The sequence below is a fragment of the Oryza sativa genome, chromosome 3, assembly GCF_034140825.1.
Source record: "Oryza sativa Japonica Group chromosome 3, ASM3414082v1".
Lineage (NCBI taxonomy): Eukaryota > Viridiplantae > Streptophyta > Magnoliopsida > Poales > Poaceae > Oryza > Oryza sativa.
In genome coordinates, this window is record NC_089037.1 from 19919316 (window position 1) to 20063494 (window position 144179).

A 144179-nucleotide genomic window follows, 5' to 3' on the forward strand; every position below is an offset into this window, starting at 1 on the left:
CTACCGCACCAGCATCAAAGGCCCGTGTCAATCATGTTGCTGCTGCAGAAGCTCAAGATGCTCCAGATGTGATTTTGGGTATGTTTCTTGTTAACTTAGTTCCTGCAACAGTGCTTTTCGATTCTGGTGCTACACATTCATTCTTATCTATGAGTTTTGCGGGAAATCATGGGATGGAAGTAGAAGATCTTAGACGTCCTATGATGGTTAGTACCCCAAGTAATCAGGCACTCTCTTTGCAACGTAGCCCCTCTGTCAGAATAGAAATTCAAGGCGTACCATTTCTGGCCAATCTTATCCTATTAGAATCCAAAGACCTTGATGTCATCCTAGGGATGGACTGGTTAGCCAGATATAAAGGTGTGATAGACTGTGCTAACAGAAAAGTAACTCTCACCAGCAATGATGGTCGAGTTGTAACTGTTTATGCATTGTCTTCTGAGTCTTTAAGGTCAAGACTAAACCAAATAACTTTGGAAGAGATTTCTATAGTCCGGGAGTATCCTGATGTGTTCCCAGATGATTTACCTGGTATGCCTCCTAAAAGGGATATAGAGTTTAGAATAGATTTGGTACCAGGAACAACTCCGATCCATAAGAGACCTTATAGAATGGCAGCCAATGAGTTGGCAGAAGTCAAGAGGCAAGTGGACGATTTGCTTCAGAAAGGGTACATCAGACCGAGTTCATCTCCATGGGGAGCTCCGGTTATTTTTGTGGAAAAGAAAGATCATACCCAGAGGATGTGTGTGGACTATCGTGCATTAAATGATGTGACTATCAAGAATAAGTATCCGCTACCCAGAATTGATGATTTATTTGATCAGCTTAAAGGTGCCACTGTTTTCTCCAAGATCGATCTTCGATCAGGATATCACCAGTTGAGAATCAAAGAGGAAGATATACCTAAGACAGCTTTTACCACTAGGTATGGGTTGTTTGAATGTACTGTTATGTCTTTTGGACTTACCAATGCCCCCGCTTTCTTCATGAACTTGATGAATAAGGTGTTTATGGAATACCTAGACAAGTTCGTGGTGGTCTTTATTGATGACATTCTTATCTACTCCCGAACCAAAGAAGAGCATGAAGAACATCTTCGCCTTGCACTGGACAAGCTGCGAGAACATCAACTGTATGCTAAGTTTAGCAAGTGTGAATTTTGGTTGTTCGAAGTGAAGTTCCTTGGTCACGTCATCTCAGCAGGAGGAGTTGCCGTCGATCCTAGTAATGTGGAATCCGTAACCAATTGGAAACAACCAAAGACAGTTTCAGAGATTCGTAGTTTTCTAGGCCTCGCAGGATATTATCAGAGGTTTATAGAGAATTTTTCCAAGATTGCTAAGCCCATGACACGATTACTTCAGAAAGATGTAAAGTACAAGTGGTCAGAAGAATGTGAGCAGAGTTTTCAAGAGTTGAAGAATCGCTTAATATCAGCTCCTATTTTGATTTTACCTGATCCAAAGAAGGGATTCCAAGTGTATTGCGATGCATCCAAATTTGGGTTAGGTTGTGTTCTAATGCAAGATGGGAAGGTGGTTGCTTATGCATCTCGTCAGTTACGTCCGCATGAGAAGAACTACACTACTCATGATCTTGAGTTAGCTGCAGTAGTTCATGCGTTGAAAATTTGGCGTCATTATCTTTTCGGTACTCGTACAGAGGTGTATACCGATCACAAGAGTTTAAAATATATCTTTACTCAGCCGGATCTGAACATGAGACAACAGAGATGGTTGGAATTAATTAAGGATTATGACATGGGAATTCATTATCACCCGGGAAAGGCTAATGTTGTAGCAGACGCTCTTAGCAGGAAAGGCTATTGCAATGCTACGGAAGGACGACAGTTGCCATTGGAGTTATGCAAGGAATTTGAAAAATTAAATTTGGGAATTGTCAGTAGAGGTTTCATTGCAACCTTAGAAGCAAAGCCCACTCTAATTGATCAAGTGAGAGAAGCCCAAATTAACGACCCTGATATTCAAGAAATTAAGAAAAATATGAGGAGAGGAAAAGCTATCGGTTTCTTGGAAGATGAGCAAGGAACTGTATGGTTGGGCGAGAGAATCTGTGTCCCCGACAACAAAGATTTAAAAGATGCAATTCTAAAGGAAGCCCATGATACCTTATACTCCATTCACCCTGGTAGTACTAAGATGTACCAGGATCTCAAGGAAGGATTTTGGTGGGCAAGTATGAAGCGTGAAATCGCAGAGTACGTAGCAGTATGTGATGTTTGTCAGCGAGTCAAGGCAGAACATCAGAAACCCGCCGGTTTGTTGCAGCCTTTGAAGATTCCTGAATGGAAATGGGAGGAAATTGGTATGGATTTCATCACTGGTCTACCCAGAACGTCATCAGGCCATGACTCTATTTGGGTGATAGTCGACAGACTTACCAAAGTGGCTCATTTCATTCCGGTAAAGACAACCTATTCCGGAAGTCGGTTGGCGGAATTGTATATGGCAAGAATTGTGTGTTTGCATGGCGTCCCAAAGAAAATAGTGTCTGATCGAGGCAGTCAGTTTACTTCAAATTTTTGGAAGAAGCTTCAGGAAGAGATGGGTTCTAAGCTGAACTTTAGTACTGCTTATCATCCGCAGACAGACGGACAAACCGAAAGGGTGAATCAGATTTTGGAAGACATGTTGAGAGCTTGTGCTTTAGACTTCGGTGGAAGTTGGGATAAGAATCTACCTTATGCAGAATTTTCGTACAACAACAGTTATCAAGCTAGTCTTCAGATGGCTCCGTACGAAGCACTGTATGGTCGGAAGTGCCGCACTCCGCTTTTGTGGGATCAAACGGGAGAACGTCAGGTTTTCGGGACCGATATCCTGAGGGAAGCAGAAGAAAAGGTGAAAATCATTCAAGAAAGGTTGCGTGTGGCCCAGTCTCGTCATAAGAGTTATGCCGACAATCGTCGTAGAGATCTAAGTTTTGGCGAAGGAGATTATGTGTATCTTCGTGTCACGCCTTTTCGAGGAGTTCATCGTTTTCACACCAAAGGAAAATTGGCACCGCGTTTTGTGGGACCTTATAAGATTGCCAGTAGAAGAGGAGAGGTTGCTTATCAGTTGGAGTTACCTCAATCTTTGGCAGGAGTCCATAATGTGTTCCATGTTTCGCAATTGAAAAAGTGTTTAAGGGTACCTACCGAGGAAGCTAATCTTGAACAGATAGAAGTCCAAGAGGATCTGACCTATATTGAGAAACCAATCCGTATTTTGGAAATAGATGAGAGAAGAACCACAAATCGAGTTATCCGTTTTTGCAAAGTTCAATGGAGTAATCACTCGGAAGAAGAATCAACTTGGGAACGAGAAGATGAATTGAAGTCAGCTCATCCGCATCTGTTCGCCAGTTCTTACGAATCTCGAGGACGAGATTCTGTTTAAGGGGGTAGGTTTGTCACACCCTGAAAATCCTAAATATATAAATTGTTGTTTAATTGGAATTATTAGAATTTATTTTAAAAGTCTAGAAGAGAAGATCTAATTTTAATTAATAAATTCCAATATAAAATGGGGCCAGATAAAATTTCATTAAATACTTTGCTTAATTCTATAATTCCTAGATTTTTCTGGGATTTATTTGAGCTAAGGAAGTATTTTTAATAAATGGAATTGCATTTCATGAATAATTTAAATTGAAAAAGGTTTTAAAAGTCTCTTTGGGCTTTGGGCCGAAAGTCGGCCCAAAACCCTCTCTCTCTCTCGCTCTCCCCAGCCCAAGTCGGCCCAGTCCAGTCCGCAGCCGCGCGAGCGCGCTGTCGCTGACAGGTGGGTCCCACTTGTCGGACTCATCGTCTACCTCCGGCCACCGCCGCCCGAAACCCTAGCGCCGCGCCGCCGCCGTCTCCTTCCAAATTCGGCCGCGTCTTTCCTTCTCCGGTGAAATCAATTGAGGGGAAACAATCTTCGAGATCTCCTCTACCTTTTCTCTTTTGGAATCATCGTCTAAATCACTTTGGAAATTCATGGATTCGAGTTTGATTCGGATTCATTTTTCCCGAAGTTTCCTTCGCGTCGCCGGCCGCCGTGGGCCTTCGCCGCCGCCCTCCAACCCCTATATAAGGACCCCCGGTGTCTCCTCTACCCGCCGCCACCCTCGCCTTCGTCTCTCGCCGTCGAAAGAGCTCTAGCGCCGTGTGACCTAGCGCCGCCGTCGTCGCCGTCGCTCCAGCCGTGCTTCGCCGTCGCTCCAGCCGTCGCCGTCGCTTGGGGAGGTCGCCATCGTGGTCGCCAAGTTGTCGCCGTCCTTGTCCGCCCCTTCGTCGTCGCCGAAGACCGCCGGAGCACCGTCGCCGCCGTCGACCCGATCTTCTCCGCCGCTTCGACCTCGTCGCCGTCGCCGTCCGTTGATCTTCCGCCGCCGTTTTGGTCACCGCTGAGTTCGCCGCGTCGCGCTCTATGTCCTGGTGCCTTTCGTTCGTGCCGAAGCATCATCGTTCGCCGGCGAGCGTGCGCCGTCCGAGCCGCCGAGCCGCCACCGGAGGTGACGTCGCCGCTGACGTCATCGGGGCCGTTTGCCGTGAGCCACCGTAGACCCGATCGATCTCGGCCGTCCGTTTTGGATGGATCGATCTCGGCCGTTCGTTCCCATGAACCGCTGCCGTGCACCCGGTCCACCGCAAACCCTAGCCTCTGACGCAATAATTCCCTTTTCCTTTTCAAAAATAATTCATTATTGCGTCATAATTCAATTAAAATCCATATAAGTGTTTTAATCCGATTTAATCTTTAAAAATTCATAACTAATTCAACTTAGCTCGGATTTAGTTGGTTCAAGTCTCTAAATTTTTCTAAAATTGAGATCTACATGTTAAAAATATCCACATGTACTGTTCATGCTTGTTTATGTGCTGTTTTGGTGATTTTGCTCTTTTCTGCTTAGATTCCGACGTTTCCGGAGAGTCCGTTTTCGCAGGAGAAGAATTTGAAGAGTTCCAAGGCCAGCAAGGCAAGTCACATAGATCCCAAACAACCCTTTGAGCATGTTGATCCCGATTAAAGCTATTGTTTCTATTCAACTATTGCATTTATTTTCGAATGTCATTGGGTGGAATTAACCTATTGTTTGTTATAGCCCTTTTGTTCTTGATTACTTTATTCCTTGATACCTTGGGTTATTATAACTTGACTAGTTGGGCTTTATATATTGGTTCAGCTAGATATTAGATATGAATGCTTAGCCATGCTTAGAAACATTAGCACACTATTGGGATAACTTATGATTCACTATTAATTATTTAATGAGGACTTAATGATAGTTCACGATGGTCAATCGTGATTGGTTAATTAATTACTTGCCAATTAAAACCTGATAATGGTGGGTTGTGAGCACATGGTTTTGAGAGTCGTGCTCATGACAATTAAGGACCGGTTCACGAGTTTCGGTTGTGAAACATTAACCGTGCCAACCACAAGCCAGCGTGGGCAACGGCTTTACCTTTTGTATAGCTTGGTTTATTGCGGGGCACCAGACTGAGAAGTGGCGGAGATAAGCCCACAGGGGTCGCTGGGGAGTCCATGCCTTGTTTATAAGGGGGTGATTATGATCCAGGAATGGTGCGCTGCAGTGGATTGTGTTATGCAAGGGGTATTGTCACAACTCCTTTCCGAGGTACCGTGGTGGTATTGAGGCACATGGTGACATGATGTGGGGCTGTGTCTTGTGGGTACAGTGGTACACCTCTGATCAGAGTAAAACTATTCGAATAACCGTGCCCGCGGTTATGGGCGGGTCTAACAATGTCTTTCGTGATTAGTCTCACACCTCTCATCATAATAAAAGATGCTATAACTGGTAATAATTTGTTTAGCTCCTGGTTTGGAATGGTATATTCCTGGTTTGGAGATAGATCTGTACAGCCGGGTATGGTTGTTCAGAATGGTTGGGCCTATACAACAGGGTATGTTGTATAGCGTTGGATTAATATTGTTTAAATATTACTTAACTGTTTTATTAAATTCTCAAATGTTTGCTAAATGCTGTTTATGCAAATGGAACCCTATTATGCCATCCTTTGTTATCCTGTGCACTTGCATATTTGCTGCGTGGCTTGCTGAGTATGTCATATACTCAGATCTGTACAGCCGGGTATGGTTGTTCAGAATGGTTGGGCCTATACAACAGGGTATGTTGTATAGCGTTGGATTAATATTGTTTAAATATTACTTAACTGTTTTATTAAATTCTCAAATGTTTGCTAAATGCTGTTTATGCAAATGGAACCCTATTATGCCATCCTTTGTTATCCTGTGCACTTGCATATTTGCTGCGTGGCTTGCTGAGTATGTCATATACTCACCTTGCAATCATTCATCAGAGGAAGAGTTCTACAATGATGCTGATGGTGTGGAGGATTAGGTGTAGCCCTGGTCAAGCTGCCTGTGGAGTGGAGTCGTCTGCACCGTTTATCTTATTTTCCGCTGCTTAGATCTTTATTGATTGAGAGGAACTATCTACCTCTGTAATGACATTTTATTCGCTTATTAATTAGAGTAATAATTGTACTCTATTATCAATTTGTTATTGTGTGCCTCGGCTGATTCCTGGACGAGGGTTCACACACATGTAAGCGTTTGGAATTTTGGATAGAAATTCCGGGCGTGACAATGAGTTACTAGAAAAAAGGATTTATTGAGTCGAGTACTTCAGAGTGGGTATTTCATGTGCTATTTGCCAAGAAAAAGGATGGAAGTCAACGCATGTGTGTGGACTATAGAGCTTTGAATTATGTGACAATTAAGAAAAAATATCCCTTGCCAAGAATTAATGATCTATTTGATTAGTTGAGAGGTGCCAAATATTTGCTAAGATTGACCTGAGATCAAGATATCATCAATTGAAGGTTAAGAAAGAAGATAGGCCAAAGACTGCATTTACAACAAGGTATGGATTGTACCAATTCATAGTTATGCCATTTGGAGTTACCAATGCTCCAGCGATGTTTATGAGTTTGATGAATCACACACTGATGGATTATCTTGATAAGTTTGTCATTGTCTTTATTGATGACATCCTTATCTACTCATAGAGTGAAGAAGAACATGCAGAACATTTCAGGTTGGTATTGAAAAGGTTGAAAGAGAAACAATTGTATGCTAAATTTTCAAAGTGTGAATTCTGGATGAAGGAGATTGCATTTTTGGAACACATTATTTTAGCAGAAGGTGTTAAGGTTAACCCTGAAAAGGTTAAAGCTATGTCTGAATGGAAGCAACCTAAAACAGCTTATGAGATTAGAAGGTTTCATGGTTTGGCAGGATACTATCGTCGCTTCATTGAAGGATTTTCAAAGATTGCCAGAAGTTATTGAAGAAGGATAAATCTTTTGAGTGGTCAGATAAGTGTGAGAAGAGTTTCCAAGAGTTGAAGACAAGATTAACTAGTGCGCCGGTACTTGTGTTGCCCGGTTGCCAAAAGGACTTTCAGGTGTACTGTGATGCATCTCGACGAGGATTTGGATGTGTGTTAATGCAACATGGAAAAGTTGTATCTTATGCCTCGAGACAACTGCGACCTCATGAAGAGAATTATCCAACACATGATTTGGAATTAGCAGCAGTTATTCATGCATTGAAAATTTGGAGACATTATCTACTAGGCAACAAGTGTGAAGTGTACACTGACCATAAAAGTTTAAAGTATATTTTTACTCAGCCGGACCTGAACTTAAGGCAATGCAGATGGTTGGAGTTAATAAAAGAGTATGATGTTGACATCCAGTACCATTCAGGGAAGGCAAATGTAGTTGCTGACGCCTTGAGTAGAAAAGGACACTGCAATAATGCAATGATTCAACAGTGTCCAGCAGAGTTACAGAAGGAAGTGCAACAACTAAGGTTAGAATTTGTAAAACCTGGACTTTTGTTAGCTTTAGAAGTTAAGCCAACATTTTAGATCAAGTCCGAGAGGCACAAAAGGAAGACAAATATTTAGAACAGATTCGGCAGGATATTCAGAAAGGAGTCACCACTTATTCTACTAAAGATGAGCAAGGGACAATTAAGTTTAAAGGAAGATTATGTATACCTGATAAGAAGGAAATTAGGGACATGATACTTGAAGAAGCTCATGATTCAGTATTTTCTATTCATCTAGGTAGCACTAAAATGTACCATGATTTGAAGGATACATTTTGGTGGAAGAATATGAGAATGGAGATTGCAGAATATGTCAACTTGTGTGATGTTTGTCAGAAAGTAAAAGCAGATCATAGACGACCAGCAGGTTTGCTACAAACCTTGCCACTACCAGAATGGAAATGGGATGAAATAGGAATGGATTTTATCACTGGTTTTCCAAAGGTTAGGTCAGGTTACGATGCTATATGGGTCATCATTGATCGACTGACTAAAGTGGATCACTTCATTCCAATAAAGCAAACATATGATGGAGTACAATAAGCTAAGTTGTACATGAACAGAATAGTTGTTTTACATGGAGTTCCACTAAGAATAGTATCTGATTGAGGGAGTCAATTTACTTCTAGATTTTGGGAGAAGTTGCTTGAAGCAATGGGCACAAAGCTAGCATTTAGTTCAACTTATCACCCTCAGACTGGAGGACAGACTAAAAGAATTAATCAAATTCTTGAAGATATGTTAAGAGCTTGTGCCTTGGTATATGGACCAGCTTGGGAAATTTGTTTACCATTTGCTGAGTTCACTTATAATAATAGCTATCAGTCAAGCATAGGTATGGCACCCTATGCTCACCATCTGACGATTCTCTGCTTCTTGGGGATTGGGAAAAATAAAGCAAGACTGAGTATAACCACCGTACTCAACAAGTCATACCAAGGGGAAGGTATGATGCAAGGATAATCAAAGGATTGGCTGATAGGATATTTGCAGTAAAAAGCAGCATTTATAAATCATAAGTTGAAAGCAGTAAAACAATATATAATTAAGTAGTATTAACACCATCACTGTCCAACGCTAAACCACGTTGCGACAGGCCCAAACCAAACCACCTGAACTACACCTATTAGGTGCATCTAGTCGATGCACCTATTAGGTCCATAAACGCCTTGCGGTGATATAGAGTCGACAACCACCTCGATCTATCCAAAAGGCCAAATCAAGATGGGTTTTGTAGAAAATGGCTAAACCGGCTAGCGGAGCTGATTTAGAGATCAAAATCAGCCACTAGGCCGATTTAGATCGATATGAGGATAACTACCCGTCTCGTGGGCAAAACGGAAGGTTTTCAGGACAAACCTACAAAGGGGTGTCGCATTCTCGCAGCGGCGGCGGACGATTTACAACACAAATCGACAAAGATGGACTAAAACTAAGGTAAAATAGAAAACATGGCTGAAAAGTAAAGATAAGAGAAAAAGCGATTCAAGTAGATTGTGTATTTGGCGGATTACAATTGAATCGGCCTTTTTCCTTAAATAGGGGTTGGTCTTGCCCTCTACAGGTCCTCCTCCACGTCCAACTCGGGATAGAAACCAAAGGAAATCCGAAACATGCCTTCCTAACCAAGGAAACTCGAGACCCGGGCTCAGACCCTGACGGTCTGACCGGCCACATACCTGCGGTCAAACTGGAGTTCCGTCCGCGGTCAAACTACCCACCTACCTACGGTCTGACCGGCCCTGTGAAGGAAACACGGCAATTTCCAAACTTTGGCAATTTTCCTAAATTTGGGTGAAAACACATGCCCTCCTGCCTTTTGGGTTAACATTGTGAACCTAAAAGCATAGAACATGTTCTCTCAGGGCGATAATTCAATTACCGGCCACGGGACTTCCTAAGTATTTCCCATTGATTGCTCTCTGAAAAATGCTATCCTTGAAGTGTCTCCATCTCTTTCAAAGTATTCAAACGCTTGTCGATGACGTCTTCAAAATTGCCTCCCATCAAGGTCTTGTAATTTTGAACCGACAAGTCGTATTGCTTGAAATACCAAAAAGAGCCAAGATTTACCTCAACCGGCAAAACGGCTTCTTGTCCATAAATCAATTCAAAATGAGTGGCTTTGGTAGCACTATGTTTAGATATCTTATCAGCCCATAATGTTTCCGAAAGCACCTCATGCCACTTATTTAGGTATTCTCAATATCCTTTTGACTAATTTCAACAATGTTTTATTACTTGACTCCACTTGTCCATTAGTCTGAGCATAGTAAGGAGAAGAACTCAAGAACTTAATAGCATAAGATTCGCCTCCTTGGATATAAAAGAAGCTCCTTGATCCGTAGTCAAAGTTTAAAGAATACCGAATCTATGAACAATATGCTTCAAGATAAAGTCAATTACCTTCAAGTAAGTAATATTGATGTGACCATGGCTACTACGGATACAACCATTGCTCACATCATGGAAGAACAAGATGATATCAAGATTAAGTCCTCCAAGTGTTGGAATCAGATTCGGCCACCTGCTACACTGCTGAATTCAAATGGCCGCCGAATCTGCATACGACCTCCGTTTTTGGCCCATGAGTACTTGATGGAAAGCTCTCGGAGTCCTCTTTCCAACGGATCCGGCATCATCGCCAAATTCCATCCAAGTCATCCACAGATGAAGAAACAAGGTGCTGCATCACCTGTCATGGGCCTGTGGACTTGTAACTTCATTTGGGACCCCGGCCCAGGTGAGGCCCATGTGGGGTGCGCCCCAGCCCCAAGCTGGTGGAGCACGACCCTAGGCACCCCTAGGTCGTCCTCCCACCCTTATATATAGCTAGTTACCCCTTCAGGATTTCTCGGGTTTTGATAGATTAAAGTTTAGCCATTGCTACTTGCTTGCAGCGCGCGTGTCGGCTAGACCGTCCGTCTGCTTGTTCTTCAGAACCCCAACTTATCATTTGTATTAAATTTCTATTTGCAATATCAGATTGCTTTTATCTTGTTCTTGCTTGTTTCTTCGATTTGCTTGCAGGAATAGGGTTGATGTGCACCGGCAACATCAACAACTCACGGAGAGGTGTATCGATCGCTAAGGCGCAACACAACGTCTCGTACTATTGTAGTCGGGTCGTCAACATTTCTCCCAAATCGTAGTTATCTCAACTCACCGAAAGATCGGGCCAACAACAGCCTTGAGTGTCGAGTGGAACTCAGGGTTCATTAGGTGGTATCAGAGCTTTCATTGCTCGGTGAGTTTTTATCTACCCATAACCAGAAAATAGCTAGAAAAAAAATTGCATCATTTACCTAGCCATATTGTGCCATTGCATTGTTCTTTTCAGTTTTTGCTTTGTTGAGTTTTGCGTTACATCGTTGAGTCGTGTTGCTGGTCATAGCGTTTAGTCCGTTTAGAGTTTCGAGTTCTGGTCACGTTTAATACCACTGTCGTCACCGTCATCGTGTCTCTGTTGTCGTCGGGACCTACGAAAACGGAATCGGCTCGCTGCCACGGTTCAATTTTTGTAGTTTACAGAAGTTTCTGTCGGTCAGTTTAACAGTTGCATCTTGGTCTCTGTGGTCTGGTTTGCCTTGTGCCGTGGTCGATTGTGCTCTTGCGCATGAGTTGGATGGAAGGAGGGTGTTGCGCGTGAGTTGGATGGAAAGAGAAGATTAGATTGGTTTTTGTTGTGCTTGGAAAGAAAATAGTAGATTGGATCAGTTTCCTTTTTTCCTCTCAGCAAATCCGGACGCGTGCAGTATCCTTCCGCTGCCGCCCACCACCACGTCGAGTCCAACTCCCTCCATCTCCTTCTCGGTTCCATCTATACCGTGAGTTGCTAGAGAGCTTGGTGAAAAATTTTTGAGTGTCGGATTCGAGATCTATTTGCAAAAACGGAACCTATGGGACGAGCGCATTCCATTTTTGTATAGTTCAAATTTTTGGGTTTGCACTTTTGCATTTGAGTCCCTGTAATTTGTATATTTACAGTTGAGTCCTTGTAATCTTGCATTAAGGTCCATGAGTTGGTTTTTGCTGAAAAAAAAATAAAAAAAAAAGAAAAAAAAGGCAGAAAGGTGCTAAAAAGAAAGAAAACAAAAGCCGCACCAAAAAAAAGAAAAAAAAAGAAAAGAAAGAAAGAAAAAGATAGAAAAAGAAAGAAAGAAAAGAGAAAAATCAGTTGTATCTTTGAGTTTGCTTTCACATATCAGAGCGTGCTTGAGTTGTTTTTAGTATTATCTTGTGGTATCGTTTGTGTCTAGGCTCGCGTCTCTAGTACGTTCTAGCCTAGGACCAGCACGGTACTTGACTTTGAACAATTATTCAACTTTTCATTATCTGAGTTGAGCATTTGCTATTCCTTTGCTACATATATAAGCCTACCCAGAGCTCCACAGATTTGATTACAGCCATACCGCAAGTATTTGCCAAGGCATCGATACATCCAACCTCCATTGGGGTGCTTGGTTGAGTCGGTGTATGTCACCATTCCACTTGCATTGGTAAGATCTTGTAAGAGCTTGGTTAAAAGCTTGAGTGTGTGTGATTTTTGAGCTGCCACTACCTAGTAGTTAATAGGAACGCGCATATTTTTGTGTATATTTCTTGTTTTCTACTAACAATGGCAGGGATACGCAAGATAATTGGGGATAGCTGTGCTCAACATCGACATCTTCATCAAGACATGAGGAGTGATCAACATGACCATTATGAGGTAAGTGATGATGTTCTAGGTAAGATCAAATCTGCACTGCCTTATTTCGAGGGAAACTATGATCCTCATGCTTACATTAATTGGGAGCTAGCGGTTGATAGTGAATTTCAAAAGCATATCTTGTCTGAGAAACAAAAGGTTATGTGTGCCTCTAGTGTTTTAATTAAACATGCTTCTAATGATTGGAAACATCTTTGTAGGCATAACAAAATACCACAATCTTGGAAAGACCTGAAACGATATTTCAGAAATGTTTATGTTCCCATGTATTATGCTGACATTTTGTTCAACAAACTGCAATGTTTAAAACAAGATACCAGAACTATTACTTCATACTATCATGATATGCAAGCTTGTTTATTACGTTGTGGTTTAGATGAATGCGAAGAAGCTAAAGAATTGAGGTTTTTACGTGGGCTTAACAAAGAAATTCAGGACATGCTTGCTTGTGAAAAGTATAGATCTCTTTCTCATTTGTTACAACTTGCTTGCAATGCTGAAAGTAAAATAGAGTAGGATATGAAAAAGAAACACGCTATGTCTTTGCCTCCAATTACTAACCATTTGCAGGAAGTGCGTAATCACGAAAAGGAGGAAAGAGACATGAAAGAGCCACCAATTCCATTGTTCACACTCAAGTTCGAGACACCTCCATCATCTGAAGAGGACATCAAAGGTAAACTTAATGGTGCTGAAATTAATAAAGGTGAGTGTGTTGTTAATGAATTGAATTTGTCCACATTTCATGCTATAGTAGAGCAACCATTAGTGGAACCAACTGCTGAGATTCCTTTGTCACAAGTTGATTTGTTTGCTGTTCCTTGTGATAAAGAAGAGTTGTGTGATAATGCTTCACTTATATCCATACCACAACTAGTGAATGAACATGCTATTACTACTGTTAATTATTACTGCGCTGATTTTAAGCATGTTGTTCACATTGCTAATGAAGCAGAGGAGCGTGAATTGAGATCTTCTTTAAATACTTTGGGCTATGTTCAGTTTGATGATTTTTGTGAGCTCGATAATTTGAAGGAGAAATTATTTGCTAAGTCTGATTTGCCATGTCCAACCAATGTTATATTTCACATCTTTGGTGAATATAATGATCTTGGAATATATTTTGTGCATAGAGTTTACATCTGCTCGGATTTAGAACTTCCTGTACATGTGGATAAAACATGCAAGCTAGAGAGAAATGTTATTGCTAACCAAATTGTCTCGAGTTTCTCTTGTTTTGATTGGAAGAAACAGGTTGTTGTAAATGGACTACGCGATGAGCACCATATGGAAAAATTGAGGACGGTTTTCCGTGAAGAAGGGGAGGATGATGTGACCATGGCTACTACGGATACAACCATTGCTCACATCATGGAAGAATAAGATGATATCAAGATCAAGTCCTCCAAGTGCTGGAATCAGATTCGGCCACATGCTACACTGCTGAATTCAAATGGCCGCCGAATCTGCATACGACCTCCGTTTTCGGCCCATGAGTACTTGATGGAAAGCTCTCGGAGTCCTCTTTCCAACGGATCTGGCATCATCGCCAAATTCCATCCAAGTCATCCACAGATGAAGAAACAAGGTGCTGCATCACTTGTCATGGGCATGTGGGCTTGTAACTTCATTTGGGACCCCGGCCTAGGTGGGGCCCATGTGGGGTGCGCCCCAGCCCCAAGCTGGTGGAGCACGACCCTAGGCACCCCTAGGTCGTCCTCCCACCCCTATATATAGCTAGTTACACCTTCAGGGTTTCTCGGGTTTTGATAGATTAAAGTTTAGCCATTGCTACTTGCTTGCAGCGCGCATGTCGGCTAGACCGTCCGTCTGCTTGTTCTTCGGAACCCCAACTTATCATTTGTATTAAATTCCTATTTGCAATATCATATTGCTTTTATCTTGTTCTTGCTTGTTTCTTTGATTTGCTTGCAGGAATAGGGTTGATGTGCACCGGCAACATCAACAACTCACGGAGAGGTGTATCGATCGCTAAGGCGCAACACAACGTCTCGTACGGTTGTAGTCGGGTCGTCAACATTTCTCCCAAATCGTAGTTATCTCAACTCACCGAAAGATCGGGCCAACAATAGCCTTGAGTGTCGAGTGGAACTCAGGGTTCATCAAATATTCTTGAACGGCACGGCTTCGGCCCACTTAGTGAAGTAATCTGTTGCATCTTGCACGAACCAATCGCCTTTTAATAACGAAGGATAAATTTGACCAATGAAATCCAAAGCCCAACCTCGAAACAGCCATGGTTTTGATGATAGAATTCAATACGGCGACAGGTGCCAATTGAACATTGCCAAACCGTTGATAAGCTGTGCATCCCCTATAGTATTTGAAATAATCATCGATTATTTTCGGACAATAGAACCCCGCTCTCCTAAGCAACCAATTCATCTTATGGGCCAATTGATGAATTTCCGCAAATCCCTTGACGTACTTCTCCCATAGCAACCTTAGAAAAATCACTCCATCTATATTTCGGCGATATAACTCTCTATCAAGCAAAATGTATTTGAATGCTTACCACCGAATTTCCCGATCAACCCTAAGACTAGAATCTTTCAAATATTCCATCAAAGGGATTTTCCAGTCTACTTCTGACTCATCTATATCTATATCTATACTAATATAAAAATGAGGAGTTGCACCCCTCCAATGCTACAGGCCAAATCATCTGGATCAATCCGTACCATCCATCCTCAAATCATGTAAATCTTCACCATACGATTTCACCACGTCACCACGTGAATACACAGCCTCTCCACTCGTGCGACGGACTGCACTGGATCTCATGTCTTTGATTCCACTTTAATTCCCCTATTGATGTCAACAACATGTGACCATGTGAACTATCTCCAGTGGTTGAATTATCTCGAGGAAATGTACTTGAATGTCTCTGGTTAATCTAACTAATAATTCACAGCAGTTATACATTTTATTGAATCAAGTATGTGCAGTTTCACATAATAATTTGCAGTACATGTGTTTGATTTGATGCACGTTATCTTCAATAGGTCCAGAGGGCTGGAGCTACACAATCAGCTAGGTCTTACCCTGGTAAATTGTTTTCGGTTATTCTCAATTGCCGTTCGGTGGGCTCAGGATAACCGATCGAAATTAGAGTTGTGATAGTTGATTTGCGGGTCTATGGAGGGGAATGTGGGGTTTACGCTCATGATTTTGAGGGGGTTTCTGTTCGGTTCATGCACCGGCCTCCTATAGTGTCTTTGTTTGATTTATCCTATTTGCGCACATAATGCAAACCATTTAGGTTTACGGTGGTCGTTGGACAGAAGTAGCATGTGTTTACCCATCGGCGTGCCCAATGCCCACCTACATCTATTTTCTTGTTAGCGAGGATATCGATCAATTGACTGCTCAATTAATCAATTCATCTATTGTGTGGGTTATTCAGGTCAATCGGCTCCTCCCCTCAGCCCACTTCCATGGTCAATGCAGTAAGCTCTACATCCGGACCTGCTGCAAGGCCAGGTCAATACACTCCATATTTTGCTTCATTTGCAAATCGGTTTTGCAGCTAACTAATTGGATGAGAACAGATGTCACATGTATGTACTGCTCATATATCTTGATATCATCTCGATCTCACAAAATTTTGATGGTTTGCTTCTCAAATTGTTTTTTACTGCTCAATGTAATTTTTGTATTCCGTTTTATAGCGATTTGTCATATACTTCTAATAGATCTCAACCTGTATTGCTGATGGTTGCTTCTTCCAGCTCAATGCTTTTTCTCCCTGTATTCCATACTCCTGATTTGTCATAGGTTTGGAGATCTCAAATGCTTCACTATATGACAACATGTACAGTTCAAGCTGAATAGTTTACAGAGGAACATAATAGTAGCTGTCTAGGATTGGAGATAATTTCTGAACCTCAAGACCTCATTTTTTCTACATATACGGCCATTACGATTGTTTAGCTGTATATTAATGTTTAGTTATATATGATTGTTTAACTTAATTATATGCTTATCAAATTGCTTTGAATTTTATCCAAATTCCACTTGGAACATCAGGTCAGCAGCTGTCAACAGGTGCAACGAGGACAAATTTGTTTGGCCAATGTTAAATTCACTCGACATATTTTCAACAGAAATTTTATTTGTTTAATTCTGTTCATCGAGCCGCGCCCCGCCGTCGGTCATTGTCGTCGTGCACTGATCCACTATAGTCGCCAGCCAGACTTGTGAGCGTGACGGAGGGAGCACGCCACTCTTCAATCTCTACCTCCAGCGGCGACCCTCACCAATGGTAGGAGCAGTTGTGTCCTCCTCCCCTCCTCCTTACTGTGCTTTATTTGGGGATCCATCCATGATACATCTCAGTCTCAGGTTCTCCCGATCTATTGAATCACATGCATCTTTCCTTTACTTTGGATTCAAATTTCTTTTAGGTCTTGGCACTTTAGTTAACTAGGAATTTCTGCAATTTCTGCAATGTTGAGCGATTTGGGTGTTTCAGTGGCATATCTTAGTGGAACTCAGTAGTTAATGTCTTGCTCAGTTTGCTTGTAAATTAGACAGACTTCACTGAAGTTGCTCTGAACTGTTTACTCTCACAAAATTACAATTTTATGAGTGTTTGTATCCAAACTATATTTATCTAATTTACAGCTGAAGTAGCTCCAGCGAAACGTAATTTCATAATGCATCGAGAATACCTTGTGGAGTTATTACTGGTCGCATGGGTGAATGAACTCATCACAAGCATTGGCATCAATCAACTTCATGTTCCCTCTAGAACTACTAAGGAAAAATTCATGACATCAAAGTTTATACCTGACAACCACTGCTCGGTGGATAAGGTGAGAAGCAGCAAAGATTTTGATTTCTCCTTTAATATAAATTATTTTGTTTGGTTTAAATATTTGTATACTCCCTAAAATTTATTCCCACTATTATTCAAGCTTGAAGCCTTGAATGTTGTTCACTAAAGGAAAGACATGCCGTGAATGTTGTATAATCTATTGTCTCCTTTGGTTTTCAAGGTAACTGCTACATTGAGAGAGACTGGTCTTCAATCATCAATTTTGATTTCTTGGTATTGAAATACCAAAAGCAATGAATAGTCAGATGAGGTTACTTCTGTATTACGGTTAAATGCACTGGCTGTTTCCTTTAAGCTAGGTTTCTATCAATTTTACTTGAGGACACGTTTTGGTTTAAGCAAGCAAATTTTCTTGCTAAATTTCTCTATGCAGATATATTCCTTTAGAAGGAAAATTCTGCAACATTGTTTGGATGGATATACATGCTCCGCCAGTTGTTCTCCCATGATCAGCAGTAGCTTGATGATCAGCAGTAGTGAAACATGTTGATTAGCTTAACCCTTACCTGAATTATTGTTTTTATCCGCTGGTTGCAAATTGTTATGGTGAGGGGATATAGTTGCTTATTTATGATAAAATTAGTTGCTATGATTTAACTGGTGGTGGCACTTGCAAAAGTTTCTTTCAATGAAGTGAGTACTGAAACTTTTTTTTAGACGGTAGCGGAAACAAAAGGGACCAAGGAGGGTTTTTTCCTTATTCTTCACCGAAGAAGTCCCTCATTTGTCACTTATTTTTCATGTTAGCATTAGTGGTTTAGAATGAATTTGTTGTTTTTAACTATTAATAAAATTGAATCAATAAGTTTAACATGACGTGCATTGCACGTGCACGATTACTAGTGGGCACAAATGTCCGAATTCACAATTAATTCGGCCTTTGAATCAATTGTAATGTGCCCCCAGCTTCCTGTCTGGGACCGGTCAGACCAGCCACGCAATGTCGGTTAGACCGCCCCGTCTGCCCGATCAGACCGGCCATGCAGAGCCGGTCAGACCGCCTCTGGTCTATGACTTTGCCAATTTCTTCCATACTTTTGAAATCAAGCATCGGCTTTTAGTATATAAATTTTTTTCACATTATAGCCAGATGCTTGGTGTATCAAATTATTGAACCAAAATTCCTTCTTTCTAGACATATGAAAAATTATAACACCCAACTAATATGTCTAGATGAATACTAGTTTCAAGTGGCTATTGAAACAATAATCATTAAGGCATAAAAATACTTAGCCACTTGAAGTGTGATTAATAATGAATCACCAAAGTCATATGTCTCGTACACATGAATTACAATAAACTACAAATATAAATAATCGGCTTGAGCATGTATGCAAAATATTAAAACAAGGCCAATGTTCCAAAACATAACAACTCTAGGCAATATTAGAACAAATCATCACATTGGCCGTTGACATAAGCCAAATTACTAAGAAGCAAAACTTTCATGGTGTAGTAATTATGAAGTCTATATCTTATATGGTGATCCATAGAAACACGCATGATTTGGCTTTTAGTAAATATCAAATACTCATGAGCCAAATCATACTTCAAATAAATTATATGCCAATTTGCCAATTCTACCACTCGGAACTAGCATTTGCAACATATATGTATAATATCAATTTGATGAGCAAACACATGTGCTAGATAGCAAGCAATATTTTAACATGGCATAGGCATATAATATAATGATGACCACAATAAATCCATACCTTGCCTTAGCGTCCAACAAACGGCAGCTCAAAGATGTGATGTTGTATCCATCGCCGTTCTTCTCTCTTTATTTCTTCATAAGCATATTGACGTCTTGCCCCCCAAGCAAAATCGGCTTTCTTGATTGCGCGATTTCGAAGGCAAGATGAATACCGCACTAACACCCATAGCATCATGTGAAGGAGACTTATCTCTAATGACCGGTGATTCTTCTCTCATCAAATTGGATTTATCACTACTTTGGGAAATCACCGATCTCTTAACTTTTACCTCTTTGAGTCTCCACACTTGCCTAGGTGATGTTCGAGGCTCTAAATTATTACATGTTTTGTTCTCCACATCTTTGGCCTCCTTTTCTTTTAGACCTATGGCTCGAAGACGTTGTAGCCTCCTCTTTTGAGAGCGAGATAAGCCAGAAGGTATCGACTTCGGCTGTGGTTGTGTTCCAAGAGCAAAATGATAATTCTAGGTATTTTCAGTTGAAGTGGAAGCTCCTATGCTGTTCTCAGATCGCCGACTCGTTCCTGATGCCCCCCCCCCCCCGATCAGATCGGCCTCTAGGCCCGATCGGACCGGCTACAAGCCGTCGGTAAAACCGGCCAGGAGAGTCGGTCAGACCAGCCGTAGTCTGGTGGTCAGACCGGCCAGCTGTCTCAATCAGACCGCCGATGTTAACAGTAACAGCATCGGCTTTAGTCTTCTCCACTTGTATAATTTCGTTGCATCTCCAGTAGGTACTTGAACATCTTGAGACTCCTCCTTGGTAGTAACGACCTCCAGAGCTTTGGCTTCTTTTCTCACCCACACCTTCTTTACTTTTTTAACCTTTGATCCACCGGACCGATTCTTGTGTGAGAAACGGTCTTGTCTTGAGTTAAATGAATGACTTGGAACTGTCCTAGGTGATTCCTTCCATTCTTGATGAAACGACATAGGTGATTGAGGCATCCACGGCATATAATACATAAAAGGATAACCGTATAGCGACATTGGATATGGATACCATGGCGTTACAACCGGAGGTTTGTATGGAGTTGGTATTGTTGATGGCTCCGATTTCTTTGCCGTTTGACCAAATCTCTTCCTAGGAGACGATCTTGGTCTTTTCGAATCACTAGGCCGATTATCAAATCGATCGGCCAATCCCTTCTTGTATTTAGCCATAAGCATCTCAACAGTGAGCTTCGGCTTTTTAGTCTTGTTGGAACTAGATGACTCATCTTTTGTAACTTTATAATCTTCGGCCTTAGCATTATTAATCCTAATTGTCTTGGGCCGAGGATCTCTAATAATAACATTTTTCCCTTTCGTGGATTCGGCTTGACTAGGCCGAATCAACACTTTCTTGTTGTCAAAGTCAATAGGACTAATAGGAAGAGGATTACTAGCCATTCCAGTCTTAGGCATAGGTGTAACCGAAATAGTTTCACAAGTGATCGATGAATTATCAATTGGTCTTTGCTCCATCAAGCTTGCATCTTTAAAATAATCATCAAACTCATGCTCCATTTGTGACCATGTAGAAATTGAACTAGGAGGAAGTAAACTAAACCATGTAGATGCAAAGTTTGACAAAGAAAGATGAAACAATTTTAACTTAAGTAAATCATCACTACTGGCCTTACCACATTTGTTCAATAAATTGGCCGATATGCTCAATTGTTGTTCTAGTATCTTCACCTGTGAATTTCGTGAAGTTGAGCACCTCAAATCCTTGCGGGTATGGGACATAATCTACGTATTCAGGATATGGCCTTTGATATGTATGCATAGCTACTTTGGATTCTACACTGCTACCCTGCAAGACATTGTCACTATCTATTCCAACACCCACATGGCCGATCTATAATTCGGTCTTAGGTAACAATACTAATTTACTTTTGCTTGTGACACAATCCGAACTGTCATATAGTTCGGCTATATTTTCAATGGTGCTATTGTCTAAGCTAGCAACACAATCCGGACCAACACTTAGTTCAGCTATATTAGTTATTGCATTGTTGCATGAATTATTAGCACAATCCGAACCGTCGTTTGGTTTGGCTATACATGTTATTGCGTTATCATCTAAACTAGCATTTAAGCTATTGTCATCCACTCGGCTTTCCTGAGCCAGAGCTTCATGCAACACATGATCAACATCAAAAAATATCTGGCCATTCAATTTCTCTTTAATAGAATCAAGCAATACATTATATGCAATGTCGGCCAAATCCTTTTCAGTTGTATTCAAACTAAAACATCGACTTTTAGCATCTCTAAACCTCTCAATATAATCAGTGACAGATTCATTGTACTTTTGCCTAATCGATGTTAAATCAGACAACCTAAACTCAGTTTCACTAGTGTAAAAATAATCGTGGAATTTTTGTTCTAATTGAGCTCAAGTATGAATAGAATTTGCCGACAAAGAAGTAAACCATGTAAAAGCAATACCGGACAAAGAATAAGAAAACAAGCGCAATTTAAATGCATCCGAATTGCTAGCCTCACCACATTGCGCCAAGAATTGACCTATATGCTCCCATGTAGTCCTACTATCCTCATCATTAAACTTAGTAAATTCGGGAACTATATAGCCACAAGGATATGGGACATTATCATAATAATCAGGATACGGCTTTTGGTAAACCCTAGCACGATTCCTTACCTTGATACCAAAATTTTCCCTAATAATAGTCCTAGTCCGATCCTCCATAGTTTCAGGCCTTGGTGGATTTGGTGGCCTAAAAAGTGGTTGTTGTGGCACAATATTATTATATTGGCCATATCCAATGTCATGAGGATATCCTCTATTAGGATCATTATAAGCATTAGGGATATGTGTAGTAGCATGACCTACAGTATTAACAGGTGATGAATAATAATTAAAATCAGCACTGCTAGTCGTGGTATGAAAACCTGGAGAAATTTCCAGGGAACCGGTCTGACCAGCTATTGACCAGCTATAGATAGCCTGGTCTGACCGGCTAAGCACCCGATCTGACCGGCCCATGGCCCGATCTAACCGGTGGTTAGTGGGCGGTCACACCGGCCACAGGAGGCCCGATCTAGCCAAGATAGGGCACGGTCTGACCAGCTATGGTGGGCACGGTCTGACCGGCATAGTACACGGTCTGACCGGCCATGGTAGTCACAGTCTGACTGGCATAGGGCGCGTTTAGACCGGTGTCATGACCGGTCATACCGTCAGTTAGGTTCTGCATATAGCCGATTCATGTGTAATCGGCTGTATAAACACTTGTTGACCCCTCCATAGCATTATAAGCATATTATATAGAAGCAAAACTAGGAGTAGCAGATGCATCTACACAACGATCATTAACTTTTTGAATAGCAAGGGATGGGTTAGGCGAATCGGAGATTACCTTTGGTGAAACTACGACCTGAGTTGACGAAGATATTCCTCGATTAATTCTAGCCATATAACTCATAGCCAAAACCTTGATATATTTGACTTGTGTACTTAGCAAAATCCCAAAAATCAAGAGATCAGTAGCCTTGGTCGGCCGATCTCCTGTGCAGTAAGCAAAATATTTCTCAAAAATTAATTAGCCGATGCAAGCTAGACAAACAGCATTGGTAAGAAATTTTTATTGATATACGTGCGCAGTAGTAGATGGGCTTTGATGGATCGGTCTAATGCACGAACGTTCGCTGGCAGCGAACAGCCAACAAAAAAGAGAAACGGAGTGTCATAGCCCTATCTTTTAGGACGAGGTATTTAGGATTACTTATTTCTGTTAATATGTTGCATAATTATTATTTTTGCATTAGCTTCTACATTCAATTAAATTTTGGAGCAAATTATACCCCTAATTGGCAAAACAAAGCATCATCTATGTGTGCATTAAGTTGAACATTAGGGAATAACTTTCATAATTTATTCAAATACTAGATTGTTTATCATGAGTTAACAAATTTTTTCTAGAATTTTTACAGTCAGTTCTGACCTTATTAAAATTCATTGTAGTTCTCAGCATACCCCTTTTCACCTTTTTGCCAGAATTAAAATATTTCGAATTTTTAAGTGAAACTTTGAAAAATGGAAACTAGGTAACTCAATCTATCTCCGCACTAGAACATATATTTTTGACACTCTTGTAGCTAGGTCAAACTAGTTACCCAAGGAGAGAGAGAAAATTCTTGAAAATCCACTATTTTCAATGTGTACCTCTGTGTGTACCTCTGTTTCTAGGGTTAATTTGATATATGCCACTGTAAATTTGCCTATTCAGAAAAATGTCATTACAATTCGTCTATTCGTAACCGTGCCACTGGAATTTTACAAAATTAGAACCGTGACAATGCCGTCACCGTGACAATGCCGTCACGTTTTCCATCCATCCTCTTCCTTTCCGTCTTCTTCCGTCCTCCTCCCATCTTTTTCCCAAAGCCCGCACCAGATGAGCAGCCTGGCGCCCGCGCCGGCCACCTCGGAGGTCGCCGCATTTCTTGAAAAGGCGGTGGCGGAGGCGGAGACTTCTGGGAGCCATCCGCTTGGTGAGATCACCGGGAGCGCGGGGCACCTGCTGCTGTTGAAGTTGTGGCAGCGGGAGGAGTCCTGCCTCGGCCGCCGCGCGTGCACGCTCGAGGCGCTCATGGACGCGGCGTGCCGCGCCGCGTTCTACCTGTTGCAGGAGGTGGTGGGTACCGTCGTTCCTGTCGCTGGTCGTCTCCCTCGCGCTCGATGCGGCCATGCAGCTCCGGGTCTGCGCCTACTGGCGCGCGTCGCGGCGGCTGCATGCGTCGGGAGCGCGGCGGCGCGCGCTGGTGCGGTAAGTGCAGGAGCTCCGGCAGCGGCAGCGACGGCAGCAGCGGTGGCGGCAAGCGGCAAGCAGCAGCAAAAAGCAGCAGCAAAAAGCGGCAGCCGCAGCGGCAGCGGCAGCAGCAGCAGCAGCAAGCAGCAGGCAGCAGCAGAAAAAGCGGCAGCCGGCAGCAGCAGCATCCTCATCCTCCACCACGTCCCTGTTTGCTCTCCGCCCACCTCGCATCCTCATTCTTCAGTGCTGCTGCCCCTAAGAGTGCCCGTCGTGGTGATCTTCTCCTTGTGTCATCAGTAGAGCCACTGCCTGCTGCTTCGGTGGCGGCGGCGCAACCCTTCCGGACACGAGCGTCGTCGGAGACCACCATGCTCGTCACGGGTGCCACGGGCTACATTGGGTGTTTTGTCGTCCGCGAGCTGCTCCGCTGGGGCCACCCTGTAGTCACTGACTCGCTGTCACGCGCTCCCGGAGCGGCTTGGGCGGCCGCAATGGCCCCGACGAGTTGGTCGCGGACCTCGGCCCCACCTGCGTCGTCTTCTCCGACGTCACCGAGGCGGGCACGCTCCTCATTGACCTGTTCTCGCGTGGCCCCATCCACGCCGCGGTCTGCTACTCTGCTGCCTCGCCAACCGCGGCGGTGGCGTCCAGGACTCGTGGCGCGTGGAAGGTGGGAGAAGGACGGAAGAAGACGAAAAATGAAGAGGATGGATGGAAAAAGTGACGGCAGTGGTACGGTTTTAATTTTGTAAAATTTTAGTGGCATAGTTATAAATTTGCAGTGGCATGAATCAAATTAACCCATGTTTCTAACCTTCCTTTATCTATCCCGTGGGCCCAGCTCGACATGATCCCACCTATCACTGACTTAGGCTCTCCACCAAGCCCCATCCCACCTCCAGGTCGTGCACCCACCTGTTGACGGTCGTTATCGATCAGTTTCGACCGTCAATATTACCAAAACAGAGGAGAACTAGTGATGCTTGCAATGCATATATCTACTAGAATATAATATTCCACTACTATTAGGTATACTAACCTTTTGCAGAGAATGACAATAAAGTGGAGGAGAATCGACATCAACTCAAACGATAAATCAATCGGACGATGTCGAGAACCAGACTTATGTATGAATGGGCCAAGAACTCAGAATTAACACGACACACTGAGCCAAAATTCACAAGTCTACGGAGAGGAACACCAGAGGAGGACACCAGCCAACTTGTGGGCTGGTTGGGCCAGCCCAGGGTTCGGCCGAACCAATGCTCGCGCCGATGGATGCAGGGTTTTGAGGGAACGGTGGAGATTCACGCCCTATGGCGGTTGGAGGGTATTACCGACCTTTCCAACCACCATAACCGTTACTACCTGCCTATTTAAGGAGTTCACTCTCTTCACTTCAACACACACCTTAAGCATGAGCTCGCTCATTTCTCTCAAGTTTAGTTTAGTAGTATCTAGCTGGTGGAATAGGAATAGAGTAGAAATCAGGAGTCCGGAAGCCTTTGGAAGAGTTTGGATATGGCTCTAGTAGCTTTCCTTTTCTCTTTTGTAAGCTTTGTACTTTTATTAGAATACTCTTCTATATACATTTATGGTATTGAAATATTTTCCGAGTATATGAGTACCTACTTTACATTATGTTCATGCTATACTGAATATACGGTTAGCATATCTGGGAGATGCTTTGGTGAGGGTATAATGTTTGCTTATGCAATTACTCTATGTCATGACGATGATATTAGAGTAGTATCTGATAGTTTAGGCGTGGTGTCTAGATTACGGGATATCATTATTTGGGGTTATAAACTGTGGATGAGAGGTGAGCTACTGATGGTGACAGTTCAGTACGAGTATTCCTCCGCACTGGTATATAATCCTAAGTTAATTCCCTGCGGAGGGTATTCCTCTGTATTTAGCCCCGGTTGTATGGTCATGACGGGCTGTCGTAAGGAACTCGGCAGTCAGGGGTGGCTTCTCGAAGTACCAGGAGGGCATCGGATAGAGAGTATTAGCTAGTATATCGGTTAACTAGAATGTATATATACTATGTAATACTATGTATATTAGAAGTATAGGAATAGGTTTTCTTTCTCTTTTCTTCCCACTTGGCTTAGATAATATATTAAGAGAATGAGTAGCTAATGCTTGTGTGTCACTCTACCCTTGGATTATTTTAACCCTTGCTTAGAATATGATTATCACAAGTAATATATAAATTATTAGTCAAGTTCTCTCTACATGATCTTATCACGGGATAAAATAAATACGATACCCTTGGAATACTCTCGGGTGAAATGCTACAATGGTATATCCGTGCGCCTGCAGATGAACTCTGTAACCATAATATACCAGAAGTATTTCTACGCCATTGTTGGAAATTATATTTCTAGTAATGTTGTTAAGAAATACCAACAAACATTTCTAGCGCCGTTGCCGGGGAATATTCATAATAGAGATTACCTGAACTAATACTTTATATTTACCTCTATATAACCATTTTCCTTTGCAGGCTAACCTTAATTGTTTTCACTTTTTTGTGAAAACAGGGTAGTGCATGACTGGTTTCAACTTGCCGGAAAACTTCAAAGAAAATCCAGAAGCTTTCTTCCGGAGCGTCAGGCCGCGAGTCGTTTCTTCGCAGAAAATTTTACCGACAATATAGATGTTGGCGGATGGCATGAGGCCCTTCGACCTAATCTGCCGAAACCCGTGGCAAAGGCTATGGAGCAAGAACGGTGGAAGACGAAGAGTCGTACGAGTGCCTTGCCAGGCCAGAGGCGTCTCGGGCGAAGGGTGCAAGACGAAGACTACCTGCTGAAGGAAGACGACTTCGCCATGGCAAGTTCACCCCCGCGAGGGCCGAGGAAGCCTTTCCGGCCCATCAAGCCTAAGGGCTATAGGGCCGGCGATCGCCAGACGGCCCATTAGGGGCCCATGAGCCCCTATAACATTATGTACCTCTGTAAATGTCCCTTTCGTAAGGGTAATCATGTAAATTCCCCTGTACAACCTAAACCCTAGTAGTAAGAACCTGTAATGGGGCTATAAATAGTCCCCTAGGGCCATGTAACAGGGGGATTCCCCAAGTGAAATTCAAAACTTAATACACTTCGTTTTTCCAACCACTGTTGAGTAACCACGTCTTTCGACGTATGTAGTTGTCGTTTCGACAACAGCTGGCGCCGACCGTGGGGACCTCCGAGCGAAACCACTGAAAACGAATGCCACTGAAGAGGGTCGTGAAGGAGAAGGTTGCCAGGCGGAAGGAGAGCGACGCCGGACTGGACATGGCCGCCGAGGAAGGAGCAGAGCCTTCGGCGCCCGTGGCCGAAGATGGAGGAGCGCAAGCACCATCACAACCGCCTTCGGCCCCTGCAACCTCTGTGCAAGTGCCGAACGCGGCCGACGTGGCGAAGGCGGCTGCGGCGGCAAGGGCACTCCAGACCAGGGCGGAGGTCCTTTCGACAAGCCAACCGGTGGTGACCCAAGCCGCTCCATCGCAGCCGGCAGCGACCCCAACTGCGCTCGCCGTTGTACAGGCCCAAATCAGCCTTGACCCCGAAGCACAAGCCGAAGCCGACATGGAAGCCATGCGGCAGAACATGACACGGCTCCAAGACATGCTTCGCCAAATGCAAGAACAACAACAAGCATACGAGGCAGCAAGGCGGGCCAAGGCCACGTCGGCTCCAATCCTTCAGTATTCGGCGGGCTATGTCCCACCTCAAGTCCATCCGCAAGTGACGACCCAGCCCTTTCCGCCACAAGCTGCACAGGCGCCGGTGTACTTCGCCGGGCAGCATCAACCACCTGGCCAAGCGCCACAATCAGTGGCGGAAGGGGCTTCGGCTCTGCAGGCGCAACTCCAAGCTTTCCTTCAGCAACCCAACCAGCCCCACTGCATTTCAAGTACAACCCCATCGGCCTGCCCGGAGGGGAATACAAGTCAAGGTACGCTTAATTGGTTGCCACCGATTCAGCCGGGCCTGGGAGTTTCGCCGTGGAATCAAGGACCGCAGTTCGACTTCGTCAACGCTGCTCAGGCGCCAACCGTTCGGCAGCAAGCTCCGACTCCAAGCTTCGGAACAAACCAAGCACCAATTCAAGCTGCCATGACGTGGTCACAGCCAATTTTTGACCCGTCCATGGCGGCTCAGCAAGTACCACCAGTTGGAGCCGGGCAGGCGAACGCCATGGCCCAACCTCACGCACAAGCTGCGATTTCGCCCTTCGCCACACTGTACCCGCAGCAAGGTGCGGTAAACAGGGCGGGAAGCGAAAAGGGGCTACCACTGAGTGGGGGAATCAAGACTTGTCCAATCCCACCCCAGTTCAAGTTCCCACCTGTCCCGCGCTATTCGGGCGAAACTGACCTGAAGGAGTTCCTCTCTATCTACGAGTCAGCGATCGAAGCGGCTCATGGTGATGAAAATACCAAGGCGAAGGTAATACATCTCGCTCTAGACGGCATCGCCCGTTCTTGGTATTTCAATTTACCAGCCAATAGCATTTACTCATGGGAGCAATTGCGCGATGTTTTTGTCCTTAACTTTCGAGGCACCTACGAGGAGCCGAAGACGCAGCAACACCTACTTGGCATTCGCCAAAGGCCGGGGGAGTCGATAAGGGAGTACATGCGTCGCTTCTCGCAAGCCTGGTGCCAAGTTCAAGACATAACCGAGGCATCGGTTATAAATGCCGCTTCGGCCGGTTTGCTCGAGGGCGAACTCACAAGAAAAATCGCCAACAAGGAACCACAGACGCTTGAGCACCTACTTCGCATCATTGACGGGTTCGCAAGGGGCGAGGAGGATTCCAAGCGACGGCAAGCTATACAAGCTGAGTACAACAAAGCCTCCGTCGCCGCTGCTCAAGCTCAAGCACAAGTGCAAGTTGCCGAACCACCTCCCCTCTCTGTCCACCAGTCTCAGCCGGCGATCCAAGGACAGCCACCAAGACAAGGTCAAGCCCCCAAGACTTGGAGAAAGTTCAGAACAGACCGGGCAGGCAAGGCTGTGATGGCCGTCGAAGAAGTGCAAGCCCTCCGCAAGGTGTTCGATGCCCAGCAAGCAAGCAACCATCAGCAGCCAGCCCGCAAGAAAGTCCGAAAAGACCTCTACTGCGCCTTTCACGGACGCTCTTCGCACACCACGGAGCAATGCCGAAACATTAGGCAACATGGCAACGCGCAAGACCCAAGGCCACAGCAGGGAACAACTGTCGAAGCACCCCGCGAAGCAGTTCAGGAGCAAACACCCCCAGCCGAACAACGCCAAGATGTACAGCGAAGGGTAATGCAAGTGATTACAAGGGCTAACCCGCCAAGCCAGTTGTCCAAACGGCAGAAGAAGATGTAGATCCGTATGGTCCACAGCATCACTTCGGCGGGTGAAGGGGCACCGCAGTATCTGAACCAGCTAATATCTTTTGGGCCGGAAGATGCAAAAGGAGTTATGTTCCCGCATCAAGATCCCCTGGTAATCTCAGCTGAGATAGCTGGTTTCGAAGTTCGACGAATCCTGGTCGACGGAGGGAGTTCGGCTGATGTTATCTTCGCTGAGGCATATGCCAAGATGGGGTTGCCTACCCAAGCCCTTACCCCAGCACCAGAATCGCTCCACGGTTTCGGCGGAGAAGCAGTTCAAATTCTCGGCCAAGCACTTTTCCTGATAGCCTTTGGCTCGGGGGAGAACAGACGCGAAGAGCAAATACTGTTCGACGTCGTCGACATCCCATACAACTACAACGCCATCTTCGGCCGTGCAACCCTGAACAAGTTCGAAGCCATTTCCCACCACAATTATCTCAAGCTCAAGATGCCCGGCCCGACAGGGGTGATAGTAGTCAAGGGGCTTCAGCCTTCGGCCGCTTCGAAAGGCGATCTAGCCATAATCAACAGAGCAGTGTACAGTGTTGAGACCGAACTGCATGAACGGCCGAAGCACACGCCAAAGCCCACCCCTCACGGCAAGATAACAAAAATGCAAATTGATGATGCCGACCCCACAAAGCTCATATCACTGGGGGGGACATGGGCGAAGAAGAAGTTGAGAGGATCCTAGAGGTGCTCAAAAAGAACATCGATATCTTCGCCTGGAGCCCTGACGAGGTGGGGGGTGTCCCGGCGGATCTCATCATGCATCACCTAGCAGTCAAGCCGGACATTAAGTCAAGAAAACAAAAGTTGCGCAAGATGTCTGCCGATCGCCAAGAAGCGGTGAAAGCCGAAGTACAAAAATTGCTCAAGGCGGGGGTTATCCAAGAGATTGACCATCCGTAGTGGTTGGCGAATCCAGTGCTGGTGTGGAAGTCAAACGGCAAATGGCGCATATGTGTCGATTTCACAGACCTGAACAAAGCGTGTCCGAAAGACAACTTCCCCTTGCCGCAAATCGACCAGCTCGTGGATTCAACAGCTGGATGCTAGCTCATGAGTTTCCTGGATGCATATTACGGTTACCACCAGATCCACATGAACCCGCTCGACATCCCCAAAACATCCTTCATCACTCCATTTGGCACATTTTGTCACCTCAGGATGCCTTTCGGCTTAAGGAACGCAGGAGCAACCTTCGCTAGGCTGGTGTACAAGGTCCTTGGCAAGCAGTTGGGGCGGAATGTGGAAGCTTACATCGACGACATCGTCGTAAAAAGCCGCAAGGCATTCGACCATGCAATTGACCTGTAGGAGACGTTCGACAGCTTGCGCGCGGCAGGCATAAAGCTGAATCCGAAGAAGTGCGTTTTCGGCGTCCGCGCAGGCAAGCTGTTGGGGTTCATTGTTTTCGAAAGAGGCATTGAGGCGAATCCTGAGAAAATCGATGCCATCCAGCAAATGAAGCCTCCGTCAAGCGTACATGAAGTACAAAAGCTTGCAGGCCGAATTGCGGCACTCAGTCGATTCCTCTCAAAGGCGGCCGAAAGAGGTTTGCCCTTCTTCAAGACCCTCCGGGGCGCGGGAAAGTTTAATTGGACACCAGAGTGCCAAGCAGCATTCGACGAGCTAAAGCAATACTTGCAAAGCCTGCCAGCTCTGATAAGCCCACCCCTAGGAAGCGATCTGCTATTATACTTAGCAGCTTCGCCGGTGGCAGTCAGTGCTGCCCTCGTCCAAGAAACAGAGTTTGGACAAAAACCGGTCTACTTCGTCTCCGAAGCACTACAAGGAGCGAAGACAAGGTACATTGAAATGGAAAAGCTCGCTTACGCCCTAGTGATGGCTTCGCGCAAGCTTAAGCACTACTTCCAGGCCCACAAAGTCATAATGCCAACACAGTACCCCTTGGGCGAAATACTCCGAGGCAAGGAAGTCACTGGCCGGCTCAGCAAGTGGGCGGCAGAGCTATCCCCGTTCGACTTACATTTTGTTGCACGCTCTGCTATCAAGTCTCAAGTGCTAGCTGACTTCGTAGCAGAATAGACACCGGTACTTGCCCCCGACCCCGAACCCGCCGAACAATCCTGTCCTGGGTGATGTGCTCTGACGGCTTGTGGTCGCACAAGGGAGCAGGCATTGCGGCAGTCCTATTTTCGCCGAATGGTGTGCCGATTCGGTACGCAGCAAGACTGCAGTTCGACACAACCAACAATGCAGCAGAATACGAAGCCGTTCTCCTGGGCCTGAGAAAGGTGAAAGCATTGGGAGTCCGGCGCCTGCTAATTCGAACTGACTCCAAGTTGGTAGCAGGCCATGTTGACAAATCCTTCGAGGCAAAATAAGAGGGAATGAAGAGGTATCTGGAGGCTGTTCGGTCCATGGAAAGATGCTTCACCGGCATAACGGTCGAACACTTGCCTAGAGACCAGAACGAGGAAGCAGACGCCTTGGCGAAATCCGCTGCTTGTGGTGGCCCGCATTCGCCTGGCATCTTTTTCAAAGTCCTACATACTCCAAGTGTACCCATGGACAGCTCGGAAGTCATGGCAATCGACCAGGAGAAACTGGGCGAGACCCATATGACTAGCGAACCCCATTTGTGAAACACCTTGAAACTGGCTGGCTTCAAGATGGTCTCGGGTAAGCTTTACCGCTCCGGGGTACTTCAACCCTTATTTCGTTGCATCTCTTTTGCCGAAGGCGAAGAAATGGCAAAGGAGATACACCAGGGGCTATGTGGCGCGCACCAGGCTGCAAGAACAGTGGCCTCCAAAGTATTTAGACAAGGAGTTTATTGGCCCACTGTGTTGAAAGTCTGTGTTGAGCAAATCAAGAAGTGCGAAAGTTGCCAGCGTCATGGCCGAAGCCAAGCCGCGCCCCAGTATAATCTGCAGCCCATTGCGCCAATATGGCCCTTCGCCAGATGGGGACTGGACATCATTGGGCCGTTCCCGGTGGCGCGAAACGGGTATAAATTCGTAATTGTAGCTGTGGAATATTTCTCTCGATGGATTGAAGCCGAACCCCTTGGGGCAATCACTTCGGCAGCGGTACAGAAGTTTGTGTGGAAAAACATTGTTTGCCGTTTCGGAGTGCCAAAAGAGTTCATTACTGACAACGGCAAACAGTTTGACTCTGATAAGTTCAGAGAAATGTGCGAAGGGCTTAACCTGGAAATCAGGTTCGCGTCGGTCGCTGTCGTGACCGAGAAAATTTGCATTTTCCCGAACGCTAGTGTATTAGTCCCCGTCCCAGGAAAAGCCGGGGTACACCACACAAACATGATACAAAAAGCACATCTTTATTATATCGATAATATTTACATTATTACAAAGGCACTTAAGGCCTGACAATCAATAATAAACAGCAGCGGACTAGCGGGCCTACGGCTCCATCTTCACAGGCGCTCAACTGGGGTATAAGCCAGGACTCCACCTAAGACACCTTCTCCAAAGCTTCTCTTACTGAAGAGGGGAAAGATTGAGCAAGAATGAGTACAACCACAGTACTCAGCAAGCCACACCGGAGATGCATAATTAATGCAAGGGGGTACAAGGGGATAATAATATAGGGGTTAAGTTTTGCAGTAAACAGCATTTAAAAGTCACTTAGTTGCCCAAAGCCATTTTAAAAAGACGATCCTAGAGCTACACAGTATTATTAATCAAGGTCGTGAACCCGCACGAACCTGCCTTAACCCAAGGCCTACGATGATTCAGACCGAACTGGCAACCCGACCCTGGGTCCCAGCTCGTCCCAAGCCAACCCAGGCCAACCATTCCACATTTTAGTTGTTGAGCAAATTTTAAGAATTAAAATACTGACTTGGGTACATTGCTCGGCTTGCCCATAACCGAGGGCGCGGCTATTCGAATAGATTATACTCTGATCAGAGGTGTACATCTTTACCCACAAGACACATTTTCCTCACGTGCAACCACGTGCCACATACCACCACGGTATACAGACGGAAGACGTGACATAGTTTCCAACCCATCCTAGCCATAGACAAGAGTACCGACCCAATCCCACCTACGGCCGGAACCTCCGGGACAGGCAGGCAGGACTGAGCCCCTAGCAGCAGGGCACCAACCCTGTGCCATGACATCTCGACTACCGGGCCGCAGCTCGTGTAGCCTTCATTTGTCCTAGAGAATGTCCATCGACCCCCGACTTCATCCATCTCCATCCGTGTACTTTTGTTTATGACCAGACTGAGCCACAAACTAAGCCTTACCCACTAGACATGTGGAAGTACGGTAGTGCTTTGCAACAGAGGCCCGAGCTTAATCCTTATAGTGGCCGGGGTGCTACTTCCCACAACTGGCATGCACCCAAACCCCACCGAAAACAGGTTTTAGGGGTTTTGAAAGAGGAAGAGAGGTGTATGTCCAATTCCACCATAAACCAACAATTCCATAGTGTCCAAATGATATGAGAATTCCCAAAGTCTAAAGTTATAAAACCACCTAATATTGCCTAATTAATCAGCGAAGCATCTACCTAAATTCATACTAGTGGAACCATGAATAGAATACCCACTAGTTGGGGTTTTGTTTATCCTAGGGTGAACAAGGTAATAATAACAATAGCAATAATAATAAGGTCATAACAAAGGTAAATAGGCATGGCTAAATAAAACAGTGATAACGCGGGAATTTAAATAAAGCGATAATGCATTAATTTAAATTAAAATAATTTTATAAACTGGGATTCAATATGCTCAAGGATGATGTGACTTGCCTTGCTCAGAGATAACGGCCTTCCGAACCTTCGGCGACGGCCGCGAACCACGCTTCGGGAACCTCCGGAACGACGAAAGCTACGCGAAGCACACAAGCAAAGCTACAAGCCTATAAAGAAGCAATAACAATACATAAAAAGAAAGCACAGAGTTCTTTAGGTTATAACAAACATTAAGAGACTTGAACGGGTCGATTCGGAGTTCGTATGACCAAGATATGATCATCCGAAGTTTAATGATGTTATATGGAGATTTACGGGTTATTATAATTAAGCTTTGCAATTATAAAACATGTGTAAGCGCTAGCCTAGAAAAGACAGGAAGGCTGCGCCGTTGACATGCGGACCTCACATGTCAACAAAAAGGACCGCGGCAGACCGAGTACACAGAGACGGTCCACGGGTCGACGGAAGCGGATCCCGTGTGTCAACCGAGGCGAGTGGCCGACCAACGGAGTCCACTAGACACCACACGGGCTGCACACGTGGAAACCACGCGGCTACCGAGCGGGCACACTAACACGGTCACCACACGCACAAGCGAACGACTACCGACACCGGTACACGGGTACCGGGGTCGACAACCGCACAACGAGCACGGGCGACAACGAAAGGACGAGGACGGGGCAGCAAGAGGGGAGACCTTACCACCACGCGACGAGGCGTGGGAACGACAACGACGAACGGGCGCGGCGGAGACAGACGGCGAGGGAACGACTTCGGCGGCGATCCTTGGACGAAGGCGAGACGCGGCCGGCACGAGGCTTGACGACGCGGAGCCGAGGACGAAGACGACGACGGGGCTGCAGCGGCTCGCTTGACGAACGCGGACGACGGACGAGAACGGCTCGACGGAGGGACGAACGCCGCGACGACCGGGAACGACGAGAGGACGACGATGACGACGACGACCGGGACCGGCGAGGAGGCGACGAGGACAGCCGGCAGCGGCTGCACGAGGACGAGGACGGCGTGCTCCACGCCGCTGCAATGACGATGACGGAGGCGGCGCCGCGAGACGACGAGCCGGCGAGGATGAACGGGCGGCCGAAGGGACGTCGGCAACGATGAGGATGGAGAGGCCAGCACGGGCGACGGTGTTCCGGCGAAACAGAGGAGCAGCTGGAGGAGAGGACAACGCGGCGATGTCGATCGGCGTACCGGCGATGTACAGGAGCCGGCCGGAGGCGGGGAGGTACTGGACGCCGACGAGGAGGCCACTCCGGCGAGCTTCGGGCGAGGAGGAGGTGATGCCGGGGATGAGGGCGGCGTCGCGGAGCCGAGGGAGGTGGTGGCGACGTCGGCCGGCGCACGGGAAACGCGACAGTGGCGGCCGGAGGTGGAACAGTGGCGGCAACGCCACTGTTTTGCCGGCGAGGACGCGTCTCCGGTGCTTTCCCCGCGAAACGGAGGGCTGACCGAGGGAGAGGAGGTGGCTGCGAGGCCGAGGGAGAAGACGGCGCGGCCGGACGGCGCTCCGGCGAGGAGGGAGAGGCGGCTGGAGGCGGAATCGTGGCGGCAACACCACGGTTGCCGGCGGGGAGGCACTTCCGGAGGTCTCCGCGGGAAACAGAGGGTAGGCCGGCGAAGAGGAGGCGGCGGCGACGCTGGAGGAGGCGACGGCACGGCCGGCCGGTGCGCGGGCGAGGCGGCACAGGCGGCTGGAGGCGGCCGGCGGCGTGGGAGAGAGAGGAGGGCGGCGGGGAGATGGCTAGGGACCACGGGGAGGCTCGGGAGGGGGCTAAAACGAGAGAACGGGGGATGAGGATCCCATTTTATAGCGGAGGGAAGCGAACCGAGCACGGGAGAGGGCGGAACGGCGACGGGAATGGCGGCCGGCGGCCATGGGAGACAGCCGGAGAAGACGCGGGCGTTCCCGGCGATTGAAGGCACGAATCAAGGGAGAAATTGGGGGGAATTGAAGAGGATTCAATGGGGATTAAAACCCCCCAATTAATTTTGGAATCCAACGCTTAAATCACGCGGATTCGAGGGAGGAACGAAGTAGGGTTTTCACGGGAGAGAGAGAGGGCCGTGCGGGAGGAGGAAGAAGACGACGGCCGGCCTGGCGCGTGGGCCCCACGCGGGGCGCGCGCTCAGCGCGCGTGCGACGCACGTGCGCGGGAGGGGAGCGGCTCAGCTTGGGCCGGGGCGGCTAGGTGGCGCGGTTTGGGCCGGGACGCGGCCCAGGCGGGAAGGGAGGAAGAGGCGGCCTGGGGGAGAGAGGGAGGAGGAGGGAGTGGGCCGGGAGGGGAAGAGGGGCCCAAGAGGAGGGAGAGAAGGAGAGGGAGAGAAAGAGAGGGAGGAAAGGGAGACTTCGGCCACGGGCCGAGGGGAGAGAGGGAGGACTTTGGGCCAGACTTGGCCCAAAGGAGGAAGGAGGGTTATTTTTAGGTTTTTCTTTTTAATAAACTTTGATAATTGTTTTTGTTGTTTAATAATTATTTCCGGTGCTCTGAAAATTCAAGTAAAATTTGAGGGCTCCTTTTAGACCAAGGAGAATTTAACAAAAATTCTCCGGGCCACATTCGAATTTTTCTTGTACGTATTTTAGTGTTTGCCAAATTCTTTTCGAATTTTAATTAATTCTATTATTCCTTTTAGAAAATGATTTTTATTTCGGGATGAATTTATCAGGACGTGACAGTCGCGCACCCGCAATCAAATGGGGCGGCCGAACGTACAAATGGCAAGATCCTAGAAGCACTAAAGAAAAGACTCGAGGGGGCAGCGAAAGGCAAATGGCCAGAAGAATTGCTATCGGTTCTCTGGGCCCTTCAGATGACCCCCACAAGACCAACCAAGTTTAGCCCGTTTATGCTTCTTTATGGCGATGAGGCAATGACCCCAGCAGAGCTAGGGGCTAACTCACCAAGGGTGATGTTCTCTGGGGGCGAAGAGGGGCGCGAAGTATCGCTCGAACTCTTAGAAGGGGTAAGAGTCGAAGCGCTCGAGCACATGCATAAGTACGCCACAAGCACTTCGGCAACTTACAACAAAAAAGTTCGACCCACAGAGCTGATGCCTGGTCATCTCGTCCTAAGGAAGAAGGTGAACCCAGTAGCGGTTGGCAAGCTTGAATCAAAGTGGGAAGGACCGTACCTCATCAAACATAAGTCCAGGACGGGATCTTTTCGCCTAGCGACACTCGAAGGCGAGGAGTTCGACCATTCCTGGAATGCTGTCTCTCTCAAGCGCTTCTATGTCTAGAATGGGTGGCACCCAAATCGCCAACTTGTAAAAATGTACATACTGTCATGTAAGCCCTTCGGCACTATGTAAGCCTTTCGGCAAAGAAAAAAAAGAGAAGAGAGGAAAAAGAAAAAAAAACTGGATGTAGGGCTATTATCCACCTTGGAGGCCCGAACTAGTATAAAATCTCTGTGTCCTCCGCCTTCTTTTTATTTTTCGTGTGATTGATAATTTGTGGAAAAACCCCAAGGCAAACGCCTGATCAGCGAAAAAGGCCAGGAGGGCGAAACGAATCGGCCGAAGCATTGCTCGCCGAACGTTGAAACCGCAACAGCTTGTCTCGGAAAATAAATAGCCGAACGACGTTACGTCCGATCAGCATAAAAGCAAAAGCGTTTCTTTCGACACAGAATGCTACAGATCGAAGACGAACGACGAAAAGCTGAAAAGTCAGTACACCTATTTCGCTCATATATGCAAAGGGGCCGGCATGTTCCGACCTAACAAAAGCACAAAATGTGACAATGCGAAAAATAGCGAAAAGGAAATAAAGCACGTTCTTTATTAACTTCGAAAAAATAATCGAAGAATAGAAGGTTCACAACACGATACAATTCGCTTTACAAGTAAATTACATCTTCGCCCCCGTAATCACTATCCCTCCCTAAGGAATGATAAGGCAAACTAGGTTCGTCATCACTACTAATATCATACACAACCTTAAGAGGAGTAGGGGGCGATACACAGACTAAACTGTAACGACGCTGAAAGATCGTTTCCTGACGATTAGTCTTCTGATGGTTTCGCCAAAAACGAGCCATATCCTCCAAACGTCTTCTGAGGGTCTTGAATGAACAAGATCGTAATCTTCTCAGGTTCACCCGGGGTGCGCCCGCAGCCAGTTGGCAACCTTGAAAACCTTGTAGCTGCGACCGTTTATCTCCATTTCGCGATAAACAGGCCGAAATGGACATCGCACCTTCGGCAGACCCTTCATTGCCACAAATTTCTCGTTTTGACTTTGCCAGCTCCTGGAAGGGGGCCGAATGCATGACTTTCGGCGAACCCCCTGATAGACAGCGCAGAAATAGCAAAACACAGCTTACATGGTAAGAATAGGCGGAAGCAGGGGGAGGTATGGCATAATGCGAAATGAGCGAAATAAAAATATGCCAAAGACCTCGATCATCAAAAAGCAATTAAGATTGTGTCATATATTCCAAATGTACAAAAAAGCCTTTTTTAAGGTTCATCGGCAGCCTGCCGAATATACATCATTCGCCTCTCCAGGCAAACGCAAAAGAGGGAGGAAAACTACAAAAATCTAAGGAAAGGGCGGAGGGCCTCACACCTCTGGGTGATCCTGAGCATCGCCTCCAACCTCTTCGCCCGCGGCTTCCTCCTCTTCGCCCCGATCTGCCGCCTCCGCCTTCGTTAGTTGCTCCAGGAGGCACGCTTTGGCAGCGGACCGGCCATCCTTCTGCCAGAACTGTTTTCGCCACGCGCGAAGAGCTGGCGAAATGTTCTGCGCACTAATCTCCCAGTCCCCCCTTACATAGGTAGGGAACTCGGCGATGTGCTCGCAGCCGAACTGCTGCAGAAGGCCTAAGGTGAAGGCCGCCGATACACGCGCACAGCAATCGCCATACGCGGTGGCGCAGTCCGAAACCGATCCGCCAGCCTGCTGGGTCCACTCGGAGAAGTCGAAGGCTGAGGCATCCTCGGCAGGGACCCCCCGCACCTTCGCGCCCATGTCGGTAAGGCGAGGCGGAGCGTTTGGCAAGCCGTTCTTGCGGATTCGGTGATCTTCGCCTTCTCCCACGAAAACCGCTGCGACTCCTCCGCGGCGCTCGCCTCGGCCCTGCTAGCCTTCTGGCAAAGAGCCTCCATCTTCGGCTCAGTAAGGTTGTAGTAGTCGATGAGCACCGCCGAATGGGCCTTCTCTTTCTCCAGTTCGGCCTTGAGGCGATCAACCTCGGCCCAGGCCTCTTTCCCCTTGTCCAATTCGGACTGAAGGCGTTTGACTTCAGTCTTCGCCTCCTTGAGTACGCGGGCCAGGGACTCCACCTCCAGGTTCTTGCGGCTTATTTCGTCGTCCTTGGCCCGAAGACGGCTCTTAAAACCGTCAAAACGGGCCCGCACGGTTCGCTCCGTCGAACAGTGAGCCGCAAGAATCTAGATGAAAGATAGGAGCGGACGAAAAGGACAAAAGGTTAATTGCGAGACGTAAAAAAAAAGAGGGAAGAGGAAAACGAAGAAGGAAGAAAAGGCATACCCGAACCGCCAGACTTTTAATGGTGGAACACCCCTCGTCGAACTCGTTAAATTCGGTGAACAGGCTCGGGGTGCCGGCAGGCAAGACAAGATTGCTTACTCCCTCCACAAAGGGAATAAGGTCCGCCCGGGTCTCGAAGTCACCAGGGGCGAAGTGGGGCGCCGCAAGGGAATACTCCGAGGCAGATGCTTCGGCGGCCGCACACTTCCCCTTCGCCTTGACCAGCGGCGAAATGGCTGGCTTGCGCACAGGGCTCCCGAAAACCCTCGCCGCAGCCGACACGATCCGTTCGGTGGAGGCGGAAGCCCCGGCGGCGGCGCTACCGCCGGCCCCAGCAACGCCGAGCGGAGCAAGGGGAGCAGTCGAAAGGTCCAAACTGCGGCCAGCAGGTGAGGTCGGAGTCTCGTCAGAAGACTCGTCGTCACTGAAAACGCGAGCGATGTCGACGAGTCCCTTCTTTTTTGAGATCTTCTTGACCAGACCTCCTTTCGCCGCCTTGCCCGACGAGAACGCAACTAGGGCCTTCGCCCCTTCCAAATCCTTTCGTCGAAGGAGGGAGCTGTTCGACTCCACCCCGGTCTCGTTGTGACCTAGACTTGGGGTAGGAGTGTAGCCGGGCGTGTCGACGCGGTCTTCGGTCGCCTCGTTCGCGGCCTTATCGGCCACGGCCTCCACCTCCTCTTCTTCCTCTCCTTCCTCCTCGCCGTCACGTTCTTCGGCATTGTCCTCATCGTCGGCGTCGGAGTCCGACGAAGCAAGAACCCTTCGCTTCCTGGGGGCAAGCTTCACTTGTCCACGCATCCGCTTTCGCGAAGGCCCTGCATCGTTGTCGGCTTTTTGGGGATTCACCCGGGGAGGCAATTCACCGTTGTAAACCCGGTTTGCCCGCCTAGCTGCTTGTCGTGTTAGCAGCTGGCTATACTCGACGACCGAAACGTCGCCGATCATCCTGCGGGCTTCGGCTTCAGCCTGATCGAGGGTCGACACTGCAAAAGTAAAGGGTGTAGCTGTGTTAAAGGTCAGACAAGGCAAAATAACAAAGCACAGGAGTGTACAGCAAAAGAACGGTCTTACTATTCATCCCCTCAGGAAGAACCAAGTTCGGCAAACCATCAGCCTCTTCGCATTGCTCGACCGTGACCCGCCATGACTGGGAGAGGGGAAAGATGCGAAGCATACAGAACTCCTCCACCAAGCCACGGCAGCTAAGGCGGGAGCAAACCTTGCACAGTAGGACGAACCGCGCCTCCATAGCGCCGTCCACGGCGATCTTAGGCTTCCGATTCGGCGCAATCACCCTACGCCGGCACCGGAGGGCTTTTGCCGAGTCAGAACCAGCTGCGAAGGGGATGGTGTGATAGAACCACCTCGCCATCCAATGGCGGTCCCACTTCGACATGGCAGTGTTCACCGGCCAGAGATCAGACCGCTCGGGGCGAACGTTAAAGTTCACGCTCCCGAACACTGTCTTCTTCGTTCCGGCTGGGGTAATCACCGTCTTCGAGTTCACGGTGGCGAAAAATATGGCGCCGAAGAGCTCGGCGCTGGGCTCAAACCCGGAAGTCCGGCACGCCCAGTCAAAGATGGAGATCCGAACTAGCGCCGACGGACTCAGCTGTGGAAGCTCCACTTGGAAAAGGTGAAGGATCTTCGGCAACAACACGTTGCACGGAAACCATAGCCCCGCCTCAAAAAAGACGGCGAACACCACTGTCCAGTTGTCGATAGGCCTCGGCACCACGGCTTTCCCCGCGGCGAAAGCCTGCCCCTCAACCAATGCCCCAGAGCTGACCAGCTTCGCCAGCTCGACGTCGTCCACAAGAGAGACCCCCAAAAAGGCGGTGCTGTCGTCATCGACCCGGCCAGGATCCGGTCCTTTCGCCGAAGCTGGGTTTGGCTTGCGAGGGGCCATGGCGAACGGCGTATATGCGGTGGCGAAGGAAGAGAATGGGCGAAACACCTGAGGGGTCAAGAAATGCTGTGGAAGGAAGAGACGGAGGAAGAGAGTGCGCGCGGTAAAAATGGCAAGCGTACCAATGAAAAGGAAAGAGGGGTGGGAATATATAGCTCACCCAGGCGACCGTTCGCCTACCCACCAATAATAAAGCACCACGTGTCACAAGGGTAGGCGAAACGGTAAATTCCCACCGTCCGAGCGGCACAGTAAAAAGCCCATGAAGGGAAGGCCCAATACTGTTCCGTTCGGCCCGGGAAAAGAGAATATATATAACCACCAATCGCACGAGGCGAAGCGCGGCAAAATAATACCAGCCGCACAAGTAACAAACTTCATTGGCAGGGATAATGTAGGTTTCGGCAGGAGCATCGGTCGAAAGGGGGCACCACATACCATACCACATGGTTTGCACGGTCTCGGCCGAAGCTCCAATCTCACCCTTGCCTGTGAGGGGCTTGATGGCGGATGGCATGAGGCCCTTCGACCTAATCTGCCGAAACCCGTGGCAAAGGCTATGGAGCAAGAACGGCGGAAGGCGAAGAGTCGTACGAGTGCCTTGCCAGGCCAGAGGCGTCTCGGGCGAAGGGTGCAAGGCGAAGACTACCTGCCGAAGGAAGACGACTTCGCCATGGCAAGTTAGCCCCGCGAGGGTCGAGGAAGCCTTTCCGGCCCATCAAGCCTAAGGGCTATAGGGCCGGCGATCGCCAGACGGCCCATTAGGGGCCCATGAGCCCCTATAACATTATGTACCCCTGTAAATGTCCCTTTCGTAAGGGTAATCATGTAAATTCCCCTGTACAACCTAAACCCTAGTAGTAATAACCTGTAATGGGGCTATAAATAGTCCCCTAGGGCCATGTAACAGGGGGATCCCCCAAGTGAAATTCAAAACTTAATACACTTCGTTTTTCCAACCATCGTTGAGTAACCACGTCTTTCGACGTATGCAGTTGTCGTTTCGACAACAATAGAAAGTCTATATAGAAAGTTTCATAGTAAATTGTTCATTTAAAAAAAATCCGTCAACATTTTATTATTTCTAGTAAAATTTATACATTTAACTTTCTAACTGCAGATGCAATTACTATATAAAGTTTTACATATACAGAATTTATATATATATAATTTACATATACAAAGTTTATGTATATATAATTTACATATATAAATTCTCTATATAAAAAGTTGAAAGTTTCCACGGAAACTGAAATGCTATAAAAACTATAACGGAAAAAATGAAATCGGATAAAAAGAAAGTGAAAAAACACAGAAAGAATACTTGTAACAGATTACGAAACAATCGCGTAAAAGAAGGAAAAAGAAAACTGAAAACATATAAAAATACGTAAAATCTAATTCAAGATCGCTCTCGATTTCGTCGTATCGCCCGACACGCGGGAGAGCCCAGCGCGTTGGCGTAGCCATCCGATCCAGGCGCGGGCGGAGCTGAGAAGATTCCCGAGTGGAAGCCACGTGGCAGACTCCGGTACACCCAAGAGAGACCGACACTCCAACACAGTTTCTTCCCCCAAATCCCACTGCGAATTTCTCTCACAAATCAGGCGACGGCGAGTCTTTCTCCCACAAATCCGGCGAGGGCGACGACGATTGTGGGCTTCTGCTGTGGCGTGGCGACTGCTATCGTCGAGCATTCCTCATCCCGTCCCCTCGAGCGCTCCAAAATCCGGTAAATGCAATGACGATTTGGTGGATTCCGCGATGCCATCGACGACGGCGTCGGCGCTCGAACAACCTGGTGGTGCTGGAGCCGGTGGTGGGGTTCCACCGGCCGTTGCGGCACCCGGCCGTGCTCTCCTAGCACATGACCATGGCGCAGGTCGCCGACACCGTCGCGCTCCACCCCTGGCTCCTCGACCTCCTCCCGCTCCTCATCGTCCTCCTAATCTCCACCCACGTCCTCGTCCTCGTACATACTTCTCCTAGCCGAGAGAGCTCAAGGCCCCCGAGCGGCAGCTCAGTGTTGGTCCCGTGCCCGTCCGGAGCCCCGTCAGTGCAGGGCCAAGCTTTGAGAGAGGTAAAGATGCAGTGTCTTCCATTTCGTCTTGGATCTAGTTCGTTTATCATCAGCACCTCCCAAAAAAAACTGCATTTTTTCTTAGTTTCAGACAATTATTCTGATAGCTGATTGCAAGTGTTGCTTCATAAGTGCTTGCAAGTATTTCATTGTTTTTCATCACTTCTCTATCTCTCTTTTCTCTAGATGGATTATCTTGTTTTGTTCCTGGGCTCGCGAATGAAATATTTGTTGTGAAACACAGCGACTTTTGGTCTCAGTTATTTGTTACTGCTTGTTGATTTTACCCGAGGTTAATTAAGTCACTGAACTCTTGTGAGCAAACTTTGGTGATGACGATTATGTTAGTTGCTTTGCTGTATGTGACCATTACCTCTAGCCTTCGCTAACCATTCTCTATTAGCAAAAAATGTTCAGAGTACTCGTAGTCAGAGCTTATGTGAATCTATATTAACCCTGAAAATTAGGCTGCTCCTAGATTAGCAGCATGTTGGTCTAATGGGCCATATTCAAGCTCAATCAGCAAATAAGTAGGGACTTGGTCGGGTTCCAAGGTAGCAGGCTTATAGGCCTCAGTTTCTGCCTGAGTTAGCAGACTTCAAATATGCAGTTATGTAGGTCTAAACCTCCTACCTATTCTGGTGAAGTCTGGTCTGAAGATGATGAGTTCTAGGTTGTGTAGAATAGTAATTAAATCCATATTTGGTCCCTGTAATATGATTATTAATCTTGGTGTACAATCACTATAGCTCAATCATCTTCTTTTCAAGTTTCGGATGCAGATAATCATATACATGATGCAAAGTTTTTGTATTTGAGAAGTAATTTTATCAATTTTCAAAAGTAACTTGCATGCCACTGAGAAGTAATTTTACATATTATAGAAGTAATTTTCTATAAACCTGCTTCAAGTACTGATTGCTTTTCACTTTTCCTTTTTCTTGCAGTTACTACATCTAGAGAGGAATCAGGGAAAACTAAGTGAATACAAAACTAGGATGGTTAGACTAAAGCCAAAGGTACCTAAACTTATGTTTGGCAACATTGATAAGGGTTAACAAGTAATGAAACAATCAATACCGCGCTGCAACTAACGAGAAAAACTGAAAACCGGAAGAGAGTAGTACAACATGGAAGAAGAGAGATTTGAGAGAAGATTATGTAGAAGATGTAGAGCATCCTTGCTCAAAAAAGTGCAAAAAGTAAGTATTAAACAACCAACTTTTTTCTGTTTTTTTGTTTTACTGTAGAAGTAACTATCCATGTTACATAAGTAACTTAATATGTTCTAGAAGTAACTTAACATGTTATGAAAGCAACTTTACATGTTGCAGAAGTAACTTTATATGTTGTAGAAGTAACTTTACATGATGTGGAAGTAACTTTGCACGTTGTAAAAGTAACTTATATAGTATAGTGCAACTAATAATACTTTAGTTAGTTTTATTCCGGTTTCATAAAGGATGCCAATGTGTTTCTTTTTATTTTCATACATTGGTGCAAGAAAATGCTAGAGCTTCCCCTATGGAAATTACAAAGTTGTATGCCCACATGAGTCTTGAGCAGAAGAGTATGATAAATACGGTAGCCTTCTCTCGGCTCTTAGATCTTTGAGGGTCTGAGTTTATAGCTGCATGTTTTCATAGCATTGCAACTAAGTTTAATAATTGTTATTTTCAAAATTTACTGGGAAGTAACTTTTATGTTTTAAGGAAGTAACTTTGCATGGACTTAGAAGTAACTTTTTGTGGAAATTCATTCTGATATGTAACTCAGCCGATACTTATGCCTTAAACTCAAAGTAACTTAAATATTTTATGGGAAATAATTTACATGTTGCAGAAGTAACTTTATATGTTGTAGAAGTAACTTTACATGATGTGGAAGTAACTTTGCACGTTGTAGAATTAACTTATATAGTATAGTACAACTAATAATACTTTAGTTAGTTCTATTCCGGTTTCATAAAGGATGCCAATGTGTGTCGTTTTATTTTCATACATTGGCTGCAAGAAAATGCTAGAGCTTCCCCTACGGAAATTACAAAGTTGTATGCCCACATGAGTCTTGAGCAGAAGAGTATGATAAATACGGTAGCCCTCTCTCGGCTCTTAGATCTTTGAGGGTCTGGGTATATAGTTGCATGTTTTCATAGCATTGCAACTAAGTTTAACAATTGTTATTTTCAAAATTTACTGGGGAGTAACTTTTATGTTTTAAGAAAGTAACTTTGCATGGACTTAGAAGTAACTTTTTGTGGAAATTCATTCTGATATGTAACTCAGCCGGTACTTATGCATTTTCCCGTTTTAACTTTTTAATGCGGTATCATAAAAGATGGAGATGAAGCTTAGTGGAGTATAAACAACATTAGAGATAAAGTTGCAAAATGTTATATTCAATCAACTTAAGGAATAAAGTGCATTTTTAGACAAGATTTATAGAACATACATATATATATATATATATATATATATATATACATATATATATATATACATATATACATATATACACATATATATATATACACATATATATATATACACATATATACATATATATATATATACATATATATATATGTACATATATATATGTACATATATATATATGTACATATATATATATGTATATATATATATATGTACATATATATATATATGTATATATATATATATGTACATATATATATATATGTATATATCTATATATGTATATATATATATATGTATATATGTATATATGTGTATATATGTATATATGTGTATATATGTATATATGTGTATATATGTATATATGTGTATATATGTATATATGTATATATATATATATATGTATATATATATATATATATGTTCTATAATGCACTTGAAGTAATTTTAGTAACTTAAAGACCAAACGAATGTATAAATATCAGAATGAAAATTCTGAGAGGTTATTGAGGTGAAGTCTTAGGGTATGGATCCATAGCTAATGTAACTAAGTTTCTTGTTAACCATTGTAGTATTTCAAAAGTGATTGGTAAGTAACTTAAATATTTTATGGGAAGTAATTTTCATGTTTTGATGAAGTAATTTTATATGTTTCTAGAAGTAATTTTCTGACCTGTAACTTATGTCATGTTACCCTTTTGACTTTTTTTGATGCAGTGTTAGAAAAGGAGATAGCTTACTCAATTGTAAACATCCGAACTAAAATTCATTTTAGGGACTCAAAGAAAGAGAAAAAGGAAGATGCAGCTTAGTGTATGAAGTCCAATTTGAGGGGTTGTTTGTGGTTTTTTTTTTTTCAAGAATTCATCACAGATCTATGAATTTGTGGGGAATATAAGCTTACATGTGAAGTTTGTGATTTGGGTATGCTTTTTTTGATGGACCTCAAATTTGAATTTGGGTATGAAACCCTAGACCTTCTCTACTTGTTCCTAATCTCTTCCTCTTTGTGTTTTGATTTCTATTTTCAATCATTTGTTTAATAGAGGCACTATTCATCGCCTGCACCTCAGTTCAGAATGGGGAACACATACCACCTTTTTTATAGAAGCATCACGCGTGTGGGGAAAGGAACGTGCCGTTTCTTTATTTCGGCAAGGTGTGTATGCGTGGGGAAAAAAGTGCGCTCCTATTTTTGGAAAGTTTGGCGTCGCGCGTTAGGACTATTGCGGTACCGCGCGCGGAGTAGTCGCGTCCATGAAAGTAGCGTTCCCTCTTCTAACTGATTCGTGTGATCTAGTGATGGCGAACATTCGCTAACTACCCTTTTCGGGCTTTGATAGCCTGATTTTTTTTTTCTCTAGAACACGTATACTCAGCAAACCGAATTGAATAAGATTTTCTTGCCGTGCTCTACAGCAATACCTACACGACCTGCTGCTGTTGCTCGGCGTCTACTGCTATCAAACCGATCAAATCGATCGGCTTCAACGCAGACAACGACGACGCCGGCTATGGTGCAGATGTAAATCGAATAGCAACAGCTATGGATTTGTGTAGATTGATTTCCTGAATAACCACAAAATCTTGCCGCCGAATAGATTAATTCGGCGCTTTCTCTGATGATTAATATGTAGATTAATTTCGGCCTTATGGATGGCCAGAAGTTTCGATTTCCAACGTAGTCGCCAAAAATCGTGTTGGCAACTTTTTGTGACAAGTCGATAAACACGATCGCAGCACCTAAACGCCAACCACCTCGATTTAGCCAAAAGGCCAAATCAAGATGGGTTTTGTAGAAAACGGCTAAACCGGCTAGCAGAGCCGATTTAGAGATCAAAATCAGCCTCTATGCCAATTTAGATCAATACGAGGATAACTACCCGTCTCGTGAGCAAAACGGAAGTTTTTCAGCATAAACCCACAAAGAGGTGTCGCACTCTCGCAGCGGCGGCGGACAATCGACAAAGATGAACTAAAATTAAGGTAAAATAGAAAACATGGCTGAAAAGTAAAAAAAAAAAAAGAAAAAGCGATTCATTCAAGTAGATTGTGTGTTCAGGGGATTACAATTGAACTGACCTTGTCCCTTAAATAGGGGTTGGTCTTGCCCTCTACAAACCCTCCTCCACGTCCAACTCGGGATATAAACCAAAGGAAACCCGAAACATGCTTTCCCAAGCAAGGAAACCCAAGACCCGACGAAAACAGACTCAGGCTCGGACCCTCACGGTCTGACCGGCCACATACCTGCGGTCACACCGGAATTTAGGCCGCGGTCAGACCGCCCACATACCTCCGGTCTGACCAGCACTGTGAAGGAAACCCGGCACTTTCCAAACGTTGGCAATTTTCCCCTATTTCGTCCATAGGTGCTAAATTTTGGTGTAAACAACTTGGTCATGGCTGGCTGTGGAGGCCAGGAGGAGACAGATGTTGTGCATGTGTTGCTGCTGCTGGTACTGTTGAGGCAGGGGAGTTGCTGGACTTGGTCTAGGGACCGGGACCATATGCCACCGAGCGCTGTTGCTTGCTCGTATTTTTTTTCCCGATTAGAGATCGGGTTTGCGTCGCAAAATGCCTCGTCGACATCTACGCGTCTCCGACATCGGCATCAACTCCGGCTTCAACTTCGTCGTTCCGCTGTGTGCAACATCGGCTTGATCACCCGTTCAAGTGCCCGGCTACGGCGACACCTTGCCGCCGATCATCTTCGGCTATGCGTCTACGCCATCAAGCTTCGGGTTGCCGCTACGTCGCCCCCCTTGGGCCATAGTGCCGTTGCCTGTGGTCAACACCTCCACTGGTTGTTGCAATGCTGAGAGGTGCCCTCCTCAGCATGGCTACATCACCGATCAACTTCTCACCGCTGCATCGACATGGAGCTGTAGCTGTGTTGCCCTCTCGGACCGCAGCTTCGCCACTTTCGTCGTCTTCATTGCCGTTCGCGCATTGACAACCTCGTTGTGCACACTGGTCATTGTCAGCCGCTCAGTGTCTTCTTCCTCAACTTCGAGCATTGCCGTCGAATCTCCAAGTTGCCACCATCACCGCTCTAGGCCGGTGGTCCAGCAACCTCTACATGGCTACTGACGTCGCCGTCTAGGCCGTTGGTCCCGCTATTTTGCCTTCTTCGTTGTCCAACATGTCTCATCGCCAACGTCGCCATATCTTCCTCGACTACAGTTCGCTCTTCTCCGTCAACTGCGTGCTGCTCCGGCAATTCTCCCTCTACACAGTTCTCGCGTCGCGACCGTCCCGGATGCCTTCTTTGCTAGTCTCCTCCGACATGGCGTATGATTCATAGTGGTCTCCTGCCTCGCCCGCGCGGTATTGGCAACACCATGGCGCGTGTTCGTCCCGAGTTGTCCTCGGGTCTGGCAAACCCGGCGTGATGTCTTGTCCATCACGGTTCGATTACATCGGCTCTTCGGCGTCATCTTCCTCAACGACTACCGCGATTGTGTCACCGTCTTTGTCTCCAGCGCGTCCTCGCACACCATTGGTCCACGACGCCCTCCCGTCCGTCCATGACCACTCTACGGCGCCCCATGTGCGCCTTGCGGCTCAGCTACCTCGACATCATAGGCTTCCCTATCTCGGCTACATCGACCACGGCTACTCTACGCACGGCTTCATCGACCACGGCTCTCTCGGCTCCTTCGTTTTAGCTACATCGACTACGGCACAAAGGGCTATCATCGTGTTGAGTACTCTTGTCGGTTTTTTTTCTCCAGTCCAAGTGTTCGACGTGAACACTTGAACTGCGGGGGGATATTAGAGTATGTGGTAGTTAGAGATGTATTAGGATATGATTGATTTGTTTGGATTCCTTCCAAATCTATAATCCTTCCTTATCTCCTCCTTATATACTCCTATATATACTAGCTCCCGAGGCTCCATACAATGTGTCCAATATTTGCAGTATTCCTCTTCCCCTATACTATCCAACATCCACCGGCAAAATGCCACAATTATGGAGTGTTTTTCCCTAAAAGTTAATTTTTTGCAGTGTCCTAGGGCTAAAACCACACAATAGCAGCGTACTGTAGCAAAATTTCCCTATACATATTTAGTGTTTGACACCATTCATATTATTGAAAAAATTTACATAACTATTATTATAGTCATTTATTTTGTTATGATCTTTTTTGTCATTAAAGTTACTTCAAGCACTGTTAACCCTATATTTTTTGTGTTTACACAAAAGTGTTGAATAAAATGAATGGATATTGACACAAAATTTTCGAATGAAGCAAATAGTTAACGTTTGTCCAAAAATCAAATTGCATTAAATATTTAAAAAAACGGGAGGGCGTACATGTCAATAAGGACTTTATACATAACTACTGGCTTCCCACAACGAATAACGTACGTACGTACGTACGTACGTACGTACGTACATACACACACACAAACATATATATATATATAATTTCATGGTTTAACCACGTTTTTAACAATGCTTGACATGCCTATGAGAAGTCCCGGTCTGGAAATAGCAGGGGAGCAACAAGGGTCCAGATGTACAATGCAGCCGTAGCCCACTCAGTGCAGATGCGAACCCAAACAGTTGTCCATCCAACATCCATCAGCTCCGAGCTGTCTGAAGCAGCGCTCGTCCAGCCAGTCAGAAGCATGGCTGAATACATACTTGCAAGAGCAAAGATAACGTGAAAAAATGTATATGAATAGCTCACGGGGCGCGCATCAATTTCTTTACTGTTGCTTTTCCCCGCCTCCACGTTATCATCACCAAGTAAAGGATTCTTGATTCCTATTGCATTGTTGATTAGCAAGATAGCCAGCATGCACACAGATGGAGACTGGGTATTTGGTAATTGGCAGTTACGTACCAGATCTAGGAGATGATGGTGGCGAAAGAAATGTAGTGGAAGATCCAGCACGAACAGCAGAGTACACGACAGAGAGAACAGTTGTGAGCATCCCGAGTATAAGAGCGCTCATTGAAACCTGCTTAGAGTGTCTGTGAAGTCCGTTGCATGCATAGTCATCTGGTTCACTCGAGAGACTAGTGTAACACAGGTATGCACAGTAAACTGAAATAACAGAAGCAGGCATAACACTTCCATTGACCTGGGCAAGGAAACATTACAAGTTCACATTATTTCTTCAGGAACCAACGAAAGCAGGAGATAACTAATGTATTTGATATTTGTTTCATCAGAGGCATTCAATTCAATCCCACGTCTGTTATAAATGTAAACATAAGCGTAATCAATATTATGACCCAGTAGAAAAATATGAGTGGACCCAGCAGATCCATAGTTGGTGATAGGATTATTAGAATCACAAAATATCAACAGGAATGAACTAAATGCAGTTCAGGTTCACTATGCAAACTGACAAGACTGAATACAGCAGACTGTCATCGAGTTACAAATATGGATAGGAAGTACATCTGAGCAACATTACTAAACATTTTTATATTGTGTTGTTTAAATAAATTTATCTGCTTGGCAGCTATTACTAATAGGTGATGGTTACCAAAACACATATGTGAATATTCTTCATACTTTGTCCTAGTATACCCATAAGGAATGGTGCATGCTCAATGTCTATACTACGTTCAAAAGAGAGTAGTGGTGGTTATCGTTCTGCCACCACCACCACCACCACCACCATTGCCGTCGTTTGGGGCCTGGGAATAGTGGGGAGGGGTGCCGTAGCAAGTTAGAAAAAATGGGTAGAGTATTTATTTGAACCAAATGGTGGGAAAATAAAACTACAATAAAATATGACATTAGTAGAATATGAATAATTTAGATTCATTTTCTATTATTAGAAGCAACGGTGTAGTTTAATGTTTAGCTCCACATACATGTACAAATTATTTTATAAATGCGAGCTTATGATCAGCAAGAATGATTTTCTTTTGCTTTTGAGGCTCTAAAACATATCATGATCTAAGTAATTACTTAATTTATGTTGCAAGCACGGGCATTTATAGCTAGTTAAACCAAAAAATACAATTAGAGCGCATCATGAGAATACTTGAAGTGGGTAGAAGTGTCACCTGGGGGTGCAACGCAATTATGGCGAATGCAAAAGCAAGAATAATGGTCATGGTAATGAAGAACACATTGAGACCACAATCATGACCAGAGGGATTGAACCACGTGAAGAGCAAACCAGAGAAGGCAAATGTAGAGAGATAGCAAACCACAGTTACTACCAACAAAGCAATTTCCCTACATGAAGATTAACATACCAGAATTAGTGATAGGAAAGAAATTTTTTGGTTCAAGAATCATTGGATGGTGACTAGCGTGCACACCACTTTTGCTCATCCTTCTCAATCCATGAGTCATTCCAATTGTTTGTGAAGTCTAAAAGCATCACGACCTGCACCAGAAGAAACAAGCCGGATCCAAATTTTGACAGTACCTCTGCAATGGACAATCTTCAAATTAGAGAAACACAAGAGGCATGATGATAAGTTGATAACTGGTTCATAAGAACCAATGAAAACGTGGTACTAATATCTGGGAATATAAAAAGGAGGTTCATGTTGTGTGAACCAACAATTAACTGCAACAAGGTTAACATGTCTTACCCTAACAACCCTATTATAGTCCCAGCTAAACTCGAAGATTTTCTTTGAGATAGAGATATCCAACCCCCAAATAGTTGAAGTTGGAGTTGTACCAAACAGAGGCCTAACAAACTAATATAATTCAAATTCTTAAATAGAAATAGATTAGAACTAAAGCTAATCAACACTGCACTGTGTAATTATCTTGGCATCCTTTTGTTACTAGAAGAATAACAACCATGCAAATTTAGGCTTGTTTCAGGGTTTCAATGCATTAGCTTTCAACAATTATTGGACCTTGTTACCTACCGAACAATTAAAATTCTTGGAGTAAATTGCAATTTGCTGATGCTCCAAGCATTGTGCCTTGTATTTCACTTTGTTCCACATTTCACTGAGCATTGCACTGTACGCTTGCTCAAGCACACTAGGAGTAATCAGCCATACCTAATTTTGCTTGCAGATGCATTCTAGAGAAGATTGGCCATATCGCATAACATGTGTCTGGCTGGACTGAGTTGGACCAGACCTTACCCCTAATTTGTTTCGGGTGGTTTAAACTGCAATAACAGTCGAGGGTTGCAAAACGAAAGCATTGCCAAAACCAGGTGTATAGTGAGGCAAAAAAGATTATATACGGTGCTTACGATTTAATTAAAAATTCTAAATTCTAGAGTTTAGATAATCTTCCATCATGACATGGACTGCTGTCTGTTGGATGGTTTTAATCCAGGGTACAAGAACTACTGTTGCATATGCATGAAAGTAATAGCCAACTAAAAAAATTACATATGTATCTAACATTATTCAAAAACAAGTCTGCATATACCTTTCTATTTTGGGTAAATAGGCACTCTCTCCATGCAATTTTAGCATTGGGACCAGAGCTCACCACCAGCTCGTTACTGGCTTAGTTAAAACTAAGTAACTCAATTTAACAAGATTTCCTTTTCCAAAATCTGGTTATAGGGAAAACAGGTGCATTTCCTTCTGCAATATTTTCCCAGTCACCCACACTGCCCACCTAACAACTTACTTACCCGCACCAAAAGGCCAAAACCATTGCCATCGCTCACCCAACCAGAACTTTCTTTACATTAATAGTAGCACGCCAACAGAGAAAGGGGAAAGAATAATGGGTGTACAGTAAATCACACGTATAGATGATTAGCAAATAAAAAGCTTACCATAAATAGTAATAACAACGTTCGGCACACAGAACATAAGAACGATGAGAACAACCCAGACAACAATTTTTGCAATCCAGCCACCATGGTGCCATGCATCACGCCGGTCATTTTGGTCTTTGACACCAATCATCATCAGAGCAAATATTGCAAAAAACAAGAAGTTCCCAAGGCTGACACGAAGAACAGCATTCATTTGAAACCATTCATCCGGTTGTGTATAATCAAACGTATTTATCCCTGCAATACAGTGCAATTCACTTCAAATTTTAGCCCGCTTATATGATACTGAAAATCAATGCATCAATGGTTCCTTTTAATTGCTACAAGTCCAAGACTCAATGGTAAAATTGACCAAAAGAACTCTTGAAACTTCAATAGTTTTAAACACAAAACACATTCCCCATATCACAATATAGCACCCAGCTACATAAATAAGCAATGTTATTCACATTGATGAAAATATTTGGTCAATGCCAATGATTTATTGTTTTGGCATGTTGTAACTAGAGCTACCTACCGTCTCGAAAGAATTTCAGCGGATGGCAATAATGTCGAATATAGGTAAACAATAGAAGAGATTTCACTTACTATAGCCCATGAGTTCTGGCTACCAGAACATAAGATTTATACCTACAAATTTAGTGCCCTAAATATGCAATTCTCAACTTCAGAGACCCATGTGAAATTCCGGCACAAGTTTAGGGCCATAAAGCACAAATACTCCTGAATTACTAGTAATATGAGAATATTACTATTAATATTACACAGAAATACAAATCCAGTGCAGTAAATACATTACAGTAAAATGTTGTTTACTATTAAGATAAGAAAACACATCGACAAATACAATTCTTGGGTAGTAGGGGACCCCAAATCCTCTAAAACTAAAATCCGTATCCTATATAGGAAGGATTCTAGAGCCATTATTCCTCAGTTCACTGCTACATGACTTGTTTATATCCATCCAAATATCCCTAAGTATCCACTGGACATGCCTAAATTTAAACAAGACTACTGAATAATGAACTAGAAACATGTATGTCCATTCTAGCACTCCGCAATTATGCCTTTGCTGTGCACACAATAATAAATTCAATGTTACTACAAAAGCATTTACAAGCTAACTGAAAGAAAAGATATCATGCCAACTCATAGCTTCTCAATCTTTGTGGTTATTTGAGAAAATCCACAGATTGCAGCCCTCGGTGCATAACAAAACAACCTTCCCCTTTTCCTTCATATTAGACAAAATGAGTAAACAACGACTGCTCGTTTTATTCTAAGAAAAGTAAACTAATTTTCTTTTGATATTACAGAGGTCCATCGCATCGTGATTTTATATATATTAACTTATTATGAATATATATAATTCTTCTGTCCAGAAGGTTGTGAGTAAAGTTCAAGTTTATCACATCTGATGGTCGAAATTTTATATTCATTTTATATGTGAAGTTGGCTGTTGTGATCCATTTTTGTAAAGAACTGGATTAAGAAAACTGCTATTCATGTATGTGTTCTCCTTTCCTTGGAAGGAAGGTATTATACATCCCAGTCTCCCACTACTTGGGAAGTACCTCTCTACAGAGGGAGGTATGAAAACTAATCCCATAAGCGGGGATAGGATTGGAAATTCACCTTTGCATCTGCATCTGAGTTTTGTCAAAGAATAATATTGGAAGAGAACCTCTTATTTAGTATATCAAAGTAAGAAATGCACTAAAAGCTACTCCCTCCATCACAAAATATAACAACTTATAGCATTCAAAACTTGTCCCAAAATATAACAATCTCTCTCATACATCCTCTTCTCAACCAATCAACCAATCACAACCTTCCACCATTTAAATTATCTTCATAATTCCTCTTCTCAACCAATCACAATATCTCCCCAATTAATTCCACATACTTTCTTAATACCCGTGTCGAACTCTTATTTTTTTCGAACACGCAGAGGAGATCTGCGCATCGTTTCATTAAAAGATAGAAAGGAAGGCTGGGATGTAGGATTTAAACAAACCCCAACACCCATCAATTGAAAGTCTTATAGGAACACAACACACGCCCACTCTAAGAACAAAGATAACACATGCCAACCTGCCTAGGGTGCAAGAACTACAAGCCTTAGACAACAGGTCTTGGAGCTTCGAAGTTCAAAGCTCCCGCCAAACACCAAAGCGTGGCCTCACTGGACACAGCATGGAGCACATTCACCACACTAGGGTTTGCTCCATTGAAAACACAAATGTTTCTATGATTCCAAATCTCCCAAGTGACCAAAATAATCAACGAGTTGAGCCCCTTGCTTTTCTGCAAGCCATTCACTGTCCTTGACCACCAATTGGAGAATTTACCCGTGTCTTGGTTACAAAACGTAGAGGTATAACCCAAACTCTATATTTTGGGACGGAGGTAGTAACAAACATAAGGGTTTCACATAATCCTTGTGAATATGTCCATTTGACCTATCAACTGTTTATGTTCAAGCACAGATGCTTCAGAGTTTCTAGAGCAAAATTCACATACCCCTTGTATTATGTCATAGTTACACAAAATCACAAGGAGCACATGGCATATAACCCTGGGTATTATGGTTCTAGTGTTTCATAAAACCACACCTTTGACCAATTGATCTTTGACCACCATACTTATGAGTTCTAAAATCAAATATGGAATTTATGTATTCTTTTGATCAATTAGCCACCTAGTTAAGCATTCTTTATTTTGTTATAGTAGCAACTCAAATTAGTTAAAAGTGAGGTTTTGTGAAACTAAAACCATAATACCTAGGGTTATGTGTCACATGCCAAAACATTTCTAGTTTTATGCAACTTAGACTATAATACCTGGGATTTTCTAGAATTCACTCTACTAGGGGGGCTAACATAGATCCGTATCATTCTAGTTACAAATGACAATAACATGTGGATACCTCAGTTTCAATTTATAAAACGTTATGACATGTTGGCAACTCCTCTCCCATTTTAAGTTTACACGACGCTGGTAACAAGAACAAATTCACTATTCCATACACATGGCTGTCCCAAAAATGGATCCTCAATTTGTTTTCAGAATTGCATGCCATCAGAAAGCAAAATGACTGTGAAGCACCCGAGAATTCCCCAAATCAAATCAGTAGTGTAAAATAGCCAAAGCCTCCTATTACAACTACATTAAAAAAACATCAATTACAACATGCAGTCACAATTAGAGAAGGGGAACCCTTGAAATCAAGAGGAATCAGGACCAGATTACTAACAAGATAAGGAAGGGGATGGGATATGTGGGAGGGGAGTGGTGGTGGGCACGTACATGGGATTTGCTTGAGGAGAGGCGTGGCGAACTGGCGCATGAGGAAGGAGAGTATTAGGGAGGCCGCGAAGAGGCCGCAATAGGCGAGGCGAGCGGAGCGGCGGGAGATGGCGGACAACGCCGACGCGCACAGGTTGCAGGTGCAGCCCGCGCAGGCGGACGCCAGGCACGAGGCGCACCACATGTCCTCCTAATCTCCGGTGCCCCGGCGGCTCTTCCGCTACTGATGGTCGTGACGGCTTCCGATTTATTCGTACAAAGCAGCTGATCGAATCTACCAGCACGGGCCCCATTTTTTTATGGGACAATTTCGTTTTTCCCCACTTTCATCTCCAATATTGATTTTGCCCCTATTTTTTAGGTTTTCGGTTTTTGCCCCACTTTTTTCACTGAAAGAGGCGTTTACCCCTACATTGAATGGAAGTTAGTGGGACCGGGTATATGGCAGTAAAAAAAATAGAGAAATAAATGAAATATTTTTTTTCGAATTTGTGTTTTACTTTTTTACCCCTGGCACTAGTCTAACAAATTCCGTCGGCGGCGGCAAGCGGCGGCCAGGCGGCTGCGAGAGGGACAGGCGGCGGCAGCGATGACCAGGTGGCGAGGGGTGGCCAAGCGGCTGCGAGCGGCGGCCAGGCGGCGGGGAGAGGGACAGGCGGCGGCGGTGGCCAGGCGACGATGGAAGGCTAGGGCGCAGCTCCTCCCGTCGGCGGTGGCAAGCGACGGCCAGGCGGTTGCGAGCGGTGGTGGCGACCAGGCGGCGGCGGCGGCGGCGGCGGCTAGGGGGCAACTCCTCCCATCGGCAGCGGCGAGCGGCGGCCAGACGGCGGGGAGAGGGTAGGCAGCAGCGGTGGGGGCACGGGAGAAACGAAGAGGAGACATCGTCACCGTCGTCGTCGTCGCCACCACCAAGCTCCTTGCCGGCGGCCACCACCTCGTGTCCTCGCCCCTCTTGAGATTGTACCGATGGGAGAGGGGGTATAAATGTCCTATTTAACATCGTTAACTTCTCCATCCAAAACAGGGGCAAAAGCCTCTTTCGGTTCAAAAAAAGTGGGGGCAAAAACAAAAGCCCTAAAAAGTAGAGGCAAAATCAATATTGGAGATGAAAGTGGGGGCAAAAACGAAATTGTCCCTTTTTTATTTATAATCCATTAATTAATAAGGGTGAGGCTATTCTATACCCCTCCCCTTCAACAAGGCCCAACCCACCTCCCCTTCTTTCATTGGGCTCATAACCCACCTCCCCTCTTCTCCTGAAGGGTCTAACCCACCTCCCCCTTCTTTCATTGGGCTCATAACCCCCCTCCCCCTGAAGGGCCCAACCCACCTCCCCCTTCTTTCATGACTTATAATCCACCTTCCACCCAAATCAAAGCATGGTCAAAGGACCTCAAATCACTGCCACGTCAGTTAAACCCGGATGCTAACTTCCTTCCACGTGCACCTATTTGATGTCCTCGTCTCGTATAAACAGAGCAGTAATAGGATGACCACCATGCAGTAACGTTGTAAGTTACTTGCAGTAACACTGATGAAATATAGTTAAAATATATTTATGACGGATCTAGTTTTGTAGAGCTCATTTTTTAAAGCATTACGGTGTAAACGGTTCAAAAATATAATATGGTGTGAGAGATATCATTGTTTAAAGATGAGAATTCAAAAAGATATCACTTGCACCTACCTTTACTAGTTCAAGGTGGGTGGTAGGTCTTGTATCTGTGTTCGATTGTTACCACATGTTATTGTAGTAACACTATTAAAAAATTGCAGTAACAAGCAATGTTACTGTAAAAATTATAAATTATAGTTGTTATTACACACATACGGTAACGTCATGATGGAATGGTAGTAACTCACAATGAAAAGTGGTAACAATAATGGTTTAGTATTACTACTTATGGAGAGAGAAATTTTAAAAGACCAATCTTCGAGAAGAAATGTTAGTAACACATTTGGTTACTGTGAAAACACCTAAACTGTTATTACTCCACAGGACACACAAAGTTACATAGTTGTAGGAAGCTAAGTACATGTGTTATTATCTTTTCTCTTTTTTCTAGAAAACTAAAAAATAAATTGGTAAATTCAAGACATGAACATCGCTAAGTACATGTGTTATTATCTTTTCTCTCTTTTTTAGAAAACTAAAAAATAAATTGGTAAATTCAAGACATCTATATCTATACTTCTATACTAATATAAAAAGGAGAAGTTGCACCCTTCCAATGCTACAGGCCAAATCATCTGTATCAATCCGTACCGTGCATCCTCAAATCATGTAAATCTCCACCGTACTATTTCACCACGTCACCACGCGAATACACAGCCTCTCCACGTGTGCGATGGACTGCACTGGATCTCAATTCACGTGGGACGGTGCGAGGACTACGCCTCTCCACTCGCGTCTAGGTTATCCTCTCCTCCTCCTCCTCCTCCTCGCTCCTCGCATGGCACCGCGTCGCTGCAGCCTCACCGGAGCCGTCTTCTTTGCCAGCCGCCGCCGCCGCCTCCGTCGACCCCTTCCGCCGCCGTCGACCCCTTCTGCCCCCGCTGCCACCGCCGTCCCCTTCCGCCGCTGGACACGCCAGAGCCGACTTCTTCGTCGCCATCGTCCCATCGCTCCTCCTCTCATCCTCCTCGCCTCCTCGCTCCTACCCGCATGTACTAACGCCGCGCCACCGCAGCCTCACCAGAGCCGGCTTCTTCGCCAGCCGCGGCCGCCGCCACCACCGGCCCCTTCCACCGCCATCGCCACCGCCGCCGCGCACTCCACAGCTAGCAGCCGTGGTCTTCCCCATCGGCCGCGGATGGAGCCGACGTCGTCCCCATCCGGCGCCGCCGTCAAACTCCATCGCTGCCACAGGTTACTTGCATACTGAAAAACTGAAAATGTCTGCAAATTTTTCAATGACTTACATTTTGTGACATACTGAAAATGTCTGCCAAACTGCCACAGGTTATATTTTGTGAATTTTTCAATGACTTACATTTTGTGTCTTACTGAAAATGTCTGAAAAAGTGTGCCAAACTGCCACAGGTTATATTTTGTGAATTTTTCAATGACTTTGAATGTGGCTCAAATACATTCTGTCTTTGATTCCACTTTAATTCCCCTATTGATGTCAACAACATGTGACCATGTGAACTATCTCCAGTGGTTGAATTATCTCCAGGAAATGTACTTGAATGTCTCTGGTTAATCTAACTAATAATTCACAGCAGTTATACATTTTACTGAATCAAGTATGTGCAGTTTCACATAATAATTTGCAGTACATGTGTTTGATTTGATGCACGTTATCTTCAATAGGTCCAGAAGGCTGGAGCTACACAATCAGCTAGGTCTTACCATGGTAAATTGTTTCCGGTTATTCTCAATTGCCGTTCGGTGGGCTCAGGATAACCGATCGAAATTAGAGTTGTGATAGTTGATTTGCGGGTCTATGGAGGGGAATGTGGGGTTTGCGCTCATGATTTGGAGGGGGTTTCTGTTCGGTTCATGCACCAGCCTCCTATAGTGTCTTTGTTAGATTTATCTTATTTGCGCACATAATGCAAACCATTTAGGTTTACGGTGGTCGTTGGACAGAAGTAGAATGTGTTTACCCATCGGCGTGCCCAATGCCCACCTACGTCTATTTTCTTGTTAGCGAGGATATCGATCAATTGACTGCTCAATTAATCAATTCATCTATTGTGTGGGTTATTCAGGTCAATCGGCTCCTCCCCTCAGCCCACTTCCATGGTCAATGCAGTAAGCTCTACATCCGGACCTACTGCAAGGCCAGGTCAATACACTCCATATTTTGCTTCATTTGCAAATCGGTTTTGCAGCTAACTAATTGGATGAGAACAGATGTCACATGTATGTACTGCTCATATATCTTGATATCATCTCGATCTCGCAAAATTTTGATGGTTTGCTTCTCAAATTGTTTTTTACTGCTCAATGTATTTTTTGTATTCTGTTTTATAGCGATTTGTCATATACTTCTAATAGATCTCAACCTGTATTGCTGATGGTTGCTTCTTCCAGCTCAATGCTTTTTCTCCCTGTATTCCATACTCCTGATTTGTCATAGGTTTGGAGATCTCAAATGCTTCACTATATGACAACATGTACAGTTCAAGCTGAATAGTTTACAGAGGAACATAATAGTAGCTGTCTAGGATTGGAGATAATTTCTGAACCTCAAGACCTCATTTTTTCTACATATACGGCCATTACGATTGTTTAGCTGTATATTAATGTTTAGTTATATATGATTGTTTAACTTAATTATATGCTTACCAAATTGCTTTGAATTTTATCCAAATTCCACTTGGAACATCAGGTCAGCAGCCGTCAACAGGTGCAATGAGGACAAATTTGTTTGGCCAATGTTAAATTCACTCGACATATTTTCAATAGAAATTTTATTTGTTTAATTCTGTTCATCGAGCCGTGCCCCGCCGTTGGTCATTGTCGTCATGCATTGATACACTATAGTCGCCAGCCAGACTTGTGAGCGCGACGGAGGGAGCACGCCACTCTTCAATCTCTACCTCCAGCGGCGACCCTCACCAATGGTAGGAGCAGTTGTGTCCTCCTCCCCCTCCTTACTGTGCTTTATTTGGGGATCCATTCATGATACATCTCAGTCTCAGGTTCTCCCAATCTATTGAATCACATGCATCTTTCCTTTCCTTTGGATTCAAATTTCTTTTAGGTCTTGGCACTTTAGTTAACTAGGAATTTCTGCAATGTTGAGCGATTTGGGTGTTTCAGTGGCATATCTTAGTGGAACTCAGTAGTTAATGTCTTGCTCAGTTTGCTTGTAAATTAGACAGACTTCACTGAAGTTGGTCTGAACTGTTTACTCTCACAAAATTACAATTTGAGTGTTTGCATCCAAACTATATTTATGTAATTTACAGCTGAAGTAGCTCCAGTGAAACGTAATTTCATAATGCATCGAGAATACCTTGTGGAGTTATTACTGGTCGCATGGGTGAATGAACTCATCACAAGCATTGGCATCAATCAAGTTCATGTTCCCTCTGGAACTACTAAGGAAAAATTCATGACAACAAAGTTTATACCTGACAACCACTGCTCGGTGGATAAGGTGAGAAGCAGCAAAGATTTTGATTTCTCCTTTAATATAAATTATTTTGTTTGGTTGAAATATTTGTATACTCCCTAAAATTTATTCCCACTATTATTCAAGCTTGAAGCCTCGAATGCTGTTCACTAAAGGAAAGACATGCCATGAATGTTGTATAATCTATTTTCTCCTTTGGTTTTCAAGGTAACTGCTACATTGAGAGAGACTGGTCTTCAATCATCAAATTTGATTTCTTGGTATTGAAATACCAAAAGCAATGACAAGCAATGAATAGTCAGGTGAGGTTACTTCTGTATTATGGTTAAATGCACTGGCTGTTTCCTTTAAGCTAGGTTTCTATCAATTTTACTTGAGGACACGTTTTGGTTTAAGCAAGCAAATTTTCTTGCTAAATTTCTCTATGCAGATATATTCCTTTAGAAGAAAAATTCTGCAACATTGTTTGGATGGATATACATGCTCCACCAGTTGTTCTCCCATGATCAGCAGTAGCTTGATGATTTGACTCTTGAACTTTCCTTTTTTTTCAGGTGATATGTGAGGTTTTGCTTCCATAGGTTGATGGCTTGGTGATTGAGGATGCAGTAATTTGTAGTGACATCCATGTTTTGGCTTCATTAATTAGGAGGAACCAAAGCTGCAAAGGAGGTTTTTGAGCTCATGATGTCACAGTTTTACGTACTTCTTTGTGTCACAGTTGTCAAACTGACGTCTCAATATTTTCTTGCGAACGAAGCTGACCTCTTAGGCAATAGTTTTTTTCCCTTACTGTGAATACATCCGTCCAATTCCTCTTCAAATTGGGCTCGATTGCAATAGTTGTTTTTTACATGAATTCATTTGAACTGATGTTGTGCTCTGATATAATTGTGCACTTAAAAAATTCTATATTCCCTATGACATGATTGTGTTATGTGCGCCCATTTTTCACATGGTATTTACACTTGTAGGGTTTTGTCAAACCATATACATCAAATGCACAATGGGGGTAATTGTATAGTATTAAACCATATATAGCAAATTCATCCCTGGACAGAACTGACAGTGAAACATGTTGATTACCTTAACCCTTAACTGAATTATTGTTTTTATCCGGTGGTCGCAAATTGTTATGGTGAGGGGATATAGTTGCTTATTTATGATGAAATTAGTTGCTATGATTTAAATGGTGGTGGCACTTGCAAAAGTTTCTTTCAATGAAGTGAGTACTGAAACTTCTTTTAGACGGTAGCGGAAACAAAAGGGACCAAGGAGGGTTTTTTCCTTGTTCTTCACCGAAGAAGTCCCTCATTTGTCACTTATTTTTCATGTTAGTTAGAATGAATTTTTTGTTTTTAACTATTAATAAAATTGAATAAATAAGTTTAACATGACGTGCATTGCACGTGCACGATTACTAGTGAACCCATAATCTCATAGTTCATAGCAAGCTCTTCTAACCAATCCATCCAATGCTATTCTAACCAATCCATCCAATGATATTATTTGTTTTAAGGATTATTGCTTGTTTCTTTTGTATCTCACTTTGTGAGAAAGAAATATGGTGACTGATTCTAATCTCTTTCACTCCCAAAGTAGAAGAAAAATAGATATGTTATTAAAAAACTCATAACAAGTTACTATGTTTCAGTAGTAACATCATCGTATAAGTAAAGTAACACGTCACGTTGCTATAAAATACTGTACTTTTGATAGTAACATCGTGGTGAAACGGTAGTAAACTAGGAATCAAAACAAAAATATATGAGTTAAAAGTCTACATGCTAACCATATATTTGTTACTGCACAAAAGTGTAAGTGTTACTACATGGCAGATACACATTACCACAACTTTATGCAGTAACATTATTCAAGAATTGCAGAAGACGCTTTGTTACTGTAAAACTTATAATATTTACCACACTTTCATAGTAACGTCATGATAGGATTGTAGTAACGTACAACAGATAGTAACAACACTTATGATATACTCCCTCCGTTTCAGAATATAGCAACCTAGAATGGAATGAGACCCATCCTAGGAGGGAGTAGTATTACTACTTGTGGAGAGTTAAATTTCAAAAGACCAATCTTTGAAAGTTCTCTCTACCCTTGCCCTATGAGTAAACCGAGCCAATTCATCTCTCTATATGTTACTGCACCTTTTTTTTCTTACTATACATATTCTTGCCATAACGTTATCAAATAATCGCAGTAACACACTATGTTACTATGAAACTTATAACCCTTATTCTATGCCCCCTCCCTCTAACCCACCTCCCCTCCCCCAAGGGGGCAAAACCCACCCCCCATCTGTAGGATCGAGATGTCGACTAGAGGGGGGGGTGAATAGGCGATTTAAAAATAAATGACACCTAAACAAAACTAACCTAGGTTGCTAGGCTCGGTGAGGGTTAAGTCTAACTAAGCAACTAAGTTATGTTTTGCAAACCTAGGGTGATAGTGGCTCAATTAATTCTCTAGGAAAGTAAATCACACTCTTATATCAATGTTTTGCAATCCTAGGGTGATATGATCTCTAGAATGTCTCTAGGAATGTAAATTGCACAAATGTAAATGCGACAATCAAATGAGACAAGGAGACAAGAGATTTTTCACCGAGGTTCGGAAATTCGCCGGTTTCCTACTCCCCATTGAGGCGAGCCCAACTCCACCGCTCAACCACGCCACCGCACGCCCCCTTCGTCAAGGGGTGGGCAAGGCGGGAGTCGGCCCACGGAGAGGACTACCCAAGCCTCGATCACTCGGGGTAGTTCTTCCTTCACTCCGAAGGTGGTGAACTCCAAATCACTCACAAACCAGCGCCGGACCTCCTCCACAATCTTCTAGGAGAGGTCACCGGGCAACTCCTCCACAAGCCGTTTAGGAGGCAGCAACCTCCAAGAATAACAAGTAATGACCCGGCGTGGAGATGATCAATCAAGTGCCACACTAGCTCTACAAATGGAAGCAATGCACTTGACTCTTGGCTAGAACAACCTCTACCTCTACCACACTAGCTCAAAGGTGTGTGAGAGAGGTGCAAGGGGTGTATGCAATTGAATTGGGTGCCAAGAGAGCCCCCTTATTGCTGGAGGGGGAGTATTTATACTCCCACCAACCAAAACTAGTCGTTGGGGGCGAAATCCCCCAACTCTGTGCTATGTCGGTCTGACCGGAGGTATGTGGCCGGTCAGACCGTGCTACTCTGCAACGGCTAGAAAACTAGCCGTTGTAGCCCTGTCAGAGGGCCTCATCGGCCTGGCAGGTCAGACCGACGTTGAGTGGCCGGTCAGATCGGCCTCAGCTTGGTCAGACCACCATCAGCTCGGTCTGACCGAATACGGCTCCGTCGGCTCTGTATCGGCCACCCCGAGCGGCACCATCCCGGCCACCAGAGAGCCGGTCTGACCGCTCATTTGTCGCCGGTCAGACCGGCATTATGCGCCGGTCAGACCGCCGTCTTGTGGCCGGTCAGACTGGCCTGGGCACTCCGGTCAGACCGCCACTATGTGGCCAGTCTGACCGCCCCTGGTCAGGCCGAACACAGTGAAACTGTGTGGGATGTGAGAAGTGTGTGTGTGGTGAAATGTGAGCACAAGTCTAAATGCATAATGACCTAATGTGGCAATTAAAATCATCTCATTGCGAGGTCATTACCCCCCTTGATAGTACGGCGAAACTAAAAATAAACTAGCAAATTTGATCGCTCTCCACCTCGATCAATTTTAAAACTAAAGCACTAGTTTTACCGTTTTCTTTTCTTTGCTTCGTGCCATCAAATTTTAATCCATCGATAATCATCCATGCGCACACATGACGTGGATCTAACTTAAAATATATCTCAATAGCAACGGTTAGTCCACAATTAGCGCTTGTCATTAATTAACAAAATTAACAATGGGGGCCTAGATGCTTCAATCTCCCCCGTTTTGGCAATTGATGACAAACACTCAAACATATATAATCAAACATGAAACATATGTACATATATTGCAATGGAAATCAAACATATATAATCAAACATGAAACAGATGGACATATATTGCAATGGAAATCAAAAGCTCCCCCTAAACATGTGCATAACAATCACAATCAACAAATATAGAGCCAATGCACATTTCAATTTCACATTTCAACAAGCACAAACACATAAGCAATATTTTAATGTGAACTTCAAGACATATTCATCCATGAGCATAAGATAGTCACATATATCAATATCACATACACCTTTCATCATCGCACAAGTTCACATCACTTAACCATCCAAATCACATAAGTCACAAATCATCCTAAAAGGGCTCACAAATAAACATAGGCTATTACAAGACCACGAAGGGTCCAAATGACCTAGAGTTTAACAAGACGAAAAATAATACACAAGATAAGGTAATAGCTCATACCCATACATAATATAGCCCAAAACACCTTACCTATTAGATATGAGGTGACTAACCTCACTACCACTAGTCCCAACCCACAAGACATAAAGCACACCTAAGGACATTTTTCTCCCACTTTTGGCATCAAGTACCAAAAAAGGTCTTCATTCTTGTGGAGGAGAAGGAGGACGAGCCGAAGATGAAGGATGAGGAGCATCATGGCGGCGATGATATACAAAAGCTTGGGTGCTCTCCAACATTTGGACTCAAGAATCCAATACACCCACCCTAGTGTGCAATCTTCCCACGGAAGCATTCAAGTCTCCAACATTGGTGCGCAAGCCACGAACATCCTCATGCAATGCTTCATGCCCGGTAGACAAGCGTTGAATGCTTTCACTTAGGGTATTAATAGCCCCAAGTACCGGGTTGAAGTATTCATTGGGTTGCATTCCAAAGTAAGCATACTGTGGATGGAAGAAAGCATTTGGATCATACCCATGAGGAGGAGGAGGTGCTGAGCTTGAGCTAGCTCCAGGGTGAGAAGAGGGTAGCGTCCTAGGAGCACGGGGAGCTCCAAGCTGAAGGCGGGGCTTATACTGCTTGTTTTTCTTCAAATTTTGCCCAGCAGCCCCAAGCTTGTCTTGAATCAACCTCATGATGTAAGGGGCATAATAGATTCCCTGAGTGAATGTCCTCTTGGAGATAGCAATCTCTTGCATCATGAGAGACACAATGTCGAACTGACGACCCTGAATGATAGCATCGATGACGTGCCAAGCCACCCCCCTAATGTCATCATTGTTGCCAAGGCGAGGGAGGATAGTGGCTCTCACAATCCTGTTGACCACACTAGGGATAGTCCTCAAGCCGTCAACCTTCTCATGTGTGTACCGCACTCCATCTTCATAGAACTGAGAGAGATAGTCTATGGAGAGCGGATTGTGAGTGTGCTCCTCATGCAAATCATCTCTAAAATCCAAGTGAATGTTGAGGAGCCGCCGGAACTGCCTCCGAGAGATAGAACACTGGAGGGTGTCAGACATCCACTTCATCTCACTATAGTCTCTAGCCACCCACACTGTAACATAGAACTGTCGGATCAAATCTTCATTGTAGTCTTGCTTGAGGGTCACAATCCAGTCAATGCCAACTATCTTGAAGAGATCATGCAAGCTCTCAAACTCTGGAGTCTCATTGATGTCTCTCCAAGAAATCCACTTATGCTCTGCAAAAGCTTTCCCTGCATAAACCTGCTCATACACAGTCTTCTGCAAAGCGGTGTGAAACCGGGGATCCGGGGTGTCCCGAGGCCTCAAGAACTGATCATGATGCCTCGAGATGGTATACTGGATTTCTCATGTTCACCACAAACTGGATGGAGGGATCAATTTGCATCTCATCACCTTCTTCATCCTCATCCTCCCCACTACCACTGACATCATCTCCACTTTCCTCCTCACTAGCCCCCTCAACATTTTCCTCAACCTCTTCATCACTTTGAGCGTAATCCTCTCCGCTCGACTCCTCAGGCTCACTCACGGGATCCGGAGTGGGCGCATGAAGACCATGGCGAGTGCGGGGAGGCATCACTGTCAAAGAGCAAAGGATGATAGGATATTAGCAATAATTTTAGAAACAATTTGGAGAGGTGAAAATGTACCTATATCCTGTGGAGGGGTGGTTAGACCGTAGCCAGTAGGGCGGTCAGACCGACGGCATCAGACCGGTCAGACCGCCCACTGGTGGCCGGTCAGACCGACGTCTGCTGGCCGGTCAGACCGGGCGCACACGCCGGTCAGACCGGCGGCTGACCCACGGTCAGACCGCCTGTGGCTCCGGGCAGACCACCTCCCACAAGTTCAAGCATCTAAAAATTTTCACAACTACACATTTGAGTCTAAAATTTGCTAGAACAATATAGCACAGGATTGGAACATGAACATCAAAGGGTTGGACCTATTTCATCAAGATTGGAACAAAGGGAGAACTACCCTTGTTGTCAAAACGACAACTGCATACGTCGAAAGACGTGGTTACTCAACAGTGGTTGGAAAGAAAGTAAAGTTTATTGAATTGAGAATTTTTCTTGGGGATCCCCCCATTACATGGCCCTAGAGGTCTATTTATAGCTTTAGCACAAGCTTGCACCTTCTAGGGTTTGGGGTTACAGGGGATTTTACATGGTTGCCCTTATGAAAGGGACATTTACATGGGTACGCAGTGTCATTTGCACATATGGGCCTTTAATGGGCTGATAGGCTGGGCCTAGTCTACGGTGAACGGGCCTAAAAGACCGGGGGCGGCCTGTTGGGCCTCCTTGATGCCGAACTCGTCATGGCGAAGTCTTTGTAGTTCGCCCGAGATGCCTTCGCTCAAGATGCCTTTACTTTCGGAGTACCGACGCGGCTTTCCAGCCTTTGCCATCTTCGCTTATGGCTTTCGCCATAGGGCTTCGCCTGAATGGTCTTGACGTCTTTAGCTTGAATCCTTGCTGGTACTATGGTTTCGGCAGGTCCGGTCGAAGGGCTTCATGGCATGCCTCCAATAAGCCCCTCACGGGCAAGGGTGAGTAAGGAGCTTCGGCCGAGACCGTGCAAACTATACGGTATGGCATGAGGCGCCCCCTTTCGGCCAATGTTCCTGCCGAAACCTCTTTTTAGACTCCTGCAGAAAAAATATGAACACTAGCATTCGCCTTTCGAGAATGGCGAAACTGTATTATAACACTGGGTGATTATATTTTGCCAAGTTTGTCTGCTTTGCGCGATTCTTGACTTATATTTTTTTTCTTTCCCCTTTTCCCTATTGTTTTAGCGGGGATTTCGCCGAAAGTCATGCGTTCGGCCCCCTTTCGGGGATTGGTGAAAAGATTTGTTGACTTCTCAACTTTCGACTTCCGTTTTCGATTCGTAGCATTTTGCGCTGGGAAAAACGCTTGTGTTTTGCGTAAGTTGAATGTAACGGCATTCAGTATCTTTATTCTGAAACAAGCTGTCGCAGTTTCAACGTTCGGCGAGCGATGCTTCGGCCGATTCGTTTCGCCCCCTTGGCGTTTTTGTCGATCAAGCGTTCGCCTTTTATGTAGCTATGTGGTTGTCAAAATGGCGAATTGGAGGCGAAGACATCCTGGTCGAACCTTAGAGGATTACGATAGGTGCCACATCCAGTGCCGCGATGACATTGCCACACTTTTTTCAGACTTCAAAATGACTAATCGTCGAGCTGCTATCGCTTGACGTCGGTGTGTATTTCGCCTCCTTTTCCCCTTAAATTCGTGTACAATATAGATGATGAACCGTGTTCGCCAGACTTAGTAGGGGCGAGGCGAAAATGTCCTGAAACGGATGATGTAATATACTTATAAAATTTTTTGCTCCTTTATATAACATGTATATGCTTTTGCCCGATGGAGCTTGTGCATGTTTTTAGGTTTCTTTTCGCTATCATCGCATTTTGTAACTTGTACGTTCGGAAGGGCGAAGCGTGTCGGCCCCCTTGCGTGTTAGCGAAAGGAATTCACATTGACTTTTCAGCCCTCATCATTCGCTCTCGACTTTTGGCATATGCGTCCAAAAACGCTTAAGTATTTGCATAAGTCGAGTGTAGCGACGATCGGTATGTTTTCCGAAAACGAGTTGTCGCGGTTTCAACGTTCGGTGAGTTGTGCTTTGGCCGATTCATATCACCCCCCTGGCGTTTTCGTCGATCAAACGTTTGCCTTGGGGTTTTTCCACGAAATATCATACACAAAAAAGGCGAAGACACCCATGAATTTTATATGACTGAGCGTCATTTTGCCATTACCCAGCGTCGACACAGCATAATCCCCGTTTTTCCTTCTTCACCGCTTTAAAATTTTTTGTGTTGATCTAACAACTAGCGATGAAAAAGATGCTCAAGGGGGTAGTCCTTCGCCATTGAGGACTGCTTTTGCTGATGAATCGGATGTAAAGTCCGAATGCCTTTTGGCGGGCAATGGAATTTATCTGTAACTTGTGCTTTTTGGCAAATAAATGAGGTGTGGTGCGTGTTACGGCTGTTCGGCTCGTACTTTCCCCTTTTTGCCTTTGGAAAGGTATTTTTAGGTACTTTGATCGTTTTGACCGTTGCCGGCTTTGGTCTTTTTAGTACTTCGACCTTTTTAACTGTTACCGGCTTTCGGTCTTTTCTTTAGTGCTACTAGGGTTTTGCCATTCATCCCTTTCGGCTGCCCCGTTCGTCTGCGGGTGTGCAACCAATGCAAACTTGATTTCAAGTTTTAGCCCCTCGCACATTTCCTTTGACTTCTCGGAGTCAAACCGCTTGTTATTGTCGGTAATGAACTCTTTTGGCACACCGAATCAGCAGAAAATGTTTTTCTGAACGGATTTTTACACTAGTGCCGAAGGTACTGCCTTAGCCCATCGAAGGCGGCTTGACACTCAGGTATCCAATTGAGTTTGTCGGCCCCTCGGAGCATCTTGAAAAATGATAAATCTCTTTCGGCTGCTCTTGTGAGCAACTCCTTAACTCATTTTCGCCCCCAACCCTTGTCGCCGTACCTCGCTGGTACTGTGGCGAAGGGCGTGGGTGTGGCGAAACCTGTTCGCCGGCAGCCCTTGACGCCGTACCTTATTGGTACTATGGCGAAGGGCGTGGCGTGTGGCGAAACCTGTTTGCCCGCAGCCCTTGATGCCATACCTTATTAGTATTGTGGTGAAGGGCATGGGTATGACGAAAGGCTCCAGAGGCTAGGGTGGCCTCGTAGACCCCCAGCTTGAAAGCAACTCATTTTCGCCCCCAGCCTGGAAGCAACTCATTTTCGCCCCCAGCCCTTGTCGTCGTACCTTGCGGATACTGTGGTGAAGGTCATGGGTATGGCGAAAGGCTCCAGAGGCTAGGGTGGCCTCGTAGCCCTCCAGCTTGGAAGCAACTCATTTTCGCCCACAGTCCTTGTCGCCGTACCTTGCGGGTACTTTGGCGAAGGGTGTGGGTGTGGCAAAAGGCTCCAGAGGCTAGGGTGGCCTTGTAGCCTCCCAACTTGGAAGACTCTTATTTTCGCCCCCAGCCCTTGACGCCATACCTTATTGGTACAATGGCGAAGGGCGTGGGTGTGGCGAAACCTCTTTGCCCACAGCCCATGACGCCGTACCTTATTGGTACTATGGCGAAGATTGTGGGTGTGGCGAAACCTCTTCGCCCGCAGCCCTTCACGTCGTACCTTATCGGTACTATGGCGAAGGGCGTGGGTGGGCGAAACCTGTTCGCCCGCAACCCTTGACGCCGTACCTTATTGGTACTATGGAGAAAGGTGTGGGTGGGCGAAACCTCTTCGTCCGTAGTCCTTGACGCTGTACCCTATTGGTACAATGGCGAAGGGCGTGGGTGTGGCGAAACCTCTTCGCCCGCAGCCCTTGACGCCGTACCTTATTGGTAGAAGGGCATGGGTGGGTGAAACCTGTTCGCCCACAGTCCTTGACGCCGTACATTATTGGTACTATGGCGAAGGGCGTGGCGTGTGGCGAAACCTCTTCGCCCGCAGCCCTTGACGTCGTGCCTTATTGGTACTATGGCGAAGGGCGTGGCGTGTGGCGAAACCTCTTCGCCCGGAACCCTTGACGCCGTACCTTATTGGTACTATGGCGAAGGGCGTGGGTGGGCGAAACCTCCTCGCCCGCAGCCCTTGACGCCGTGCCTTATTGGCACTATGGCGAAGGGCGTGGGTTGGCGAAACCTGTTCGCCCGCAGCCCTTGACGTCGTACCTTATTTGTACTATGGCGAAGGGCGTGGGTGGGCGAAACCTCTTCGCCCGCAGCCCTTGACACCGTAGCTTATTGGCACTATGGCGAATGGAGTGGGTGTGGCGAAACCTCTTCGCCCATAGCCCTTGACGCCGTACGTTATTGGTACTATGGCGAAGGGCGTGGCATGTGGCGAAACCTCTTCGCCCGCAGCCCTTGACGCCGTACCTTATTGGTACTATGGCGAAGGGCGTGGGTGGGTGACTTTTGGACATATTGGAGTGTATTGGGCGCGTTCGTTGTAAAAACTCACTTCGTCACTCGCGCGGCGAACTTATGTCAATTAATGCCGATATTGGCACACGTGGATGCCATGTTTTTTACCGGAACCAAAATGTTCAAAAAAACACCAAAACATGATTTTTAGACATATTGGGCTGTATTGGGTGCTGTCATGGTAAAAACTCACTTCGTGACTCGCGCGGCGAACTTTTGTCAGTTAATGCTGATATTGGCACACGTGGGTGCCATGTTATATTTCGGATCCAAAATGTTCAAAAAGCACCAAAACATGATTTTTGGACATATTGGACTGTATTGGGTGCATTCGTGGCAAAAACTCACTTCGTGACTCGCGCGGTGAACTTTTGTCAGTTAATGCCGATATTGGTTCACGTGGGTGCCATGTTTTTTACCGGAACTAAAATGTTCAAAAAGCACCAAAACATGATTTTTGGACATAATGGAGTGTATTGGGTGTGCATTCGTGGAAAAAACTCACTTTGTGACTCGCGCGACGAACTTTTGTCAGTTAATGCCGATATTGGCACACGTGGGTGCCATGTTATATACCGGATCCAAAATGTTCAAAAAACACCAAAACTTGATTTTTGGACATATTGGAGTGTATTAGGCGCGTTCGTTGCAAAAACTCACTTCGTGACTCGCGCGGCGAACTTTTCTCAGTTAATGCTGATATTGGCACACGTGGGCGCCATATTATATACCGGACCTAAAATGTTCAAAAAGCACCAAAACAGGACTTTTGGACACATTGGAGTGTATTGGGCGCATTCGTTTCCATGTTATATAAAGGAACCAAAATGTTCAAAAAGCACCAAAACATGATTTTTGGACATATTGGAGAGTATTGGGCGCTTTCGTTGCAAAAAATCACTTCGTGACTCGCGCGGCGAACTTTTGTCAAGTAATGTCAATATTGGCACACGTGGGTACCATGTTTTTTACTGGAACCAAAAAGTTAAAAAAGCACCAAAACATGATTTTTGCACATATTGGAGTGTATTGGATGCTGTCGTGGCAAAAACACACTTTGTGACTCGCGTGGCAAACTTTTGTCAGTTAATGCCGATGTTGGCACACGAGGGTGCCATGTTATAAACGGGACCCAATATGTTAGAAAAGCACCAAAACATGATTTTTGGACATATTGGAGTGTATTGGGGTGTTCGTGGTGAAAACTCACTTCGTGACTCGCGGGACGAACTTTTGTCAGTTAATGCCGATATTGGCACACGTGGGTGCCTTGTTATATATCGGATCCAAAATGTTCAAAAAGCACCAAAACATGATTTTTGGACATATTGGACTGTATTGGGTGCGTTCGTGGGGTGTTCGTGGTAAAAACTCACTTCGTGACTCGCGGGACGAACTTTTGTCAGTTAATGCCGATATTGGCACACGTGGGTGCCATGTTTCTTACCGGACCCAAAATGTTCGAAAAGCATCAAAACATGATTTTTGGACATATTGGAGTATATTGGGGTGTTCGTGGTGAAAACTCACTTCGTGACTCGCGGGACGAACTTTTGTCAGTTAATGCCGATATTGGCACACGTGGGTGCCATGTTTCTTACCGGAACCAAAATGTTCGAAAAGCACCAAAACATGATTTTTGGACATATTGGAGTGTTTTGGGCGCGTTCGTGGCAAAAACTCACTTCGTGACTTACGCGACGAACTTTTGTCAGTTAATACCGATATTGTCACACGTGGTTTCCATGTTATATACAGGAACCAAAATGTTCAAAAAGCACCAAAACATGATTTTTGGACATTTTGGAGTGTCTTGGACGCGTTCGTTGCAAAAACTCACCTCGTGACTCGCGCGACGAAGTTTTGTCAGTTAGTGCCGATATTGCACACATAGGTGCCATGTTATATACCAGATCCAAAATATTCAAAAAGCACCAAAACATAATTTTGGACATATTGGAGTGTATTGAGAGTGTTCGTGGCAAAAACTCACATCGTGGCACACGCGGCGAACTTTTGTCAATTAATGCCGATATTGGCATACGTGTGTGCCATGTTATATACATAAACCAAAATGTTCAAAAAGCACCAAAACTTGAGTTTTGGATATATTGGAGTGTATTGGGTGCGGTCGTAGCAAAATCTCATTTCGTGACTCGCGCGGCGAACTTTTTTCAGTTAATGCCGATATTGGCACATTCATTTAGGTGTGTGGATAGGCGGAGAGCCTACAGGCTCGGATTCTTAATGAACACAAGTGTGTAGAGGAATTAAGTCAAGTACAAAGGCCGATTGCAATCAAAGTTTCAGAGAATTATAGGATGACTGATTGGCTGGCGACAAATTAAGCTCGAAATTAGCACCACGTAATGCGCCATATTTAGCAACTTAACAACGTCATTATAATCCATGCATCGCTTGCTGCACACACGCAGACTAACTAATTAATAGTGTTATCTCAAGAACAGTAGCTAAAAGAAGACAAGAGCACAGTGCCACAGTACTGTGAGAATGCTAAGCCACACCTGACAAGCAGAGACGAACACAACAACCGCCGAATCAAGCGCTCCCAACTACTGGCTGGCCGCCTTGCCTCTCGTCGCTGCCAGCGATGCCGGACTTGAAGAATGGCGCACCGCCAAGCGCGCTGAGCCCGGACATATGCCCGCTGCCGCATGATCGATGGAAGCTAAGCTAAGCCGCCGCCGCCCTCGCCTTCTCCAGCATCATAGCCGCTGTCGCCGCTGCTGCCCTCGCCTTCTCCCGCATCGTAGCCGTCGCCGCTGCCGCCTCCTCCTCTCCCGCCTCGCCCCGGCGGCCTCCGCCCCAGCCGCCGGCCGGCTTGCCAGAAGAGAAGAGAAGAGTGAGAGAGAGGAGGAAGGGAGAGGAGGGGAAGAGAATCTGCTGATGAGGCACCTGACATTTGGGGCCCACGTGGGTCCCACGCTGACTCAGCTGCCACGTCGGACAAAATCGGGGTCAAAACCGCCGAGGGACTGGTTTTGTAAGTTGAGAAATGTGTTTTATCTAGTTTTACGGTTGGGGGACGATTTTGTAACTCAATGACAAGTTGAGGGACCTTCGATGTACTTTTTCCAAAAATCATACTCCCTCCGGGTTGATAATACTTATCGTTTTGGATAATGGCCCGGTCTTCAAAAAGTAACTTTGACAACTATTTTCTATTATAATATATATAGAAATATCAACAAATATATGATTTTATTGAAATACTTTTTAAGACTAATCTACATATATGATTTTCATATTTTTAAGATGAATACTTTAGAAATTATTTGTAGTAAAAGATTTTAAAGTTTGACTTTACCCTTATCCAAAATGACTAATATTATCAGCCCGGAGAGAGTACTCCGGTGCCCTGTTGGGTCACTCCGCGGGTTACTTCCAATCCCCGTTCCTATCCCCGGTAATTTACGGGGCCCTGCCTTCGCTCATCCGTGGGTGAGAATTCACCCTTCCCCTGGAGCCGGAGGGGCAGGTACTGGCAGGTCGAAAATTGCCATCCCTATTTGCGTAAGCTCAGACGTGAAACAATTCACATATCTTGGAACTCTTTTGTATTTCTAACGGTTTTCTTGCACGGCTGCAAGGTTTGAGTTGAGTGAGAACCATGGAATTATTTCTTATGATCCTTTTTACACCCTATATAAACTATTTAAATCATTGAGCTTTGTTTGTTTGGTTGTTATGCAGGATGTTGACCGATGCTTTGTCTTCAACTGAGATTGATCAAAGTCTCGTTGATTGCTTACTATAAGGCTCTGTTTGTATGTAAGGTTCCCAACTCCTCCTCCTTGTTTTCCATGTGCACGCTTTTTAAACTGCTAAACGATATGTTTTTTCTTAAAAAAAGTTTATATATGAAAGTTGCTTAAAAAAATTATATGGATCTATTTTTGAAAAAAAATTAGCAAAAATTAATTAATCACGCACTAATGGACTGCTCTGTTTTCCGTGCTGAATGGATGGGTTAGGCAAACGATCAGAGCCGTAGATTAGAGACTTCATGCATTCAGAATTTATCTATGTGAAGTCTCGGTTTGTAGTCACAAATGTAATATAGTGGCAGATGGTCTGGCTGTTTCATGCTAAGTATGTTTTCGACACTGGTCCAGAGATATGCTTACGAGCTACTTCCTCCGTCCCAAAAAAGCCAACCTAGGAGGGGTCAGGGGATGTGACTCATCGTAATACAATGAATCTAGATAATATTGTATTAGGAGGGGTCACCCCTCCTAGATTGTTTTTTTTGGACGAAGGAAATAAGCCCTAGCCTATAGATGGCCATGTGGGCCGCCCAGCATGGCACGGCCTAGGCCCGGCCGTGCCTGGACCGAGGCTTGTCGGGCCGGCACGGCCCGACTGACGCACCGGGCCGTGCCGTGCCAGCCCACGTGCCGCACTCACGGCCCAGGCACGGCCCAACACGCCTCGGGCCGTGCCGGGCCGGGCCGAAGGCACGATGGGCTATTGTGCTTTTTCTCAGAATAAGTCTAATTTTCCTCCCTCCTGTTGGGCTGTGACATATATATAGCTAAAAAAAGTCCTTTTTCGTTCCTCTTCTTTGGTCTGTGGTATATAAATAGCTAAATAAGTCTATTTAAGGTCCCTATTCTTTGGACAGTGATATTTATATGTCTATTTTTAGTCCCTATACTTTGTGTGCCGGGCCTGGCCTGCCGGCCCATCGTGCCGGGCCGGCACGGACCCGACCCAAATTGGGCTGTGCCGTGCTTGGGCCGGGCAAAGCCGTGCCGTGGGCCGGGCCTTCGGGCCTCGTGCCTTATGGCCATCTGTACCCTAGCCTTGGCCAGTGATAGAGTGAGCTTGTAATACAATGGGCTGCACAAACATCTTAATAGGCCAGATGGCCAAACCAGATCCTACTCGGCAACGTGCGTAGAGAAGTGCTCTGCTCTCCACGTGAGCTCCGTGCGCTCCACGTTGGATAGTTGGCACGTGTCCAATCGATTGATGAAAATTTCAGCTGAAATTTTCAGCCGGTTAATGTACAGACAGTCCCATGAAATAACTACGTATCACTCCGTTTCAAGTTACAAGATGTTTTGACTTTGGTTAAAGTCAAACTACTTTAATTTTGAATAAGTTTATAAACAAATATTTCCTTAAAAAAAATAGTAATATTTATATTACCAAATTATTTTTATTAAGTTAATAATTAAATATATTTTTATAATAAATTTATCTTAGATCGAAAAAATTATTTTTTTTTTATAATTTTAATCAAACTTAATGCAGTTTGATTAACATGTTATAACCTGAAACGGAGGGAGCAAGGGCCCATTTGGTAGGGTTTCAGATTCTGTGATTCTAATTCTGATTCTTCCTGAATCAGATACTGAAGAGAATCAGAATCAGTTAATTTAGGTGTTTGGCTAGAAACATTAAGATCCTAATGGGGGAAGCCAAAGACGTCCTTGGTCTATATAACTTCTGTACCAACGAGATATAGCTGAAATGGCAATCCTAATATTTGTTAGAAGTACTCATGAATATGCACAAATATTTTAGCACAATACTTGTAAAAAAATACCAAGCTTCCATATGAGAAGTTAAAAAACACGTCACGTACATTGCATGGCATCAAAGACAATATCCATTATAATAATAGTCCACTCAAATTGACTCAGTTATTGCAAAATACCATGGTTACATATTTCTAAGGAGAGTGGAACCACCACAGTTACATATTTCTATGGAGAGTTCTTCCAAAATATATTCCTAACAGCACTTATATGAGAACATTCATCTAGATTGCCACAATGCAGTTGCTAGGTCATCACGAAATCTGTCCATAGACCTATCACTAGACTTTGGAGTAGAAGTATCTGATGCATTTTGGGAAACAACATATCTTGCATATCTTGTTGGTATAGTTGGGACATAATTTGGATCTCGATCACACCTACGAAAATACTTGTCAGTTGTCGAATTCTGTCTTATAAAGTTGTGAAGACACATGGTAGCTGCAATGATCATTTCTTGCTTGTCCATTGCATAGGTAGGCATCTTTAAAAGGATTCGCCATTTCATCTTCCACACACCAAAGGTGCGCTCAATGACATTGCGTGCACTTGAGTGACATTGGTTGAAATACTCTTGCTCACCACTTGGTGGAGGACCTCTTCTCCATTTAGGAATATGGTACCTTTGCCCCTTGTATGGTGCCATATACCCTGGCCTATTTGGGTAGCCAGCATCAACAAGATAATATTTACCTACGATATATGCATCGAGTCAATGTTATATGGTACAAATAAAAGATAAAGCAAAGTGTAGATGATTTCAGCTAGTATATACCTTGTGGAGGGTGTGGAAATATATCTTTATCAACATCTAACACATGATAAAGGACGCTAGTATCATGCATAGACCCTGGTTGTCCAATAGAAGAATATGTAAATCGCATGTCAAAGTCGACTACTGCCATCACATTCTGAGTAGGACTCTTGCTTCTACCAATGTATCTAACATAATCTTCACGAGGTGAGTTTGATGTGATATGAATCCCATCAATGGCTCCAATGCACTTTTTGAAATGTGGCCATAATCTTTTGTCATTCTTAATCCTACTATGAGCCCTTGGGAAGTTAGGATCTTTGGGACATATGTAATCCTTGCACATACTAACCACACTCAATAAGACCTCTTCTAATTTTCTACTAATTGTGTTCACCGGAATGCTTGAACCTATTTTGAACCCTTCTATTGGACTCACCACCTCCAAGTATGAAAAGAAAGATAGCAGCTGATTCCATGGAGTTCATGTGGTTGGTTGCTTTCAGGTTATAGGTACTCACCAGCAAGTCATGCAATTTGTAGAAGAGGTCTGTATTCATTCGAAACATGTGGTGACTCTCTCCTGGAGTCCTCAGAGTCTCTTGTACCCATGCATATCCACTTAGTAGTGACGTCTTTGGTTTATTTTTATCATAATACGTCATATAATATTGTCCAAGTAAGCAGGCAGCTGAAAAAAGATTGGCTTGCAATGCTTGATGATGACGAATAACTGATTGTATGGAAACCTCATCATCTTCATGTAGATCAGTACCATCACTTTCAGAAAATGTCTCATTTCCATCAGTTTCACTAGAAGACATCTGGCACATGGAAAGAAAGTGTTAAGTGACAAGCATCAAGGCAAGTATAGAAGTACACATACAATTGACAACATCAATACATGTCCAGCAGCAATACAGTAGGTAATAAAAGTCAGTAGGCAATACTTGAAATACAATTGCATGCAACAATACATTAATTAAAGGAGAACTTGGTTGCATTACATGTCCAGTAAATAAAATAGGGGATAGTAACACATCCAACAATTATTACAACAATAAAAAAAAATAAAAACACTACTTGGAGATAAAATTGTCTAAAGATACAGAGCAACACATTTGTTGAACAAACACAACCATGCTAGGCCACTACTTGGAATACTTGGCCATCTTGAATTCATGTTTCATGGTGAGCCATGCAAATCTTTCTTCTGAATTATCCAAGGTCATGAAGATCTCTCTCTCATATTTCTTTGTGAAAATCTCAGTAGCAATGAAGTGCTCTTTGGTACCAAATACAGCACCACATTCCTTCACTAGAGCCATGACATCTTTGATGGCACACCCTGAAGTGTCCTCCCTCTTGACAAGAGACTCAACAGACGCAGCTGATTTCTCTTGGTTATCAACAAAACAACTCATTTGTTCATAGAACCAATGTCCACCACTGGTCTTGGGTTTCTTGGCTTCCTTACCAGCTGCTGCCTTACCTCTCTTGGGAGGAGGTGAGAAATCCTCATCATTACTATCATCATCATCACCTTCATTCACAGCTTTTGTATCTACATTAATAGTACTGGAAGGTTGGGTTGAACTTTGCGGTAAATTTCCACTAGTAGGATTACAGTGGTCATCTCCTGTGTTTCGAAGGTCTTCAAATATTTGTTGGAGCAAATGTTCATTTTGAATCCCCCGTAACTTGAACTTTGCACAACCTGGCAAATCCTTGAGGAACACCAAGGGAATAATCAGAAGAGTGACACAAATATTTGCAAAATCATGGTTAACAACTTAAACATCAACATTAATATGTAGTATACCTTCTTGGCTCTTGCCCACCAATCATCAGATGCAACAATAGTAGCCCTAGCTTGGTCCCAACCTAATCTAGTCTCTCTAGCTATCAGTTTCTTCCATAGATTATACTCATTCCTCAGCTTGCTCCATTTGTTCTTGAACTGCAGCTTTTGATAGCGTAAGCCAGTCTTTTCTTCAAATTTTGCAATCACATTATCATACCCCACCTTGTTCAAATGGGTATTTGAGCGATTTCCTATCCTAACTTGTTCAGCGAGCAACTCACAAACTATCCTAGTGTTTTCATCTGTCCATTCAACATTATTTGCACCTTGATTTTCCTCTACTACTGTTGCTGCCATCTGCAGTAGTTATGAAATAACACATATGCAAATCAAAGCACAGATGCACATCAAAACTATTTAGACATACACAGATCAGAGTGCAAATCCACATCAATATTATTTACACACAAATCCACATCGCAGCGAGCTATTCAGTTCTACTATTTTGCACAATAGTACAACATACAAAGTTAATCAAATGGAGAAGTTTAGGACATGGTACCTTGCCCAGTCAGTGCTGGTCGTCCTGCTTAGGGAGCTCGACGGAGAATGGCAACATGGCAACTGGTGGCGTTGTTGGCCTGGATCTGCAGGGCTGAGGGAGAATAGGGGAGTGGCAGGATGGAGACCGGAAGTGGCGTCGAAGGTGGCTGGATGGTGGGAAAAGGCTCGGGCACGGCGACTATGGTCGGCGATGTCGTCGACGGGAGAGGTCGGCGGCGATGCGGAGCGCCAGCAGCGATGGCGGTGCTGGATGCGGAGCGCCATCGTCTAGCTCCCGCAACCCTAGCGCGTGATGTCGATCGATCTGCTCGGGTGGATGGGGAAGGCTGGAAAGAGGGGTATACCCAGTGGCAGGCGGGTAATTTTTTGGGAAAAATATGGGAACTTTCATATTTGGTTGATTTGATTCTTAGCAGAAGCTCGCTTTCCGCCGATTCTCCCTTCCTTCGTAAAAAAGGGAATCGATCCCAGTTGATTCGCTTTGGAAGCTGAGGGAAAATTACCCGTTTGGCTCAACTCCAACCGATTAATGCTAGAATTGCTCCTAAGAATCCCAACAAACGGCCCTAAATTATTAGAATCCTAAAATGAAAAACCGGGGTCGAACGGGAAAAGGACACCCTGTGCTCAGCCATAGACCGTCGTTGTTGAGGGATCGGGTGGCGTGATCGAGTCCGTACTGCGACACGTCTTCGCGGCCTCAGCCGCGCAAAAATTTCTGGGCATCGCCGCACGAACGCCGCAGGTTCCCCCACCACCACCTCTCCCTCTCCTCCCCCTTCCTCCAAACTCCACAATCCCCTGCACCCCCATTCCCACCCTACTCCCCCGTCCTCCGCCCTGCTGCCCTCCAATGACCTCGCCGGGCGCCTCCTCTTTCGCCGCCGCGCTCGTCGTCGAGGACTTCCCGTGGGTATGTCAACTTCGCTCCTTTCACCTATATGTACTGTACGCGGTGTGCTGATGGGTTTTCAACCTGCTCGTGTTTGGCTGCGCAAGGTGAAGAGGGAGGAGGAGATGGGGATGGACCCGGACAAGTACCGCGAGGTGTTCGACCTCGCGCAGCGCGGTGCTCGCGCCTTCCGCGACGGCCACTTCGACGAGGTAAGCAGTTAGCTGAGCGACCGTGCTCCTCTTCATTCCCGAATTTCGTTCGTGTAGCCCACTAGTTCCATCCAGCCCCTCACAGTATGACTGACATAACCGGCACTTACTGTTGCTGGGCATGCTAAGAATTTTCCTGAACTAGCATACTGAAGGAAATACTGTGTTTCTACAAAATGTACCTTCCAGCTATTAGAATTTTACCTCCATATTTGGTGTTCTCTGATCAAGTTTGATACTCGTATGTCATAGTGAAATAGTCTAGTAACAACCTAACAAGGGATCCCTAATAACAAGTAACGAGTCATCTCTTCAGAAATTTTTTGTTTTGGTTTGAACATCAAATTCTCCTGCAATAACGTTACCAAGTAGCACAACTTTTATGTCCATCTTACAAGATTTCCAGGACCCTCTTTTCTCAATTTGTTTATTATCAGCCGTAGTGTAAATTGGTTAAAAAAATGTGGTCCAATATTAAGCCATCTCTTTCTTTTCCTAATGGTAAATGCTGCTTGAGATACATAAATCATGCTAGTTAGATGTGTCCCAAACAACTGGCTCTAGGACACACTTATCAGTCTCATGTTGTATGCTATTTTGCAATTTTGTAGAGTTAATCCTACCATTTTACTTGGTCCATTAAAGAAAATTTTGCTATTCCTCTCAACATGCCTGAACATTTGGGTTCCAAGATTCTATTCATGAATTTGGAGATTCATAGCCAAAAGTTGTTATATTTGGGACCGAGGTAGTACTAGTTTTTGTGGATTTCCTTTTGAGTTTCTAATGCCAATTATAAACATTTCAGGGCTACTTTCTTCGGTTTGATTTTCAGTTTTCCTGAATCCTTCTTTTTGATCCAAATAACTTCTTTCTTTAAATTTGAACTTTATTGTCCACTTTTTTAATAATCATTTTCGCTCTTTTATTATTTCTTTTATGATGTTTATTCACTCGGTAATTAATGTTCTTTCAGAAACTTTTTAATTTATGGAATGTTCAGATTGAAAATATCTAGTATGGCTACTGTAGAGAAAAGGTTGGGAATTTTCTGGAAGCTTCTCAAATCTCTCTTTTCCTTTCCTGGTACATATACAAGTATATAGGCATATGGACCTCATGGGCCTTGACACACCCACTCTATATTACGTTGAACTACTCAGCCCAACAGCTACTTTGTGTTATTTTCATTTTATTGATATATATGTTTTCACACTGACAACCGTTGGTGTGTAAAATGTTGTGTGTTTAATAGTTCGACAGAGAGCTGATGTTTTTTTCCTATTGAACTTTTTGAAAGATGAAATCCTTATTTTTTGAGTAAATACAGAATAATTTTGTCCAAGTATGTCTCATAACCTTATTAGTCTAACAAAATATTCCAAATGTTGAATTCGTTACTGGCTTTATCAGTATCCTTTATATTAGTTCATGTCCCTGCAACCTTTTTATGCAGTGATAACATCTATCCTGCATATGTAGCAACAACAGCTGTTATTATAATTATGCATTATTACTTATGTTTCTCTTAGTCTTCAGTTGTACAAGCTTGATTCCTTCAATTTGCTAGTTTCATTGTTCGTGATACTTGGTATGGTCCTGTTTCAGGCAGTTTCCTTTTACTCTAAAGCACAAACTTTGAGACCAGGAGATCCCATTATCCTTAGCAACCGAAGTTCTGCTTTCTGTATGTGAGTTCTCTGTCACTGTCTTTTTAGCACCCTATTCGATACTATTCATATGCAATATGATGTACCAATTGCATGCTTGTTAATGCAGTTGCTCAATTCTACATGGATAGGTTTGATCTACGTTCATGCCTATGTCGGGGCTAACTGGTTACCTCTATTACAGGATAAGTCAAGTGTTGAGGGAGAGATCAGCAGCTGACTCAGAGTACCAACCATTGAATGGTCTTGATCCCACAACGCATGCGGAGGTATAAGTTGTTATGCAAATATTATCATTTGGTGTGAAATATGTGAGTACAGTGCAATGGTTCTTATGTTTTCGGTACAATGTTCTTATGCATTCACTGCAGGTAGCGCTCAAAGATGCAGAGAAGGTATTAGCTATCGGCAGTAATTCTCCAAGACCATATCTTCTCAAGGCATATGCGCTTATCCTGGTAAAACCTTCTTAAATTCAGTATTGTTGTATAATCTAGAATTTAGATAGATCCTTGCTTCAGTATCATTTGTTAGAGCCAGTATAGATAGCTCCAATATCATTTTGTAGGCCAAAGATTTTAGTGTTTATTCTCGAATAGGATAATTCAATTGACCGTACAATGTTTAACTGACTAGTATTAGGCATTGTGATTTGCAAAAGCTTCACTCTGTGCAACACTTTCGCCAGTTAGCCTCAACTGAGCACACACTTTAATAATTACTACTGTTAAGCGCTTGAATGAGTGTAGGGACTGAAAAAAAAGTTGGCAGTAACACGCATACCAAGAAAATGAAAGCAAGGGGGGGGGGGGGTGTTGGCAGGAATGGACTGATGAAAATGTGAGGGAGTGAGGCTATTTCTGGTTTACTCTTTGTGTTGTTGATTTCAACAGGTGGGTCAACTAAAGATAGTGTTGCAACTAAAATGCTAAATGAGAATTCCAATGACTCGTCTCTAGTTAATGCTTACTGTTGGCTGCTTGTTATTGCCTCCTCTAGGTGCTATGCATGACCTGTACATGATATTTTCTCCCCTCATAAGAAAACTCATCCTTAAGCAGCACTTCAGGTAGCAATGTGCAGCACATGGTGACCTGTATTTCTGCGGGTTCAATATTTTCATGGGACTACCTAAAAATCATTCGCCACAAAACAGAGCCAAATGCAGTCGGTTTTTTTCTCAGTCGCTAATCCATACCTAACGACTCAGTGGACATCCAACTATGTACACACTTTGATGATTAATTAGGAACTAGTACATACTTTATTTCTTAAACCATATGATTATAACACTATATAACATTCAACACATTAGTAAAAAATACAAAGTAAATATAATGTAACTATAGTGTAAGTGTTATCTAATTACATTATAACCGTAGTGTAAGTGCTATGTAATTACATTGTAACTATAGTGCAAGTGGTATGTAATTAGTGTAAGTACTTCGTAAATGAAAATTCCTGTTTTGGCAATGAAATCAATACCACTACCATGCTCAGTTGGTTAGGAACTAAGTCACAGGGAACGCCCGGGAATTTCGTCCCGGAACGAGGAACGGGAACGAAGCGAACTTCGTTCCAAAAACGGAGGGATCATCGACCCAATACGTGGTCCGGCAATGGAGGAACGAGGTACATTGAGCAAAAGATGAGAAGGGGAACTCACCCGGATCTACACGGGTGGAGGACGGGGCACCGCTTCAAGCGACGAGTGGCGAGGGGTATCACTTCAATCGACGAGTGGCACTGTTTCTCCTTCGCTGCTCACCACTGTCATGCCAAGGTACATAAACCAGCGCATGCCGCCGCCGCCGAGCAGGGAAGGTTGGAGAAATAGAGGGGTGCCGCTCGTTGCAGCCGCTTTTCTCCCTCCTGCACTGGCGAGGAAGCTGATGGATAAGTCTTTGTGGTCCTTGGTCCTGATTTCTTCTTTTTGCTTTTGGGTAGTTTCACCTTTTCAGGACAGCATCTACTCCTTTAGCATATTTTCAGTTGCTAGGACAGCTGCGGTTAGTAGGACAGCAGCAATTAGCATCTCCTTTATGCCTCCTTTATGCTTTATTCAGTTTGGATGCCCTCTAGGACAGCATCCCATTCAAATTTCGAATTTTTAGACTAGGAGGGTGCAGCAATAGGCTTGCAGCCAGCTATGGTTTTATATATGTATCCAACCTCCCTTGGGAAGGTATGGCTTTGTGTTTTGTGAATGAAGAAAACCAGAAAATTGCCCCATCTCGAGTGCCATCCTCTTCTCAATAAGAGTAACCATTGAAGTTCTAACAGAAGCCATCACGCAGCGCCGCCGTCGTTGCATCGAGCTATCTATGGACTGGATGCGGCGGCTGGGGATGGGGACGAATGATGAGGACGAAGTGATGGGTGCTAGCCTGCTAGGTTTCACTTTCACGTACTGGTGATCGGCTGGGTTGCACTCATGGCCCAAATTCTTTTGGCTGGTGATGAGCTGTCACATGAATAGCAAAAAAAAAAAAAAATGAAGAACCGAAAATAGAGCAGAACCAGGGAGTCGAGCACGTGACATTGTCTTTGTACATGAGCGCCAAGACCACTGTGATAACATGTATAGTTCTGTAGAGTTCCGGATTATCGTTTTAAAAAACCTAGGAACGCGTTCCACTTATAGTTCCATAATTTTGGAAGAGGTATACCCCTCTCGTTCCATGTTTTTGGAAAATGGTGTCCCGTGTTCCACGGTCCAGTTCCTCGATCCGTCGATCCGGGAACTTTTGTGACTTAGGTTAGGAGCTCTCTCTATGACTTAGAAGACCAGGGTTCGACTCCCCGCCACTGCGCCTGTACGTTATTCCTGGACGCATGAATCTCGACGTATATCCCCTATATCCTACAGTCGACGAATCGACTAATTTTTAACAAAAGAAACTGGTGACACATTTATAGCAAATCCGCATTTTCATTTGTTTGGAGAGGTCATCCATGAGAAAAAACAGTGCCAATAAATTTCTCCTATTACTTATCTACTGTTTGTGCCTATTGTACCTTGCCAGCTCCCTCAATGGGCTGCTTAGTATTGGTGACTTGACTTCTCATGTCTCTCTGGCTAGTAGTTGTACTTATGCCAATGTCCTTCAGGTGGTATGAAGCCAACCAAACCTTGTCCTTTGAGGTGTCCTGGACTCCTGGCCTCTAAAGCATTAAGCCAAGACAACGGAACCTTGTGGATACTGCATTCCCGTTGGTGTCATCAACTGTCCTCACTTGTAGTTGCTCAAAAGCCATTATTGTCGGGATGGATAAAACTAACATGCTAGTGGGACAAACCCAGCAATCCCAATGCTTCGGTTTGTGCAGTGGGCCGTAGATGAAATCCTACGGACGTAAGGGACTGGTCTCTTTTCCAATGCCATATTACTTGGCACTTATGCTGCCAGCTTGGTGGCAGCATTAGCTTCTCCAAAGCTGTGAGGCACACCACCCATCTCTCTGTACCTGAGGACCACCTAGTACTGGCACGTGCCCAACGACTTTGGTCTCTACCTAACCTTGCACAAGAGTGGGTCTATAGAGCTTCCACCTGCATTGTGAGTCTGGGTGCACTGCAGCAATGAACTCACCAGATCAATAAGAGCATTGATGTTTGCTTGCATCATCTTGTTTATCATAGCGTTGATGTCAGATTGGTCAGCAGTGCTATTTCCGCTAAAAGTTTTCGGTTTTTGGGTATACCAACCATTCACCCCCCCTCTGGTTGGCTTAGTTGTTGTGATTCGATCCTACAAGCAGTAGAGCCCTTGGAGGTTGGCTGCGATACTAAGTTGTTATGCACCTCAATAGGATAATGATTTATTCGTCAGAGATTGATGATAGATCACAGATGGATACAGAAAGAAGACTTGGAGAAATGCTAGACAATGGACGATGCAGGGGAGAGAGGATTTACAAAATTTTCAAACATTAAATGTTTAAGTACTGTTCTATTTTCTTTTTCCCTTTATTATGCACGAGGCACCATTAGCTGATTAGGTTTAATATTTTACAAATGTCACGGCATCTCTTCAGACAGATTTATAAGATTTTATAGAATCTGTTCAGATTCTATCGCAGCTGGCATGCATATTGTGTACTCATGGAAACCTTTTTCCATTGCATACATGTTCATGTAGTCGAAATAGCAACTAACTCCTTGACACACAGTTGGAGCAGTACCATGAGGCACGGGAGGCTATTCTTTCTGGGCTTCAAGTTGATCCCCTCAGGTACAACTGCTGATGCATTGCCTACTAGTACAACATGTATCTTGCAGGTATCTGTTTAATGTAAAATTAACCTCTATTGCATAACATCTGTTTGCCGCATGTATAGCCATGTCCTGCAAAGCTGGCTCAGTGATCTGCACAGAAATACAAGTATTGCAGCTCGAGCAAGACGTCCAACATTAGATAGACCAGATGATTTTGAGTGCACATTATGTTTCAAGCTATTGTTTGAACCAGTCACCACTCCATGTGGGCACTCATTCTGTCGCTCTTGTTTACATCAATCAATGGATCATGGTAAGCTTAGGGAATATTCAGACTTGATTAACCTTTTTTTTTTAATATCGGAACTTCACATTATGTGCTATTTCCTGTAGGCAATAAATGTCCCATGTGTCGGACAGTTCTTTTTATTGGTCCAAAAACATATCCTATAAGGTAATCTAAGTTCTTTGAAATTTTGTTTCTTTTTTTCTTCAATGTTTTCTGTTGACATCTATGATGACAATATGATTAAATGCTTCAGTGTAACGCTGAGCAACATAATTCAGAAAAATTTTCCGGAAGAATATGCTGAGAGGAAGTCAGAACATGAGACTATGACATATGCAGGCGTTGATTTGATGCCTCTCTTTGTTATGGATGTTGTACTGCCTTGTCAAAAGATGGCACTGAACATATTTGAACCTCGCTACAGGCTCATGGTACAATTGCCATAAATTCAGTTGATCTTTTTGTCAGATCCGTTTGTTGAGAACGATGATGCTTTGTTTTTCCCCCCAAAAGAGAAGTCTAATACTTGTTACATGTTGATATCTAACTTGTGGTATAAGCGTACAACTAAGAAGGACTCGTATAATTCCGGGGAATCTTGGATAAAATTCTAGTGTTAAAATATTGGAACCTTCAAATAAGATGTTCTCCTACATACCTGTAGGATGAAAGAGTCCCTAAAAAGCTTAATTCTTGATTGGTTACAAACGATATAACTTAGAGCTTATTGGTGAGAGTTCTTTACTTTTCTTTTTAAATTTTATGTAAATATTTTCTTTTTATCATAATTCAAAACTGCCAGGCAAAGCCTGGAAGTTTTCAGGTCAAAAAAATTATTACAACCTGATATTTTCCCTAAATCCTAGCTGTAGCGCAATAAAAGGGAAGACATGATAAGATAACTGTAACTATCATCTTTTGTTGTCTCTAGTTTCTCAATGTGCCAACAAGCATATTTCCAGTCGGTGTTTTTCCCATCTGTATATCTTTCATGTTATGCATGAAACTTTTAGCCTATTTTCTATTCCATCTAAGCATTGGTACGATATGTTTGCATGATAAGTTTCAACATTTTTTTTCCAATTTGAAACAGGTAAGGAGGATAATGGAAGGGAATCATCGCATGGGAATGGTCAGTAACTAATCTAAAATAATGATTTTGGTTTTGAAGTGTCGATTCATTAATTTCTTTACTTTTTGGATTGAATATTGCTGCAATATTGCAGGTTGGTATTGATTCTGCTACGGGTACTGTAGCTGACTGTGGTTGTGAGGTGGAAATTCTGGAGTAAGTTTAGTTGTTACTTGTTTATTTCCCAAACATATGGTCATACTTTCAGTCTCATCTCCATATATATATATATATATGTAGGTGTGAGCCACTTCCGGATGGTCGTTTTTATCTAGAGGTAAAACCATAATATTTTTGCAAGATGTTATGCTTGAGCTTATAACTTCTGTTCTAGGTTGGTTTGGCTCATATTGAGTGGATGTGGTTACACATACTAGCGTACCTTACAATATCAAGATTTATCCTGTACAAATATATTGCAGCAATCACCTCTCTGGATACAGACTCATAGTGAACTTTTGTTTACTGCAAAAATATTTTATAGATGCTTATTTTTAATCTATATTTGTAAAACGAACCATTCACCGGATACAATGAACCAATGTGTTGAACACTTGGTGCTCAAAGAGACTGCGGTATCCCTGTTGATTAATGAAAAACCCTTTCCCCTGCCAAAAACGTTTTTTTTTTATTTCCATAGATAATGTCATTCAACAAATAATTGAATTTGAATATATTATCAGATGTGAAAATAATACTTTCAGTTATAGGTGGAAGGTTCACGGCGGTTTCGTATCTTGCGATCATGGGACCAAGATGGGTGAGTGTGTCAATTAATCTGGGAATATAACATGTTGGATCAACCCTTGTGTATGTTCATTTTACTTTAGTCATTTCCCTTTTCAGGTATAGGGTTGCTGAAATTGAGTGGCTCCAAGATATTTCATTACCAGACGGATCGCAGGAGAGAAAAGATGTAAAATCTTGTTAACTTTTCGGACTGCAATTCTTTTAGTTGTGCTGTGAAGTATTGCAAAAATGTGATGGACAAAAACCAGCTTAAGCACCACATGATGTTATTGAAGTAAAACTTGCAGAGTACGAATTAAGAAAATATTTGGACATACCATCACTAAGATATAGAAGTTTGAAAATGATGTACGTTGTGAGGCTGATAGGGATACATGCTGCGTGATTCATTGGTTCTTGATGAGCTGCAACATGAAGGAACAATTTAACTAGTTACCAATAGAAGACTTTTACTTCAAAAGGAGTACTTGTTTCAATAGGACCACAGTTTTTTGTCCTAATAATGCATGTTTTATTTAAACAAAATAGAAAAACATTTTCACAACTATTTTGAAAATGGGCTAGTACTTTTCCCAGTAAAATGGACACATAGCCTATGTTTGCACTCGAATTCTTAGTTGTACATTTGTTTTGCACGTGGTTATTTTTCCGTTCTGATGAAATTAAAATCTGCTTTACGCTTACCTTTGTCTTCACTGTTTATTTGAGGTTTTATATGTTTGGCCTTCTGATATTTATAGACGGAAGAGAAAAACATCACAATGGAATGGTAATGCTGTCTCTATTAATTTGTTCTAAGTGACATTGATGTAACTCTTTTGGCTCTTTTCAGCTGATGGAAAGGGCTAATGCAGCTTCAGAATTGGCCAGGACATATATAAGGCGAGCTAGAGAAATCTCAAGGCCTGGTATGGATATTTTCGACACATTGTCATCCTGCTCAATGAAGTTTTAGTGATTCTGTGGCGCCCATGTGAAGAATAGACAGCTTAAGAGCTGACTCCTAAGATCCAGTATGCAGTCATGGGGTCTAATATATGAAGACATATATATAGGGTCATTTTCTTTAAAAATACATATTTGCGAATGACCCCAGAAAAAATAATGTCAATCCAAAAACTCCAGAAGTTGTATCGGCCACTGTCAGGATGCATAATTCCAATGTCGTACATATTGCCCTGCTCCCTCTCTCTCTCTTTTTTTAGGAAAATGAGACTCCAATTTCACAGTGCATTGTTTAAATATTTCACTCGCATAGTAGCTGCCCTTGATTCAAATGATTTGAGGGGGGATGCAATGTTATTTGGTGCTCACTAGATACCCATGCACATTGTACTTTAATATGTTTTGCTGAATGTAGCGAGGCGAGCAAGACAGACAGATCTTGAGAGCATGCCTGGACCACAGGATCCTGAAAAATTTAGTTTTTGGGTAAGGCTCATTCAACTGCTTAGATTTAAGAGTGCATCATATTGTCGCCTCATCACTGTACTTTTTATTGCAGCTTGTCAACTTAATAAATTTGAGGCCGTCAGACAGGTTGGATCTATTGCGCCTTAGTGATACTCGAGAGGTATGTTCTAAGCGTAACGTTCTCTTTCTACCTAAGAGATCATGTTATAACTATGTGCTACTCTTGCTTCTGCAGAGAATTTCTCGTAGTCTTAGATTGCTGGGTGATGCAGAACAAATTTGTCGTGTACAGTAAAAGATATATTTGTTGCACAAGCATAACTATTGTAACAAGTGATTTATTCATCAAGAGGTACATACTCCTATGTACACTGAATGATACTGTAGAGTAGAGTTGTCGTCATTTTTGATTTATTCAAAACAATGATTTGTGCAAACTCATTTTTGTAACTTGAATTGAATCTGTTGTATTATTCTTGCAATTGCTGTGTTCATGTGGAGCCTGGGGACAGGTTGTTAGGGATCATTATTGTATATATTTTTACATTATTTCATATATATTCGGTGCTTGTACATATGGCATCAGTTGCCTAGCGTATGTAATTAACTGATGGCTCTTTTGTTTTGTACACCTTCAGAATTTCTGGTTCATGATATGCATCTCGTTTTTAGATAATGGAGTCTTATTTAGACTCAGTTAATTACATCAAGATGATACAATCAAACTGAGTCACCCCCGGCCTCTGCATAAAATGCACACAGCCAAAAAATAAGAAAGAAATAACTAGAACATCTCCCAAGCACAAAAGTTTAACGGAAACATATATCTTAGTGGCTATCAATCCGTAGGCTAGATCGCCACCCATGCTCCTGGGTAAGAAACTCCTATGCCACCTGGTCCAACTGTCGAGATACCACCGTATATCTTAGTATCTTAGTGGCTATTAATCCATAGACTAGACCGCCACCTATGCTCCTGGGTAAAAAACTCCTGAGCCACCTGGTCCAAACGTCGAGATACCACCATAATAGTATCCCGCAGTCCCGGTTGGTGGAGGATAGCCCAGGTACGTAGCCACCGGGTAACTAAAGTGATAACATGCAAAGGAGAAGACACCATCTTGTTATCAAAAATTACTCTATTCCTACTTAGCCAAATGGACCAACACAGAGCTGTTGCACCCATCAAAAGCAGATTCCTCATTTCTTTGAGGACACATGATAGCCAACTCCCAAACATATGACCAACAGTGCAAGGAGGTTTCAGATTAGAAGCCAAATGAATTACAGACCACACCAAGCGAGATAAGCGGCACTGAAAGAATAAATGTTGGATAGTTTCATCCTTGTGACAGAAACAACATGTCTTGCTGCCTTTCCAATTTCTCTTAGCAAGGTTGTCCTTGGTGAGAATTACGCCCCGACGTAAATACCAAAGGAAGATTTTAACTTTTAGGGGTACTTTCACCTTCCAAATCCGTCTATTGATATTCAGAACCCCGGTATGTGTTAGAGCTAGATAATGAGATTTGACCGAGAAGTCCCCATTCGGGGTGAGGTTCCAGTGAAACTCATCTTGCTCCTTGTCACACCCTGATTTTTGTTTCAGGATTTATAAATTATTTAATAAATTAATAATAGAATTTATATTAAATGTTCATTAATTTACAAGTGAAGTTAAATGTGGGAAATAAAATTTCCTAAATATAAAGCATGGATGGATTTAATTTTTATTAAATTCTCCATGGTTAATTATACTCTCTGGAGTTTTCTCGGATTTTTCGGAGCTCAATTCCTAATTTTTAATCATACAAAGAGCATTTCAGTAATTACCCACATATTAAATTAATCATTAAATGGTCTAATTATAATTTTGTTAAGTACTTTGAGTGTCCAAGTATTTTCATGATTTTTCTTGAAATTATTTGAGCATTGGAAGTATTTTTAACAATTCAAAGATCATTTAAGTGATTATTTTAATTGGGAAAGTAATAAAATCCTCCTCCTCAGCTTGGGCCATTTTCGGCCCATTCCTTCCTTTCCTTCCTCTCTCTTCCGCCGGCCCAACCTGAGCCGCGTCCTCTCCTCTCAGCTCTGCCGGAAAAGTCTACTTTCCCTCCCTGCGCTATTGTTCATCTTCCAACTCAGGCAGAGCCCGAGCCAGCCGTGCCGTGCACAGTGCCGCCGCCTCTTCCTTCCAAATCTCGCCTCCCCGTTGCTCTTTTTCTCCAATTTTGTTGAGGGGAAATATTACTCTTATCCTCCTCTATCTTTACCCCCAAAAATCGGAGCAAATCGTTGAGTATCTTATCCGAATCAAACTCGTTTTCGAGTTTATCTCCAAAACCGAGTTTTTGATTTCCCGGATCGATTTCTTGCGGGAGGAGTCCGATCTCTTCAATCCAAGGCTATAAATAGGACCCCCTAGTCCTCCTCTTTCGTTTGCCCCCTCTCCCGTCCTCTTCCGTGCTCCGTAGCTCCGTCGCCACCGCCGCCAAGCAAACCGCCACCGCCGGCCATCTCCGGTGCCGCCGCGCCGCCGTCTCCATCGTCGTCGCCGGTCGCCGTCACCACCGTTGGGTGCGCCGTGGTGAGGGGAAGCTCGGCCACCCTTCCTTTTCCGTCGCCGGTCATCGGAGCTCCGCCGCCCCGTGCAACCCGAGCCGCCGCCGTCGCCTCCTCGTCGCCGGCCGTCGTCGTTCGTCGTTTGGTTCGAGGGTGAGTATCGTTGGGTTCGTCTCGTCGTCCTCTACGTGTTCATGTCCTCCAAAGTCACAGCCGACCATCCAATCTCCGGCGAGGTCGCCATCTTGGTCCGGCCATTGATGAGGTCATCATGACGTCATCATCTTCTCCTTTTCCAGTTTTTCTAATAGATTAAATCTTCGGAAATTCATAACTAAATCATTGTAACTCGGTTTTGAGTGGTTCAAGTTGCTAAATTCATCTAAAATCAGGATCTACATGTTTGTTTACTTTATATGTACTGTTTATTTGGTTTTTATTAGTCTTTTTCTTCGTTTTGCGTGTTAGCTTGTCGTTTCCGTCGTTGCGAAGGTTCGTGAGTGCGTCAGGAGTGTTCAGAAGATTAATTGAAGACCGATTATTGCAAGGCAAGTCACACAGATCCTAAACACAATCCTTTGAGCATGTTGATCCTATATTTAAATTCTCTATTTATTTCAACTGTGCATTTATTTTCGAATGTCACCGGGTGGTGTGAACTTATTCCTTTGTTATGGCCAATTTGCATTGATTACTTTATTCCTTGATACCTTGGGTTATTATAACTTGACTAGTTGGGCTTTATATATTGGTTCAGCTAGATATTAGTTATGATTGCTTAGCCATGCTTAGAAACATTAGCACACTATTGGGATAACTTATGACTCACTATTATTTAAGGATGGCTTAATGATAGTTCACGATGGTTAATCGTGATTGGTTAATTAATTACTTGCCAACTAAAACTTGATAATGGTGGGTTGTGAGCACATGGTTTTGAGAGTCGTGCTCATGACAATTAAGGACCGGTTCGCGAGCTACTGTTGTGAGACATTTACCGTGCCAACCACAAGCCAGCGTGGGCAACGGCTTTATCTTTTGTATAGCGTGATTCATTATAGTGCGCCAGACTGAGAAGTGGCGAGAAGTCCACGGGGGTCGCTGGGGAGTCCATGCCTCTGGTTTTTGAGGGGGTGATTATGATCCAGGAAAGGTGCGCTGTAATGGATTATGTTGTGCAAGGGGTATTGTCACAACTCCTTTCCGAGGTACCGTGGTGGTATTGAGGCACATGGTGACATGATGTGGGGTTGTGTCTTGTGGGTACAGTGGTACACCTCTGGCCAGAGTAAAACTATTCGAATAGCCGTGCCCGCGGTTATGGGCGGGTTGAGCAATGTTTTTCGTGATTAGTCTCACACCTCTCACGATAATTATGGATGCTATAACTGGTAATAATTAGCTTAGCTCCTGGTTTGGAGTTAGATCTGTACAGCCGGGTATGGTTGTTCAGGATGGTTGGGCCTGTGCAGCATGGGTGTGCTGTTCAGTGTTGATTAAAATTTCTGATTAATTACTCCACTGTTTTACTTCTCTTAAATGTTTTGCTAAATGCTGCTTTCGCAAATGAGCCTATATTATGCCATCCTTTGGTATCCTTGTGCACTTGCATATTTGCTGTGTGGCTTGTTGAGTATGTCATATGCTCATTCTTGCAATAATCAATCAACCTCAGTTGAAGAAAAAGGATCCAGAAGGAGAAGACGTTTGGCTTATACCCCAGTTGAGCTGCCTGTGGGAGTGGAGCTGAAGCCATCGCTAGACCGTTAATTCCGCTGCTGTTTTCTTTTCTTTTGTAAGTGTGTAACGTTATTATTATGATGGATTTGTATATTAAATTGTCAGTTTGTGTACCTCGGCTGATTCCTGGACGAGGATTTTATGCACAAATAAGTTCGGAAATTACTAGTGAATTTCCGGGCGTGACACTCCTGTACCAGAACCAAATCAGCTATGCGAGGCAATAGGTTATGCCAAGCAGCTAGTTTTGCACCAATTAAATCCCGTCGCCATGAAAAGCACGGGGGATTGGTTTGGAAAATCTGTACGATAGTTGACAGTTTATGCCTAACTATGTTATAGAGACAAGAATACTGTTCTCTTAACGAGGCATTACCCAACCATTTGTCTTCCCAGAACCTAACTTGGGAGCCGTCCCTAATCTTGAAGGATCCAAAACGGAAAAAATCCTGTTTGACCTTCATAAGATTAGCCCAAAAATGTGAATCCCCCGCTTTCCAGTAGGCTTGAGATAAAGGTTGTGATCTCAAATATTTATTGCGTAGCAGTTATTGCCATATTCCATTGGTGGTAAGTAGTTTGTATAACCACTTACTAATCAACGCTTTATTCTTTATCTCGAGGTCATGAATTCCTAGCCCCCCTTGTTCTTTGGGACGACAAATAATGTCCAACTTAGCAAGTCGGTATTTCTTCTTATGTCCATCCCCTTGCCAATAAAACCTAGATCGAAGGTGATCAAGTTTTTTAAGTACCCCACTAGGAATTGCAAGAAATGACATCATATACATTGGGAGACTGCTAAGTACTGAGTTAATCAAAGTAAGCCGTCCTCCCAACGAAAGAAGTTTTCCTTTCCAGCTACTCAATTTCTTCTCAAATCTCTCGACCACTTCTTTCCATTCTGCATTTCTCAACTTCCTATAATGGATTGGAATGCCCAGATAACGGAATGGGAAGTTGCCGACCTGGCAGCCAAAGAGCTGGTTGTATTGATCACTATAATCAAGTGCTTCACCAAAACAATACAGTTCACTTTTATGAAAATTGATCTTAAGACCCGACAACTGCTCGAAAGCTAGAAGCACTGACTTCATGTTCTGAGCTTTTTCAAGGTCATGATTCATAAACAGCACCGTGTCATCGGCATATTGTAGAATGGAGAGTCCCCCATCAATCAAATGTGGTGTGACTCCATCAATTTGCCCTTGTGTTTTGGCTCTGTTTATCAATGTGGCTAGCATATCAGCGATAAAGTTGAATAGGATTGGGGAGAGAGGGTCTCCTTGCCGAAGGCCCTTTTTAGTCTGAAAAAAAGGCCCGACATCATCATTGACTTTGACTGCCACGCTTCCCCCGGAAATGAAAGGTTCAATCCAAGATTTCTACTTGGGCGAAAAACCTTTCATACGCAGAGTTTGTAGCAGAAAAGGCCATTTAACCTTGTCATACGCCTTTTCGAAGTCAATTTTGAATATCACCCCACTCAACTTCTTCCTATGTAGTTCATGAATTGTTTCATGTATGATGACGACTCCATCTAAAATGTTTCGTCCACACATGAAAGCTGTTTGGGTCGGGTTCACTAAATGGTCAACAATCGAGCTAATTCGGTTTGTAGCCACCTTAGTGAATATTTTATAGCTGACATTTAACAAGCATATGGGTCTGTATTGTTGGATTTGATTTGCTTCTTTAACTTTTGGAACTAGAGTAAGTACCCCAAAATTTAGTCCGAAAATTGGGAGGCTACCAGTATGGAATTCATTAAAAAGGTTCATCAGGTCATGCTTAATAACATCCCAAAAATTTTGGTAAAATTCAGCTGGGAAACCATCTGGTCCAGGAGCTTTATTATGCTCCATTGCAAAGATGGCTTCTTTCACTTCTTCTTCCGAAAAAGGAGCAGTAAGAAAATCATTTTCAGCTTGTGAAACTTGAGCCATATCACCAATTATGGACTCATCAAGCGAAAACGAGTTCTCCTCTGGTGGTCCAAAAAGTTTCCTATAAAAACTCGTAATATAAGTTTTCAAGGCCTCAACCCCCTCAATTTTCCCTTCATCCTAGTCTAGGAAAAAGATCCTCTTCTTCCTATGTTTACCGTTGGCTATCAAGTTCAAATATTTTGTGTTGTTATCTCCTAAGAGTACGTCCGAGACTTTCGAGCGTTGGTACCATTTAATCTCCTCCTCACGGAGTAGACTTGCCAAAGAATCCCTCGATTGATCAAGAAGAATTCTTTCTTGATCCGAAAGGAGTCGTACCTCTGCTGCGATGTCTAGAGAATCAATTGTGTTTTGCAAATTTGCCTTTTTCTGCTTAAAGACGCCACTGGTATGAGCAGCCCAACCTCTAAGATGGCGACGTAAAGCGCTCATCTTGTTATTCCATCTTTGGACCGCATTATGACCCTTGACTGGTTTGTTCCATATCTTGAGAACACGACCATAGAAGTCATCACGTAGAAACCAACCCAGTTCCAATTTAAATTGTTTAATGTTTCTCGTGAAGGCCGCTTCCCCTGTGTCAAGGAGCAAAGGCGTGTGGTCTGACACCCCTCTGTCAAGAGCATGAACCAAAACCAGGGGGTACTTGGATTCCCATTCCGTTGATGTGAGGACCCTGTCTAGTTTCTCATAAGTAGGAATGGGAAGCGAATTTGCCCATGTAAATTGCCTACCCGAAAGAGCGATTTCTCGTAAGTCAAAGCTATCGATCACAGCATTGAAGAGAAAAGGCCAAAGAGAGTTGTAACGGGCATTGTTTTTTTCCACACTACTTCTCAGGATGTTGAAGTCCCCCCCTATAAGAGTAGGTAGATGATTTTGTTGGCATGTACGAACGAACTCCGCCAAGAAACTAGATTTAAAATCATCTTGGGCCGGACCGTACACAGCCATCAAGATCCATTTAAAATTATCCTCCCTATTGTTGAGATGAAATTTAACGAAAAATTCCCCTTCAACAATTAAAGATATATCCAAAACAGCTACATTAATTCCGAGAAGTATACCCCCTGATCTTCCTTTAAGTGGGAGACAATGCCAGATGAAATCAGCACCCCCAGAGAGGCGATCTAAATTCATCTTTGACATTTCACCCTTTCTTGTCTCCATTAACGCAACAAAGTCTAGTTTTTTCTCTCTAACTGTTTATGCAACATAACGGTATTTAGCCAAGTCTGCAAGACCTCTGCTATTCCAAAAAATGCCTTTCATGAGGAAACAGATTTAGAGGCTTTTGGATTTTGGGAACAAGCCTTTCGCTCTTTTCTTTTTGAAGAAGATTTGGATTTTCTAGTGGATACCAACAAGTCACAAATTTTGTCACTTTGGTCCACATCGTCCATATCAATCTTCGTGAGATCCTTTACTAAGTGAGCGAGTAGGGCAACATCATCGTCGCCCTCATCATCACTAGTTGTAAAAGGATCCACTTCCGAAAAAACGTGCTTAGAATGGTTACACTCACTAGTCTTGTTTGTTGCTTTAGTTCTATCAACCTCAATATGTTTCAAAGCGTTAAGCGAGAAATAAATTTCATCATGAGAGTTACCCAAAGAAACACCTAAAGAACTAAGATTGGAAGTAACAAAATCATAATGTAAAGAAGGTAAAGAAGGGGATGAGTTTATAACAGTACTTTCACTAGAGGATGTTTTATGAGAGGCCGAGTGCTGCTTAGAATTCGTTGCCGAAACCTCTCGTCCAGAAAAGCTGTCATCCAAATTGTGCAATGCTTTCCTCTTCATTGCCTTGAGCAGTGAGTCATCATCCCCCGCAGCGATGCCATCCATGTTCTCAACATTGGATCTCACACTACGACGACGAGGTGTAGAAGATGTCTTGCTTAGACCCTCACTGCCAGAACAGGCATCTCGTAACGAAAGGGCAACTCAATTATATGCATCTCGTAACTCTCATTTAACTGATATCGTCAGTACTTTTCTCTCGGGTTGTTAAGTGTTGGCGGATGGCATGAGGCCCTTCGACCAAATCTGCCGAAACCCGTGGCGAAGACTATGGAGCAAGAACAGCGCGAGGCGAGGGGTCGTGCGAGTACCTTGTCGAGCCAGAGGCGTCCCAGGCGAAGGGTGCAAGGCGAAGAGTATTTGCCGAAGGAAGACGACTTCGCCATGGCAAGTTCGCCCCCGCGAGGGCCGAAGAAGCCTTTCCGGCCCATCAAGCCTAGGGGCTATAGGGCCGGCGGTCGCCCGACGGCCCATCAGGGGCCCATGAGCCTCCATAACATTATGTACCCCTGTAAATGTCCCTTTCGTTAGGGTAACCATGTAAATTCCCCTGTATAACCTAAACCCTAGTAGTAAGAACCTGTAATGGGGCTATAAATAGTCCCCTAGGGCCATGTAATAAGGGGATCCCGAAGTAAAAAATTCTAAAATTAATACACTTCGTTTCTTTCCAACCACTGTTGAGTAACCACGTCTTTCGACGTATGCGGTTGTCGTTTCGACAACAGCTGGCGCCGTCCGTGGGGACCTCCGAGCGATACCACCGAGAGCGAATGCCACCGAAGAAGGTCGTGAAGGAGAAGGTTACAAGGCGAAAGGAAAGCGACACCGGAGCGGACATGGCCGCCGAGGAGGGAGCAGAGCCTTCAGCGCCCGTGGCCGAAGATGGAGGAGGACCATCTGCTTCCGCATCTGCGCCATCACTACTGCCTTCGGCCCCTGCCACCTCTGAGCAAGTGCCGAATGCGGCCAACGTGGCGAAGGCGGCTGCGGCGGCAAGGGCACTCCAGACCAGGGCAGAGATCCTTTCGACAAGCCAACTGGTGGTGCCCCAAGCCGTTCCATCGCAGCCGGCAGCGGCCCCAACCGTGCTCGCCGCTGTGCAGGCCCAAGTCAGCCCTGACCCCGAAACACAAGCCGAAGCCGACATGGAAGCCATGCGACAGAACATGACATGACTCCAAGACATGCTTCGCCAAATGCAAGAACAACAACAAGCATACGAGGCAGCGAGACGGACCAAGGTCACGTCGGCCCCGATCCTTCAGTATTCGGCAGGTTATGTCCCACCCCAAGTCCATCCGCAAGTGACGACCCAGCCCTTTCCGCCACAAGCCGCACAAGCACCAATGTACTTCGCCGGGCAGCCATCGACTGCAGCAGCGCATCCGGCCCCTCACGTGCAACTGCAAGCCCAACCAGTCGCTGCCCAAGTACAACATCAACCACCTGGCCAAGCGCCACAAACAATGGCGGAAGGGGCTTCGGCTCTGCAGGCGCAACTCCAAGCTTTCCTTCAGCAACTCAACCAACCCCACTACATTTCAAGTACAACCCCATCGGCATTATCCCAAGTACCAACTTCGCTTAGAGGGTTCAGAGGCGAAGCAGTGCAAGTTCTAGAACAGGCCCTCATCAAAGTCGCCTTCGGCACGAAAGAGAATAGAAGAGAAGAGGAGATACTCTTCGACATCGTCAACATCCCGTACAACTACAACGCCAAATTCGCTAGGGGCACTTTGACCAAGTTCGAAGCAGTATCTCATCACAACTACCTCAAGCTCAAGATGCCTGGCCCAGCTGGTGTGATAGTCGTCAAGGGTTCCCAGCCTTCGGCTGCCACAGTGGTCCCCTTTCGACAGGGAAGTCCATACCTTAGAAGTCGAAGGGCAAGAAAAAGCAAAGCCAATACCGAAACCCGCCCCCACGGCAAGGTTGTCCAACTGCAGATAGATGATTTAGACCCCACGAAAATCATATCGCTCGGTGAAGATCTAAGCGAGCAAGAAGTGAATACCATCCTGGTCGTGCTCAAGAAGAACATTGATATCTTCGCTTGGGGACCAAATGAAGTGGGGGGGGTGTTTCGCCAGATCTCATCATGCACCATCTCGCAGTTAAGACTGACGCAAAGCCGAAGAAGCAAAAGTTGAGGAAAATGTCGGCAGATCGCCAAGAGGCGGTGAAAGCAGAGGTGAACAAGCTGCTAAAAGCAGGGGTGATACAAGAGATCGACTACCCAGAGTGGATAGCAAACCCATTGCTGGTGAAGAAGTCGAACGACAAGTGGCGAATGTGTGTCGACTTCACGGACCTCAACAAGATTTGCCCGAAGGACGATTTCCCGTTGCCTCGGATCGATCAGCTAGTCGATTCGACTGCCGGATGCGAACTCATGAGCTTCTTGGATGCATACTCTGGATATCACCAAATTCACATGAACCCGGCAGATATCCCCAAGACAGCCTTCATCACGCCCTTCGGTACCTTCTGCCATCTTAGAATGCCTTTCGGTCTACTCATCTCTGTAGAGACTGCCCAGCTTTACCCAGATGATGTCAACAGTTTGCAAGGCTGAGGACAACATAGCCGTCCGAGAGTCCCACTTACTACTAGTTACTGCCCAGCGGGATATTGATCCGTCCTAGCAGTCGGGCACTTGCTGGGCCTAAGCAAGGCTAGATGGTTGCTGCTTTCACGGGTTCCACCGTTGTGGATCATGTCAACCTGGGCGAAGCCCCTTCCACATGTCCACCCCAAACCTGCTCATAGAGCCACCCTACAGTCTTTCATATAGTGGGACAATGTACTAGGCTAAGCCTGATTACTCAGTCCTATGGATGGGCGCAAATTACATCATTTTACATGGCATAAGAGGGTAGTCCTTATATCGGGGGAAGCCACCAAAACTAGCACAGGCCCGTGCATACTTCAAGTGTAAATATACACTTTCCACAAAAAAATTATAACAACATGCACGGCCTCACAAACCACAATATCCATCTTCACCCGGGAATTAATCTTCCATATCACTCCAGGCGAGTGACTCATATCAAATAACACATTTTATATCACCCGACACATCACCATGTGATGACGGGTAAACCAAATATATGACTATAGATATTTGGTGGTCTTATCCACTAGAATAATATTATTGTGAAGTATTTAAATCTACACCTAGGTTATCAAAGGGCGTGATATAGCAATCCATGGATTTGGCCAATAATAACAATGTAATAATGGGTAATAACTAAACTAACAAGTTTATTAAAAAATAATTCATACGCAAAATAATTTTATAAATACTCAATGCAGAAAATAACTAAGTGGTTCTCTATAGGTTTCAATATGATCAAAGATTCGAACTGTGGCTTTTGATGGTGGGTTGTGGGTGCATGGTTTTGGAAGTTGTGCCCATGACAATTAAGGACCGGTTCTCGGGAATGCCTGGAAGATATAATCGTACTTACCACAGGCCAACGTGGGCTCCAGGCTAAATCTAGAGTATAATTTAACCTAGCTGACATACCGTGGCAAGGGTAGAGGCGATGGTGCAGTTAGAATCTAGATATTGATCTCTGTTGTTTCTGGATTTACCTAGGCACAAGAGGGGACTGCCCGACTTGGCACAAGGAGGGGGTGAAACCTGAGGTGGGTATGTTTGGTTAGGGAGAGTTATATGAAGGGTTTTGTCGCGATTTCCCCTTTTGTAGTATCGTGGTGGAACTTCGGGGCATGGTAACATGTATGGAATCGTGTCTTGTGGGTAAAGTTGTACACTTCTGATCAGAGTTAAAACTATTCGAATAGCCGTGCCTGCGGTTATTGGGCGGTCAACCAGCTCACCGTGATTAGTCTCACTTTTAACAATACGACTTATTGAACTAGTGTAGTTCAGGTGGTTTGATTGGGCCTGTTGCAACGTGGTTTTAGCGTTGGACAATGATGATTTAATACTGCTTAACTATATATACTGGTTTACTTATTCAAAATATGATTTATAAATGCTGCTTTTATTACAAATATCTAATGAACCATTCCTTTGTGAATATCATGCATCATGCCTTCCCGTTGGTATGACTTGTTGAGTACGGTGGTTGGTACTCAGTCTTGCTTTATTTTTCCCCACCCCAGAGGTAGAGATTGGTTCAGATGGTGAGTTCTATGAGGATTGAGCTTGTTCCGGACGTTGAGGATGCACGTGGTTTATGGAGGAAGCTATGCTTTTGGTCATGAAGATAAAAGTCTAGTTTATTTGCTTTTCCGCTGAGTTTGTAAGAATTATTTATTATTTTTGTAAGATGTGGATCTGTTTATCAATTGTTGTTTGTGTATTCTAGATGGTCCTGGACAAATATTTTAATACACATTCTGCTTGAAATTCGGGTAGCGAATTTCTGGGTGTGACAGGGTAGCCTACCAGAGAGGTGCAATGGTGTGGGTTTAGTATCCGAGTTATCGGTTGCTCTATATCATCTGCAGAGGTGTAGAGTAGTATTTATTAATGTAAGCATGGTGCTTAGTTTACTAAATATCACTATCTGGGCATATATGCTGCAGGACAATAGAGGTGGGCCGCTGATGGTGACAGCTTAGTACAGGTATTCCTCTACGCTAGTATATATTCCTAAGACAAATTCCTTGGTAGGGTACTCCTCCGTATTTAGCCCCGGTTGGATAGGCACGACAGGTTGTCGTAAGAACTTGGCAACCAGGGGTGGTCTCTCGAAACACTAGGAGGGCACTGTTAGGGGGTATTGGATACATGATTGTATACTAGCAAATGTAAACTAAAGGTTGAGTGTATATTAGAAGTATAGGAATTGATTACTTTCTATCTCTTCTTCCACTTAGTTTAGAATTATTTATTAGGATAAATCTAAAAGCTTTGCTTTGTCATTCTACCCTTATACTGAATTAACCCCTGCTTAGACTTTGATGAAAGAAAGTATTATATATGTATATAATTATTAGCATGGTTCTCTCTTTCACATCTTCCCTTAGGATTAAATACGATACCTTGGAATACTTCCGGGTGAAATGCTACAATGGTATATCCATGCGCTTGCGGATTACTTTTGTAACCATAAATATACCATGACTATTTTTGCGCCATTGCTAGGAATGAATATTTCTAGTAATGCCGTTAAGAAATACCAACAGTCATATAATCTCTAATAGTTGTAGAGGCAAACAATCATATAATCTCTAAGTCAATCTTCTCTAAATTATAGACAAATGGTATAGATTGGACCTAACTGCGACAGTATGGATTGTATATAAATCAGATTGACAAACTCAGGGATTAGATGTGTTTATATCATAGCTAAATGGACAATGCCTAGGTCAAAAGATAATGTATTAGCTAATACTCTAATAAAACTTTATATATGTAATCTAGATAAATATACTCAATATAAATCAAATATATTTATCTTATATACATAAAGGGCAGATATAGCATGAAAAGCTTGATTAGATTAACTAAACATAATAAAACATCTATATCAGGTAAGATCGCCTGAAACCCCGATTCTACCATTATTGGCAATCAAAAAACAAGCTAGAGCTAGAGATTCAAATCACGACTTAATAGATCAGACATAACTGATGCAACATTAAGTATGAAAAGAAACAATATATATTGACAATCAAGCTCTTGACTGATTTTCAGGGTGGTAGATACCATTATTAATCTAACCAACATAAATAATTTAGTCGATACCGGCAAAACCCTAGAGAAGATCTCGCCGATACAGATAAATTAGACCATTGATATAAATTGAATAACATATCTGATGAACAGTGATTATATTAGCAAGATTAACATATCTAAAGCGATATAGTAATCTCGATAATGCAAACCACCGTGACAAGCATTACCTCTTGTCAGGAGGTCGAAACCGATGCCTTAACTTTTAGCAAGAACTCGTCGAAAAGAACTAAGAGAAAAAGGCGGCGATGCACCAAGAGTGTATTAAACGGTTGTTATTTTTCTTACACGGTTCTGGGCATATATTTATACCCATAGTACAAACTTGTCCATATCAGATACGAGTCAAACTTTCCTAAGTTACAAACACATATGAACAAGTCCTTAAGGCGGACTCTTGCCAATTCTCTAATAAATCGATACTAATATTCCTAATTAATAGATACAACTGTCTGTAATGGACTCTATCCATGTATAGCAAAATATCGAAATTATAATCTGAAACCAATTATTCTTGTACTGGCCAACTGTGTCCGAATCAGACTCAGCCGATATAATATCCAGCTGACACGCACCCTGTTTCTGGAAAGATTGTATCTGCTCCAAATCTGCCTAGGTGTTTATCTTCGACTCCAAGCATATCTTACCAAATTTTGTTGTTAATAAATGGCAACCACGTAAATGAGGTGTATATCTAGCTGTTGGTTTATTCTTGCCGCCATCTTCCCCGCCTTGTTTCTCTCCTCCAACATGCAAGCATTGATGCAAACAAAGAAAACTACTATATATGGGCAATACCAGTGCTAAATAACGGAACATTTCTCGTTGGTGTCTACGGTCTCTCTTTACCACTCAACCTCTCCTAACAACGTCGCCGGCGGTTTGACGTCGAACGGCGTACGGCAGAGGCGACGGTAAACCCCCACACCGCCGCCCTCCGCCGCCGTCGTCGTTCATCCGTGGGAGGGGGATACATATGCATGCAAGCACGCATATCGACTTTCATTGCTCGTAGTTGCAGAGGTTCTTTCCCCTAGCTTCTCTGATTAACTTCTTCCAATTCATTAACATCTTTGAGACACTATATTCTGGATTTCATGCATGCTCCATTGCTGTGTTCAATAAGGTCTGTATCACACGTCAAGGGAGATAGTATATAACTGTTATGTTATGCCTATATGAAACTTGAATATATTACATATAGTGTTTTTTTTCTTTCATTGTGGGAAACACCGTGGGGTATTTCGTCTTGAAGTTAGAAAAATGATTTGCTGTAATCTGAATTACTATCTTTTGCTTCAATAGATTTTAAGCATCTATAACTTTCGATAAATTCTGGGGTGTTTGGGAAGAGCATTAGGAGTTTACACGAGGGAATTTATTGTAAAATTAGTATGTGAATTGGATTTTTAGTCCTAATATCTTGTTGGGTAAAGATGGTTCGAATTAGTAGTAAATATAGACAGAGACTAGATTTTAAATAAAAATAGATAGCTAAGATTTGTCCAAGCCATAATGTAGGAAATCTTTTCAACTCTGAAGCCCTACCTAGAGGCTAGAGTGATTCTCCGGTCCTTTCTACTAACAGTATGATACTACCAGTAGAAACGATCTTAGCCGTTGATTTATTAGCCTAGAGCCTAGAAAAAGCAGTAAGTTCTTTCATCCATTCTCCATCCTAATTAAAAATCTCCATTGTCTTCTAACTAAACAAAGCAAATAGCCTAATTCCTAAACTCCAAATCACTTCAGCTGATAAACTCCCCAAACCAAAAGCATCCAAAAAGACAAGGAAGAAAATGATAAACCAGTTATCATCTTTATTTCGAGTTCGGAGGTGGTGTTTGGGAACTTCACCTCCCTACACGTAAAACATAGCGATTCATTAGTGATGGTTAATTAATCATTATCTAACATAAATTTGAAGAATGAGTTAATATGATTTTTTAAATCAACTCTCTTATATTTTTTTTTCAAAAAAATACACCGTTTAATAGTTTAGGAAGTGTGCGCACGGAAAACAAATGAGTAGGAGTTGAAAAGAGGTGATAAACAACATACTCTTAAGTCAAAATGGGTTGAAATGAAAAGCTAATGGGATCGAAATTTGTCGGTGTGAGCCCACCTATACTGACGTATCTGAAGTCATAACTCGTGATGTCATAACTCGTAGTAAGTCATACTCCCTCCTTCCAAAAGTGTGAGACCTATTTCATTCTTTAGTTTTTTCAAAAATCTAAGTCCTATTTGTAGTTATTATATGCTAAATTAAATTATTGATAGGAACCCAAGAAGCTATTTTAATGCTTATTGGTTGCATGTGCATTGATTTTGTCACATGGTGAATGAATTAATTGCTTGTTTGGTCTTGGTGAAAAAGAAATAGGACTTACATTTTTTGAAAGAGGGAGAACTTATATGCAATACATGTGCAAACAACAAATTAAATAGTAACATATGATGATCTGCGTTCGTTACTTGCGGCAAAACCAAGGCCGCTGATTATGTTTAATAACTCCAATAAGAGCTTAACGACACAACCACCATCCCTAAAAAAGTTTAGGGTTAACACGGACGAAGCCATGATTTAAATATTGGGGTTGCCGAGATTTCTGTATAGATTATTAGTCACACGGCGTGTTCAGAGTTTGGAGACGCCGCAGCTAGAGACCTTCATTTTGTGAAACTTATTTCATCATAAAAAATATTACATGTTACTTCAGTATCCATTTGAAGATCTAATAGAGAAGGTTTTCAGTTTACGAGAGCAATTTTATCAGAAAAAATATTACATGTGACAGTTAATATGTCATTAAATTGACGATACAATGGAGTGCAATGGTCAAAAGAGAAATTATTACATGGGATACTTAGACCTTGTTTGACATGTATCCAGATCTTAGAGTTCATATGTTAAACTATTTGTGGTTTGATATTTGATATTTTATCTAAAATAAAAATAAAATGATTTATCAAAATATTATCAATATAATTATAGATCTAGATCCACGGATTTATAGAATTAGAAATACTAGAAATCTAATTAGCTTCCAAAAAATCTTATATCCAAACACCTCCAAATACAATGGAGTCCAACAAAGTTAAGAAAACCCAATTGGGCTAAAGAAAAAAAAATTGAAATCCATTGGAGTTAAAGAAAAAGAAGAAGAAGGCGATTGCAAGGTATCGATCTTCAGACCTAGAGGACGCAGGAAACATCAAAAAGCCATCTCAATGCAGAATGTTCTGTGCACTTTGTCAATTCACCTGTGTTAATAATTACGATCTAACCGTGTGTGGGGAGACCGCCGGCGTGGGGAGGGGGGAGAGGGGGGGGGTTGTTCATTCTGGGACCCCCGGTAGCTTCGTCTTGGGGGTTAGACATATGGAGTGGATAAAATCAAACACGGAAAATTATAATTGGTTGACAAAATGAAATTGGTGAATGGTGAATGTTATGATTGGTTGATAAAAAAATATAGGTGGAGAAATTCCTATGTTTTATGATAAATATTAAAAACTAGAAGTTGCTATATTTGAGACAGGAAATAATCTGTTTCACATTGATCCTTACATGTCATAACATGCACGTAGTTTTGCCCAAGTTGACAAAACCGATCTTTCACAAGCCGAACATGGTCTGTTGCAACAATTCATTTCAATTCTTCTATTGTCTCCACTTCTCAGTCTAGCTTGACGATGTAAGACACCACATTATAATGCACTAGCTAAATGCTCGTGTGTTACAACGGAAATTAAATAAGAGAACCACACCGCACACTCTAAAGCCTCAAAAATTAAAATAAATATATTCTCATTGTAAAATCTTAGGGTCATATTATTTGTCGTTATTTTCACCATACTTTTAAAAAAATCCCTGTTTGATGGTTTGATGTTGGGAAGGAACAAAAGTCCATTTACCTCATTGTTTGGAGGACTCACTTGACACTGATTGTGGGTGGTAGCTAATTCACCACTCACCATCACCATTGAGATAATTTAAAAGAATATACATACTAATATATGGCACGATCATTGCTACGAATAACAAACGCCAAAAGACGAAGAGAAAAACATTTACTCGATCACGTCCATTTCAGACTACTGCATACGTTCATGTATATATGAACCACGTAGCATGCTCTAAATTAAAAGCGTTCTTTTGATATATCAAAAATCAGATTTCTCTTCCTACATCAATTTTTTTACTTACAGTCTGCTTACTCTAATAACAAGGCATTAAAGATGGAAAATCCAAACCATTTCTATAGTTTTTCTAATTCCAGCTTTCGTTTAATTTCCAGCAGCATATAAACTACATATGCAATTCAGGAATGTGTGTAACATAGTAGTAAAATTATCACTATCTGTTAAGTACAGAAGTGGGAACCTGTTGAAAAAATATAGGCCGGCTAGGCTTATTCAAAAACTCAAAACCCCATGATTGACCCCTTAATCGTTTGCACATTGTTTGTTCACCTAACGATCCTTCCCAGCTCATCCCTGGTTGTGCCACGGATGCTTCTCTGAGATTTGCTTCTCATTGACACTGCAACCTCCAGCATATGATGCAGCTATATGCCATAACCTCCCCCTGGGGAGCAGGAGCACGGCATCCATATGTGCAGCCTCCAGCATATGATGCAGCTATATGCAGTACAAAACATCATTCCCCTACCCACAGTCCAAGACATACCTGATTAACAATATTTTTCTTCAACTGGAAGATCTTCATTAGGCAAACCAAGCAAGAACCTTCTCTGAAGTTCAAAGGGGTCTCTAAGGCTGCAAAATATAACTCTACGTGAAAGAATATATATTTTTATATGCTACAGTTCATGATAATGCTTATAATGCAGAATGCCTTACTACCAACAAGCACATGCTCTCCAAACTTGTCCCTTGATCATGAACCCACATCATTACATATCAGCATATATAGCTGCCTTCTTCTCCATCACCCTCCCCTCCCCCTCTTGCAGTTTCATGCCATTCTTGGCGCTGTTTGCTTTCTTGGATGTATTTCACCGAGTTTCCGTTATTCTGCATTCCAGTCTCTTGGTACATTTCCCTCAGTTTGCTTCTTTGGTGTCACATAAATAATGTTACTGCACCCAATATTTTTAGGTACTCCCTCCGAAAACATATGCATGTGTATGTGTTTTTTTCCTTGCAGATTAATCTTTGTGGTTACTTCAATACTGTATCAAGTCTTAGTGAAGGATAATTATCTTGAAGTATATCATACTTCCCAGAAGCTAGATACAAACACGAGTTGTCACTACCATGGGTTCCTGTGCTTCCAAGTCTGTCATTGAGCAGAGACCACCAGCAAGGCACTATACCAGGAAAGGAAGAAGAGCTCGTACTAATTCCCGATCCATCATGCCAGAGGCGCCCAAGTCACGGTTGAACGATTCAAGAGGACACATGACTGACTTCTCAATGAGTGAGGTTGTCCATTTTGAGACATCATCAAACCATGGAAAATCAGAGCATTCCAAAACATTCCACCTCACACAGATGCAGTGGCACCACAGCCAGAGGGATTCCAATGGTACTACTCTACTAACTGAAGCTGATCTGTAGGAGTAGATGAATCGACCTAATTTGATCGATCATACGTACCTATGTAGGTTGCTGCAAAGAAGATGCCTGGTTTGACTCCGTCAGTATTCTCGAGGACGACTCCGACGATGAATTTAAGAGTGTCAATGGAGGTGAGATTTGCATACATACTCAAAATGTTCACTGTGAAAATAGATGCATGTTCCAGGAAGCTGCAAGACTGAAGATTAAAGATGTACTGTAGATTGGCCTGATGATGATAACCAAATGAAGAGTGAGAACGCTTCCCGTTTTGCTGACGCACTCTCTCGCATCGGAGACTTATGCCGTGGGGTGCCCATGACATTATCTGTAGAACAGTATCTGAAAAGAGACAATAGTAAGAGCAATTTCACCTCAAAGGAATACCGATCATTGAAATACTACCAACAAACAAACCTCTAAATTTTCTCTGACATTCTCACATTGAAAGGTAATGATCCTGACCGTAGGAGCCAAAGCATGGCAATGTGCGCAACCAGGTGCCTACCAAGCTCCTTTAGCTTTAAGGGTTTGAAGGAGGCAAATGATGCTGATGAGAAGAGCAAAGAGAGCAGCACCCCATCTCGCATACGCAAGCTGTTGCATTCTTTCAGCTTCAATGACAAAATGCAGCAGCTGACCTGTGGAAGTCCAGCAAAAAAGAAGTCAACAGTCATTAGACTATCATACAAGAGAACATCATGTGATGACTATGAAGATGACAGCGAACTGGGTATGCGAAATTCATGTTTGCCTCCGGTCAAAAAAAAAAAATCATGTTTGCCCGCCCTAGCTTGACACCCTTTCACATCCAGCTAACGTTATTCTTCGTTTCAATGTATAGGCGAATCAGAGAAATATGTGGTCCGCCCCAAGGGAGGGACAACAATTCTGTATAGGGGAGAAAAGCCCACATCAGGATGTTGGTCACGGATTGATCCATCCCTCTTCAAGCTCAGGAGTGAAACCTTCCTCAAGTATGTATGCTAGAAATCCAGGAACAATATGTTAAACAAGGAGTGTAAACATGCAATTGATATACCTTGACCTACTATTTCAATACTTTCAGAGACAAGAAGAAATGTGCTGCTCCAAACTATGCTGCTTATTATCCTATAGGTGTGGACTTGTTTGCCAGCCACAAGAAGGTTCAACACATTGCTCAGCACATTGAGCTTCCACAAGTCAAACCACATGACAAGCTCCCTTCACTTTTAATTGTTAACATCCAGGTAGGTCCCTGAAAAAAAAATCTGGGTAAACTTTTTGCTGAATATGTCATGTCCTGATATTCAAGCACAGATGCCCACCTATCCTGCTGCTATGTTCCTCGGCGACAGTAATGGAGAAGGATTGAGCCTTGTCTTGTACTTCAAAATCTCAGAGTACTTCGACAAGGAGGTTTCAGAGCATTTCAAGGAGTCCATTATGGTTAGAGTTTCAGATTCAGAATCTTACTATTGTTCAGGTTGAATTTGTTTCTATGAACTAATAGAATGTATCTGACGGCAGAGATTTATTGAGAATGAAAGTGAGAAGGTTAAAGGGTTCGCATCAGAATCAACAATCCTTTATAGAGACCGGTTAAAGATCATGGCTGGACTGGTTAACCCAGAGGATCTTCAATTGAGTTCCACAGAGAGGAAGCTTGTCCAAGCATATAATGAGAAGCCAGTCCTCTCACGACCCCAACATAATTTCTTTGAGGTGCATAAGTAATACACGCCAAGTCAGTTTGATTTTCGAAAGTGGACCATAAATTTTATTTTAACCATGACAAAAAGAAAATTGCACAGCAGTAGTTGCTAGCATAACGTAGTGTACAGGATATAATGAATCCAGAAATCTTGAGATCATGTCTTTCTTGTTTCAGACAAGGAAGATCATTTATTTTTCATTCAATAATTAAATAGTAAAAGAGGACATTTAAAAGATCATTTAAGTGTGTTCAAGAAACATTTCATAAAATTTAGTACATAACAATTCAGTATACTGCAAAAGGTTAATGTTTTATCTGTTGCAGGGAGAGAACTATTTTGAGGTAGACCTTGATATACACCGATTCAGCTATATTGCAAGGAAGGGATTGGAATCATTCCGAGAACGCCTGAATAATGGAATCCTTGACCTGGGTTTGACAATTCAGGTAAATTTTCCTTCCAAGTTTCCAACATTAATGCAGTTAGTGTTCTTTTCTTTTCTGCTATTTATATGCATTGAGATTGATATACTTATTTGTTTTCATTAATATTAACCTGAGGGAGACACAAATTCCATTTCACTAAATGCTGCAAACACGAAGTAGACTATGAGGAGGAAAACCTCTTCTGTTCTCAAAAAACAGGGTTATAGCCTGAATATTTTTGGAGCTCAATTAAAATTGTAATGGTAGTAGCAGCAGTAGTGATAATAATAATAATAATAATAATAATAATAATAATAATAATTATTATTATTATTATTATTATTATTATTATTATTATTGGAAAATGAACTAGAAATATATACATGAAACATAGATGAAGATTACATACAGTTCAAATCCTATCATCAGTCCCAGTAATTACTCAGTACCGACCGATACTATTTTCACTCTCACTAGTACAACCAGATATCATTTTTTTTCATGTTAAACTATTCCATTAAAAACACTCATGAAAATAAACTAGCAGTCAACTGAGGGTGTTAATAAAATTTCAGAGCTATTTTAATTATTTAATTCATTTTATCATGATGCAGGCCCAGAAGCAAGATGAACTCCCTGAGCAGGTCCTCTGCTGCGTTAGGCTGAACAAGATTGATTTCATTAACCATGGGCAAATTCCAACTATCGTCACATTGGATGACAAGTGACACATTCGATTGTAGCAGTTGCATGTGTAAGCTGTTGGAAGGCTAGAGGCCTAGACCCTTTTGAGAACACGAAAAGAAAGACGCACAAAGACAAAAATATGAATCGATGACTTATGTACCCAACCTATTCATTTCTGACAAAAAAAAATTCACTATGTTACCTGCTTCTAAGCAGGAAATTTTCATGTAGTTATAATAATGAATACAAAAGTCAGAAATGATATAGAATTGCTTGTCTTTTATTATCTCATGCTATCTTCTATACGCGTAGGCTACGATAGCATAAATCAAAATTTTTCTACCGCGTAAACCAGGAACCACGCAAGTATTAGATCATATATCATTACCACTCGATGCGTTGTGCAGCGGAAGTAAGCGCTAAGAAGCCGAAGAAAAGTCGGGGACGTCGCGCGTGTCGATGTAGAGGAAGTAGTCAATCGCAACAGCTCAATCATCTCCCCTCGTGCCGTTCTCCTCGCCGTGTTCTTAGGTACCCCTTCAGTGTTTCTCGGGTTTTGTTAGATTAAAGTTTAGTCATTGCTGCTTGCTTGCAGCGCGCATGTCGGCTAGACCATCCATCTGCTTATTCTTCAGAACTCCAACCGCACCCACGTGTGGTAATATTGGCATTAATTGACAAATGTTCGCAGCGCGACTCGCGAAATGAGTTTTTGCCACGAACGCAACCAATACACTCCTATATGTCCAAAAATCATGTTTTGGTGCTTTTTGAAGTTTTTGATTCCGGTATATTACATCAAACCCACGTGTGGCGATATCGGCATTAATTGACAAAAGTTCGCCGCTCGAGTCGCGCAGTGAGGTTTTGCCCCGAACGCACCCAATACACTCCAATATGTCCAAAAATCATGTTTTGGTGCTTTTTGAACTTTTTGATTCCAGTATATTACATCCCACCCACGTGTGGCAGTATCGATACTAATTGACAAATGTTCGCAGCGCGAGTCGCGAAATGAGTTTTTGCCACGAACGCACCCAATACACTCCAATATGTCCAAAAATCATGTTTTGGTGCTTTTTGAACTTTTTGATTCCGCTATATTACATCCCACCCACGTGTGGCGATATCGGCATTAATTGACAAAAGTTCGCCGCCCGAGTCGCGAAGTGAGTTTTTGCCACGAACGCACCCAATACACTCCAATATGTCCAAAAATCATGTTTTGCTGCTTTTTGAACTTTTTGATTCCGATATATTACATCCCTCCAACGTGTGGCGATACCGGCATTAATTGACAAAAGTTCGCCGCGCGAGTCACGAAGTGAGTTTTTGCCACAAACGCACCCAATACACTCCAATATGTCCAAAAATACTGTTTAGGTGCTTTTTGAACTTTTTGATTCCGGTATATTACATCGCACCCACGTGTGGCAATATCGGCATTAATTGACAAAAGTTCGCCGCGCGAGTCGCGAAGTGAGTTTTTGCTACGAACGCACCCAATACACTCCCATATGTTCAAAAATCATGTTTTGGTGCTTTTTAAACTTTTTGATTCCGGTATATTACATCGCACCCACGTGTGGTAATATTGGCATTAATTGACAAATGTTCGCAGCGCGACTCGCGAAATGAGTTTTTGCCACGAACACACCCAATACACTCCAATATGTCCAAAAATCATGTTTTGGTGCTTTTTGAAGTTTTTGATTCCGGTATATTACATCCCACCCACGTGTGGCGATATCGGCATTAATTGACAAAAATTCGCCGCTCGAGTCGCGAAGTGAGGTTTTGCCCCGAACGCACCCAATACACTCCAATATGTCCAAAAATCATGTTTTGGTGCTTTTTGAACTTTTTGATTCCAGTATATTACATCCCACCCACGTGTGGCAGTATCGGCATTAATTGACAAAAGTTCGCCCCGCGAGTCGCGAAATGAGTTTTTGCCACGAACGCACCCAATACACTCCAATATGTCCAGAAATCATGTTTTGGTGCTTTTTGAACTTTTTGATTCCGGTATATTACATCCCTCCAACGTGTGGCGATACCGGCATTAATTGACAAAAGTTCGCCGCACGAGTCGCGAAGTGAGTTTTTGCTACGAACGCACCCAATACACTCCCATATGTCCAAAAATCATGTTTTGGTGCTTTTTGAACTTTTTGATTACGGTATATTACATCGCACCGACGTGTGGCAGTATTGGCATTAATTGACAAATGTTCGCAGCGCGACTCGCGAAATGAGTTTTTGCCACGAACGCACCCAATACACTCCAATATGTCCAAAAATCATGTTTTGGTGCTTTTTGAACTTTTTGATTCCAGTATATTACATCCCACCCACGTGTGGCAGTATTGGCATTAATTGACAAAAGTTCGCCCCGCGAGTCGCGAAGTGAGTTTTTGCCACGAGCGCACCCAATACACTCCAATATGTCCAAAAATCATGTTTTTTTTGCTTTTTGAACTTTTTGATTCCGGTATATTACGTCGCGCCAACGTGTGGCGATATCGGCATTAATTGACAAAAGTTCGCCGCCCGAGTCACGAAGTGAGTTTTTGCCACAAACGCACCCAATACACTCCAATATGTCCAAAAATCATGTTTTGGTGTTTTTTGAACTTCTTCGTTCCGGTTAAAAACAACGCACCCACGAGTGGCAATATCCGCATTAATTGACAAAAGTTCGCCGCGCGAGTCGCGAGGTGTGTTTTTGCCAAGAACGCACCCAATCCACTCCAATATGTCCAAAAATAATGTTTTGATGCTTTTTGAACTTTTTGATTCCGGTATATTACATCCCACCCACGTGTGGCAATATCGGCATTAATTGATAAAAGTTCGCCGCTTGAGTCGCGAAGTGAGTTTTTGCCATGAATACACCCAATACACTCCAATATGTGCAAAAATCATGTTTTGGTGCTTTTTGAACTTTTTGATTCCGGTATATTACATCGCACCCACGAGTGGCAATATCGGCATAAATTGACAAAAGTTCGCCCCGCGAGTCGTGAAGTGAGTTTTTGCCATCAACGCACCCAATATACTCCAATATGGCCAAAAATCATGTTTAGGTGCTTTTTGAACTTTTTGATTCCGGTATATTACATAGCACCCACGTGTAGCAATATCGGCATTAATTGACAAAAGTTCGCCGCGCGAGTCGCGAAGTGAGTTTTTGCCACGAACGCGCCCAATACACTCCAATATGTCCAAAAATCATGTTTTGGTGCTTTTTGAACTTTTTTTGTTCCGGTTAAAAAGAACGCACCCAAGAGTGGCTATATCCGCATTAATTGACAAAATTTCGCAGCGCAAGTCGCGAAGTGAGTTTTTGCCTCGAACGCACCCAGTACACTCTATAATCTATCCAGAATTCATGTTTTGGTATGTTTTGAACTTTTTGATTCTGGTATATAACATTGCAGCCACGTGTGGCGATATCGGCATTAATTGACAAAAGTTCGCCGCTTGAGTCGTGATGTGAGTTTTTGCCACGAACGCGCCCAATACACTCCAGTATGTCCAAAAATCATGTTTTGGTGCTTTTTGAACTTTTTTGTTCTGGTTAAAAACAACGCACCCACGAGTGGCAATATCGGCATTAATTGACAAAAGTTCGCAGCGCGAGTCGCGAAGTGAGTTTTTGCCACGAACGCGCCCAATACACACCAATATGTCCAAAAATCATGTTTTGGCGCGTTTTGTACTTTTTTTTGTTCCGGTTAAAAACAACGCACCCACGAGTTGCAATATCGGCATTAATTGACAAAAGTTCGCAGCGCGAGTCGCGAAGTGAGTTTTTGCCAAGAACTCACCCAATACACTCTAATCTGTCCAGAAATCATGTTTTGGTGCTTTTTAAATTTTTGATTCCGGTATATTAAATCGCAACCTCGAGTGGCAATATCGGCATTAATTGAGAAAAGTTCGCAGCGCGAGTCGCGAAGTAAGTTTTTGCCACGAACGCACCCAATACACTCTAATATGTCCAAAAATCATATTTTGGTGTTTTTGAACTTTTTGATTCCGGTATATTACATCCCACCCACGTGTGGCAATCTCGACATTAATTGACAAAAGTTCACCGCGCGAGTTGCGAAGTGAGTTTTTGCCATGAACGCACCCAATACACTCCAATATGTCAAAAAATATCATTTTTTGGTGCTTTTTTAACATTTTCGTTCCGGTTATAAACAACGCACCCACGAGTGGCAATATCGGCATTAATTGACAAAAGTTCGCCGCGCGAGTCGCGAAGTGTGTTTTTGCCACGAACGCACCCAATACATATGAATATGTCCAAAAATCATGTTTTGGTGCTCTTTGAACTTTTTGATTCCGGTATATTACATCGCACCCACCTGTGGTAATATCGGCATTAATTGACAAAAGATCGCCGTGCGAGTTGCGATGTTAGTTTTTGCCACGAACGCACCCAATACACTCAAATATGTCCAAAAATCTTGTTTTGGTGCTTTTTGAACTTTTTGATTCCGGTATATTACATCGCACCCACGTGTGGCAATATCGGCATTAATTGACAAAAGTTCGCCGCGCGAGTCGCGAAGTGAGTTTTTTGCCACGAACGCACCCAATACACTGCAATATGTCCAAAAATCATGTTTTTGTGCTTTTTGAACTTTTTCGTTCCGGTTATGAACAACGCACCCACGATTGGCAATAACGGCATTAATTGACAAAAGTTCGCTGCGCGAGTCGCGAAGTGTGTTTTTGCCACGAACGCACCCAATACACACGAATATGACCAAAAATCATGTTTTGGTGCTCTTTGTACTTTTTGATTCCGGTATATTACATCGCACCCACCTGTGGTAATATCGGCATTAATTGACAAAAGTTCACCGTGCGAGTTGCGATATGAGTTTTTGCCACGAACGCACCCAATACACTCAAATATGTCCAAAAATCATGTTTTGGTGCTTTTTGGACCTTTTGATTCCGGTATATTACATCCCACCCACGTGTGGCAATAACGGCATTAATTGACAAAAGTTCGCCGCACAAGTCGCGAAGTGAGTTTTTTGCCACGAACGCACCCAATACACTGCAATATGTCCAAAAATCATGTTTTTGTGCTTTTTGAACTTTTTCGGTCCGGTTAAAAACAACGCACCCACGATTACGAATAACGGCATTAATAGACAAAAGTTCGCGGCGCGAGTCGCGAAGTGAGTTTTTGCCACGAACGCGCCGAATACACTCCAATAAGTCGAAAAATCATGTTTTGGTGCTTTTTGAACTTTTTTTGTTCCGGTTAAAAACAACGCACCCACGAGTGGCAATATTGGCATTAATTGACAAAAGTTCGCAGCGCAAGTCGCGAAGCGAGTTTTTGCCTCGAACGCGCCCAATACACTGCAATATGTCAAAAAATCATGTTTTGGTACTTTTTGAACTTTTTGATTTCGGTATATTACATCGCACCCACGTGTGGCGATATCGGCATTAATTGACAAAAGTTCGCCGCGCGAGTCGCGAAGTGAGTTTTTGCCACGAACGCGCCCAATACACTGCAATATGTCCAAAAATCAAGTTTTGGTGCTTTTTTAACTTTTTGATTCCGGTATATTACATCGCACCCACGTGTGGCGATATCGGCATTAATTGACAAAATTTCGCCGCGCGAGTCGCGAAGTGAGTTTTTGCCACGAACGCGCCCAATACACTGCAATATGTCCAAAAATCAAGTTTTGGTGCTTTTTGAACTTCTTAGTTCCGGTTAAAAACAACGCTCCCACGAGTGGCAATATCGGCATTAACTGAAAAAAGTTCGCGGCGCGAGTCGCGAAGTGAGTTTTTGCCAAGAACGCACCCAATACACTCCAATATGTCCAAAAATCATGTTTTGGTGCTTTTTGAACTTTTTCGTTCCGGTTAAAAACAACGCACCCACGAGTGGCAATATCGGCATTAATTGACAAAAGTTCGCAGCGCGAGTCGCGAAGTGAGTTTTTGCCAAGAACTCACCCATTCCACTCCAATATGTCCAAAAATCATGTTTTGGTGCTTTTTGAACTTTTTGATTCCGGTATATTAAATCGTAACCACGAGTGGCAATATCGGCATTAATTGACAAAGTTCGCAGCGCGTGTCGCGAAGTGAGTTTTTGCCACGAACGCACCCAATACAATCTAATATGTCCAAAAATCATATTTTGGTGTTTTTCAACTTTTTGATTACGGTATATTACATCCCATCCACGTGTGGCAATCTCGGCATTAATTGACAAAAGTTCGCCGCGCGAGTTGCGAAGTAAGTTTTTGCCATAAATGCACCCAATACACTCCAATATGTCAAAAAAAAACATGTTTTGGTGCGTTTTTAACTTTTTCGTTCCGGTTATAAACAACGCACCCACAAGTGCCAATATCGGCATTAATTGACAAAAGTTCGCCGCGCGAGTCGCGAAGTGAGTTTTTGCCAAGAACGCACCCAATCCACTCCAATATGTCCAAAAATATTGTTTTGGTGCTTTTTAAACTTTTTGATTCCGATATATTACATCCCACCCACGTGTGGCAATATCGGCATTAATTGACAAAAGTTCGCCGCGCGAGTCGCGAAGTGTGTTTTTGCCACGAACGCACCCAATACATATGAATATGTCCAAAAATCATGTTTTGGTGCTCTTTGAACTTTTTGATTCCGGTATATTACATCGCACCCACCTGTGGTAATATCGGCATTAATTGACAAAAGATCGCCGTGCGAGTTGCGATGTTAGTTTTTGCCACGAACGCACCCAATACACTCAAATATGTCCAAAAATCTTGTTTTGGTGCTTTTTGAACTTTTTGATTCCGGTATATTACATCGCACCCACGTGTGGCAATATCGGCATTAATTGACAAAAGTTCGCCGCGCGAGTCGCGAAGTGAGTTTTTTGCCACGAATGCACCCAATACACTGCAATATGTCCAAAAATCATGTTTTTGTGCTTTTTGAACTTTTTCGTTCCGGTTATGAACAACGCACCCACGATTGGCAATAACGGCATTAATTGACAAAAGTTCGCTGCGCGAGTCGCGAAGTGTGTTTTTGCCACGAACGCACCCAATACACACGAATATGACCAAAAATCATGTTTTGGTGCTCTTTGTACTTTTTGATTCCGGTATATTACATCGCACCCACCTGTGGTAATATCGGCATTAATTGACAAAAGTTCACCGTGCGAGTTGCGATATGAGTTTTTGCCACGAACGCACCCAATACACTCAAATATGTCCAAAAATCATGTTTTGGTGCTTTTTGGACCTTTTGATTCCGGTATATTACATCCCACCCACGTGTGGCAATAACGGCATTAATTGACAAAAGTTCGCCGCACAAGTCGCGAAGTGAGTTTTTTGCCACGAACGCACCCAATACACTGCAATATGTCCAAAAATCATGTTTTTGTGCTTTTTGAACTTTTTCGGTCCGGTTAAAAACAACGCACCCACGATTACGAATAACGGCATTAATAGACAAAAGTTCGCGGCGCGAGTCGCGAAGTGAGTTTTTGCCACGAACGCGCCGAATACACTCCAATAAGTCGAAAAATCATGTTTTGGTGCTTTTTGAACTTTTTTTGTTCCGGTTAAAAACAACGCACCCACGAGTGGCAATATTGGCATTAATTGACAAAAGTTCGCAGCGCAAGTCGCGAAGCGAGTTTTTGCCTCGAACGCGCCCAATACACTGCAATATGTCAAAAAATCATGTTTTGGTACTTTTTGAACTTTTTGATTCCGGTATATTACATCGCACCCACGTGTGGCGATATCGGCATTAATTGACAAAAGTTCGCCGCGCGAGTCGCGAAGTGAGTTTTTGCCACGAACGCGCCCAATACACTGCAATATGTCCAAAAATCAAGTTTTGGTGCTTTTTTAACTTTTTGATTCCGGTATATTACATCGCACCCACGTGTGGCGATATCGGCATTAATTGACAAAATTTCGCCGCGCGAGTCGCGAAGTGAGTTTTTGCCACGAACGCGCCCAATACACTGCAATATGTCCAAAAATCAAGTTTTGGTGCTTTTTGAACTTCTTAGTTCCGGTTAAAAACAACGCTCCCACGAGTGGCAATATCGGCATTAACTGAAAAAAGTTCGCGGCGCGAGTCGCGAAGTGAGTTTTTGCCAAGAACGCACCCAATACACTCCAATATGTCCAAAAATCATGTTTTGGTGCTTTTTGAACTTTTTCGTTCCGGTTAAAAACAACGCACCCACGAGTGGCAATATCGGCATTAATTGACAAAAGTTCGCAGCGCGAGTCGCGAAGTGAGTTTTTGCCAAGAACTCACCCATTCCACTCCAATATGTCCAAAAATCATGTTTTGGTGCTTTTTGAACTTTTTGATTCCGGTATATTAAATCGTAACCACGAGTGGCAATATCGGCATTAATTGACAAAGTTCGCAGCGCGTGTCGCGAAGTGAGTTTTTGCCACGAACGCACCCAATACAATCTAATATGTCCAAAAATCATATTTTGGTGTTTTTCAACTTTTTGATTACGGTATATTACATCCCATCCACGTGTGGCAATCTCGGCATTAATTGACAAAAGTTCGCCGCGCGAGTTGCGAAGTAAGTTTTTGCCATAAATGCACCCAATACACTCCAATATGTCAAAAAAAAACATGTTTTGGTGCGTTTTTAACTTTTTCGTTCCGGTTATAAACAACGCACCCACAAGTGCCAATATCGGCATTAATTGACAAAAGTTCGCCGCGCGAGTCGCGAAGTGAGTTTTTGCCAAGAACGCACCCAATCCACTCCAATATGTCCAAAAATATTGTTTTGGTGCTTTTTAAACTTTTTGATTCCGATATATTACATCCCACCCACGTGTGGCAATATCGGCATTAATTGACAAAAGTTCGCCGCGCGAGTCGCGAAGTGTGTTTTTGCCACGAACGCACCCAATACATATGAATATGTCCAAAAATCATGTTTTGGTGCTCTTTGAACTTTTTGATTCCGGTATATTACATCGCACCCACCTGTGGTAATATCGGCATTAATTGACAAAAGATCGCCGTGCGAGTTGCGATGTTAGTTTTTGCCACGAACGCACCCAATACACTCAAATATGTCCAAAAATCTTGTTTTGGTGCTTTTTGAACTTTTTGATTCCGGTATATTACATCGCACCCACGTGTGGCAATATCGGCATTAATTGACAAAAGTTCGCCGCGCGAGTCGCGAAGTGAGTTTTTTGCCACGAATGCACCCAATACACTGCAATATGTCCAAAAATCATGTTTTTGTGCTTTTTGAACTTTTTCGTTCCGGTTATGAACAACGCACCCACGATTGGCAATAACGGCATTAATTGACAAAAGTTCGCTGCGCGAGTCGCGAAGTGTGTTTTTGCCACGAACGCACCCAATACACACGAATATGACCAAAAATCATGTTTTGGTGCTCTTTGTACTTTTTGATTCCGGTATATTACATCGCACCCACCTGTGGTAATATCGGCATTAATTGACAAAAGTTCACCGTGCGAGTTGCGATATGAGTTTTTGCCACGAACGCACCCAATACACTCAAATATGTCCAAAAATCATGTTTTGGTGCTTTTTGGACCTTTTGATTCCGGTATATTACATCCCACCCACGTGTGGCAATAACGGCATTAATTGACAAAAGTTCGCCGCACAAGTCGCGAAGTGAGTTTTTTGCCACGAACGCACCCAATACACTGCAATATGTCCAAAAATCATGTTTTTGTGCTTTTTGAACTTTTTCGGTCCGGTTAAAAACAACGCACCCACGATTACGAATAACGGCATTAATAGACAAAAGTTCGCGGCGCGAGTCGCGAAGTGAGTTTTTGCCACGAACGCGCCGAATACACTCCAATAAGTCGAAAAATCATGTTTTGGTGCTTTTTGAACTTTTTTTGTTCCGGTTAAAAACAACGCACCCACGAGTGGCAATATTGGCATTAATTGACAAAAGTTCGCAGCGCAAGTCGCGAAGCGAGTTTTTGCCTCGAACGCGCCCAATACACTGCAATATGTCAAAAAATCATGTTTTGGTACTTTTTGAACTTTTTGATTCCGGTATATTACATCGCACCCACGTGTGGCGATATCGGCATTAATTGACAAAAGTTCGCCGCGCGAGTCGCGAAGTGAGTTTTTGCCACGAACGCGCCCAATACACTGCAATATGTCCAAAAATCAAGTTTTGGTGCTTTTTTAACTTTTTGATTCCGGTATATTACATCGCACCCACGTGTGGCGATATCGGCATTAATTGACAAAATTTCGCCGCGCGAGTCGCGAAGTGAGTTTTTGCCACGAACGCGCCCAATACACTGCAATATGTCCAAAAATCAAGTTTTGGTGCTTTTTGAACTTCTTAGTTCCGGTTAAAAACAACGCTCCCACGAGTGGCAATATCGGCATTAATTGAAAAAAGTTCGCGGCGCGAGTCGCGAAGTGAGTTTTTGCCAAGAACGCACCCAATACACTCCAATATGTCCAAAAATCATGTTTTGGTGCTTTTTGAACTTTTTCGTTCCGGTTAAAAACAACGCACCCACGAGTGGCAATATCGGCATTAATTGACAAAAGTTCGCAGCGCGAGTCGCGAAGTGAGTTTTTGCCAAGAACTCACCCATTCCACTCCAATATGTCCAAAAATCATGTTTTGGTGCTTTTTGAACTTTTTGATTCCGGTATATTAAATCGTAACCACGAGTGGCAATATCGGCATTAATTGACAAAGTTCGCAGCGCGTGTCGCGAAGTGAGTTTTTGCCACGAACGCACCCAATACAATCTAATATGTCCAAAAATCATATTTTGGTGTTTTTCAACTTTTTGATTACGGTATATTACATCCCATCCACGTGTGGCAATCTCGGCATTAATTGACAAAAGTTCGCCGCGCGAGTTGCGAAGTAAGTTTTTGCCATAAATGCACCCAATACACTCCAATATGTCAAAAAAAAACATGTTTTGGTGCGTTTTTAACTTTTTCGTTCCGGTTATAAACAACGCACCCACAAGTGCCAATATCGGCATTAATTGACAAAAGTTCGCCGCGCGAGTCGCGAAGTGAGTTTTTGCCAAGAACGCACCCAATCCACTCCAATATGTCCAAAAATATTGTTTTGGTGCTTTTTAAACTTTTTGATTCCGATATATTACATCCCACCCACGTGTGGCAATATCGGCATTAATTGACAAAAGTTCGCCGCGCGAGTCGCGAAGTGTGTTTTTGCCACGAACGCACCCAATACATATGAATATGTCCAAAAATCATGTTTTGGTGCTCTTTGAACTTTTTGATTCCGGTATATTACATCGCACCCACCTGTGGTAATATCGGCATTAATTGACAAAAGATCGCCGTGCGAGTTGCGATGTTAGTTTTTGCCACGAACGCACCCAATACACTCAAATATGTCCAAAAATCTTGTTTTGGTGCTTTTTGAACTTTTTGATTCCGGTATATTACATCGCACCCACGTGTGGCAATATCGGCATTAATTGACAAAAGTTCGCCGCGCGAGTCGCGAAGTGAGTTTTTTGCCACGAATGCACCCAATACACTGCAATATGTCCAAAAATCATGTTTTTGTGCTTTTTGAACTTTTTCGTTCCGGTTATGAACAACGCACCCACGATTGGCAATAACGGCATTAATTGACAAAAGTTCGCTGCGCGAGTCGCGAAGTGTGTTTTTGCCACGAACGCACCCAATACACACGAATATGACCAAAAATCATGTTTTGGTGCTCTTTGTACTTTTTGATTCCGGTATATTACATCGCACCCACCTGTGGTAATATCGGCATTAATTGACAAAAGTTCACCGTGCGAGTTGCGATATGAGTTTTTGCCACGAACGCACCCAATACACTCAAATATGTCCAAAAATCATGTTTTGGTGCTTTTTGGACCTTTTGATTCCGGTATATTACATCCCACCCACGTGTGGCAATAACGGCATTAATTGACAAAAGTTCGCCGCACAAGTCGCGAAGTGAGTTTTTTGCCACGAACGCACCCAATACACTGCAATATGTCCAAAAATCATGTTTTTGTGCTTTTTGAACTTTTTCGGTCCGGTTAAAAACAACGCACCCACGATTACGAATAACGGCATTAATAGACAAAAGTTCGCGGCGCGAGTCGCGAAGTGAGTTTTTGCCACGAACGCGCCGAATACACTCCAATAAGTCGAAAAATCATGTTTTGGTGCTTTTTGAACTTTTTTTGTTCCGGTTAAAAACAACGCACCCACGAGTGGCAATATTGGCATTAATTGACAAAAGTTCGCAGCGCAAGTCGCGAAGCGAGTTTTTGCCTCGAACGCGCCCAATACACTGCAATATGTCAAAAAATCATGTTTTGGTACTTTTTGAACTTTTTGATTCCGGTATATTACATCGCACCCACGTGTGGCGATATCGGCATTAATTGACAAAAGTTCGCCGCGCGAGTCGCGAAGTGAGTTTTTGCCACGAACGCGCCCAATACACTGCAATATGTCCAAAAATCAAGTTTTGGTGCTTTTTTAACTTTTTGATTCCGGTATATTACATCGCACCCACGTGTGGCGATATCGGCATTAATTGACAAAATTTCGCCGCGCGAGTCGCGAAGTGAGTTTTTGCCACGAACGCGCCCAATACACTGCAATATGTCCAAAAATCAAGTTTTGGTGCTTTTTGAACTTCTTAGTTCCGGTTAAAAACAACGCTCCCACGAGTGGCAATATCGGCATTAATTGAAAAAAGTTCGCGGCGCGAGTCGCGAAGTGAGTTTTTGCCAAGAACGCACCCAATACACTCTAATATGTCCAAAAATCATGTTTTGGTGCTTTTTGAACTTTTTCGTTCCGGTTAAAAACAACGCACCCACGAGTGGCAATATCGGCATTAATTGACAAAAGTTCGCAGCGCGAGTCGCGAAGTGAGTTTTTGCCAAGAACTCACCCATTCCACTCCAATATGTCCAAAAATCATGTTTTGGTGCTTTTTGAACTTTTTGATTCCGGTATATTAAATCGTAACCACGAGTGGCAATATCGGCATTAATTGACAAAGTTCGCAGCGCGTGTCGCGAAGTGAGTTTTTGCCACGAACGCACCCAATACAATCTAATATGTCCAAAAATCATATTTTGGTGTTTTTCAACTTTTTGATTACGGTATATTACATCCCATCCACGTGTGGCAATCTCGGCATTAATTGACAAAAGTTCGCCGCGCGAGTTGCGAAGTAAGTTTTTGCCATAAATGCACCCAATACACTCCAATATGTCAAAAAAAAACATGTTTTGGTGCGTTTTTAACTTTTTCGTTCCGGTTATAAACAACGCACCCACAAGTGCCAATATCGGCATTAATTGACAAAAGTTCGCCGCGCGAGTCGCGAAGTGAGTTTTTGCCAAGAACGCACCCAATCCACTCCAATATGTCCAAAAATATTGTTTTGGTGCTTTTTAAACTTTTTGATTCCGATATATTACATCCCACCCACGTGTGGCAATATCGGCATTAATTGACAAAAGTTCGCCGCGCGAGTCGCGAAGTGTGTTTTTGCCACGAACGCACCCAATACATATGAATATGTCCAAAAATCATGTTTTGGTGCTCTTTGAACTTTTTGATTCCGGTATATTACATCGCACCCACCTGTGGTAATATCGGCATTAATTGACAAAAGATCGCCGTGCGAGTTGCGATGTTAGTTTTTGCCACGAACGCACCCAATACACTCAAATATGTCCAAAAATCTTGTTTTGGTGCTTTTTGAACTTTTTGATTCCGGTATATTACATCGCACCCACGTGTGGCAATATCGGCATTAATTGACAAAAGTTCGCCGCGCGAGTCGCGAAGTGAGTTTTTTGCCACGAATGCACCCAATACACTGCAATATGTCCAAAAATCATGTTTTTGTGCTTTTTGAACTTTTTCGTTCCGGTTATGAACAACGCACCCACGATTGGCAATAACGGCATTAATTGACAAAAGTTCGCTGCGCGAGTCGCGAAGTGTGTTTTTGCCACGAACGCACCCAATACACACGAATATGACCAAAAATCATGTTTTGGTGCTCTTTGTACTTTTTGATTCCGGTATATTACATCGCACCCACCTGTGGTAATATCGGCATTAATTGACAAAAGTTCACCGTGCGAGTTGCGATATGAGTTTTTGCCACGAACGCACCCAATACACTCAAATATGTCCAAAAATCATGTTTTGGTGCTTTTTGGACCTTTTGATTCCGGTATATTACATCCCACCCACGTGTGGCAATAACGGCATTAATTGACAAAAGTTCGCCGCACAAGTCGCGAAGTGAGTTTTTTGCCACGAACGCACCCAATACACTGCAATATGTCCAAAAATCATGTTTTTGTGCTTTTTGAACTTTTTTGGTCCGGTTAAAAACAATGCACCCACGATTACCAATAACGGCATTAATAGACAAAAGTTCGCGGGGCGAGTCGCAAAGTGAGTTTTTGCCACGAACGCGCCGAATACACTCCAATAAGTCGAAAAATCATGTTTTGGTGCTTTTTGAACTTTTTTTGTTCCGGTTAAAAACAACGCACCCACGAGTGGCAATATTGGCATTAATTGACAATAGTTCGCAGCGCAAGTCGCGAAGTGAGTTTTTGCCACGAACGCGCCCAATACACTGCAATATGTCCATAAATCATGTTTTGGTACTTTTTGAACTTTTTGATTCCGGTATATAACATTGCAACCACGTGTGGCGATATCGGCATTAATTGACAAAGTTTGCCGCTCGTGTCGTGAAGTGAGGTTTTGCCCCGAACGCACCCAATACACTCCAATATGTCCAAAAATCATGTTTTGGTGCTTTTTTAACTTTTTGATTCCGGTATATTACATCGCACCCACGTGTGGCGATATCGGTATTAATTGACAAAATTTCGCCGCGCGAGTCGCGAAGTGAGCTTTTGCCACGAACGCGCCCATTACACTGCAATATGTCCAAAAATCATGTTTTGGTTCTTTTTAAACTTTTTGATTCCGGTATATTACATACCACCCACGTGTGGCAATCTCGTTATTAATTGACAAAAGTTCGCCGCGCGAGTTGCGAAGTAAGTTTTTGCCATCAACGAAGCCAATACACTCCAATATGTCAAAAAAAACATGTTTTGGTGCTTTTTTAACTTTTTCGTTCCGGTTATAAACAACGCACCCACGAGTGCCAATATCGGCATTAATTGACAAAAGTTCGCTGCGCGAGTCGCGAAGTGTGTTTTTGCCACGAACGCATCCAATACACATGAATATGTCCAAAAATCATGTTTTGGTGCTCTTTGAACTTTTTGATTGCGATATATTACATCGCACCCACCTGTGGTAATATCGGCATTAATTGACAAAAGTTCGCCGTGCGAGTTGCGATGTTAGTTTTTGCCACGAACGCACCCAATACACTCAAATATGTCCAAAAATCTTGTTTTGGTGCTTTTTGAACTTTTTGATTCCGGAATATTACATCGCACCCACGTGTGGCAATATCGGCATTAATTGACAAAAGTTCGCCCCGCGAGTCGCGAAGTGAGTTTTTGCCATCAACGCACCTAATACACTCCAATATGTGCAAAAATCATGTTTTGGTGTTTTTTGAACTTTTTCGTTCCGGTTAAAAACAACGCACCCACGAGTGGCAATATCGGCATTAAGTGACAAAAGTTCGCAGCGCGAGTCGCGAAGTGAGTTTTTGCCAAGAACGCACCCAATCCACTCCAATATGTCCAAAAATATTGTTTTGGTGCTTTTTGAACTTTTTGATTCCGATATATTACATCCCACCCACGTGTGGCAATATCGGCATTAATTGATAAAAGTTCGCCGCGCGAGTTGCGAAGTGAGTTTTTGCCAAGAACGCACCCAATCCACTCCAATATGTCCAAAAATATTGTTTTGGTGCTTTTTGAACTTTTTGATTCCGATATATTACATCCCACCCACGTGTGGCAATATCGGCATTAATTGACAAAAGTTCGCCGCGCGAGTCCCAAAGTGAGTTTTTGCCATCAACGCACCCAATACACTCCAATATGTCCAAAAAGCAAGTTTTGGTGCTTTTTGAACTTTTTGATTCCGGTATATTACATCGCACCCACGTGTGGCAATATCGGTATTAATTGAAAAAAGTTCGCCGCGCGAGTCGCGAAGTGAGTTTTTGCCAAGAACGCACCCAATCAACTCCAATATGTCCAAAAATAATGTTTTGGTTCTTTTTGAACTTTTTGATTCCGGTATATTACATCCCACCCACGTGTGGCAATATCGGCATTAATTGACAAAAGTTCACCCCGCGAGTCGCGAAGTGAGTTTTTGCCATCAACGCACCCAATACACTCCAATATGTCCAAAAAGCATGTTTTGGTGCTTTTTGCACTTTTTGATTTCGGAATATTACATCGCACCCACGTGTGGCAATATCGGCATTAATTGACAAAAGTTCGCCCCGTGAGTCGCGAAGTGAGTTTTTGCCATCAACGCACCCAATACACTCCAATATGTCCAAAAATCTTGTTTAGGTGCTTTTTGAACTTTTTGATTCCGGAATATTACATCGCACCCACGTGTGGCAATATAGGCATTAATTGACAAAAGTTCGCCCCGCGAGTTGCGAGGTGAGTTTTTGCCATCAACGCACCCAATACACTCCAATATATCCAAAAATCATGTTTTGGTGTTTTTTGAACTTTTTCGTTCCGGTTAAAAACAACGCACCCACGAGTGGCAATATATGCATTAATTGACAAAAGTTCGCAGCGCGAGTCGCGAAGTGAGTTTTTGCCAAGAACGCACCCAATCCACTCCAATATGTCCAAAAATAATGTTTTGGTGCTTTTTGAAGTTTTTGATTTCGGTATATTACTTGCCACCCACGTGTGGCAATATCGGCATTAATTGACAAAAGTTCGCCCCGCGAGTCGCGAAGTGAGTTTTTGCCATCAACGCACCCAATACACTCCAATATGTCCAAAAATCATGTTTTGGTGCTTTTTGAACTTTTTGATTCCGGTATATTACATCGCACCCACGTGTGGCAATATCGCACCCAATACACTGCAATATGTCCAAAAATTATGTTTTTGTGCTTTTTGAACTTTTTCGTTCCGGTTATAAACAACGCACCCACGATTGGCAATAACGGCATTAATTGACAAAAGTTCACGGCCCGAGTCGCGAAGTGAGTTTTTGCCATGAACGCGCCCAATACACTCCAATATGTCCAAAAATCATGTTTTGGTGCTTTTTGCACTTTTTGATTCCGGAATATTACATCGCACCCACGTGTGGCAATATCGGCATTAATTGACAAAAGTTCGCAGCGCAAGTCGCGAAGTGAGTTTTTGCCACGAACGCACCCAATACACGCTAATCTGTCCAGAAATCATGTTTTGGTGCTTTTTGAAATTTTTGATTCCGGTATATTAAATCGCAACCACGAGTGGCAATATCAGCATTAATTGACAAAAGTTCGCAGCGCGAGTCGCGAAGTGAGTTTTTGCCACGAACGCACCCAATACACTCTAATATGTCCAAAAATTATGTTTTGGTGTTTTTGAACTTTTTGATTCCGGTATATTACATCCCAACCACGAGTGGCAATATCGGCATTAATTGACAAAAGTTCGCCGCGCGAGTCGCGAAGTGAGTTTTTGCCACGAACGCACCCAATCCACTCCAATATGTCCAAAAATAATGTTTTGGTGCTTTTTCAACTTTTTCGTTCGTGTTAAAAACAACGCACCCACGAGTGGCAATATCGGCATTAATTGACAAAAGTTCGACCCGCGAGTCGTGAAGTGAGTTTTTGCCAAGAACGCACCCAACCCACTCTAATATGTCCAAAAATCATGTTTACGTGCTTTTTGAACTTTTTGATTCCGGTATATTACATCCCACCCACGTGTGGCAATATCGGCATTAATTGAGAAAAGTTCGCCGCGCGAGTCGCGAAGTGAGTTTTTGCCACAAACGCACCCAATACACTCCAATATGTCCAAAAATCATGTTTAGGTGCTTTTTGAAATTTTGATTCCGGTATATTACATCGCACCCACGTGTGGCAATATCGGCATTAATTGACAAAACTTCGCCGCGCGAGTCGCGAAGTGAGTTTTTGCCACGAACGCACCCAATCCACTCCAATATGTCCAAAAATAATGTTTTGGTGCTTTTTCAACTTTTTCGTTCGTGTTAAAAACAACGCACCCACGAGTGGCAATATCGGCATTAATTGACAAAAGTTCGCCGCGCGAGTCGCGAAGTTAGTTTTTGCCACGAACGCACCCAATACACTCCAATATGTCCAAAAATCATGTTTTGGTGCTTTTTGAACTTTTTGATTCCGGTATATAACATCGCACCCACGTGTGGCGATATCGGCATTAATTGGCAAAAGTTTGACGCGCTAGTCACGAAGTGAGTTTTTGCCACGAACGCGCCCAATACACTCCAATATGTCCAAAAATTATGTTTTTGTGCTTTTTGAACTTTTTTGTTGATGTGACCATGGCTACTATGGATACGACCCTTGCTCATATCGTGAATCAACAAGAAGACAACAAGATCAAGTCCTCCATGTGTTGCAATCTGATTCGGCCACGTGTTACATTGCTGACTTCAAACGGCCGCCAAATCTACATACGTGCTCCGTTTTGGGCCCGTGAGTACTTGATGGAAAGCTCTCGAAGTCCTCCTTCCAACGGATCCAGCCTCATCTCGAAATTCTATCTCGTTTGGCCGCAATCACAGAAGAAATGTGCTGCGTCACTTGTATTGGGCCAATGGGCTTGTAATTTTGTTTGGGACCCTGGCCCATGTGGGGCCCATGTGGGGTGCGCCCCAATGTGGTGGAGCACGACCCTTGGACCCTCTTGGTCGTCCTCCCACCTCTATAAATAGTTAGGTACCCCTTCAGGGTTTCTTGGGTTTTGTTTAGATGAAAGTTTAGCCATTGCTACTTCACTTGCAGCGCGCGTGTCGGCTAGACCGTTCGTCTGCTTGTAGTCGAAACCCCAACATATCGTGTGTATTCATTCCTATTTGCATTTCAGATTGCTTTTATCTTGTTCTTGCTTGTTTCTTCGATTTGCTTGCAGGAATAAGGTTGATCTGCACCGGCAAGATCAACAACCCATGGAGAGGTGTATCGATCGCTAAGGCGCAACACATCGTCTCTTACGGTTGTAGTCGGATCGTCAACGTTTCTCCCAAATCGTAGTTATCACAACTCACCGAAAGATCGGGCCAACAACAGCCTTGAGTGTCGAGAGGAACTCAGGGTTCATCATTTGTTCCGATTAAAAACAACGCAACCACGTGTGGCAATATCGGCATTAATTGACAAAAGTTGGCCGCGCGACTCGCGAAGTGAGTTTTTGCCACGAACGCGCCCAATACACTCCAATATGTCCAAAAATCATGATTTAGTGCTTTTTGAACTTCTTTGTTCCGGTTAAAAACAACGCACCCATGAGTGACAATATCGGCATAAATTGACAAAAGTTCGCCGCGCGAGTCGTGAAGTGAGTTTTTGCCACGAACGCACCCAGTACACTCCAATATGTCCAAAAATCATGTTTTGGTGCTTTTTGAACTTTTTGATTCCGGAATATTACATCGCACCCACGTGTGGCAATATCGGCATTAATTGACAAAAGTTCAAAAAGCACCAAAACATTATTTTTGGACATATTGGAGTGGATTGGGTGCGTTCTTGGCAAAAACTCACTTCGCGACTCGCGCTGCAAACTTTTGTCAATTAATGCCGATATTGCCACTCGTGCGTGCGTTGTTTTTAACCGGAACGAAAAAGTTCAAAAAGCACCAAAACATGATTTTTGGACATATTGGAGTGTATTGGGTGCGTTTGTGGCAAAAACTCACTTCGCGACTCGCGCGGCGAACTTTTGTCAATTAATGCCGATATTGCCACACGTGGGTGCGATGTAATATACCGGAATCAAAAAGTTCAAAAAGCACCAAAACATGATTTTTGGACATATTGGAGTGTATTGGATGCGTTGATGGCAAAAACTCACTTCGCGACTCGCGGGGCGAACTTTTGTCAATTAATGCCGATATTGCCACACGTGGGTGGGATGTAATATACCGGAATCAAAAACTTCAAAAAGCACCAAAACATTATTTTTGGACATATTGGAGTGGATTGGGTGCGTTCTTGGCAAAAACTCACTTCGCGACTCGCGCTGCGAACTTTTGTCAATTAATGCATATATTGCCACTCGTGGGTGCGTTGTTTTTAACCGGAACGAAAAAGTTCAAAAAACACCAAAACATGATTTTTGGATATATTGGAGTGTATTGGGTGCGTTGATGGCAAAAACTCACCTCGCAACTCGCGGGGCGAACTTTTGTCAATTAATGCCTATATTGCCACACGTGGGTGCGATGTAATATTCCGGAATCAAAAAGTTCAAAAAGCACCTAAACAAGATTTTTGGACATATTGGAGTGTATTGGGTGCGTTGATGGCAAAAACTCACTTCGCGACTCACGGGGCGAACTTTTGTCAATTAATGCCGATATTGCCACACGTGGGTGCGATGTAATATTCCGAAATCAAAAAGTGCAAAAAGCACCAAAACATGCTTTTTGGACATATTGGAGTGTATTGGGTGCGTTGATGGCAAAAACTCACTTCGCGACTCGCGGGGTGAACTTTTGTCAATTAATGCCGATATTGCCACACGTGGGTGGGATGTAATATACCGGAATCAAAAAGTTCAAAAAGAACCAAAACATTATTTTTGGACATATTGGAGTTGATTGGGTGCGTTCTTGGCAAAAACTCACTTCGCGACTCGCGCGGCGAACTTTTTTCAATTAATACCGATATTGCCACACGTGGGTGCGATGTAATATACCGGAATCAAAAAGTTCAAAAAGCACCAAAACTTGCTTTTTGGACATATTGGAGTGTATTGGGTGCGTTGATGGCAAAAACTCACTTTGGGACTCGCGCGGCGAACTTTTGTCAATTAATGCCGATATTGCCACACGTGGGTGGGATGTAATATATCGGAATCAAAAAGTTCAAAAAGCACCAAAACAATATTTTTGGACATATTGGAGTGGATTGGGTGCGTTCTTGGCAAAAACTCACTTCGCAACTCGCGCGGCGAACTTTTATCAATTAATGCCGATATTGCCACACGTGGGTGGGATGTAATATATCGGAATCAAAAAGTTCAAAAAGCACCAAAACAATATTTTTGGACAAATTGGAGTGGATTGGGTGCGTTCTTGGCAAAAACTCAGTTCGCGACTCGCGCTGCGAACTTTTGTCACTTAATGCCGATATTGCCACTCGTGGGTGCGTTGTTTTTAACCGGAACGAAAAAGTTCAAAAAACACCAAAACATGATTTTTGGACATATTGGAGTGTATTAGGTGCGTTGATGGCAAAAACTCACTTCGCGACTCGCGGGGCGAACTTTTGTCAATTAATGCCGATATTGCCACACGTGGGTGCGATGTAATATTCCGGAATCAAAAAGTTCAAAAAGCACCTAAACATGATTTTTGGACATATTGGAGCATATTGGGTGCGTTGATGGCAAAAACTCACTTCGCGACTCGCGCGACGAACTTTTGTCAATTAATGCCGATATTGCCACACGTGGGTGCGATGTAATATTCCGAAATCAAAAAGTGCAAAAAGCACCAAAACATGCTTTTTGGACATATTGGAGTGTATTGGGTGCTGCGTTGATGGCAAAAACTCACTTCGCGACTCGCGGGGTGAACTTTTGTCAATTAATGCCGATATTGCCACACGTGGGTGGGATGTAATATACCGGAATCAAAAAGTTCAAAAAGAACCAAAACATTACTTTTGGACATATTGGAGTTGATTGGGTGCGTTCTTGGCAAAAACTCACTTCGCGACTCGCGCGGCGAACTTTTTTCAATTAATACCGATATTGCCACACGTGGGTGCGATGTAATATACCGGAATCAAAAAGTTCAAAAAGCACCAAAACTTGCTTTTTGGACATATTGGAGTGTATTGGGTGCGTTGATGGCAAAAACTCACTTTGGGACTCGCGCGGCGAACTTTTGTCAATTAATGCCGATATTGCCACACGTGGGTGGGATGTAATATATCGGAATTAAAAAGTTCAAAAAGCACCAAAACAATATTTTTGGACATATTGGAGTGGATTGGGTGCGTTCTTGGCAAAAACTCACTTCGCAACTCGCGCGGCGAACTTTTGTCAATTAATGCCGATATTGCCACTCTTGCGTGCGTTGTTTTTAACCGGAACGAAAAAGTTCAAAAAGCACCAAAACATGATTTTTGGACATATTGGAGTGTATTGGGTGCGTTGATGGCAAAAACTCACTTCGCGACTCGCGCGGCGAAGTTTTGTCAATTAATGCCTATATTGCCACACGTGGGTGCGATGTAATATACCGGAATCAAAATTTCAAAAAGCACCTAAACATGATTTTTGGACATATTGGAGTGTATTGGGTGCGTTTGTGGCAAAAACTCACTTCGCGACTCGCGCGGCGAACTTTTCTCAATTAATGCCGATATTGCCACATGTGGGTGGGATGTAATATACCGGAATCAAAAAGTTCAAAAAGCACGTAAACATGATTTTTGGATATATTGGAGTGTATTGGGTGCGTTGATGGCAAAAACTCACTTCGCGACTCGCGGGGCGAACTTTTGTCACTTCATGCCGATATTGCCACACGTGGGGGGGATGTAATATACCGGAATCAAAAAGTTCAAAAAGCACGTAAACATGATTTTTGGACATATTGGAGTGTATTGGGTGCGTTTGTGGCGAAAACTCATTTCGCGACTCGCGCGACGAACTTTTGTCAATTAATGCCGATATTGCCACACGTGGGTGGGATTTAATATACCGGAATCAAAAAGTTCAAAAAGCACCTAAACATGATTTTTGGACATATTGGAGTGCATTGGGTGCGTTCTTGGCGAAAACTCACTTCGTGACTCGCGTGGCGAATTTTAGTCAATTAATGCTGATATTGCCACACGTTGGTGCGAGGTAATATACCGGTATCAAAAAGTTCAAAAAGCACCTATACATGATTTTTGGACATATTGGAGTGTATTGGGTGCGTTGATGGCAAAAACTCACGTCGCGACTCGCGCGGCGAACTTTTGTCAATTAATGCCGATCTTGCCACACGTTGGTGCGAGGTAATATACCGGAATCAAAAAGTTCAAAAAGCTCCTATACATGATTTTTGGACATATTGGAGTGTATTGGGTGCGTTGATGGCAAAAACTCACGTCGCGACTCGCGGGGCGAACTTTTGTCAATTAATGCCCATATTGCCACACGTGGGTGCGATGTAATATTCCGGAATCAAAAAGTTCAAAAAGCACCTAAACAAGATTTTTGGACATATTGGAGTGTATTGGGTGCGTTGATGGCAAAAACTCACTTCGCGACTCACGGGGCAAACTTTTGTCAATTAATGCCGATATTGCCATACGTGGGTGCGATGTAATATTCCGGAATCAAAAAGTGCAAAAAGCACCAAAACATGCTTTTTGGACATATTGGAGTGTATTGGGTGCGTTGATGGCAAAAACTCACTTCGCGACTCGCGGGGTGAACTTTTGTCAATTAATGCCGATATTGCCAAACGTGGGTGGGATGTAATATACCGGAATCAAAAAGTTCAAAAAGAACCAAAACATTATTTTTGGACATATTGGAGTTGATTGGGTGCGTTCTTGGCAAAAACACACCTCGCGACTCGCGCGGCGAACTTTTGTCAATTAATGCGGATATTGCCACTCGTGGGTGCGTTGTTTTTAACCGGAACGAAGAAGTTCAAAAAACACCAAAACATGATTTTTGGATATATTGGAGTGTATTGGGTGCGTTTATGGTAAAAACTCACTTCGTGACTCGGGCGGCGAACTTTTTTCAATTAATACCGATATTGCCAAACGTAGGTGGGATGTAATATACCGGAATCAAAAAGTTCAAAAAGAGGCAAAACATTATTTTTGGACATATTGGAGTTGATTGGGTGCGTTCTTGGCAAAAAAACTCACTTCGCGACTCGCGCGGCGAACTTTTGTCAATTAATGCCGATATTGCCACACGTTGGTGGGATGTAATATACCGGAATCAAAAAGTTCAAAAAGCACCAAAACAATATTTTTGGACATATTGGAGTGGATTGGGTGCGTTCTTGGCAAAAACTCACTTCGCGACTCGCGCGGCGAACTTTTCTCAATTAATGCCGATATTGCCACTCGTGGGTGCGTTGTTTTTAACTGGAACGAAAAAGTTCAAAAAACACCAAAACATGATTTTTGGACATATTGGAGTGTATTGGGTGCGTTGATGTTAAAAACTCACTTCGCGACTCGCGCGGCGAACTTTTATCAATTAATGCCGATATTGCCACACGTGGGTGGGATGTAATATACCTGGAATCAAAAACTTCAAACAGCACCAAAACATTATTTTTGGACATATTGGAGTGGATTGGGTGCGTTCTTGGCAAAAACTCACTTCGCAACTCGCGCGGCGAACTTTTGTCAATTAATGCCGATATTGCCACTCTTGCGTGCGTTGTTTTTAACCGGAACGAAAAAGTTCAAAAAGCACCAAAACATGATTTTTGGACATATTGGAGTGTATTGGGTGCGTTGATGGCAAAAACTCACTTCGCGACTCGCGCGGCGAAGTTTTGTCAATTAATGCCTATATTGCCACACGTGGGTGCGATGTAATATACCGGAATCAAAATTGCAAAAAGCACCAAAACATGCTTTTTGGACATATTGGAGTGTATTGGGTGCGTTTGTGGCAAAAACTCACTTCGCGACTCGCGGGGTGAACTTTTGTCAATTAATGCCGATATTGCCAAACGTGGGTGGGATGTAATATACCGGAATCAAAAAGTTCAAAAAGAACCAAAACATTATTTTTGGACATATTGGAGTTGATTGGGTGCGTTCTTGGCAAAAACACACCTCGCGACTCGCGCGGCGAACTTTTGTCAATTAATGCGGATATTGCCACTCGTGGGTGCGTTGTTTTTAACCGGAACGAAGAAGTTCAAAAAACACCAAAACATGATTTTTGGATATATTGGAGTGTATTGGGTGCGTTTATGGTAAAAACTCACTTCGTGACTCGGGCGGCGAACTTTTTTCAATTAATACCGATATTGCCAAACGTGGGTGGGATGTAATATACCGGAATCAAAAAGTTCAAAAAGAGGCAAAACATTATTTTTGGACATATTGGAGTTGATTGGGTGCGTTCTTGGCAAAAAAACTCACTTCGCGACTCGCGCGGCGAACTTTTGTCAATTAATGCCGATATTGCCACACGTTGGTGGGATGTAATATACCGGAATCAAAAAGTTCAAAAAGCACCAAAACAATATTTTTGGACATATTGGAGTGGATTGGGTGCGTTCTTGGCAAAAACTCACTTCGCGACTCGCGCGGCGAACTTTTCTCAATTAATGCCGATATTGCCACTCGTGGGTGCGTTGTTTTTAACTGGAACGAAAAAGTTCAAAAAACACCAAAACATGATTTTTGGACATATTGGAGTGTATTGGGTGCGTTGATGGCAAAAACTCACTTCGCGACTCGCGCGGCGAACTTTTATCAATTAATGCCGATATTGCCACACGTGGGTGGGATGTAATATACCTGGAATCAAAAACTTCAAACAGCACCAAAACATTATTTTTGAACATATTGGAGTGGATTGGGTGCGTTATTGGCAAAAACTCACTTCGCGACTCGCGCGGCGAACTTTTGTCAATTAATGCCGATATTGCCACTCTTGCGTGCGTTGTTTTTAACCGGAACGAAAAAGTTCAAAAAGCACCAAAACATGATTTTTGGACATATTGGAGTGTATTGGGTGCGTTGATGGCAAAAACTCACTTCGCGACTCGCGGGGCGAACTTTTGTCAATTAATGCCGATATTGCCACACGTGGGTGGGATGTAATATACCGGAATCAAAAACTTCAAAAAGCACCAAAACATTATTTTTGGACATATTGGAGTGGATTGGGTGCGTTCTTGGCAAAAACTCACTTCGCGACTCGCGCTGCGAACTTTTGTCAATTAAAGCATATATTGCCACTCGTGGGTGCGTTGTTTTTAACCGGAACGAAAAAGTTCAAAAAACACCAAAACATGATTTTTGGATATATTGGAGTGTATTGGGTGTGTTGATGGCAAAAACTCACCTCGCAACTCACGGGGCGAACTTTTGTCAATTAATGCCTATATTGCCACACGTGGGTGCGATGTAATATTCCGGAATCAAAAAGTTCAAAAAGCACCTAAACAAGATTTTTGGACATATTGGAGTGTATTGGGTGCGTTGATGGCAAAAACTCACTTCGCGACTCACGGGGCGAACTTTTGTCAATTAATGCCGATATTGCCACACGTGGGTGCGATGTAATATTCCGAAATCAAAAAGTGCAAAAAGCACCAAAACATGCTTTTTGGACATATTGGAGTGTATTGGGTGCGTTGATGGCAAAAACTCACTTCGCGACTCGCGGGGTGAACTTTTGTCAATTAATGCCGATATTGCCAAACGTGGGTGGGATGTAATATACCGGAATCAAAAAGTTCAAAAAGAACCAAAACATTATTTTTGGACATATTGGAGTTGATTGGGTGCGTTCTTGGCAAAAACACACCTCGCGACTCGCGCGGCGAACTTTTGTCAATTAATGCGGATATTGCCACTCGTGGGTGCGTTGTTTTTAACCGGAACGAAGAAGTTCAAAAAACACCAAAACATGATTTTTGGACATATTGGAGTGTATTGGGTGCGTTGATGGCAAAAACTCACTTCGCGACTCGCGGGGTGAACTTTTGTCAATTAATGCCGATATTGCCACACGTGGGTGGGATGTAATATATCGGAATTAAAAAGTTCAAAAAGCACCAAAACAATATTTTTGGACATATTGGAGTAGATTGGGTGCGTTCTTGGCAAAAACTCACTTCGCAACTCGCGCGGCGAACTTTTGTCAATTAATGCCGATATTGCCACTCTTGCGTGCGTTGTTTTTAACCGGAACGAAAAAGTTCAAAAAGCACCAAAACATGATTTTTGGACATATTGGAGTGTATTGGGTGCGTTGATGGCAAAAACTCACTTCGCGACTCACGGGGCAAACTTTTGTCAATTAATGCCTATATTGCCACACGTGGGTGCGATGTAATATACCGGAATCAAAATTTCAAAAAGCACCTAAACATGATTTTTGGACATATTGGAGTGTATTGGGTGCGTTTGTGGCAAAAACTCACTTCGCGACTCGCGCGGCGAACTTTTCTCAATTAATGCCGATATTGCCACATGTGGGTGGGATGTAATATACCGGAATCAAAAAGTTCAAAAAGCACGTAAACATGATTTTTGGACATATTGGAGTGTATTGGGTGCGTTGATGGCAAAAACTCACTTCGCGACTCGCGGGGCGAACTTTTGTCACTTAATGCCGATATTGCCACACGTGGGGGGGATGTAATATACCGGAATCAAAAAGTTCAAAAAGCACGTAAACATGATTTTTGGACATATTGGAGTGTATTGGGTGCGTTTGTGGCGAAAACTCATTTCGCGACTCGCGCGACGAACTTTTGTCAATTAATGCCGATATTGCCACACGTGGGTGGGATTTAATATACCAGAATCAAAAAGTTCAAAAAGCACCTAAACATGATTTTTGGACATATTGGAGTGCATTGGGTGCGTTCTTGGCAAAAACTCACTTCGTGACTCGCGTGGCGAATTTTAGTCAATTAATGCTGATATTGCCACACGTTGGTGCGAGGTAATATACCGGTATCAAAAAGTTCAAAAAGCACCTATACATGATTTTTGGACATATTGGAGTGTATTGGGTGCGTTGATGGCAAAAACTCACGTCGCGACTCGCGCGGCGAACTTTTGTCAATTAATGCCGATCTTGCCACACGTTGGTGCGAGGTAATATACCGGAATCAAAAAGTTCAAAAAGCTCCTATACATGATTTTTGGACATATTGGAGTGTATTGGGTGCGTTGATGGCAAAAACTCACGTCGCGACTCGCGGGGCGAACTTTTGTCAATTAATGCCCATATTGCCACACGTGGGTGCGATGTAATATTCCGGAATCAAAAAGTTCAAAAAGCACCTAAACAAGATTTTTGGACATATTGGAGTGTATTGGGTGCGTTGATGGCAAAAACTCACTTCGCGACTCACGGGGCAAACTTTTGTCAATTAATGCCGATATTGCCATACGTGGGTGCGATGTAATATTCCGGAATCAAAAAGTGCAAAAAGCACTAAAACATGCTTTTTGGACATATTGGAGTGTATTGGGTGCGTTGATGGCAAAAACTCACTTCGCGACTCGCGGGGTGAACTTTTGTCAATTAATGACGATATTACCAAACGTGGGTGGGATGTAATATACCGGAATCAAAAAGTTCAAAAAGAACCAAAACATTATTTTTGGACATATTGGAGTTGATTGGGTGCGTTCTTGGCAAAAACTCACTTCGCGACTCGCGCGGCGAACTTTTTTCAATTAATACCGATATTGCCACACGTGGGTGCGATGTAATATACCGGAATCAAAAAGTTCAAAAAGCACCAAAACATGCTTTTTGGACATATTGGAGTGTATTGGGTGCGTTGATGGCAAAAACTCACTTCGCGACTCGCGCGGCGAACTTTTGTCAATTAATGCCGATATTGCCACACGTGGGTGGGATGTAATATATCGGAATCAAAAAGTTCAAAAAGAACCAAAACAATATTTTTGGACATATTGGAGTGGATTGGGTGCGTTCTTGGCAAAAACTCACTTCGCGACTCGCGCGGCGAACTTTTGTCAATTAATGCCGATATTGCCAATCGTGGGTGCGTTGTTTTTAACTGGAACGAAAAAGTTCAACAAACACCAAAACATGATTTTTGGACATATTGGAGTGTATAGGGTGCGTTGATGGCAAAAACTCACTTCGCGACTCGCGCGGCGAACATTTATCAATTAATGCCGATATTGCCACACGTGGGTGGGATGTAATATACCTGGAATCAAAAACTTCAAAAAGCACCAAAACATTATTTTTGGACATATTGGAGTGGATTGGGTGCGTTCTTGGAAAAAACTCACTTCGCGACTCGCGCGGCGAACTTTTGTCAATTAATGCCGATATTGCCACTCGTGGGTACGTTGTTTTTAACTGGAACGAAAAAGTTCAAAAAACAAAAACATGATTTTTGGACATATTGGAGTGTATTGGGTGCGTTGATGGCAAAAACTCACTTCGCGACTCGCGGGGTGAACTTTTGTCAATTAATGCCGATATTGCCACACGTGGGTGGGATGTAATATACCGGAATCAAAAAGTTCAAAAAGAACCAAAACATTATTTTTGGACATATTGGAGTTGATTGGGTGCGTTCTTGGCAAAAACTCACTTCGCGACTCGCGCGGCGAACTTTTTTCAATTAATACCGATATTGCCACACGTGGGTGCGATGTAATATACCGGAATCAAAAAGTTCAAAAAGCACCAAAACTTGCTTTTTGGACATATTGGAGTGTATTGGGTGCGTTGATGGCAAAAACTCACTTTGCGACTCGCGCGGCGAACTTTTGTCAATTAATGCCGATATTGCCACACGTGGGTGGGATGTAATATATCGGAATCAAAAAGTTCAAAAAGCACCAAAACAATATTTTTGGACATATTGGAGTGGATTGGGTGCGTTATTGGCAAAAACTCACTTCGCGACTCGCGCTGCAAACTTTTGTCAATTAATGCCAATATTCCCACTCTTGCGTGCGTTGTTTTTAACCGGAACGAAAAAGTTCAAAAAGCACCAAAACATGATTTTTGGACATATTGGAGTGTATTGGGTGCGTTGATGGCAAAAACTCACTTCGCGACTCGCGCGGCGAACTTTTGTCAATTAATGCCGATATTGTCACACGTGGGTGCCATGTAATATACCGGAATCAAAAAGTTCAAAAAGCACCAAAACATGATTTTTGGACATACTGGAGTGTATTGGGTGCGTTGATGGCAAAAACACACTTCGCGACTCGCGCGGTGAACTTTTGTCAATTAATGCCGATATTGCCACACATTGGTGCGATGTAA

The 144179-nt window shown here is 43.4% G+C and overlaps 5 protein-coding genes, 3 long non-coding RNA genes and 1 pseudogene across 13 annotated transcripts; 7 read left to right on the forward strand and 2 right to left on the reverse strand.

The window, feature by feature from the left end:
* The first annotated feature begins 15600 nt into the window (after nt 1–15600).
* On the forward strand, nt 15601–18046 carry LOC107280447 (uncharacterized). The gene is made up of 5 exons (XR_003241563.2): nt 15601–15657; nt 16016–16092; nt 16639–16873; nt 17236–17426; nt 17610–18046. It is a non-coding gene; the product is annotated as an uncharacterized lncRNA (long non-coding RNA).
* Nucleotides 18047–42992: 24946 nt separating this feature from the next.
* LOC4333234 (uncharacterized) lies at nt 42993–46930 on the forward strand. Its single transcript, XR_001544595.3, has 3 exons — nt 42993–43510; nt 44458–44712; nt 46663–46930. It is a non-coding gene; the product is annotated as an uncharacterized lncRNA (long non-coding RNA).
* A 1297-nt stretch (nt 46931–48227) lies between these two features.
* On the forward strand, nt 48228–49483 carry LOC107280307 (uncharacterized; annotated as a pseudogene).
* Nucleotides 49484–50208: 725 nt separating this feature from the next.
* On the reverse strand, nt 50209–57222 carry LOC4333235 (uncharacterized). Its single transcript, XM_015775627.3, has 6 exons — nt 57001–57222; nt 53689–53928; nt 52244–52355; nt 51983–52157; nt 50802–51042; nt 50209–50722 (listed from the first exon to the last, which is right to left on the reverse strand). The coding sequence occupies exons 1-6, from the start codon at nt 57182–57184 to the stop codon at nt 50421–50423; spliced, it is 1254 nt and encodes a 417-aa protein (XP_015631113.1). The 5' UTR covers nt 57185–57222; the 3' UTR covers nt 50209–50420.
* A 2105-nt stretch (nt 57223–59327) lies between these two features.
* On the forward strand, nt 59328–63014 carry LOC4333236 (uncharacterized). Of its 4 annotated transcripts, none has more exons than XM_066308312.1 (7): nt 59328–59869; nt 60317–60359; nt 60718–60794; nt 61341–61575; nt 61924–62114; nt 62298–62392; nt 62645–63014. In XM_066308312.1, the coding sequence occupies exons 1-4, from the start codon at nt 59349–59351 to the stop codon at nt 61432–61434; spliced, it is 735 nt and encodes a 244-aa protein (XP_066164409.1). In that variant the 5' UTR covers nt 59328–59348; the 3' UTR covers nt 61435–61575; nt 61924–62114; nt 62298–62392; nt 62645–63014. The 4 variants fall into 4 exon arrangements, 1 of the variants encoding a protein (XP_066164409.1); XR_001544593.2 differs by having other exon boundaries at nt 59394–59869; nt 60718–60871; XR_010739857.1 differs by lacking the exon at nt 60317–60359 and having other exon boundaries at nt 59394–59869; nt 60718–60871.
* Nucleotides 63015–79749: 16735 nt separating this feature from the next.
* On the reverse strand, nt 79750–81091 carry LOC107280794 (L10-interacting MYB domain-containing protein-like). Its single transcript, XM_066308763.1, has 2 exons — nt 80622–81091; nt 79750–80526 (listed from the first exon to the last, which is right to left on the reverse strand). The coding sequence occupies exons 1-2, from the start codon at nt 80958–80960 to the stop codon at nt 79951–79953; spliced, it is 915 nt and encodes a 304-aa protein (XP_066164860.1). The 5' UTR covers nt 80961–81091; the 3' UTR covers nt 79750–79950.
* A 694-nt stretch (nt 81092–81785) lies between these two features.
* LOC136355772 (uncharacterized) lies at nt 81786–92319 on the forward strand. Of its 2 annotated transcripts, none has more exons than XM_066308761.1 (18): nt 81786–82080; nt 82167–82271; nt 83880–83962; nt 84126–84210; nt 84313–84399; nt 88115–88176; nt 88283–88473; nt 88554–88614; nt 88703–88880; nt 89543–89581; nt 89676–89737; nt 89822–89858; nt 90292–90341; nt 90428–90497; nt 91164–91239; nt 91692–91762; nt 91836–91904; nt 91980–92319. In XM_066308761.1, exons 1-18 carry the CDS (start codon nt 82021–82023, stop codon nt 92037–92039), a joined length of 1446 nt encoding a protein of 481 aa, XP_066164858.1. In that variant the 5' UTR covers nt 81786–82020; the 3' UTR covers nt 92040–92319. The 2 variants fall into 2 exon arrangements, with proteins under 2 accessions (XP_066164858.1, XP_066164859.1); XM_066308762.1 differs by having other exon boundaries at nt 82173–82271.
* A 1547-nt stretch (nt 92320–93866) lies between these two features.
* Nucleotides 93867–96350, forward strand: LOC136355896 (uncharacterized). Its single transcript, XR_010740454.1, has 3 exons — nt 93867–94462; nt 94778–94857; nt 95985–96350. It is a non-coding gene; the product is annotated as an uncharacterized lncRNA (long non-coding RNA).
* A 9975-nt stretch (nt 96351–106325) lies between these two features.
* Nucleotides 106326–114189, forward strand: LOC136355769 (uncharacterized). Of its 2 annotated transcripts, none has more exons than XM_066308750.1 (11): nt 106326–106542; nt 110696–111076; nt 111156–111239; nt 111332–111466; nt 111560–111841; nt 111953–112085; nt 112178–112340; nt 112411–112539; nt 112621–112815; nt 113132–113254; nt 113848–114189. In XM_066308750.1, the coding sequence occupies exons 2-11, from the start codon at nt 110806–110808 to the stop codon at nt 113959–113961; spliced, it is 1629 nt and encodes a 542-aa protein (XP_066164847.1). In that variant the 5' UTR covers nt 106326–106542; nt 110696–110805; the 3' UTR covers nt 113962–114189. The 2 variants fall into 2 exon arrangements, with proteins under 2 accessions (XP_066164847.1, XP_066164848.1); XM_066308751.1 differs by having other exon boundaries at nt 106366–106542; nt 110647–111076.
* Nucleotides 114190–144179: the final 29990 nt, after the last annotated feature.

Bases quoted from the DNA above. Each gene is read 5' to 3' on its own strand.
- LOC107280794 (XM_066308763.1), bottom strand. From the start codon at position 80,960: ATGGCAGCAACAGTAGTAGAGGAAAATCAAGGTGCAAATAATGTTGAA. The intron at 80,527-80,621 runs GTATACTACATA...GTGTTCCTCAAG, and splicing joins GGTGGGCAAGAGCCAAGAAG to GATTTGCCAGGTTGTGCAAA.
- LOC4333236 (XM_066308312.1), top strand. From the start codon at position 59,349: ATGGACTGCACTGGATCTCAATTCACGTGGGACGGTGCGAGGACTACG. The intron at 59,870-60,316 runs GTTACTTGCATA...TATCTTCAATAG, and splicing joins AAACTCCATCGCTGCCACAG to GTCCAGAAGGCTGGAGCTAC. The intron at 60,360-60,717 runs GTAAATTGTTTC...TGGGTTATTCAG, and splicing joins ATCAGCTAGGTCTTACCATG to GTCAATCGGCTCCTCCCCTC.
- LOC136355769 (XM_066308750.1), top strand. From the start codon at position 110,806: ATGGGTTCCTGTGCTTCCAAGTCTGTCATTGAGCAGAGACCACCAGCA. The intron at 111,077-111,155 runs GTACTACTCTAC...GTACCTATGTAG, and splicing joins CAGCCAGAGGGATTCCAATG to GTTGCTGCAAAGAAGATGCC. The intron at 112,816-113,131 runs GTGCATAAGTAA...TATCTGTTGCAG, and splicing joins CCCAACATAATTTCTTTGAG to GGAGAGAACTATTTTGAGGT.
- LOC4333235 (XM_015775627.3), bottom strand. From the start codon at position 57,184: ATGTGGTGCGCCTCGTGCCTGGCGTCCGCCTGCGCGGGCTGCACCTGC. The intron at 51,043-51,982 runs GTGACACTTCTA...TTCCTTGCCCAG, and splicing joins TAATTGCGTTGCACCCCCAG to GTCAATGGAAGTGTTATGCC. The intron at 50,723-50,801 runs GTACGTAACTGC...ACAATGCAATAG, and splicing joins ACCATCATCTCCTAGATCTG to GAATCAAGAATCCTTTACTT.
- LOC136355772 (XM_066308761.1), top strand. From the start codon at position 82,021: ATGACCTCGCCGGGCGCCTCCTCTTTCGCCGCCGCGCTCGTCGTCGAG. The intron at 88,177-88,282 runs GTACAACTGCTG...CCGCATGTATAG, and splicing joins CTTCAAGTTGATCCCCTCAG to CCATGTCCTGCAAAGCTGGC. The intron at 91,763-91,835 runs GTAAGGCTCATT...TTTTTATTGCAG, and splicing joins CTGAAAAATTTAGTTTTTGG to CTTGTCAACTTAATAAATTT.